At 41.9% G+C, this 144179-nt stretch overlaps 1 protein-coding gene across 2 annotated transcripts; it reads left to right on the plus strand.

Moving 5' to 3' along the window:
• Nucleotides 1-28686: 28686 nt before the first annotated feature.
• Nucleotides 28687-102563, plus strand: PPP1R3A (protein phosphatase 1 regulatory subunit 3A). Of its 2 annotated transcripts, XM_040343804.1 has the most exons (5): nt 28687-29552; nt 83658-83710; nt 83803-83921; nt 100023-100416; nt 100507-102563. In XM_040343804.1, the coding sequence occupies exons 1-5, from the start codon at nt 28714-28716 to the stop codon at nt 102177-102179; spliced, it is 3078 nt and encodes a 1025-aa protein (XP_040199738.1). In that variant the 5' UTR covers nt 28687-28713; the 3' UTR covers nt 102180-102563. The 2 variants fall into 2 exon arrangements, with proteins under 2 accessions (XP_040199738.1, XP_040199737.1); XM_040343803.1 differs by having other exon boundaries at nt 100023-102563.
• The last annotated feature ends 41616 nt before the right edge of the window (nt 102564-144179 follow it).

The raw sequence follows: 144179 nt of genomic DNA on the forward strand, positions 1-144179 counted from the left end.
GCAACCAGTTAAAGAAAACCTTTACTGAAAAGAATACAACAGGTTCCATTCCTGACCATCTTTTGAACAAACGTCTAAAAGATTTTCAAAGTTAAAATTGACTGAGTAAAAAAGAGCTTTGAAGTGCCCAATTTTTTTATCATCACCATGGATGCCTCCGGATTTTGCACTTACAATCTGTCAATGGCTTTGACAACTTTTTGGGTAGGGAAAAAGGGGGAAGCAAAAAAAAAGTTTATCTTGGTTTCATCAGACCACAGGACATGGTTCCAGTAATCCATGTTCTTAGTCTGCTTGTCTTCAGCAAACTGTTTGTGGGCTTTCTTGTGCATCATCTTTAGAAGAGGCTTCCTCCTGGGACGACAGCCATGCATACCAATTTGTGCCCCGGCCACCCACGATCCCTCCACAGAGAGCCAGAACAGGGATCTGTCAATGTAAACAAACAGATCCCTGTTCTTTAAGGGGAGTAGAGAGAGATTGTCTGTTCCTAGTGATCAGGAACAGCAATCTCTCTCCTCCTCCAGTCAGTACACTCCCCCCACAGTTAGCAACACTTCCCAGGGAACACATTTAACCCCTTGATCACCACTAGTGTAAACCCCTTCTTTGCCAGTATCATTTATACAGTAATCAGTGCATTTTTATATCACTCATCTTTGTTTAAATGTCACTGGTCCCAAAAAAGTCAAAGGTGTCCAATCTGTGCACCGCAATGTCGCAGTCCTACTAAAAATCGCTAATCACCGCCATTACTAATAAAAATAATAAAAATGCCATAAATCTATCCCCTATTTTGTAAACGCTATAACTTTTGCGCAAACCAATCAATATATGCTTATTGCCATTTTTACCAAAATATGTAAAATAGAGTAATAAACTGAGGAAGAAATTCATTTTTTTATATATTTTTGGGGGATATTTATTATAACAAGAAGTAAAAAATATAGCTTTTTTTGTGCAAGAACACTTTTCCCCCCATCGCACACTTCCATGCTTCTGTCGCTATGCATGCAAGTTTATGAATTTTCCATTAAAAGCAATTAGATTAAGTAGATTTTCTGTAAATAATATACATTACTTAAAGTTAAACTACATTAACACTACAAAGCATTGCATCAATGTCTTGACTACTGAGCCAATTTCCAATTTCCAATGTGTGAAACATTTTTTAACAGTGTAGAATAAGTAGCTAATTTGCTGCTCTGTTAGACAAGACAATATTGCTTTTCCCTGTCTTACAATAAGCAGCATGAACAATCAACAAATCACTTCATCATAAATAAACAAAGCAACCAACCCTTTTGCTATGGGTGTGTATGCTGTATAAATTATATTATCCCATCATATTCATTTGTAACCCCCTAATTTTTATGTAATATCACTGAATATAAATGGCACAATATGCATACACTAATGTGTTCAAGAACACCAATCGCACCACAAGTAAGTCTGTACACATCCTTGCTTCTACTCTAAAGATGAGCTTCAGGTCTAGGTCGAGGATGGGGTAGAAGTGAACCTAACCTGCTGGTAGTTTGCAGAAATAGCTAATTAACATGTTCGCTCACTGCCTTAGCAACCAGCTACCAATAATGCTACTTACTGGCCTTTGAACTTAGGTCAGGTGGTGTAGATTGGCCATTAATAGGAGCTTTGTTATGTGTAAGACCCTCACTATAAAAATACAGGGTTCCCAGCAGATGGGATAGGGAAAGGATTACTGCATAATGACACATTGGTGTAAAGTTTGTAGGCACTAGTGTTTTAAAGTATATGTAAACTCTTAAGCCCCGTACACACGATCGGACCTTTGTCCGACCAAATTCACATCGGAATTCCATCCGAGTAAAAGAGAACATGTTCTCTATCTAAACGCTGATGGCATTCATTGTAATTTCCGATGGAATTACTCTAATGGGGCATACACACGGTCGGAATTTCTGTCAGACTTTTTCCATCGGAAATTCTGATCGTGTGCACGGGGCTTTACCCGGGTTCTTTGAGTAGCAAAATGGTTTGTATTTTCGGGAATTTGGGAGGAGGGATGGAGGAAGCCTATTTAACCACTTCAGCCCCAGACCATTTTGCTGGTCAATGACCGGGCCACTTTTTGCGATTCGGCACTGTGTCGCTTTAACTGACAATTGCGATGTGGCTCCCAAACAAAATTGGCGCCCTTTTTTTCCCAGCTTTCTTTTGGTGGTATTTGATCACCTCTGCGGTTTTTATTTTTTGCGCTATAAACAAAAATCGAACGACAATTTTGAAAAAAAAAAATATTTTTTAATTTTTGCCGTAATAAATATCCTCCAAAAATATATAAAAAACGTTTTTTTTCCCTCCGTTTAGGCCAATACGTATTCTTCTACAAATATTTCCTAAAAAAAAAATCGCAATAAGCGTTTATTGATTGCACGGGGGTCTTTTACATCACACATTTCTATGGACTCCTTCATTTAATACGTTGGACTTTATCGTATATTGGCACTGTGTTATTGATCTCTATGAGATAATTTGATTCACAATCATTTGTTTTTTTCATTTATGTTCATTCGTATTGGGCATTCATGTTAAGCTGTATTATAGTTTTTTTTAAAAGTATTTATATACAGTATGTGCACATGATATACTCCCTTTGTGGTAGTATTTATATTTATTTAATTTTCCACAGGTGTGTTTAGATTCAGCGCGACTATTTATTTATTCTTTCCAATTTGTCTACTGTTAGTTCGCAGGTTAGTTGCTGCTTATCATAATAGCTTCAGGCAATCCTCATTTATTCAACCAGATTTACACATTTGTTTCCCACATTTTTCACGTTTATTGATTGGTTTGCACAACAATTATAGCGTCTACAAAATAGGGGATAGTTTTATGGCATTTTTATTAATATTTTTTTTTTACTAGTAATGGCGGCGATCAGCGATTTTTATCGTTACTGCAACCTTATGGCGGACACTTCGGACACTTTTGACACATTTTTAGGACTATTGGCATTTTTATAGCAATCAGTGCTATAAAAATACATTGATTGCTGTAAAAATGCCACTGGCAGGGAAGGGGTTAACTCTAGGGGGCGAGAAAGGGGTTAATTATGTTTCCTAGGTGTGTTCTAACTGAAGGTGGGGTGGGACTGACTAGGGGAAATGACAGATCGCTGTTCATACATTGTATGAACAGACGATCAGTCATTTCTCCCCCTGACAGGACCGGGAGCTGTGTGCTTGCACACACAGCTCCCGGTTCTCTCTCTGTAACGAGTGATCGCGGGGGCCCAGCAGTGATCGCGCCCTCTGGGCACATGTGTCGGCACCAGGGGCGAGCAGGGGGCGAGTGCGTGCCTCCGGCGGCGCTCACGTACCTCTAATAGCCGGATTACGAAATGACGTATAGCTACGTGATCTCGCGCAGCCGAGCCGACCTGCCGCCGTATAACTGCGGCGGCTGGTCGGCTAGTGGTTAACTGCTTCAATACTGGGCAATTTCACCCCTTCCTGCCCAGTCCAGCTTTCAGCGCTGTCACATTTTGAATGACAATTGCTCAATCATACAAAACTGTACCCAAATAAAAATAAAAAATCTTTCCACAAATAGAGTTTTCTTTAGGTGATTTTTAATCACCAATGGGGGATTTTTTCTAAAAAGAAAAAAAAAAAGACTGAAAATATTGAAAAATTAAATGTTTTCTTTGTTTCTATCAGCAAATTGTGTAAATAAGTAGTTTTTCTCCTTCACATGTGTGCTCATGAGACTGCACTGATAGGCACTGATGGGCCCTGATATGCTGCACTTAGGGGCACTGATGAGATGGCACTGAAGGACATTGATTAGGTGGCACTGATGAGGAGGCACTAATATGCTGCAATGATGGGCACTGATAGGTGGCACTGATATGCAGCACTGATGAGCACTGATAGGCAGCACTGATAGGTGACACTTATGGAAACTCATAGGCAGCACGGATAGGCAGCACTGATGGTTGACACTGATGAGTAGCACTGATGAGCAGGCACTGATGGGCACTAAAAGGCGCACTGATTGGCATCACTGATGGGCATTGATTGGTGTCACTGCTGGGCACTGATTGGTGGCACTGATGTGCACTGATTGGTGGCATTGACTGGCATCACTGATGGGGTTACATTGATAATCAGGGCACTGATGATCAGTGCCCTGATTACCTGTACACTCTCTGCTGCGAGGAGATGCCGCTGATCGGCTCTCCTCACCTCACACTGACAGAGTGTGAGGCGAGCCAAAAAATGGCACTTCCATTTAGGAAGACAGTGCGACCACCGTCATTTTACTATACGGCAGGTGGGAGGTAGTTCAAGTATCTCCACATGCACTGTCTACAGCCATATCAGGCTGTGTTTTTAAAAGGACATGGTTCATAATTGTTGCCGGCTGTAATTTTTTCAAGATTTTTTTGTAAAAGCAATGTAATGTTCCTGGGCATTGTGCATCAGCACAGAAGCTCTTTTTTTTTAAATTGGGAAGGCATGTGACAGGCAGGGCCAGATTAAGAACATCATGGGCCTGGTGCTGAGGATATTGGTGGGGCCTTTTAGGCTGCATTCACACCTCCGCGACAAGTAATGCCGCGTACGCGGCGTATTTTGCCGCGAATAGTGTAACTTTTTTTTTACAAATCCTTCCTATTGCTTTGTATGGCAGAACGCCAATGCCGCCTGAAAAAAAGGGTCCGGGACTTTTTTTCATGCCGCAGGTGTACGGCGTCTATGAGATGTGAACCATCTCATAGACAGCAATGGGAATTCTCCCCTCCAGCGGCACGAGCGGCCAGGGTCGGGCGTTTTGTCGCAGAGGTGTGAATGGGGTGTAATAAATAATAAATAAATGCGTGGGAATGACATGAACGCAGCCCAGCCAAGGCAAGTGACCAAAGGCACAGAACCCAGAAGGAAGACCGGGTGAAGATGGAAGTGTCCAGGCCCTGCCTGATTCATTGCAGCACTGGAGGGCTCAGTCTGAAAATGTAAGTGTACACTAATGTGCTAATATGCTGTGCATACTTGTACGTTGTGGCATAACCTACCCCAGGGCCTCTAAAAAGTAGTAATGTCAGGAAAGTTTACTACCGCTTTATTATCACAGGATCCCAGGAGCCTCTCATGGGGCCCCCTACTGACCCGGTGGACGGTGGCCCTTGGGCAGTGCCTAAGTGCACAGTTGCCAACATTTAAAAAATATTTTCAGGGCCACTTTTTTATATAAGTGCTATATTTAGAGTAGCTGAGATCCCCGATGTTCCTCTATACATCATAGTAGTAATCACAAAATTAAATGAGTACTAATAATGGGGCAGAACAAATATGAGAACTGATATTTCCTTTAGTTGAACTAACAAAAGTGTGTCTATTCTAGAGCTGGTAACATTGAGGATATTCAGTATAATTTTAAAGAACTGTTTTTGTGGGTAAGCGACATAGGGGAGGAGTATGGACGTTATATAAGTGGGAAGTATGTGCAGGTGAGGGAGAGGAATGTGGAGGGTCTAACAGTGGGCACTATGTACAGGAGAGGAGTACAAAGGGTACGGAAAAAAGCACTATGTACAGGAGAGGAGTGTGAAGGGTATGACAATGGGCAGTATGTACAGGAAGAGTGAGGGGGTATGACAGAGGGTAGTATGTACCAGAGAGAAGTGTGGAGGGTATGATGGGGCAGTATGTACAGGAGAGGAGTGTGGAGGGTATGACAGTGGGCAGTATGTACAGGAGAGGAATGTAGACGGTATGATAGTGGGCTCTATGTATAGGGGAGGAGTGTGGAGGGTATGACAGTGAACACTATGTATAGGAGAGGAGTGTGGAGGGTATGACAGTGGGCACTATGTATAGGAGAGGAGTGTGGAGGGTATGCCAGTGAGCAGTATGTACAGGAGAGGAGTGTGGAGGGTGCGACAGTGGGCACTAAGTACAGGAGAGAAGTGTATGACAGCAGGCACTTTGTACAGGAGAGGAGTGTGAAGGGTATGACAGTGGGCGCTATGTATAGGAGAGGAGTGTGGAGGGTATGACAGTGGGCACTATGTACAGGAGAGGAGTGTGTAGGGTATGACAGTGGGTACTATGTATAGGAGAGAAGTGTGGAGAGTATGACAGTGGGCACTTTGTACAGGAGAGGAGTGTGGAGAGTATGACAGTGAGCACTATGTACAGGAGTGGAAGGATATTTAGGGACTGAGTAGTGGTTAAGCGGGTCATACATGGATTGAAATTACGCCAATTATGCAGAGACCAGCCATAGTCAATCTATGTATGGGCTAGCTGGTTTTACACAAGTCAATCTATTAATCAACTTGAGTACAACCGGCCTGTTTTTTTTTTCTTAAAACAATCAGTGCTGCCAGCTAAAGTTAGCAACACTGATCATTGTACGCACTGGCAGAACACAATAACACTGCAGGAGTGATTCCCCCATCCACAGGTCAGCAGGTGAGAGGGTGTGTGGGGACAGGCTGGGGAGAGATGCTAGTCAGTGGCTGGGTAGGCACTGGTAGTATCAGAGCCAGATACACACAGGTTACATACGCCACGATCGTTAGAGCGAGAACAATAATTCTAGTACTAGACCTCCTCTGTAACTCTAAACATGTAACCTAAAAAAATGTAAAGCATCGCTTAGGATACCAAAAAAAATTGTGCTAACTTAACTAACTAACTGTTTTTTTTAATGAATGAAACATTTTTTTCCAAAAAAACATGTTTGAAAAATTGCTGCGCAAATACCGTGCTAGAGCTGCACAATTAATCGTTAAAAAAATCGTGATCTCGATTCAACCCCCCTGACGATCTTCAATGCAGAGTTTGCTGATTCTTTCATATAACAAGTGGAGAGACTTTCAGCTGTCAAAAAAAAATATCTGGGCAGTCTGCCAAGTTTTTAACAGGAAACATTGTAACTGACACTTCCTTCTTAGATCAAAGGGATACACTTCTGTGTGTAAAGAACAAATCTGGGCAGTCTGCGAAGTTTGTAAACAAAATGAAACATTGTAACTAACATTGTAACTAAATTTAACCACTTAAAGTCCAACACTTGTTTCTTAAGTTAGAAAGCAATATTATTTGCTAGAAAATTACTTGGAACCGCCAAACATTATATATATTTTAGCAGAGACTCTAGGGAATACAATGGCTATTGCTGCAATATGTTATGTCACACTGCATTTTCCCACTTCAATGAATAATAAAAACCATAAAAACAAAACAGTGAAGTTAGCCCATTTTTTTTTGTTTTTGTTTTAATGTGAAAGATGATGTTACGCCGCAACAATCGTGAGAGAATTGTGATCTATCTTCTAAGCAAAAAAATTGCAATTCTCGTGAAGCTCTGTACCCTGCAACATAAAAAGTGCAAAGACCACCATAGAGTAATTTTCTAGCAAAAAACAAATGATGATTTTTACATGTAGTAGAGAAGTGTCAGAATTGGCCTGGGTGGCAAGGGGTTAATTACCATGAGTAATATACAAATAATTATTATAAGCACTGTGATCCTATCAGTCTGCTGTAGTGTGTCAGCTTGTATTTATATTGGCCGCTCTGAATGTAGCTTCTGACAGGCTGTGCAAGCAGGCCCATATCTCCGGAACCATAAATGATAGCCGTCAACCTTTGAAGCGGTGTGGGAACCCTGGGCTAGACATTTAGGTTTACCTACGATATAAAGATGAGAGAGGGTGGAGTTCCGCCTGCTTGTTCTTGTCATTGGCTCTCTGCTCTGGTTGTGTCCAGGGATTGTGGCCCGGTCAGTGTAGTCCGTAGCTGGCAACCTCAACCTATACTCTTTCTTTCTTTTCCTTTCTAGGTCTCTTTGACCTTTTACCTTCTTTCTTTCTTCTTTCCTTCTTTCAGTTACATCTTCATATAGATTTGAAGATAATGTAGTCAGTTTAACTTTAATGATTACACTAGAGTATGTATAATCTTTTTTATTTTTATTTTTTATTTTTCCCTTCTTTGCCGTAAAGTACCACTGGAGATTACTGCCAATTTACTATATTTTCTTCTGGTCTCTCCAGCCCTCACTGAAAATGTGTTTGTGAGATAGGATATTCCATACTCTGGGATTTGCCCACGACTCCGGATACCTCAGTTATTCTGGGACTGGGGGTTTGTTTTCACTTTTAGTTAGCACAACCAATGAGTTTAACGTATTCACTGATTCTTAGGCACAGTGTGAACCCATTGAGGGTGCCGGGAATGCAGTCAGTATTAGGTGCTATTCTCCCTTTTCTGTTTTTTTCTCTTTTTAATATTAATTTATTTCCTTATTTATTTGTTTTTGCCCGTTTTTCCTTTCTCTTTCCCTTGAACATTGCAGGTTCGGGGGTGGGGAAAGGTGGGGGGGAAAAAGAAAGAAAATTATCTTGTTCTTCACATAGTTTTGTCTTTGCTATAAAATGATTTGAAGATTCTACCTCTGTACTGTATGTATATCATTCGGCCCCAGGCTGTTCTGGTGGCGCTTGCAATGTACTGTACTGCTTTTCAATAAATTTCTTTAAAATGAAAATAAAAAATAAAAAAAAATTAATGATAGCCGTCCCATATTTTAACCAGTTGTGGGGTAGCTCTTCCCATGCCTACCCCCAAATGTGGGGTTTCTGTGACCTCTGGTCATCGAGCTACAACCCCCCAAATTCGATCTTAGAAAAAAAATCTTAAAAAAAAAAAAAAAAAAAATTTTTTTTTTTTTTTTTGGCAAATGGGCCTATCTTGAGAAAGGGGCCTGGAGCTGCAGCTCCATCAGCCCCATTGTTAATCCGGCCCTGGTGACAGGTGACCCTATAACACAAAGTGCCTCAACAAGGACCTTTATTCCAGTACCACCAGTTATTTAAAGCATATATGACATTTTACTGGTTGAGTTTACCTCTACTTTCAGTCATCAATCATTGCTTACATTCTTTGAATTGCAGTGCTGGAGGACATCTTCATATGTGCCCTGTCGGTGTACACCCAAACTTCCTTTCAAGAACCAATATCTGCTGCAACAACCGATTGATATCTGACTCATCAACTGTAAACAATTAAGCAACATTTTTGCTATTAATTGCTTCCCGTTCGGCCATAGAACATAAACGGCTGGACGGGAGCAGCACCGCTGAGGGTGGACGTATCTGTACATCCTCCCACATTGCCCACTGGTGTGCACTCTCTAGAGCACACAGCAGTGGGATCTGTGAGCCGACGTGTCCACCGGACATGGCTGATCACCTTTTGTTTTAACAGGCCACTGTGAGAAACCCTGGTACCATGTGATCGCTAAGACCAATAACAACAAGCACATTAACAGTAGAAAAAAATACTGTCATTTTTCATTTTCCAAAAAATTGTGACAAGAAATTAGAACTTTAAAAATCTCACCATGCTTCTTACCAAATACGTTGGATTTTCTACTTTCCAAACAGGGGTCATTCGAGGGATATTTGTACTGTCCCGGCATTTTAGGGCCTCAAGAAATGATAAGCAGTGAATTCATCAGGAATAACGAATTTTAAATATATATACCATAGATTGTAAACTCTATAACGTTTACACAGACTAAATAATATATACTCATTTGGATTATTTTACCAAAGAAATGTAGAAGAACATGTCTTGGCCTAAATTTATAAAGATTATTTATTTGCTAAATTTATAACAGAAATTAACAACAAAAAAAACTTGTTTTTGTTCAAAGTTTTTCTGGATTTTTTTTGTTTCTATACAAAGGGAAAAAGAAGGGTTTTAAAAATACACCCTGCTAAGTATTGGACTTTAATAGCATGTTTATATAGCCAAAAATAAAACAAAAACCAGTGGTGATTAAATACCAATTAAAAAAATGCTCTGTCTGTCTCCAGTGGGTACAGTGTTGCATGCCTGAGTATTTGTCATTCAAAGCGTGATTGAAAATTGACCTGGACTGGAAGGGCGTCAAAGTGTCCAGACTTGAGGTGGTTAAATGGATGTCTTTTACCTTTAATTGTTTAAATTATAATTTTTAAGCTTGGGGTGATTAGAGCATAGCAGGCAGTTGTTGACAGTCCACCTAATTTTTTATATTTTTTGCATCGTTTGAAGAAAAAAAATGGTGCAAGAAATGTGTTAACCATTTCTCATAACTGTACATCACTCACATTTACTGCTCCCTCATCCCCATAAATAAAATAAAAGTTAAGCATATACCGGTTAGGCCATATGATCTTTGAATAAAACTGTCCTGCTATTGACAAATTTTATGCTACTGTATCCTTTGCAATATATATATATTTCTTGGAATTTACAAACTCTTTATGCCACTACTAATAGGTGAATGAAAAAGGTGCAGGAACTCAAGCCCTTTGGGTTGGGGATGGGGCTAGTAATATGGTATGCATCATAGAGTGTGTGTGGCCTAATTCCACAGTGGGAGTTAAAAGGGCATTGTTAAATCACTGATCTCTGTATGCTATGCTGTATGTATGCTTTGCTATCCCTCCCCACCAAGTAAAAATCTTCTTTAGTCAAAACTTTACAACCCCAAAAAAGCAACACCCATCACTCACTTTTACACCTCCTGTCCACCGCTCACTTCTCCAAAGCTCACTTCTGCACTCCACTATCCAAAGCTCACCTCTGTATCTTGCCGACAGCCCACCCCTGTGCCCCTGCCCACAGCTCACACCTGTGCCCCTGCCCACAGCTCACCCCTGTACTCCTTCCCACAGCTCGCCTCTTTACCCCTTCCTACAGCTCACCTCTGTACCCCTACCCACAGCTCACCCCTGTATCCCTGTTCACAGCCAATCTCTGTACCCCTGCTCACGGCTCACCTCTGTACCCTTGCTCACAGTTCAACTCTGTACCCTGCCCACAGCTCACCTCTGTTCTCTGCCCACAGCTCACCCCTGTACTTTGTCTACAGCTCACCCCTGTACCTTGTCCACTGCTCACCTCTGTACTCTGCCCACACCTCACCCTTGTACCTTGCCAAAAGCTTACCCCTGTACCCTGCCCACAGCTTACCTCTGTACCCTGTCCACCTCTGTACCTTGCCCACAGCTCACCCCTGTAATCTACCCGCAGCTTACCTATGTACCTTGCCTACAGCTCACGCCTGCACCCTGCCCACAAGTTGCCTCTGTACCCTGCCCACAGCTCACCCCTATATATTTCCCACAGTTCAACCCTGTACCTTGCCCACAGCTCACCTCTTTACCCTGCCCACAGCTCACTTCTGCACTTCAGTGCTAAAGTAAATACTAAAGTGCAATGTGCCCTGTACCTTTTTCACCAATGATTATTTCTGCACCCCCCTCCCCCACCCACCGATGCTTACCCTGGCACCTCCCTTGACCCCCCTCACCATTGCACCTCAGTTAAAGTGTTCACCTGTTGCGGCAAGCTTTAGAGCAGGTTATCAGTCTCTAACCTGCCTACAGAGCAAAATGATAGGGATCCATCAATACAACTGCTGGGTTTACTAGCCAATAAGCAGGAGGGCGAGGGAGTGTACCAGTTGATGAGTGGGAGGGAGGGCAGATAGTGCCAGTGCTTTGTGTGTGGACCCTGAACCCTCCCCCTTTAAAAGGCAGGTGCAGAGATAAGGAGACTAGATCTAGTAGGACTGAAGCCGCATGTGCTCTACATTTGAGCCGCTGCAGCATAAAGGATAACATCACTCAGCGTGAGTCGATGTGAGTAGTAGACGGACTCCAGCTTCTGGTCGCATCAAACATGGACAAAACACATTACCTATGGCTGCTCCAACAAGATGACTGCCAACACATATCCTGTTACTAATATAGCATTCACTATGACCAATCCAGTACCCTGATGAAGTCACATGACGTAATGCGTAGGATATCCTATACCAGAAGTGATGTGAACGATCGTTATTTGCTGACTATAGAGATCGTTTCAAATTCTGTTTTAACACTTACTAAATGTTATTGTAATGCTTAATTCTACACTATACGAGGCACTCTCTGCTTTATCCTAAGATGCTGATGAGTGGAAATATTGGTGCCATAAAATGACCAGCACTCCAATTCTGAACACATGTACTAAGGTTGATAAAGAGAACATCTGTGTGTTAAGGATAACCATGACATCTACCAGTTTTACTATTAGGCCTTGTACTCACGAGCAGACATGTCCGATGAAACCGGTCCGCGGACCGTTTTCATCCGACATGTCTGCCCGGGGACTTCTGTTCGATGGCTGTACACACCATCGAACAGAAGTCCACGCGTAAACAATACGCGGGGCGTGTCCGCGGTGTCGCCGCGCCGATGACGCGGTGTCGCCGCGACAATGACGCGGTGACGTGGGCGGGCCTGCCTTTTAAATGCTTCCACGCATGCGTCGAAGTCATTCGACGCATGCGAGGGATGGCGGGCGGCTGGACATGTACGGTAGGTCTGTACAGATGACCGTACATGTCCGGGCGGACAGGTTTCCAGCGGACTGTTTTAAAGCAAGTCCAGGAAACAGTTGTCCGCTGGAAACCTGTCCGATCCACCCGAAAATGGTCCGCTCGGGCCTACACACGGCCAAACATGTCTGCTAAAACTGGTCCGCGGACCAGTTTCAGCAGACATGTTTGGTCGTGAGTACGGGGCCTAAGGCTTATTTGATCATGTACTAAGGTGAGAGTTCTGTGAGCACTGAGGTGTCGCACGGAGGTGGAAGCATATTATAAGGTTCTGCACTCATGCATGAGGATTTATTTACATCTCAAGGAAGCGGATTATGATATAAATCACGAATGGAGATTTTGATTGGCACTTACTTCATATTGTTTGTAGTGGACTATATCACTTTGCTTATCCAGCATAGTTGTGTTTGGGTTGTGGACTTTATTACTTTATGAGTATTTTGTGCAACGTATCTGTATGTTGTATTGTTTTATAGAGGCAATTTTAATAATTACATTTTGAGGCTGCGCAACTCCATTCACACTACGCCTGTAGCCTTGAGGAGCTTGAGAACTCAATTCACACTATACCTGTAGCCTTGAGGAGCTTGAGAACTCCATTCACATTACGCCTGTAGACTTGAGGTGCTTGAGATCCTTAGCCAAGCATGTTAGAAAATCAAATCAGTCTATTATTGCTGAAAGGTAAAACAAACAGCTTGCTTGCATCACAAAATAAACAAAACAGTCCACTCTACTGGTACAAATCAAACATCTTGGCTCACCACCCAAAATAACTTGCACCTCCTCACCTGCCTTAGGGGCCCCAAATGCCAAGTCACCAGCAGCTTAGCCATGTCTCAGTTACAAGCAGTCTATCTCTCTTGCCACTAAGTGTGTTCTGCATCACATCCCATTTCACAGGCACCTGCTAGCTGTTTCCATGCTGCTTCTTAAGACACTCTTGCTGGTGGTTTAACCCTTTCTGGACCAGAACTCCTGGTAATCAGGATTTAGGGCCCCCCCCCAAAAGGGTCTCTGATTCACAATACTGTGCTGTGACCCAAACGAGGATTAACCAATCCTGAGAGAACTGAAAATCAGTCCTCTTCTCTCCAACTGGACTATCCCAGAACATTTCACCCTGCATGGGTGAAAATTGCTGACTGTGCAGAGTGCCACGGCAAGTAAGCTGGATAAAAGACCTTTTGCTTGGCATCCACATTAATCCTATTTAGAGCTAAAGTTTTATTTGGCTTTTGTGATAGCCATAGAAAGGTTAATTCAGGAGATGTGATCATGTGTAAGCATTTTAGTTAAAAAGTAATGGCAGGTAGGACAATGAGTGGGTCTGGGGAGGTAAAAAATGTTTGTGCTTATCATCTATATCTTATATTGGCACCACATCTCCTTTAGTAAACATTTGTAGAAAGATAGGGGTTTGGGGATTTTTAAGGTGCTGAATTACAACAACATTATGCTAAAAATATATATTTATTTATAAAAGTTAAAAAAAGACATAATTAGAATATAGAAAATATCCAATTATACAATACAGTTGAAAAAAGTGCAGGCTGAATATGTCCCCACATGTTTCGCCACAAATAGTAGCTTCCTCAGGAGAATTTGTTTATCAGGCACTGTATACTAGAATAGAAATACATTTCTTTAGAACAATACATACAATTCAAACGAACAAAACAAAAATACACAAGTTATAAACATCTACAAATTTAATATTTATCCCGAATTGGCTAAGATCATAATGACAAACTGAAAATGAGCCATGATTTGCATGTAATAATGAACTGGTCAGGATATTAATTGTCATTAAGGCTGCAAGGTCAAAGGGATACAGCAAGAGTGGATCATCTGGTGTAACCGTAGAGGGTGGTATGAATGAATACACACTGAACCTGGTTGGTGGTCTGCCTAGGCTCTGGAGATAGAGATGGGAACAATTCTGTATCAAACCAATTGACCCAGATATATCTCCAATTTATGGAACATAAATAGAATGAAAGTCTACCTGTAATCCGACACACTGGATTTAAGGAGTTGTTTTGGGATTCTTCTTTTGTTTCAATTCCAAGGTATATAGATACCCACATGAACAAATTAAATTACTGATGTCTCACACTCCAAAAAGTCAGCCAAAGACCCTAGAGACCTAAGAGATAATTACTAAATCAATTATCATTTTAGGAAAATGCTGAGATGCCCCAGTCTCAGTATTTTCCCTTTGACCTTGCGGCCATATCCATGCTGTATCCCTTTAACCTCGCTGCCTTCATGACAATTCATATCCTGACCAGATCATTATTACATGCAGGTAATCGCGGCTCATGTTCAGTTTGTCATTATGATTTCAGCCAGTTTGGAATAAATATTACATTTGTAGATGTTTATAACTTGTGTATTTTTGTTTTGTTCTTTTGATTTGTATGTATTGTTCTAAAGAAATGTATTTATATTCTAGTATACAGGGTCTGGAGAGGTGTTTGACTCTCAGAACTATCAAAGCTCTGGTTTCTGTCCTTGACATCTTCTTTAAAAGGCCTCTCACTCCTTTCAATAATAAATATTACATTAGGTTAATTTCCTAGCTCCAGCCTACAGTCCATATTATTTCCTGCATTCTTGGTTCTCCATTTACTGAGTTGAGCTTGTATCAGACTATGCTTTTTTGCTACTCACCTTAACCTTTTGCCTGTCCTTGTTTCTGATATTTCCTGTTCAATGTGTATCATGCACTGGTCTTACTCCTGGTCAACTACTATCTGCATCTGAGAGGTGCAAACTCCTGATCCTATCAAAAAAGTCCATTATTCCTTGCGATGTGTACTGGTGAAGATCTAGTGTGTGGTCTTAGACACCCACTCCAACATGTAGCCACTTCACTGCCATTTGCGACATTCACCACTGGCAGGGTGAAACTGCTCCCCCGAGCCTCTCCACACTGCCTCTTTAATATGCGTAACAAAATAAAACAATTTGGGGAAGCACAGGCAACCTATTGGCCAAAATATCCCCCCCTCTATTTGCTGCTGTCCGCCTTTCCTCCTGGGTTGTGAAAGGATGGGCAGCCTTTTTTTCGCATAGTGACAAGCTGGTGTTCAGGCCTAGGACTAGGAGACAACAAATATACAAAAAAAATTATAAATATTAAAAATGCAAATATGTGCATACTATTGTGAACTAAAAGAAAATAATATATTGTGTGCAGAACCCATGGCTCTGACTTTGGTGGTGGTTTGTTGAACTTTTATCTTTTGCTCCAGCAGCAGCACTGCATAGGTCTATATACTGACCATGGGGATAGCAGCAAAAAATCCAGCCAGTTTTTTGAGCTTTGGCAGGTGATGATAAGGAAAATAGTGCCTAGGCAGCACTACAAAGGCAAGTGACTGCTTTGTGCCCTTGATGAGGAGGAGGAGAAAAACGTCTCATTAGTAGGCCCAAAGAATGGCTGCTGTGCTCATTTAGGGCTCTTTCACACGGAGCGGACCGTTTCTGGGTCCGCTCCGTGTGTCCGCCAAAGCTCAGCGGGGATCCCCGCTGAGCTGTCGGCGGATAGGGCGGTCCCCGCACACAGTGCAGGGACCGCCCTGTCTCTGCTCCGCTGTCCCCTATGGGGGACCGGATGCAGACGGTCCGTCTGTCCGTCTGCATCCGGTCCGTTCCGCCGAACGGAAGAAAAATAGGGTTTCTTCCGTTCGGAAAAGCGGAACCCGAATGACGCGGACGCTAGCGGATGCTCCATCCGCTAACGGACGCGTTCCCATAGGGATTCATTACAAGTCCATTAACGGACTTGTAATGAACGGACAGATGGAGCGGACATGTGAAAGGGGCCTTAGGGAGAAAAAAGGCACAATAGTAGGCCCAAAAAATTTCCCTAAGGGAGGTGGACCCAGAGAAAATAGACCAGGAACTTTCTCTTAGATTACATAAGTGGTTTCAATGAAAAGAACTTGCCCAAATAAAAACATAGCTGCTATGTGCCCTTGGGTAGGGAGGGTAGGAAGTAAAGGATACATCTGCAAGCCCAGCAAAAATGCACTCTTGAGGAAAAAAAAGAACATTGGTGGTTTAGCAGCACTCTTGAGGAAAATGGCTGCTATGTGTCTCTGAGAAGGAAAAGTGTGTGTCTTTTTGCTGCTAACGTGTTTCATTGAGGTGTTGCCTTTGAAGTCACATTAATATATTGAACCTATCATTGTACAGGTTTTTTTTTTTTTTTGCATTGGTACATGTTTACCATGGTAGTGGTCAGCCCTCCATTATGTTTATCATACAATCCCTTACATAATAGATTGAAAAAGTGGAGCTGATTTTCAAGATCTGGACCCTATAAACTTCAGTAGAGTTTGAATTTACTCTATGGCCTATGGTTTGATAAAGGGGCCGTCCTATTTGCCCTGAAACATGTATCCACATCCCTTCCACTTCTTGTCTTCACCCAGCCAAGATAGGTGCTGTTTAGGAGCCGCAGCCATCTTGCCACTTATGGAAGCTGCTAATGCTTATGTTTCAGCCTGAAGCCTGACAGCTGCACTTCCTTCAAGAACTCTGCTTCGGCCATGTGCCTGATGAGCTTTGCAGCCTCACTGTGATCCTATGAAGGTCTATATGGGTCTATGACAAGCCTTGATCTACTTTTATCTAGTGAGTGCATTTTAATTGTTTTTTATGCCTTTTTAATTAAATCGCTATACCTAGATGGAGGCGTCCTCTTGTGTTTGTTTTTTTTTTTGTTTTGAATTTACTGGACTTTATTATGGCATAAATGCATGTCCTGTGAACCAAACACAGACACATTTACTGATTCTTATATGTTTACATTAGTATGCATGTCTGCATGAATACCTATAGTTTATGAATTTTCCATTAAACTTGATTAGATAGGGCCTTTGGTTCATGTTCCTTCAACCGCAGTGCTTCAACTAATACCTTTTAACAAAATCTGATGTGCATCGCTCTCTCAATCCATTCAAGAAATTTTGTAGCTCTTCTTTGCCCCCAACCCACACCATTTTTAGGATATTTACAGTATCTCACAAAAGTGAGTAAACCCCTCACATTTTTGTAAATATTTTATTATATCTTTTCATGTGACAACACTAAAGAAATAACACTTTGCTACAATGTAAAGTAGTAAGTGTACAGCTTGTATAACAGTGTAAATTTCCCTACAAAATTTAAAAGTACTACAGCGCTACTAAAATAAATACAAAACGGAAAAAAACAACAAAAATAACCAATTGATATAGCTGCATACATATAGGTGTACTAAAACCAATAAAAAAGTGAATAAAAAGTAATAATGCGCTAAATATCAACCCTTGCTGCTATACAGTGACCAACTTGTGAAAAGATGCAACGGTACCAAATATCACACAAGTATCAAAGAGGTACCAAAAAATTATTAAGGCAGTGCAAACTAAAGGTGAACAGTACCAGAAACACAATAAATAGCAGGAAAAAAAAAATTCACAGTTTGTGCTTTTGAGACTGGATCAATGGTGGGGAATCCTATGACACGCTGGGTCCTTCCCAGCACTTCCTATCACAGTCTGGAGCTTATACTTGATGTTTCAGAGAGGCACAGCTCATGAGGGAAAAAAGAAGAAAGAGAAGAATCTCACGGTACAGTATTGTAACAAAGAAAGGGCGAACAAGGACTACACAATGTGTTTGCACTCACGAATCCCTGGACAGAATAGACATAAAACAGCCTCTGATGCCGCTCAGTGCAACAAACTCCTCATACAGATCCGATACAGGATTCGACTCCATCGAACACGTCACTCAGGCTCCTCCCCCACGCATTACGTCACTCTTCACGTGACTTAGTCATGTGTAAATTTTCCGTCCCCTCAAAATAACTCAACACACAGCCATTAATGTCTAAACCGCTGGCAACAAAAGTAAGTACACCCCTAAGTGAAAATTACCCAATTGGGTCCATTTAGACATTTACCCTCCCCGGTGTCATGTGACTTGTTCGTGGAACAAGGTCTCAGGTGTGATTGGGGAGCAGGTGTGTTAAATGTGGTGTTATCGCTCTTACTTTCTCATACTGGTCACTGGAAGTTCAACATGGCACCTCATGGCAAAGAGGATCTCAAAAAAAGAACTGTTGCTCTACATAAAGATGGCCTAGATCATTGCCAAAACCCTGAAACTGAGCTGCAGCACGGTGGCCAAGACTATACAGCGGTTTAACAGGACAGTTTCCACTCAGAACAGGCCCTGCCAAAGAAGTTGAGTGCACGTGCTCAGCGTCGTATTCAGAGATTGTCTAAAGAATATAGATGTATGAGTGCTTCCAGCACACTGCACACTGCCTCAAATTGGTCTGCATGTCTGTCATCCCAGAAGGAAGCCTCTTCTAAAGATGATGCACTATAAAGCCCATAAACAGTTTGCTGAAGACAAGAAGACTAAGCACATGGATTACTGGAAACCAAAATAAACGTATTTGGTTGAGATAGTGTCAAGCGTGTGTGGTGGAAACCAGTTGAGGAATACAAAGAAAAGTGTGTTTTGCCTACAGTCAAGCATGCTGGTGGGAGTGTCATGGTCTGGGGCTGCATAAGTGCTTCTGGCACTGGGGAGCTACAGTTCATTGAGGGAACCATGAATGCCAACATGTACTGTGACATACTGAAACAGAGCTTCACTACTTTACATTGTAGCAAAGTGTAATTATTTCAGTGTTGTCACATGAAAAGAGATAATAAAATATTTTCAAAAATGTGAGGAGTGTGCTCACTTTTGTGAGATACTATGCCTTTTTATCTAGCAATGTATCCTCTGGTCTCCCTAGCCATGTATCTAAATCAACCCTAGAGCTTGGGGGGCTCCATTTCTGAAGAAGAGTGGGGATGAATTTTTGTTACTACCCATAAACATGGCCTGTGCCACTAGGGAACACAATTACAGGTTACTCTTCAGATGGTATATTTCCCCATCAAAGGTTCCCTGTATTTTTCCATCCCATTCCAATTCTTTCTGGAACTCCTATTACCCCAATTGTTGCCTTGTGCCAAACAAACTCTCTTCTCTGTTTCTTCGAATTTGCGGTTACACAATTAATACCAGACACTGGAAAGCTTCTTTTTGCCATTTTGCTGTGGTCCATCACAGCCATTGATTTAGCTCTGGATGTTATAAAGGCTTTGGTCTTCAGTATCATGGCGGCGGTGCCATTTTGCTGTGGATCATCATAGCTAATGATCTAGCTCTAGATGTTATAAAAGCTTCGGTGTCTTGGCGGCGGCGCCATTTTTCTGATGACGCGAGGATCGCGAAATGCATAGAAAATTGACACAGCATGTCTGACACTTGAGCTGCATGTTTTCCAGTTGAAACAGCTGAGACGCATGCTGTGGATTGTATCGCTCTCAGTGACAAGCCCGACCGCTGCCTCCCCTCAAGCTGCGTGTATACCTGCCTGTTTACACCAAGTTTTTACCCTGTAAGTAATCTTAATAAAAAGACGGTATCACACTATTTCTGTTTTTGTGGCTCATTGTGGTGGAGCCTTTTGAACTTTCCAGATTGGAATATACAGACATTAATGGAGAGCAGTTTCTGTTGAATTATACTGGGGATTGATCCTGTTCAGAGATAGGCCGCAAGAGAGAGGATCCTGTTAAAGAACCCTTTACATGCCTGATGGTCATTTATGGCCGTATACATTCGGTGAGCGCATTTGATTGTCACATCGGGTAAAGCAATTTATGTATGCACGTTGCACTTTTGAAAGCACGGTGGTTGGAGAACATAGATTTGGATTACAGCACTTTATACTGCGAATCCCATATCTGCATTCATTTGAACTTTTTTAATTTAATAATAATGCTTAATTATGGACATTAATTTCACACTTGTTGCGCCCTTTTTAATTGCTTTCACTGGAAAGCTTCTATTTAGCCCTTTTTCCCTGAATGGCTTGGGACTCTCAATGACATTATGCACATGCAGGAATTGGTAGCTAAAAACTTGATAATTATGAGAAATTCAGAGGAATCAGATTTCCATGGACAATATTTAAAAACTATCCCCATTTACAGGCCTTCCTGGTTAACCTTAGCCAATGTCCAATACTATAGTCACTTTCTCCTTTGTTCATATTATCCCTAATGCTTTTCATCTCTTGGGGATTTCCTTCTGCCACACCTCACACTGTGCAAGACTCACTACCATTCTGGTTATCCTATCTATTACCCCCCCCCCCCTATCCTTGCTCCTCTTTTTCTCTCCCTTTATTCCCTTTCCTTTTGTGTAGTCATGTTTCAAAGCCTCATCACCCCGAATGGAAGTTATTTGTGTAACCAAAGAGACTTGGTACATCCATGTCCATTCCATCTCCTGGATTATTGGATAATATCCACCTATACATATTGTACCTTTCTTTTTCTAATACGTTTTTGTTTCTCTGTACTGAAAAACTCTGTACATAATCTGTAATTTGATTATCCTCCTATGGTGATATGGTGTAACATTTTAGTTGATCTTTCATTATCTATTGATAATCATTCAACAAATATATATTTGTCTAAACGTGGTTAGATAGACCTATAGATCTATTTTCATGTAAAAAATGGTATACATTGACTTCACATATGCATGCAATTTATTTTATATCTTTTAACATTTAACACAGTGTGAGGAATTCTACTAGAATGGCATGATTCTCTTTGTAACCCTGCTAGCAGATCTGCCCTTTTGCACACTATTTATAACCTACCACTCCTTATGCAAGGTGATGTTGACCAATGTGTCAAATATAACAAGGAGTTGAAGTACAGACACAGCAAGATCAGATGACAAATCTGTTAAACCTAGCTCTTGTAATGTAGGTTGTTTTGTATGACATTTTAGAAACACTGAAAGAAGAAATCAAACATTACTATTATTGAGCTTTCCTACACACGACAGGCTGATTCATTTAATGAAAGGTAAATATAAGATAATAATAACTCAATAGCTCAATTTACCACAACTGCCTGGGTTCCTGGACACACCCAAGGAGTATAAATGTATCATCTTCTCTCCCTTGGCAGCACAGAGAAGCCACATCTGAGGGGGCAGAAATAGCTAGACAAATGATCAGCAGCCAGATAAGAGGCCCTCCACTGTCAAAACCAGTGTGTGGGCAGCCAGATCAGAGTGTAAAAGCATGTAAAAAAAAAAAAAAAATTCCCAGCTCACTTACCAGCCAGTCTGCAACAAGCTGAATTGACCCTGTCTAACAGTTCACGCAAAAAAACAAGGGGTTTGTGGCAAGTGAAAGCATTCAGACTCTCCAGAAGACCCCGCTACTGTGGAATGCAGCTCCTTAATTGATATAAGGTCATCAATCCAATTCCAGTGGGGTTGGCTCTTTGTCCTTGGGCTTTGGATCCCTCAATCTGATTGGATGTCTTATCAAAGCTACCCTGCACTTCACTGTGAGACCCACTGTTTATGAGGATAATCACAAGTAGCTGATTTTTGAACTGTGGTAAACTCTCTGCTGATTCTTTATTAAGACTATTCTGTGCAACCACACATTACCCTGATTGAGTCAAAGAGAAATTACTGTGTTCATGTTTGTGCAGCTTGTATATGTTTATGCAGCATTTGCTATTCTGCAGTGTATGCATTCTTTCCTGGACCTGTTTTGCTTAAACAGGTCCAGTTAGAGTTACTCTCTGTCTGATTATTTGGCCAATAACTATTTTGGTAAAGCTATAAAACAAAAAACTACTCTTGGCCTAAACTTGTAGTGTATAGATTAAAACAGCACTCAATTTCCAAATGCAAAACCTAAATCCTTCCACAAAAGCTTTATTCTATTAATGTAATGATTGGTATTTTAATGAATGTATTGATTGAACTGTGCAAGCCTTTGCCTCTATAGTATGGAGAAGTTTTTGGAAGCCTTCTCTGAATTCAGTATTTTCCCACTGAGACATTTTAATAGTGCATACAGGTAAATACTGTACAATAAAATACTTCCTGTCCCATTATAATAGTACAGCCATTAACTCCATCATCCAAGAGTATGTGTATACCTTTTCTAAATGAACAAGTGATTTTCACTGATGAAGTCCTTTGTGATTTATACTAGGTTAGGCTACTATTTATAGTACTAACAAGCCTGTGCATACCTCTCGTAGACCTGGTAGGCAGTCAGTGGCTAACTTTTTAGCGGGATTAGGGTGTGGCTGCTTCACAGAGGAAATCCCACTTACTGATCTTATAAACAAGGTAACGTTTATTCCTAGAGAGACGGTAGTAGGAAGAATATTTACAACATCAAGGAAAGTAGTTTCACCCCAAGCATGGAGGCACAGATAAACAGCACAGTCACTTCTGATGTAAGCGGTAGTTGTATTTGTTAGCACTATAGGCACTCCCCACTGACTGGCACAGTATAAACCCAAGCACACAATGCGTATCTGTAGAGGCTGAGATTCACAACACTTTACATGGTAACAGCGGTATTCCTTAGCGGAGGGATATAGGCTTCTGATGCACTTTTTCTGCCCTCACAGTGAGATTGCCGGTTTGACTAACCGCAACGGGGAGTCTTTCATCTGACCAGGATTGCCAATACCGGACTCTGTAGGAACACTGAGCTATCCCTCACAGGGTGGAACACTCTACCTACCTTCTCCTAACTCTCCCTCACAAGCGGGGTATCTGTCACTGTCTATATACACACACGTCTCTCCTCACACGAAGCTGGACTTCCCTATATAAGATACCCACTCCAAAATGGCCGACCAAATCTCCCGAGATTTCCTGTCCTATCAGGACACCAGGCTTCTCCAAAATTATGCTGGAGACAATTATAGAGGCCAAATAGCTCTGAACATATATATACATAAACATATCGGCTGAAAAGTGAGTATATACACTTGCTAACCCACTTCCTATTGCAGCCAGCTAGGTTTCCCTGCACTACATCTGCCTACAAACTGAAGAGGTGCACAGGGCAGGTTGATCATGCTGCTGGCTTACCGTTGTGAGCCTGTAAAAAGTACTGTTACTGGCAGGATCTTCAGGTAGGACACTTTGCAACAGATTCATATGAACCCAAATATACTAAAGAATAGATTTGAGGTTTACATACACTTTAACCACTTCCATATAGGGCATTTTCACCCCCTTCCTGCCCAGACCAATTTTTAGTTTTCAGCGCTGTCGCATTTTTGAATGACAATTGCACAGTTGTGTGACGTGGCTCCCAAACAAAATTGTCACCCTTTTTTTCCCACAAATAGAGCTTTCTTTTGGTGGTATTTGATGACCTCTACGGTTTTTATTTTTGCGCTATAAACAAAAGAAGAGCGACAATTTTGAAAAAAAAACACAATATTTTTTACTTTTTGATTTAATAAATATCATATTTAAAAAAAAAAAATAAAAATTTCCTCAGTTTAGACCGATACTTTAGACCGCGCGCCCCCTAGTGGCCGGAAAAGACAGGACGTCATATGACGTCCAGTCTGAAGGACGAGAGGTCCCCGCCGACGTCATTTTACAATGGCTCGGTGGGGAAGTGGTTAAACAAATTTACTTTCACCTATCCATATAATTGGTGTCCATACTATTATGTTTTTGCATGTAAAAGGCAAATTCTGTCTCGGCTTAAAATCAAATAATATAACATGTATAATTGCTGTATGAACCTATCTGTATTTTAATAATCTTACTAAAATTACTATTCCATGTCAGTCTCTAGCTAGTTCTAATTTTCAAAACTTGATAAGTATTAAAATGTACGTCCATGTAACCATGATAACTATGGTGTATGTTTCTACAATGTTTGCATAGAGAACAGCTCTGAAAAGGTTGCTTCCTGTTCATATTATAGACTTGCTGGTTTTCCCAGTAATTTTTTTTTAGTACAGCATTGGAAATTATCAGTTAAAACAAGCAGACCTTTTATCTTTGCACTGCCTCTTTATTTCATTTTGAGGAAGGTATTGGGATGGCCTTTCTATTTCTAAAAAGCAGAGGCAGTTATAAATCTACAATAAAATGTACTAATAATCTTTATAGTTAATATATGAAACACGTAATCTATCTATTCATCTATCTATCGATCTACAGTATATATATACACATACACATTCACCGGCACTTTATTACCGTATTTATCGGCGTATACCGCGCACTTTTTTGCCCTGAAAATCAGGGCAAAATCGTGGGTGCGCGGTATACGCCGATACCCGCGCCAAGTTTGAATACTGCGCTGACATATACCCAGCGCGGTGCACTCGTGTATTGTTGGGCAGTCTCGGCTCCTCTCGCGCTGACGTCCTGGACGTACAGGACGTCAGCGCGAGAGTAGCCGAGCCTGCCCGACAATACACGAGTGTACTGCACTCTGTATATGTCGGCGCAGTATTCAAACTCGGCGTGGGAAATGAGCGCGGAGGACGCGAGGACGCCGTAGAAGGACGCCGGACCCGACGAAGAGGACACCTGAAGCCGCAGACGGACGCCGGACCCGACGAGGCCGCCGATGGACGCTGCGCAAGACACCAAAACTGTAAGTACAAAAAACTTTTTTCCACAGGAATTCGGGGCAACTTTAGGGGTGGGCGCTATACGCGGGAGCGCGCTATACCCCAATAAATACTGTAGGTACACCTTGCTAGTACCGGGTTGGGGCCACTTTTGCCTTCAAAACTGCCTTAGTTCTTTGTGGCATAGATTCACCAAGGTGTTGGAAACATTCCTCAGAGATTTTGGTCCATATTGACATGATAGGTGCTCTGTTGGATTGAGATCTGGTAACTCTGGAGACCATTGGAGTACAGTGAACTCATTGTCATTGTCTCAGTGTCATTGTCATGTTCTAGAGACCAACTTAAAGCGGGAGTTCACCCATTTATTTATTTTTAGACCTTTTCCCCTTAGATTCCTGCTCGTTTTGTCTAGGGGAATCGGCTAGTTGTTTTAAAATATGATCCGTACTTACCCGTTTTCGAGATGCATCTTCTCCGTCGCTTCCGGGTATGGGTCTTCGGGAGCGGGCGTTCCTTCTTGATTGACAGTCTTCCGAGAGGCTTCCGACGGTCGCATCCATCGCGTCACTAGTAGCCGAAAGAAGCCGAACGTCGGTGCGACTCTATACTGTGCCTGCGCACCGACGTTCGGCTTCTTTCGGAAAATCGTGACGCGATAGGTGCGACCGTCGGAAGCCTCTCGGAAGACTGTCAATCAAAATAGGAACGCCCAGTCCCGCAGCCCATACCCGGAAGCGACGGAGAGGATGCATCTCGTAAACCGTAAGTACTGCTCATATTTTAAAACAACTAGCCGATTCCCCTAGACAAAACGAGCATTCATCTAAGGGGAAAATGTGTTCTCTATGGGTGAACCTCCGCTTTAAGATGATTTGAGCTTTGGGATATGGTGCATTATCCTGCTGGAAGTAGCTATCAGAAGATGAGTACACTGTAGTCATAAAAGGATGGACATGGTCAGCAACAATACTCAGGTAGGCCATGGAATATAAACAATGCTCAATTGGTACTAAGGGACCCAAAGTGCGTAATGAAAATATCCCCCCACACCATTACACCACCAGCCTGAACAGTTGATACAAGGCAGGATGTATTTATGCTTTCATGTTGTTTACGCCAAATTCTGACCCTACTATCTGAATGTCGCAGCTGAAATGGAGACTTATCAGACCAGCAACATTTTCCAATCTTCTATTGTCCAATTTTAATAAAACTGGGAAAATTGTAGCCCCAGTTTCCTATTTTTAGCTGCCTTTCTATCATCCCGAACCAGTCTGCCAATTTTCCTCTGACCTCTGACATCAACAAAGCATTTTCATCCACACAACTACCGCTCACTGGATGTTTTCTATTTTTTGGACCATTCTCTGTAAACCCCAGAGATGGTTGTGCATAAAAAATGGCAGTAGATCAGCAGTTCTTGAAATACTCAGACCAGCACGTCTGGTACCAACAACCATGCCACGTTCAAAGTCGCTTAAATCTCCTTTATACCCCATTCCTATGCTCAGTTTGAACTTTATCAAGTCATCTTCACCATGTCTAGATGCCTAAATGCATTGCGTGGCTTCCATGTGATTGGCTGATTAACAATTTGTGTTACTAAGCAATTAAACAGGTGTACCTAATAAAGTGGCCTCAATTCCATCTCCTCATCCCACTGGTTCTTCTCTTCAGCAGGAAAGAGATGCTTGTAAATTATTTTTCCATAATAAACTTCAGGAGAATTCAGGAAGGCAAGAAAAGTGATATTTCCAGGGAAAGCTGCACAGTTGGGGTTACAGATCAGTGTTATGTGAAGGGGCACTGCTAAGCTATGAATGAGATTTTCACAGATACAGTGAGCTTCTGAGCCAGGAACATTGTGGTGCTGATAAGCAAAAATAGTCGGCACAATTAAGGCTGTTTACTGCAAACTGAATGATAGTAAATAGGGTGAACCAGTGTTCACTTTGAATACCTATCAAGAATAATCAAGAAAAGAATAAAAGTAAAGTAGATTTTGGATGATTGAAATAAGCACAGATCCATCATATTTATGTAATTTATTCAATCAATCCCAATGTTTGTGTGTGTTTTCTTTTACAAACAAACACAGTTTTTTAGATTTTTCCTTTGTACTAGTTTGCTAAATACATAGGGCCAGATTCTCGTCCAGCGGCATAATTTTGTGCGGGCGTAACGTATCCGCTTTACATTACGCCTCCGCAACTTAGACGGGCAAGTGCTGTATTCTCAAAGCACTTGCTCCGTAAGTTGCGGCAGCGTAGCGTAAATCGGCCGGCGTAAGCCCGCCTAATTCAAATTTGGATCAGGGGGGCGTGTTTTATGTAAATCTACTGTGACCCGACGTGATTGACGTTTTTCCCGAACGGCGCATGCGCCGTCCGTGGAATTTCCCATTGTGCATTGCTCCAAAGTACGCCGCACGGAGGTCATTGGTTTTCGACGTGAACGTAAATGACGTCCATCCCCATTCACGGACGACTTACGCAAACGACGTAACTTTTTCAAATTTCGACGCGGGAACGACGGCCATACTTAACATTGGTACGCTGCACTTATGCCTCATACAGCAGGGGCAACTATACGCCGGGAAAAGCCTAATGTAAACGTCGTAACTTTACTGCGTCGGTCGGGCGTACGTTCGTGAATTCGCGTATCTAGCTGATTTACATATTTTGACGCGTAAATCAGCTTACACGCCCCTAGCGGCCAGCGGAAAAATGCAGTTACGATCCGACGGCGTAAGAGACTTACGCCTGTCGGATCTAATGGATATCTATGCGTAACTGATTCTAAGAATCAGGCGCATAGATACGACGGCTCGGATTAGGACTTACGACGGCGTACATGGCGCTGCGCCGTCGTAAGTCCTTTCAGAATCTGGCCCTTACTGTATGTAAAGTGCTGCGTAAATTGTCGACACTTTACAAGTACCTGTAATAAATAGATAAAAATACATAAAAATATTATTATTATTATTATTATTATTATTATTATTAAAGAAATATCTTTAAAGAGAAAGTATGTAAAATTAATAAAGCATTCCATAGAAAAAAAAAAAAAAATATATATATATATATATATATATATATATATATATATTAATAAATGTGTAATGTAAGTAGCTATTTAGCAGTACATTTTGTTTTGGCCTTGCAGCAGGAAAAAAGCTCATTTGCAATTTGACTCTGCTTTTATTGTCATTAACATAACCCTAGACACACACATACACATTTTTAATTATTTGCCTAGGAAAAAGTAAGTTAAATGCCATATATGCAAATATGCATGAACTAGTTCTGCAAGCAAACTATATCAATGTAAATAATATAATATATATATATATATATATATATATATATATATATATATATATATATATATATATATATATATATATATATATATAAAAATCATAATGTAGTTTATCTCTTTAATAAATAGATTTATCAATGAAAATAGTTAAATAGGTAAATATCTGTGCCTCCTATCAATTAATATATAATTAAAAATAAATACACAAAATGTATAACTGTATTTCTCTTGCTGAAAAAAAGGCTAAAAAGGAACTGTTATAAAACAAGTTCATTAAAAAATGCTTTGATTTTTAATCATGTAACACTTAGGGTATCAGAATTAAAACCTTTTGGAAGGCCAAAATAGTTTACAAGCCACCACGCGTATTAATAGGCCTGACTCCTCTTTGCAATGTCATGTGTAATGTTAATCCTCATACTAAGTCACAGAGTCTCAAATGTCAACTGTCACAAGCTGTTCTGCTCTTCTACTGAACACATCTAAGAGCAAGATGGAGAGTTTTGAAGAAAATAATGGAGATAAGCATAAACTATTGGAATTACCAGGTACAACTGATTTGTGCACAGAGGAAGATGACGTGAAAGCTACAATTAAGCCTCGCTTATCCCCACTTCCCAGAAGACGGGCATCATCTGTATCTTCAGACGATGGAGACCTGGAACCACCACCTACAGTTGCAAGAAAGGTGTCTTTTGCAGATGCATTTGGCTTTGATTTAGTGTCTGTCAAAGAGTTTGATACATGGGATGTACCAATTGTATCACCAACGTTTGAAATAGAAAACATCAAAGTTGAGGAATTTTATTTAACTTCAAGCTTCATATTACCTCCAATTGGTGGCCTAATGGAAAGACTGAATACAAAAAAAGTGACACTAGAATCTGTGGATTTTATACCAAACACATCAGCTATGAAGGGAATTATTAGAGTGCTAAATGTGTCTTATGAGAAACAGGTCTATGTAAGAATGTCTCTTGATGACTGGCACAGCTTTTATGACCTTCTAGCAGAATATATTCCTGATTCTTCTAATGGGAGGACTGATCAGTTTGGTTTCACCATTTCATTAGTGAGCCCCTATCAAAAAAATGGCGCACGGGTGGAGTTCTGTATATGCTACGAAACTTCAGTTGGTACATTTTGGGATAACAATGATGGATGTAATTATGTGCTAACATGCCATAAAAAGTGTGTGGAAGAGCTTGTGGAAGTTGTTAAACCTTCAGAGGATGTAACAGACAAGAATAAGAAAAGCTGTCTTAAATCAGCAGTAAGGTAAGTGGGTTATGTGTAATACAAAATATGTAGCTGGCATTATTGTGAACACATTCCTTTAACTTCCCAGACCACATAGAATTATATAGTTGTGCTCCTGTTATGTACAATGTAGCATCTTCACATTCATATATTTTGGAATGAGCATTTCTTTATAAACACAAGTTTGCTAGATCATGTATACTGTACTTCTGTGACCAGTGTGTCTGCTATAGCTGTGGTCACCTTGAAGTGTCTGGGGTCAGATAACGCTGTGTTCCAGCTTTTGATCAGTGACAGTGGATTAAATGACTAAGCAATGTTTACTAAACATCCAATCACTGCAATGTAAAAAAAAAAAAATTAAAAGATATATAAAATAATAGGTATACCGGACTTTCTTTTGACCATTTAAGCTTCGATCAATACATATAAGTTTAACATTAAATATAACTATCTCAATCTTGTACAAATAAGTTTTGGTATACTGTGTAAGGGCTCATGCAGACAGGACTTTTTTACAGCTGCTTTTAAGGGTGTCTGATGTTTTTTTTTTTTTTTTTTTATTGCCTCCGAACTCTCCTCCATGCACACATAAACGTTCAGAGGAGTTTTGAGGCATATGGGGCATATTCAGAAAGATCGGTGTAATTTTCGGCGGGCGTAGCGCATCTCATATGTGCTACGCCGCCGTAACTTAGAGCGGCGAGTACCGTATTCAGAAAGAACTTGCGGCGTAGCGTAAATGGGCCTGCGTAAGCCCGCCTAATTCAAATTATCAAGGCAGTGGGCGTGTTGTATTACAATGAGCCGTGACCCCATGTAAATGAGGGCCCGAACGAACAGGGAATGCGTGCGCATGCTCAGAATCGCGTCGCAAATACTCCCTAAGATACGTCGGCTCAATGCTTTGTCGACGTGAACGTAACCTACGCCCATCCCCATTCACGTACGACTTACGCAAACGACGTAAAACGCGACGCTGTTCCGACGTTTCCGACGTCCATACCTCAACATGACTTACCCCTGATTTATGCGGGGTAAACTTACGCCGGACATACGCCTTACGTAAATGGCATAGCTAAATCCGACGGGCGCAATACGTTTCTGAATCAGCCTATCTTGCTCATTTGCATATTAGACGCGTAAAACAACGCAAGCGCCCCTAGCGGCCAGCGTAAATATGCACCCAAGATACGATGGCATAAGAGACTTACGTCAGTCGTATCTTGGACAAATTCTGGCGTATCTGATTCTTTTAAACAGGTGCCGAGATACGGCGCCTCACATTCGGACTTACGGCGGCGTCTCTGGAGATACGCCGTCGTAAATCCTTTGTGAATCCGGGCCATAAGTGTTTAGGGGCAGTAAAAAATAAAATTAAAACTATTGCCAGTGTGTTCATACTCTCAAAAATACAGCAGGGACTAAAGCCCCATACACACTATTAGATTTTCTGCAGATTTTTGTCTTCAGATTTACCAAAACCATATAATATGAGATCAAACCTTATGAGTTTCAATTCGTATGCAATCAGGCAGGCCCTTGCACTACCTGGTTTTGGTAAATCTGAAGGCAATAATCTGCAGTCTTAAAGAGGAAGTAAACCCTAATAAGTTTTTCTTCCTTTCTTCTCTGCAAAGTAAAGGCATAATGTGCTAGTATCCATGACATACTAGCACATTATGTGACACTTACCTGCAAAAATAGCCTGTGCCGTCCCTGCTGCAGGCCAAATCCATCTTTGCCGGTCTTCCTTCCGGGGCTGTGGACAACGGCTGTGTGACTGGCTGGAGCCGCATTACGTTACTCCCGCCCATGCACGCAGGAGGTGACGGTCATGGCACATACTCCTGAAGGAACGGACCGGTAAACAGTGAATATATCCTAAACAGCGCACGTTCAGGAGATATTTACAGTACCTATAGGTAAGCCTTATTCTAGGCTTACCTATAGGTACAAATGTTACAGGGAGGTTTACAACCTCTTTAAATAGCAATGCTAGTAAATAATTCTAATAAAATAGGCCATTGTCATTATAGTAGTTATATAGTAGAGAATGTTTTTATTTAAAAGTAGTGGGATAATGCAGAAAAGGAATTAGCTATCATCACATTCTGAAACAAATGCACCTGGGACGGAGCATTGTATTGTTATTTGCAAGCATATGTGTGTGTCACTCTATCTCTTTTGTATGCTATTTTCCTGAGTGGTATCACGGTATGACTGATGATTCACTAATTATTGAACTGTAAACATTACAATTAAACTTTCCAATCATTTTGTTATACTAAGTGCTAGGTGTACAGAATAAAGGAACCCTGAATGTAAACCTTTAGTATAGAAAAATATGGGGGCTCCCACAATGATCTATCTTAAAAATGTTAGTTAACGTGCTGTTAGGCTGACCTTCGGACATAAGTTTGTCACAGACCTAGAACACATGTGCCTATTTGGAAAGTCAGAGTAAGGTCAGAGGTCCTTATCTGTCTGCATTAGTGACTGAACACTTTTAGGCTAAGAAGGTGAGCAGAAAAGCCAGGCTTCTTTTTCAGAACTTTTTATTTGTTCAGATAACTGTACTTTTAAATCTTTAGCTTTTTCCGAGATATTGCCGTTGGATCTGTTGGTATATTCACTGCCTTTTCTCCTAAAGCCTTCCAGCTGAGCTTTTTCATTTCTGTGCATGTGCACCACAATTCTCCATTCATTCCTCTGGAAAGCTTATTTTTATTTTTGTTATTTAGAGGATTGCAGCAGATAAGAAGAAAAATATTGACTCCATACATGAGTCTAAGGCCCCGTACACACGACCGAGGAACTCGACGTGCCAAACACATCGAGTTCCTCGTCGAGTTCAGTGTGACTTTTCCCATTGACTAATGAGAAAATAGAGAACATGTTCTCTTTTCGGCCAGACGAGTTCCTCGTCGGCTTCCTCGCTGAAAAGTGTACACACGACCGAGTTTCTCGCCAGAATCCAGCTCCGACCGAGTTTCTGTCTGAATTCTGCCGAGAAACTCGGTCGTGTGTACGGTGCCTAACATATATTTCAGTTCACTGCAAAAGTACATTTATAAAAGTATACAAATATCCACACAGTACAGTATGACATATAAAATCCACATTGAACAACCATAATCCGTATGTGGAGATGTCAAAAAGTCCAACTAAATTAAGAGAAAGGTCTTGGTATAATGGGTATAGAAAGACCCTTTGATTCCGAGAGTGGTTGCAGGAAAGGAACCTATGCCCAAAGAACCTCAGAGCATAGTAAGCACGAGTGTACAAAAGTCAAACATACCCAAGCCTGCCTGGATCCCTGCACATCCAACAAATTATTCAATATATTATAGAAAGAGGTTAATACAGAAAAGACATAAAGCAAAAAAAAGGGGGAGAAAAAAAACAGTGGAAATTTTTTTAATGTCGGGACACAATATAGATAGCTTTTCATAGGAATAATTTGCATGCATGCCGGGGTGCCGGGGGGGGGGGGGGAAGCAGAATCCAGTCAGGAGACATTTGGACAATAGGTTGGGTGGAGTGGAGTCCAGTGGGCCTCACAAGAAAAGTCTCAGAAGAGCATGGTATGTATTTGGGAGATTTGTTGGGGGTTGGGGAAGCTGTCCCTATAAAGAATAACTGTACTACAAGTACAATTGTCACCTTGCCAATTTAGGACAAAGCAGCAGTGTCTTCGCAAAGTGGTCACCCAACCCACTGACACCGTACCAGAGTTGCCCTGCTGCTCCTTCCTCTGGTGCTTCCAGCTATGGGTGAGCATGTGACATTCTCCCATGTGGTATTGATCAGGCATAGCAGCCAATTGCTAGGCCCAAGGCCTGTCACTCGGCAAAGGCAGTGACTTCATCACTCCCCTATTGTGTTTAACACCAGTTGACACTAGCAATTTTAGTACTGCCTGCGACAAAAGCAGGGGTTGTGAGGGAGTGCTGGCTAGGTGAGTAACAGTGGTTCAGAGAGTCTTCTTAACCACTTAAGGACCACCTAACGCCGATATATGTCATGGCTGGGCACAAACACGTACCTGTACGTCCTCTTAAGTGCCCAGCCGTGGGTTGCGCACGCCCACGACCCGGTCCGAAGCTCCATGACCGCGGCCTCGGGCCCCTGCGAACCTGATCGCCGCTGGAGTCCCGCGATCGGTCACAGGAGCTGAAGAACGGGGAAAGGCGTGTGTAAACACACCTTTGCCGTTCTTCACAGTGGCACTGTCATTGATCGTCTGTTCCCTGATATAATGTCAGACGTCCAGCCCCGCCCCCATACAGTTAGAAACACATATGAGGTCACACTTAACCCCTTCAGTGCCCCTTAGTGGTTAACTCCCAAACTGCAATTGTCATTTTCACAAAAAACGATGCATTTGGTTTAAAAAATGTGTCAAAATTGTCCGATGTCTCCACCATAATGTCGCAGTCATGAAAAAAATCGCTGATCGCCGCCATTAGTAGTAAAAAAAAAATTATTAATAAAAATGCAATAAAACTATCCCCTATTTTGTAAACGCTATACATTTTGCGCAAACCAATTCATAAACGCTTATTGCGATTTTTTTTTTTTTTTTACCAAAAATAGGTAGAAGACTACGTTTCGGCCTAAACTGAGGGGAAAAAACGTTTTTTTATATATTTTTGGGGGATATTTATTATAGCAAAAAGCTTCAAAACCACAAATCTACTTTCCCTGAACCCTCTTGCATCCCTGTATCCCCAATTATCCCACAAACATTCTAAATATAAATGTCAAGTATTCTTAAATCCCTTTCTTGTAATCCCAAAGATTCAGATTCCTGATGTGCTTAGGGTGCGCAACCCAACCTGAAGTTCAAGGAAGTGATGAACAGAATGACACAGAAACAGAAAAATAGAAAATAAAAGCAAAATGAGAGAATTTGGGACGCAAGAAAAGATAATTACATTATATAAGTGGATTTTAATTTAAAGGAGTTGTAAAGGCAAAAGGTTTTTTATCCAAATGCATTCTATGCATTAAGATAAAAAACCTTCTGTGTGTAGCAGCCTCCCCAGCTACCCGTAATACTTAGCTGAGCCCCATCTCTGTCCAGCCCAGTCCACGAGTCCCTTGGCTAGGGACTCTCCCTCCTGATTGGCTGAGACACAGCAGCGACCCTATTGGTTCCATCGGCGGTCAATTAAAGTCAGTTAGCCAATCAGAAGAGAGAGTGGGTGGTCTGAATGGCAGCTAGGAGCAGGGAAGAGGGACCCAAAAAGAGGAGGATCCAAGCTGCCCGTCAACTGTTACCATCCAAAAGGGTGTCCAAAATGTGTCACATTTTGTGATGGTGGCATGATCCCCCCCCCACCCACTGGAAACACATTTCTTCAATGGAAAACCTGTGGCCATAGGCTGCCCACAACAGAGGGGGAAAGGCAGGCAGCAGCAAATAGAGGAGAGAAATTGTGCTGCAAGGTTAGTGGGAATGAGTTTTGGGTTCGGACCAAAGTAGAATTCTGTGTGAACTTTGCAAGTTCAGTTTATGGGCAAACTAAATCGGCTGTGTGCCCGCTGAGCTAAATCAGCAGCAGCATCACTGCGACTGTTAAATGTGACAGCTTCCCACTCAGGACACCCTTTTAAACACATGCTTGCAGCCTTTTTTGACTGTAGGAAGTGCATGTTGAGAGGCTGCAGTCTTAATCCCCTAAACACACTGCATTTTATTCCCCAAAGGACATAACAATCTGGATTGATTAATTCAACATGAGTCTAGGTTGTACAGATCAGTTCTACACAAATAAAATAAATAAAAATGTTTGTTTGACAATGACATGCTATATAAAATATAACATGGCATTGATAACATCTCTACTTCCTTGCAGAGTATCAATACAATTAATAGATTGATTAATTCATGTTACCTTGGACATCCTTTCAATGCAATAGGAAGCACTTCCTATGGATGCAAATTATTAATTTGGCACCACATGTGCTGCCTAAAATTTGCAATGCTCCGATTAGTCAGTATAGGGAACATTTCGATTTTGGTTCAGGAGAATCTTTGATTTCTATTGTGCATGAGTTCACAGGTTAGGCTTTAGTAGTGTGGTTTTCCATACACAACCCACTACTTAGAAGATCAGGATGGATGAAAGTTATTGCTTATACTTATAAATATATTTCAGCACTAAAAGGCTAAAATGATAAATTCAGTCCTATGGTTTGTATTTTTATGTCAGCAGGCCGCCATTTCTACTGATCAGAGAAATGCTAAAGCTGGTGTGTCGATAGAATCTATAGATACTTTTATGGTAACAATCCAGTGTAGTAACACAGTACTACATGGTATTGCCTAAATTGTAACCAGTAACATTTTTGTGGATCATATATAGACTCTAGCTTTGGTGTTTCTCTGAAATAGATATGGAAGGCTGACAGGGCGGGACTTATGTATGCGTTCGCTTCTGCGTGCGAGTTAATTGAATTTTTTTTCTTATTTATTTTACTTGATTTTATTTATTTTTATACAGTTAAAAAAAACAAATTTGGATTACTTTTATTCCTATTACAAGGAATGTAAACATCTCTTATAATAGGAGAAAGCATGACAGGTCCTCTTAAATATGATATCTGGGGTCAAAAATACCCCGGATCTCATATTTGGGCTAAAATGCAATAATAAAAAAAAATTGTCATTTGAAAAAATTGTCTCTTTAAGACGTATGGGTGGAAGTGACATTTTGACGCCACTTCCATTGTGTTATGTTATGGAGACAGGTGGGGGCCATCTTGCCCTCACTCGTATCCATGACAAGCCACGTACAGGACCCGATCGCCTCCGCCGCTGCCGACGGCTCCGGTAAGTGGCGGAGGGCGCTGGAGAGCGGCGGGAGAGGCCCCCCCTCCCACCACTCTCCAGCGCCCTCCGCCGCTTACCGATAACGGTGATCTCACTGCGAATCCGCCGCGGAGACCACCATTATCGTTTAAAGGACCGACGCCTGAAGAGATGGCTATCTCGGTTGTGGCAGCAGCTGCTACCGTTACCGAGATAACCCTCTTCAAAAAGAGGATGTATATAGTCGTGCGCAGGTCCTTAAGTGGTTAAAGAGTGAAGGATAGAGTCAGATGATGATCGTAGTATTTGAGAAGCAACAGGGTCCAGGGGGCAGGAGGTTAGGTGGGCGTTAAAAAAAAGTTTAGTGATTTTGGACAGCCGCAAGATTTTGGACAGCCGCAGGAAACAGGATAAAAACACTACAAGCCACAGCAAAATAGGATAACCCTAACGCGTTTCACACTAATATTTAGCGCTTGTTTTACCAATAAAAGGCAACATAGAGTTTTTTTTCAGAGTCCAAGATTTTCTTTATTTTTTTGCTACACGCATTGCCAGCACCCGTGGTTTCTGAGAGGAGGCTAATCACTAAGCAGACCCACCTGGAGCAGTAACTCCCCTTCCCTAGAAATCTAATGACTGTTAAACAATATCCATTAGCAATATATATTTGACAAGCTATTTACAATTAAAAAAAAAATGTCAGTTTAGATACACTTCAATTTTAAAAACAAATCTCTTATACTGTAGTAAACATTCATAAGAGAGGACACTACTTATATCAGATCCATAATGTTTACTAAAATTAATTATAATAGCAATATTTAAAAAAATGCTATTTTAGAGCATAAAAGTCTGTGTTGCCATTATTAAAAACTAGCTGTATTCTATGCACTTCATATACTGAGGCTTCCAGTTCTCATGGCTTGTGGTATATGTCAGCTGTTCCAAGATTAGTGCAGATGGATTTAAAAGTAGCCTTGCAGTGCTTGGAACTGAATTAAAACAATGTCTAAAGAAATCACAGGGAAAAAAATCCAAAGCACCAGTTTAAATTTAAATTCTATTTTTGCATGGGGCCCCTTTGTGTAAAGTTCCACACCCCTTACAAATTCAACTAAATATGATGGTTTGCCATTGAATTTTTATACAGTATCAGCACCTTAATACTTTATGCCAGAAAATATCTCTACAGGTGAAATGTATACGTGGCAATAAAGCCTGACAAATACTTGGAGCTAGAAAGGGCAATTTCCCAGAGTTACTATAAAATGGTCACAAGCAAATATTGATTTCAATTTAACTTGAAATGCCCTTTAAACAAATCCCTATCCAACACAAGTATACATTTATGTGCAGCTTCTTATGGTGTTCTTCTAAGATTTTTTTCTTTTTTTTATTTACTCAAGAAGCAAACTGTTTTATGTATTCCTTTTTTTTTTATCTGCCCTCGCCATTGGGGGGTTTACATATGTCAGAGCGAGTAGTTATCATAAAGAAATAATTACACAGAAGATTAAAAATCCCCTTTTCTGGTGGAGTTTAATCATAATGGCCCAGATTCAGCATAGCTTGCGCTATATTTGCGGGGGAGCAGGGCAACGATTTTGCCCTGCGCCCCCGCAAATATTTTGCGCTGCCCTTGATTCACGGAGCAGTAGCTCCGTGAACTGCGAGGGCGCGCCGGCAAATTTGCCCGGCGTAAGCGCGCGCAAGTTAAATGATCCCGCCGGGGGCGGGAATCATTTAAATTAGGTGCGCTCCCGCGCCGAGCGTACAGCGCATGCTCCGTCGGGAAACTTTCCCGACGTGCATTGCGGCAAATGACGTTGCAAGGATGTCATTTGCTTCAAAGTGAACGTGAATGGTGTCCAGCGCCATTCACGAAGCACTTACGCAAACGCCGTGAAATTCAAATTTCACGGTGCGGGAAGGCCGGCTATATTTTAGCATTGGCTGCCCCTGCTATTAGAAAGGGCAGCCTTGCGCTAAAGTTGCCGTACGGAAACTCTGTACCTGGCCTGCACGGGGCCCGCGCAAGCTTGTGAATCAGTGGTATGTCCAGGTGTGAAAGGGGCCTAAAGAAAAAAAGTAATTTAAAACTACTCGCGGCTGTAATAATTTGTCGGGTCTCAGCAATACAGATAAAGCTCATTAAAAAAAACGGCATGGTTCCCCCCCCAGTCCATTACCAGGCCCTTTGGGTCTGGTATGAATATTAAGAACCAAAATTTCAAAAAAATTGCCTGGGGGTCCCCCCAAATTCCATACCAGGCCCTCCAGGTCTGGTATGGATATTAAAGGGAACCCTGCTCCATTTTTTTTAAATGGCGTAGGGGTCCACCTCAAAATCCATACCAGACCCTTCAGGTCTGGTATTGAATTTAAGGGGAAACCCAGCTCCAAAATAAAAACAAAAGTGTAGGGGTCCCCCCAAAAAATCCATACCAGACCCTTTTCCGAGCACAGGAGCGCAGGAAAGAAGGGGAGGATGAGAGAGTGGCCCCCTCCTGAACTGTACCAGGCCACATGCCTCAACATGGGAGGATGCTTTGGGGTCTGATCCCCAAAGCACCTTGTCCCCATGTTAATGGGGACAAGGGCCTCATCCCCACAACCCTTACCATGTTGTTGTGGGGGTCTGCGGGCAGGGGGCTTATCAGAATCTGGAAGCCCCCTTTAACAAGGGGACCCCCAGATCCCGCCCCCCATGGGAAATGGTAACGGGTACATTATACCCCTACCATTTCACCCAAAAAAGTGTCAAAATTATAAAAAAAGACAAGCGACAGCTTGGGACCCTGCCCCCCTCTGACGCCATGGGGAACCGCCTGTGGCATCAGAGGGGGGCGGGGGTCACCCATTTACGTTAACTGGGTGGCCCTGCCTTCAGTTATATAACAGTTGTCACTTGTCACGGCGGGAGAAGCGTCACTCGGTGGCCACCCCCCATGGAGGTGGAACTGTTGCGGTTTTTGTTTTTGGTGCACATTTTTATTTTTTTTAATAAAGGACCTGTCCCAAGCTGTCTCTTGTCTTTTTTACAATTTTTTACACTTTTTTGTGAAATTGTAGGGGTACAATATACCTGTTACCAATTCACATAAGGGGGGCCGGGATCTGGGGGTCCCCTTTGTTGAAGGGGGGTTCCAGATTCCAATAAGCCTCCCCCCGCCCCAGACCCCCACAACCATCAGGCAAGGGTTGTGGGGATAAGGCACTTGTCCCCATCAACATAGGGACAATGTGCTTTGGAGGTCAGACCCCAAAGCATCCTCCCCATGTTGAGAGCATATGGCCTGGTACGGTTCAGGAGGGGGGCGCTCTCTGGTTCATTTTTTTCAATGAGTTTTATCTGTATTGCTGAGACCTGACACTTCATTACAGCCAAAGTAGTTTTAAATGGCTTTTTTTCCTTCAGAAATGTAATTTTGCTGCGGGACTGTTCTAAACACAGAAAAAATGTGCCACTTTACAGGGATACTATAGACACCCCCAAGGCACAAGATTTAAAGCAATATTTCACTTTTATTGATTCACTTTAAGCATTATTAAAATCACTGCTCCCGAAAAAACTGTAGTTTTAAAAAAAAAAAATTGCATTGATATATTTCCCCTGGGGCAGGACCCAGGTCCCCTAAAACACTTTTTATGACAATACCATGCATATAAGCCTTTAAAATGAGCACTTTTTCATGTTCGTGTCTCTTAGACAAGGTGTTCGCATGTTCGAACAAATTTTTTGCCTGTTCAAGTTTTGGTGCGGACCGAACTGAGGGGTGTTTGGCTCATCCTTACTGATAGGTAAGAAACATTGAAGAATAGCGCTGAACCATAGGGTTATCTTGTAGGTTGTCTTATTGATTATATTAAAATAAAAGTCAGTGGGGGGAGGGGCAATCCAAAAAGTGTTTTGGGGATCCAGATGAAGTCCCTTCATCAGGGCATGATAGAAACAATGTGAATGGTCTAGAAATGAACAGACCTTTAATGGTATTTCTTTCAGTGTGATTATAAGCATGGATCTTTACAGCAGCTGGTTTGGTTACTTTATGGGTTGTCCATTTGACTTTTAGTGGAATAAAGTCATATATGGACCTTTTTGCAGTGGTTTAGTGCTTCAATTTATGTTTTTGTTTCATCCCTTACTGAGCTAGAGGTCACCAATCAGTGGGGAATATAAGCTTTACTGATTGCAGAGGCATAGATCTTACTTAGCAGGGGCATGTTGTACCTCTTTATCCTTTATTGCAGCATGTTGGCAGGGAACAGATTTTTCTACACCAGCTGTGGCTATTTTCTAAGAAAACAAAATGTACAACTTTGCACTTAAAGTTCAACTGGGCTTTAAATAATGTTACTAGTTAGCTGACAACATGTTGTCCACTGACAATATACTCTAGTTGGGGTATGGTGCAATGGTTTGGTATTTTGTAGTATTTTTAAACACTATGTTATTTATTGCCAAAAAATATATATAATAATAATGTTCTGAAATAAAAAAAATAACACATGTACTTGACTAGGAAGGATCAAGAAGGATATCTAAAAATACAACTGCTCATTGAAACCATCATACAGAACATGATCTAAAAAAAATACCATCTTAGGCCTCTTTCACACGGGGCGGATCAGTGATGATCTGCGCCGTGAACCTCCGCTTGCTCAGCGGGGATTGCTCCGCTGATCCACGCTGAGCCGGCGGATGACAGGGCGGTCCCCGCACACTGTGTAGGGACCGCCCTGTCTTTTTTCCGCTTTCCTCTATGGGGGGATCGGATGAACATGGACTGTATGTCCGTGTTCACCCGATCCAATCCGCAGACGAATGGAAAAATAGGGTTTTCCTCCGTCTGCAGAATCGGAGGATTGCGGAACCGGGTGAGATCGGGTGTCAGCGGATATTCATCCGCTGACACCCGCAATCTCATAGGGATCAATGCATGTCCCTTTTTCATCCATACATGGATGGATGAAAAATCGGACATACGATCCGCCCGTGTGAAAGAGCCCTTAGGAACATTCATGTGTTAAAAGAACACTTAGCTCTTCTGCACCCATGATTTCCCCAGAAAAAGTGATGACAGATATGTTCGGCATGACATCAGATACCTAAATGTAGGTTTTTCAATGCCTACAATATATTTTTGATAGAGCTGGTGAAATTGTACATGCAAACTTTGAGGTGCAATATTCCTCTTGTCTTGAACAATGTACCTTTCCTCAGAGTATTGCAGTTGTTAAAGGTTCCTATTTAACAGTACTGTTGGTATGCCAACTATTCCAGATCCTCTGTGTTGTTTTAGCTTTATAATTGTCCCCTGACATAGGAGGATCTGTGAAACATCATATTTATTGGGGGTTAATTTACTAAAAGCAAATAGTTTTTCCAGAGCTTAGTAAAGTAGGTGAAACTTTACTTTACAAAGAATATCTAATCATATGCATGGAAAAAAAAAGTTTTTTTTTTGCTTGTACGTGGTTGGATGATGGAAGTCTGCAGAGCTTTCTCTCATTTAGTACGCTTTGGAGCAACTGCAAGTGAAACGTACACAGTCTATTTGCGTTTATTAAATCAACCCAATTGTTTTTTATCTATCTAGCACATTTTTATTTTATGCTAAAATTTCTCCATCTTTGCCTTTCACAACATGGCATATTGTGTAGGTTGAATCACTTTTTGAAGACACTGATGTTCTTGTAATCTTCCCAGGGATGTTTTCCATAAATGCCCAACTCCAAGCAAAACTAGTTTTTGTGTGTGAAATGCACTGTCAGGTTTATTTCTATCTCCTGTCTGGAACGACATCTCCTTATCCTTGTCTGTTTAACGTGTGTCAGACAGAACGGAAACTCACCATAAATCTCCCCAACAGCACACAGACTTTAAAAATAACCTCCCAGGCTTTCTATCCCTGAGATCCATGCACTGCTGATCCAGACCTTTTAGTGACTTGTGCCCTATTGTCTCTCTTCTGAGCATTCTGCAATTCTTCATCCATGTTTTTGTCACTTACTATTATGACATGCAGAGCCACCTAAAGCGGTGCAATATTATGCAAGCATGTTGCATAATATTGCACAATGGTGGGACGCAGAGAAACACTGCATTCTAGTGTGAACATCACACACACAAAACTATTCTTTTCTGTATGTCATTGGAATTACCTACTTTTATCTAAGAGAAAAACATTGGTAGCTGCCCCTTAGGGATCTCATGTTGTTACATTATAGCTATTAGCCAAACACCTGTCAGGTATTTTTTGCTGTGTGTGCCCCTGTAAGGCCCCATACACACGATAGAATCCATCCGCAGATAAATCCCAGCAAATGGGTTTCTGCGGATAGATCCTATGGTGTGTACACGCCAGCGGATCTGTTTCCGCGGAGAAATCTCCTCTGGGATGGATTCCAGCAGATCGGATATTTGCTGACATGCACAACAAATCCATCTGCTGGAATCCATTCCAACGGATGGATCCGCTCGTCTGTACAGACTCACCGGATCCATCCGTCCAAAGGGATTCCCCGCACGCGTCGTAATGATTTGACGCATGCGTGGAATTCCTTATATGACAGCGTCGCGCCCGTCGCCGCGTCATAATCGCGGCGATGGCGCGACACGTCATCGCCAGAGGATTTCCGCGCGGATTTCAATGCGATGGTGTGTACACTCCATCGCATAGAAATCTGCGGAAATCTTTGAGAGGATTTATCCGTGGAAACGGTCCGCTGGACCGTATCCGCGGATAAATTCTCTCGTGTGTATGGGGCCTTAAAGAGATTTGCCTTCTTTATTTGTCCGATTTACCATTATCATAGAGAGTGAAATAAAAAAAAAATCACCAGAACAGGAATATGCCCCGTACACACGATCAGAATTTTTCCATCAGATTTTCCGATCGTGTGTAGCCCCATTGGAGTTTTTTTCATCGGAAAATCCAATTAATTCCATCGGAATTTAGATGTAGAACATGTATTATATTTTTCAGATGGAATTGCGTCGGAATTCTGATGTGATTTGGCTGGGGAAAAGGCAGATTGTGTGTACGCGGCATTAGAGGGGAAATACTCCAATGGGGACACTAGATCTGGCGATAACCAGGAATTCCCTCACTTTGGGACAGAAAGGGAAATGAAATCTCTCCAATAGGACACAGGTGGCAAAAAAAAACTGACAGGGATTATAACCCCCCCTTACCCTATCCAAAATGGAAAAAATATTTGCTTTTAGTTCTACTCTAAGTTATTTATGTATATTTAAATGTTTTACTTATGAGACCTAACCTTCATGTTTTGCAAATATGATAGATAGATACACATCACTAGCTTCCAACATTAATAACTATGGATATTCTTATTTTATTATTTAAGATGTGGTTTACTTGGTTGTGTCATCTGAACATTTTCCCATAGAACAGTGTAGGCAATATAGCCATATTTTGAGTCTATCCATTACATGTTAGTCATTATCGGTGTTCCCATTGTGTTTGTGCGCTTATCCCATGTCTGCATGAACCTTCATAATAGAAATGTTAACCACTTGTCGACCAGCCGCTGTCATTATACTGCGGCAGGTCGACAAGATCCCTTGAACCATCGTAGCTGTACGGGGGTGCCGATGCTCGTGACCGGCAGTCGCGATGACTGCTGGCCGTGAGCGATTGCAGGCATGAGAGGCAGAACAGGGACGTGTGTGTGTAAACACACAAATAACACATAGAATGCATTAAGATAAAAAAAAAAAAAAAACATTCTGCCTTTAGAACCACTTTAAGTTGTAATATGGCGTGTATAGTAATTGTATATGTTATTTATTTATTTTTAAATGAAAAGTGGAGTCACCCTTTGAATCTGAAGCTACCTGTCCAACTTGTTTTCTGATGCCTCATACACACGACCGAGAATCTCGTCTTAAAAGAAACGTCGTTTTCCTCGACGAAGTTCTTGTCAAGCTTGATGAGGTTCTTGTCAAGCTTTCCTTGCATACACACTGTCGAGATAAAATCTTGTTGTTCTCAAACGCGGTGATGTACAACACGTACGATGGCACTATAAAGGGGAAGTTTGATTCCACTGACGCCACCCTTGGGGCTGCTTTTGCTAATCTCATGTTACCGTGTGTTAAGTAAAAGTTTGGTGAGAAACGATTTGCGCTTTTCAGTCTGTTACAGCGTGACGAATGTGCTATCTCCATTATGAACGCTACTTTTACCGAAGGTGCGCTCCCGTCTCATACTTTATTCTGAGCATGAGCGGGTTTCTAAGCATACACACAAATGTGTTTCTCGTCGTAAACCAGCCCGACGAGAACCACAGCCAGAAAATTGAGACTCCTGACAAGAAAAAATAGAGCATGTTCTAATTTTTTCTGGTCGAGATCCACAACAGTTTTCTCGACGAAAAACATACACACATGTCAGCAGGTTTATTGATGTTTTTTGCAGAGGAAAACAGTTGTGTGTAAGAGGCTTGATACTAAATTAACTTAATTTAATGCTTCTGTGACTGTTCCAACCATGCAAAACTATTGTGTTCCATAAATCTAAAATTAAATAATTAGTTTCAGGTGTTTTTTAGGGTAGATCCATTTAAGTGCTGTTTGAGGTTTGTATAATCTCTTTCTTTGAAGTGGAGTTGTAGGTCTTACACCTAGCCCTAAACTGCAAAGATAGAGATAATCTGTCTTCTTCTGGCTCCTCTCTGTGACCTTTCCTGCAGGGGTGTCTCTAACAGCAGCCATGTCACCTCTGGAAAAGGTCTTAATATGTGAATTGAAATTAGGCTAGTTCAGAATGGACTGGCCAAATTTTGATCCATGTATGGGCACTTTGGGTATATGTTGCTGCCAGATTTACCTAGTTTACCAACTGCTTAGTGTCTGACAACCCTCTCTTTCAATCCCTCAGTGTGAAGCCCTCTTAAAGTCCTTTTAGGTTTGCAAACTGATGAGTTTAGTCACATTTTATGCTAAGAAAAAAATTATACATACGGATTTGCACATCCATCTTCAGTTTAGTTCAGTTCAGTTTACGTCAGTTTACATTTCAGTTCTGTTCTCTTCACTTGGATTTGCACAGAAACACATTTACTGTACCTTTGTAAATGTTACAGGCTTGAAAATATTTTAAGCCTAAATTTAAACCAATAAGTAAAAAATCAGCACAAGAGCCATTACATTAACTGCTTGCCGACCAGCCGCCGCAGTTATACGGCGGCAGGTCGGCTCCCCTGCACGAGAGCCCATAGCTATAGGTCAGCTCTCGCGCAGGCCACTAGGGGCCCACGATTCCCGTGCGAGTGCCCGGCGGGCGCGATCGCCGCTGGGCACACCAAATCACTCGTTACAGAGCAAGGACCGGGAGCTGTGTGTGTAAACACACAGCTCCCGGTCCTGTCAGGGAGAGAAATGCTGATCTTCTGTTCATACAATGTATGAACAGAAGATCAGTCATTTCCCCATGTGAGTCCACCCCCCCTACAGTTAGAACACACCCAGGGAACATACTTTACCCCTTCCCCGCCCCCCTAGTGTTAACCCCTTCACTGCCAGTGGCATTTTTGTAGTAGTCCAATGTATTTTTATAGCATTGGACTAAAAAGCATTGGATATAAAAATGCCAATGGTCCCAAAAATGTGTCAAAAGTGTCCGAAGTGTCCGCCATAATGTCGTAGTACCGAAAAAAAATCGCTGATCACCGCCATTACTAGTAAAAAAAAAATATTCATAAAAATGCCATAAAAATACCCCCTATTTAGTAAACGCTATAACTTTTGCGCAAACCAATTAATAAACGCTTATTGCGATTTTTTTTTTTTTTTACGAAAAATATTTAGAAGAATATGTATCGGCCTAAAATGGGGGGAAGAAAAAAGTTTTTTTGATATATTTTTGGGGGATATTTATTATAGCAAAAAGTAAAAAATATTTATTTTTTTCAAAATTGTCGCTCTATTTTTGTTTATAGCGCAAAAACTAAAAACCGCAGAGGTGATCAAATATCACCAAAAGAAAGCTGGGGGAAAAAAAGGACACCAATTTTGTTTGGGAGCCACGTTGCACGACCGCGCAATTGTCAGTTAAAGCGACGCAGTCCCGAATCGCAAAAAGTGCTCTGGTCTTTGACCAGCAATATGGTCCGGGGGTTAAGTGGTTAAAGGAGAAGTGTTCCTTGTGCTGCTAACTAAGGTTATAGTTATAATCCAAAGTAATATGGTCCTCTCTACCCCTGCAGCAGTAATCTTCTGGTGCCAGGAGTTGGGTAAATGGAGCCAAGGAACCCATCATATGCACTTATCAAGAGCACTTTTCATCCTCTCTTCCATTCACAGAAACTGTACTATAGCTTCCATGAATAAAGCACAATCTATGAATGGAGGATGGATGGATGAATGAAAGATCTTCCTCCTCCATTCATAGATCGCATTTCAATAATGAAAGCTATAGTACATTTTGTATGAATGGAGGACAGGGGCAGAAAGTGCAGGCATAGTTGGTACTCTTAACCACTTAAGACCCGGACCTTTAGGCAGCTAAAGGACCCGGCCAGTTTTTGCGATTCGGGCACTGCGTTGCTTTAACTGACAATGCGACGTGGCTCCCAAACAAAATTGGCTTCCTTTTTTCCCCACAAATAGAGCTTTCTTTTGGTGGTATTTGTTCACCTCCTGCGGTTTTTATCTTTTGCACTATAAACAAAAATAGAGCGACAATTTTGAAAAAAGTTTAGGCCGATACGTATTCTTCGAAAAAGAAAAAGTGCAGCGCTGAATATTAAGTGAAATGAATCAAAAAATACGGTAAGTAATCCAATTCTGTGAAAAATCAATAAAATTGAAAAAAAGAGGAAATACACCACCAAGTGGTATGGCAAGTGAAAAACACAAAAGTGATGATAATGCAGTAACCTGGAGAACCACTAGAAGGTGGAATCTCTCTAAGCTAGTATATAACTAATTGGCACTGTGATAAGTGATGTAACATATATGTGTAGACAAAAAACAAATAATAAATTGAACCCCAAATGAAGTCCATGTAACAATGCGTGGTAATCCAAAATATATATGTGACAGTCCAATGTCAGACTGGCATGTGCGGTCCGTTAAGGTGAAGTTGGTCAAGAGATCTTATGGAGAAAAACCAAACAACACAAGGGTGGAAGATGGTGGTAATCTTCTCAGGTGTGGAAATTGAGTGATCTTGGTAGATAGTGGGAACCTCGTCAGCAATCCACAATGGTATCCAGATAAATAAATATATAAAAAGATGGGTACTCTTACCAGAATACGTGGACATACACGTCAGCGACGGTATGTCAAATAAGCATGCACGAACTCCTAGGCAGCGGTGATGTCAGTAGAAAGCCTTTTGATGTGCCGACCGTTGATCCACCAGAGCTGGTTTAATCCAATGACAGGAGACAAATCGTGCAGGGGAGATTCTCGGATGCAAGTGTATGATGTACAGGCCAATCGTGGAACCATGTAAGGGAAAACGTAACTCATATAGTGCAGTTAATCCCAAAACAAGCCTTTATTAGGCATAAGAAACAAGAGCCAAATAAACAGAAAAATGGATAAAAAATATATATAAATAAAATGAATAAAAAAAGTACAATCCCGATGAAAGACGAGTACAAGTGATCACATGTATAAAAATGGCGTAAAGAGCAAGTAGCGTATGAGCTATGTACCCGACATGTTTCGAGCGGCAGAGCTCTTCAACTGGGGCATGTACGTATTCTTCTACTTTTGGTAAAAAAAAAAATTGCAATAATCGCAATAAGCGTTTATCGGTTGGTTTGCGCAAAATTTATAGCATTTACAAAATATGGGATAGTTTTATTGCATTTTTATAAAAAACATTTTTTTACTACTAATGGCAGCGATCAGCAATTTTTTTCGTGACTGCGACATTATGGCGGACACTTCGGACAATTTTGACACATTTTTGGCACCATTGTCATTTTGACAGCAAAAAATGCATTAAAAATGCATTGTTTACTGTGAAAATGACAATTGCAGTTTGGGAGTTAACCACAAGGGGGCGCTGAAGGGGTTATGTGTGACCTCATGTCTGTTTCTAACTGGAGAGGGGTGTGGCTGTAGGTGTGACATCATCGATTGTGTTTCCCTATAAAAGGGAACACACGATCGATCACGGGGCCACAGTGAAGAACAGGGAAGCTGTGTTTACACACAGCTCTCCCCGTTCTTCAGCTTCGGGGACCGATTGCGGGACTCCAGCGGCGATCGTGTCCGCGGGTCCCGCGGTCACGGAGCTTCGGACCCACGGCTGGGCACTTAAAAAGGACGTACCTGTACGTGCTTGTGCCCAGCCGTGCCATTCTGCCGACATAAATGTGCAGGAGGCGGTCCTTAAGTGGTTAATAAGTGCATTTGACATAATCATAGGTCAAACTGACCCCCATGGCACCTGAAGATTGTGGTTGCAAGAGTATGGGGGATCAGAGTACTGAAGATTTCAACTATAACGTGCAAGTCCTGGGCCTGTTGGTAGCCTCTTTCGAGGGAAATACTGTCTGAGTGGTACAAATCTCTTCAGATTCGTCAGAGTCTCTCTGAATTGGTGGCTGAGATCCCTGACTCTTCGGTCCGGGAACTCGTTTCTTCCCTTTCATTGGATGGTGATTACGATGGACTCCAGCCTCACGGCTTAAGGGGGCGCCTGGGGGGTTCAGTCGGCCCAGAATCGCTAGACTTTAGTGGGCCTATGGCCACACCACCATGAATGCGCCCGCTCTCGTCTGATCTTAGTAGCTAACCAGAGTCGGGCCTGGTTAGTACTTGGATGGAGACCGCCTGGGAATACCAGGTGCTGTAAATCCTGTCTACCGATCATTGTCCTAGTACTTTGGGCGATCAGGCTATGCCTCTCCTCGTGGTCGAGGAGGTTGCAAGGTCGTTCGATCTGGATTCAGCCGGACAACGCCACGGCCGTGGCTTCGGTCTACCATCAGGTATACAGGCCGGCAGACTACTGGAGTCACCAAATGCTGGACCAGGGCTTTGTACTTTGAGGTGTTTCAGCTCCCTTGCAGGTGGTGAGTCTCACAGGGCTCATCTCAACCGCAAAGGTGTCGAAGTTTGTGGCCAGGTCTAGTGATCCTGTACAGACACGTCAGTCGCGTTGGTGGCTCTGTGTGGTCTGTATCGGCTACTTTATGCCTTTCCTTCATTGTAGTTGCTTCCTCAGCTGCTCCACAGAGTGGCGCGTGAGGGGATCCCCGATGATTCTAATCGCTCTAGATTGGCCTTGGTGTCCTTGGTACAACGATCTCGGGCGCCTGGTGGCGGAGGTACCCTGGCGGTTTGGAAACATCAGAGAGATTCTTCTCTTGACACTATCTCAGAAGGTGGCCTTTTTAGTGGCCATTACTTCTGTCAGAAGGGTTTCTGAGTTGGCGGTCATGTCTTGCAATTCGCCATGCTTGATCCTCAATAAGGCTTAGGTGGTGGTGCGCCCGCGACCTTCCCTTCTTCCGAAGGTGGTTTCGGCCTTTCACCGGAATGAGGACTTTGTTCTTCCATCCTTATGTCCTCGGCCGGCACACCCTGCGGAGGTTGCGCTTCATACTTTAGGCGTGGTACGCGCTTTCCGGGTGTACCTGCCTGCTACGGCTCTGTTTCAGAGATCTGATGGTCTTTTTGTGTAGGTGTCTGGTCCGCAAAAAGGGGCCTGGCCGTCTTGTCAATAACCATTTCTCGGTGGATCAGGCAGACCGTCATACAGGCCGATGCTCTTAGGGGCGGGCGCCCCCTTTTCCGGTCACAGCACTTTTCGACCAGGGCAATTGGTGCTTCCTGGGTTTTCTGACATCAAGCATGTGTCTCACAGGTATGCAAGGTGGCGACTTGGTCGTGCGTTCACACTTTTTCCAAATTATTACATGGTTGCTGTGAGTTCATCTTCTGATCGGCCGCTAGGTTTTGCAGGCGGCTGTTTAAAGTTGCACATCCTCAGTTGAGGAGCTCTGCTTGTTTTTGGGTGAAGTTAAATTGGTTTTACTGATTCTGTTCCCACCCGTTTTTTGACACTGCTTGGGGATGTCCCACTTGTCAAGATTTAAGGAACTGTGTCCGTCCATGGACGATAAGAGAAAATAGGATTTTTTGTACTCACCATAAAATTATTTTCTCTGACGTCCCACCACTCCTTTTCAGGTTTGTACTGCTTGTTACGAACTGAGGCGGCATACTGCAGGGGGAGGGTAATGTCTGGAGGGACCGCCCCCTGGGCGGGGCTGTTCAACTCTGTTAAAGTAACATGTATTTGATTATCTAACATGTTTCTGCCTAGTCCTTTCCTTTCCTTCCTTTTACGATGAGTACAAAAAATCCTATTTTTGCTGCACAAACTTAGAACATCGAGCAAAATTACGTAACTGTTTGTAAACTACACCCTGGCAGATTATATATATAAAACCACACACACGTACAGTATATAAAGTATTTCACAAAAGTGAGTTCACCCCTCACATTTTTGTAAATATTTTATTATATCTGTTTATTTGACAACACTGAAGAAATTACACTTTGCTACAATGTAAAGTAGTGAGCGTGCAGCTTGTATTACAGTGTAAATTTGCTGTCCCCTCAAAATAACTCAACACACAGCCATTAATGTCTAAACTGCTGGCAACAAAAGTAAGTACACCAGAGCTTCACAGGTTGCCAGTGGAGTCCTCTTCCACTCCTCCATGACGATATCACAGAGCTGGTGGATGTTAGAGACCTTGTGCTCCTCCACCTTCCATTTGAGGATGCCCCACAGATGCTCAATAAGGTTTAGGTCTGGAGACATGCTTGGCCAGTCCATCACCTTTACCCTCAGCTTCTTTAGCAAGGCAGTGGTTGTTTTGGATGTGTGTTTGAGGTTGTTATCATGTTGGAATAATGCCCTGCGGTCCAGTCTCTAAAGGGAGGGGATCATGCTCTGCTTCAGTATGTCACAGTACGTGTTGGCATTCATGGCTCCCTCAATGAATTGTAGCCCCCCAGTGCCGGTAACACTCATGCAGCCACAGACTATGACACTCCTACTAACATGCTTGACTGTAGGCAAGACACACTTGTCTTTGTACTCCTCACCTGGTTGCCGCCACACATGCTTGACACCATCTGAACCAAATAATTTTATCTTGGTCTCATCATACCACAGGACATGGTTCCAGTAATCCATGTCCTTAGTCTGTTTGACAGCCATGTAGACCAATTTCATGCAGTGTGCGGCATATGGTCTGAGCACTGACAGGCTGACTCCCACCCCTTCAACCTTTTCAGCAATGCTGGTAGCACTCATATGTCTATTTGCCAAAGACAACCTCTGGATATGATGCTGAGCAAGTGCACTCAACTTCTTTGGTCGACCATGGCCAGGCCTGTTCTGAGTGGTTCTGAGTGGAACTTGTCCAGTTAAACTGCTGGGTGGTCTTGGCTACCATGCTGCAGCTCAGGTTCAGGGTCTTGGCAATCTTCTTATAGTCTAGGCCTTTTTTTTAGATCTTCAGAGAGTTCTTTGCCATGAGGTGCCATATTGAGCTTCCAGTGACCAGTATGAGAGAGTGAGAGTAATAACATTTTAACACACCTGCTCCCCATTTACACCTGAGACCCTGTAACACTAATATGTTACATGACACTAGGGAGGGAAAATGGCTAATTGGACCATAAAGGGATGTACTCACTTTTGTTGCTGGTGGTTTAGACATTGTTGGCTGTGTGTTGAATTCTTTTTAGGGGACAGCAAATTTTCACTGCTATACTACTACTTTACATTGTAGCAAAGTGCAATTTCTTCAGTGTTGTCACATGAAAAGATATAGTAAAATATTTAAAAAAATGTGAGGGGTGTACTCACTTTTGTGAGATACTGTATGTGTGTATGTATGTATATATATCTATATATATATATATATATATATATATATATATATCTATATATATAAAACTCAATGGCCCAGATTCAAGAAGCTATTGCGCCCGCGCAACCATAGGTTGCGCGGCGCAATAGCTGTTTTGCTCCCGCGTAGCGAATGCCCCTGATTCAGGAACATCGCTACGCGGACTGCAGCCTAGGATATGACAGACATAAGCCTCCTTATGCCTTCATATCTCAGGCTGCATTCTTGCGTTGGCCGCTAGGGGGCGCGGCCATTGTGATCGGCGTATAGTATGCAAATTGCATACTACCACCGATTCACAAAAGTTGCGCGGGCCCTGCGCACGCAAGGTACGGAGTTTCCGTACGGCGACTTTAGCGCAAGGTTGCTCCTGCTAATAGCAGGGGCAGCCAATGCTAAAGTATAGCCGCCCTTCCCGCTCGTGAAATTTAAATTTCACGTTGTTTACGTAAGTGATTCGTGAATGGCGCTGGACGCCATTCATGTTCACTTAGAAGCAAATGACGTCCTTGCGACGTCATTTGCCGCAATGCACGTCGGGAAAGTTTCCAGACGGAGCATGCGCTGTTCGCTCGGCGCGGGAGCGCGCCTAATTTAAATGATTCCCGCCCCCGGCGGGATCATTTACATTAGGCGCCCTTACGCCGGGCTAATTAGCATAGCACCCGCGCAATTTACGGAGCTACTGCTCCGTGAATCGCGGGCAAATCGAAATATTTGCGTGGGCGCAGAGCAAAAATCGTTGCCCTTTGCCCACGCAAATATTGCGCGGATCTACCTGAATCTGGGCCAGTGTGTGTATGTATGTTCCAGCATCACGTCCAAACGGCTAAAGATATTAACATGAAACTTGGCACACATGTTACTTATATGTCAGCAACAAACATAGGATAGGTGGTTTAACCCTTACCCACCCCCATTTGCCATGGTCGGGGTTTTCCCATAGAGTCCCATTCAACTCTATGGGAAATACATGTTACTTCATAACTTCCAAACGGCTGTAGATATTTCGATAACACTTGGTCACATGTTACTTATATGTCCACTTAAACTATAGGATAGTTAATTTATCCCTTAACTACCCCCATTTGAGAGGGTCAGGCTTTTTGTTTAAAGTCCCATGCAAATCAATGGGAAATGTATGTTCCCACATAACTTCTGTACGCCTGGAGATATTTCAATAATACCTGGTACACATATTACTTATATGCCGAATAAAAATATATGTCAGTTAAATTAACCCTTACCTACACCCTTATATAAAAGATGGGTATATTTATATTACTATGATTTTCCTCCCCAAAAGGTTAAGATAGGAAGACCGGGCAACGCCGGGTATTCAGCTAGTATATATATATATATATATATATAGTGCCTTGCGAAAGTATTCGGCCCCCTTTTGCCACATTTGCGACCTTTTGCCACATTTCAGGCTTTAAACTTAAAGATATAAAACTGTAATTTTTTTAGAAGAATCAACAACATGTGGGACACAATCATGAAGTGGAACGAAATTTATTGGATATTTCAAACTTTTTTAACAAATAAAAAACTGAAAAATTGGGCTTGCAAAATTATTCAGCCCCCTTAAGTTAATACTTTGTAGCGCCACCTTTTGCTGCGATTACAGCTGTGAGTCGCTTGGGGTATGTCTCTATCAGTTTTGCACATCGAGAGACTGAAATTTTTGCCCATTCCTTCTTGCAAAACAGTTCGAGCTCAGTGAGGTTGGATGGAGAGCGATTGTGAACAGCAGTTTTCAGTTCTTTCCACAGATTCTCGATTGGATTCAGGTCTGGACTTTGACTTGGCCATTCTAACACCTGGATATGTTTATTTGTGAACCATTCCATTGTAGATTTTGCTTTATGTTTTGGATCATTGTCTTGTTGGAAGACAAATCTCCGTCCTAGTCTCAGGTCTTTTGCAGACTCCATCAGGTTTTCTTCCAGAATGGTCCTGTATTTGGCTCCATCCATCTTCCCATCAATTTTAACCATCTTCCCTGTCCCTGCTGAAGAAAAACAGGCCCAAACCATGATGCTGCCATCACCATGTTTGACAGTGGGGATGGTGTGTTCAGGGTAATGAGCTGTGTTGCTTTTACGCCAAACATAACGTTTTGCATTGTTGCCAAAAAGTTTGATTTTTGTTTCATCTGACCAGAGCACCTTCTTCCACATGTTTGGTGTGTCTCCCAGGTGGCTTGTGGCAAACTTTAAATGACACTTTTTATGGATATCTTTAAGAAATGGCTTTCTTCTTGCCACTCTTCCTTAAAGGCCAGATTTGTGCAGTATACAACTGATTGTTGTCCTATGGACAGAGTCTCCCACCTCAGCTGTAGATCTCTGCAGTTCATCCAGAGTGATCATGGGCCTCTTGGCTGCATCTCTGATCAGTCTTCACCTTGTATGAGCTGAAAGTTTAGAGGGACGGCCAGGTCTTCGTAGATTTGCAGTGGTCTGATAATTTCAATATTATCGCTTGCACAGTGCTCCTTGGGATGTTTAAAGCTTGGGAAATCTTTTTGTATCCAAATCCAGCTTTAAACTTCTCCACAACAGTATCTCGGACCTGCCTGGTGTGTTCCTTGTTCTTCATGATGCTCTCTGCGCTTTAAACGGACCTCTGAGACTATCACAGTGCAGGTGCATTTATACGGAGACTTGATTACACACAGGTGGATTCTATTTATCATCATTAGTCATTTAGGTCAACATTGGATCATTCAGAGATCCTCACTGAACTTCTGGAGAGAGTTTGCTGCACTGAAAGTAAAGGGGCTAAATAATTTTGCACGCCCAATTTTTCAGTTTTTTATTTGTTAAAAAAGTTTGAAATATCCAATAAATTTCGTTCCACTTCATGATTGTGTCCCACTTGTTGATTCTTCAAAAAAAAAACAGTTTTATATCTTTATGTTTGAAGCCTGAAATGTGGCAAAAGGTCGCAAAGTTCAAGGGGCCGAATACTTTCGCAAGGCACTGTATATAATGCATTTAGGTTACATGGGTGGAAAACAGCGAAAAAAAACCTCAAATTGTGAGCTAGTATGTAATTAGCAGGGGCGGACTGGGCCAGGGGACAATGATGCGTTTTCCCCCTGGGCTGCTCTGATATGCTCTGCAAAGGCTGCCTTGTCGCCAGCTCAGGACCGCACATGCGCAGTATTTGAGCTGGCCGAGTGCGGCAGCTATATCCAGCACTGTGAGCAGCGATGTCTTCTGTCTCACAGCCGATAGTCTGTGTTACAGAGCCCAGCCCCTCCCACCCTCCTCCACACAATTGGCTGGCAGAGGCTGCTCTCTCTTTCCCCGCCCACACTATGGCCAGCCTGTGTGCTGACTGGGAAGAAGATGTGTGGGCGGGAAGTTCAATCTGAGCAGTCGGCTCGAATGCAGTGAGTCACCTGGGACCATACAAGTAAAGTAAGTGAGCTTCTTCACCCTCCCCCTCTCTGCAGCTAAAACGTTTTTTTTTTTTTTTTTTTCTAGCAGCCTGTGACAGACACTACCCAGGTGTTATGATGTGGGCTCACACTGGTATCCTGCAGTTTGTCTTCCTGCATGTTTCCCCTATTCCCATAGAGGTTGCACATTTTTACTGCATGTTCTGAAAGTGCACAAAATGTCCTGAATGCTGCATCTTTGGTGCAATTCCAGAAAATGCAGCAAAAATGTGCAACCTGGGGGACTATGACTGTGGAAAACTGGCAGTACACCAGTGTGATCCCAAAGACTTGTATTCACTTGCAGCAGGAACTGCCATTCCACTGAAAAGGTGATATCACATTTCCTCCCTGCCTGTTTTAACCCCCTAAATGCCAATTCCTCCAGGTAATGGCACGGTTCACTTTTGAACTCCACCTTGTTTCCATTACTCTCAGTAGGTATTAGATGTGTTCTCACCTTATTGTTTGCACATCTAGGGCCTGATTCCCAAAAGAGATACGCAGGCGGAACTGCTGTTCAGCCTGCTTATCTCTGTGCCTAACTTTGGAAACGATCCTCAAAAGGCTTTTTCCAAAATTAGGCAGAAAATCTGACATGTGTAAGACACTTACACGGTCAGATCTTAGGATGCAGTACCGCATCCGCCGCTGGGGGCATTTCTCATTGAAATGCCGCTTTGAGTATGCAAATGAGGACTTGAGCAGATCCACAACGCTTTTCAGCACTGTGATTTCTGTGTAAGTTCCGATTTTGCCTGCGCAAAACTAGGGCTGGTTTTACAATGTGGAAAGTTAGTCACACCTTGTAAAGGCCCATTCAAGAGACGGCATTTGGTATGCATTCCAGAGGGAGAACTCCACGGCAATTTTTAAATTCAAAACCGGCATGGGTTCCCCCCCCAGGAGCATACCAGGCCCTTAGGTCTGGTATGGGTTGTAAGGAGACCCCCCCTACGCCAAAAAATCAACGTAGGGGGTCCCCCTACAATCCATACCAGACCCGTATCCAAAGCACGCTACCCGGCCGGTCAGGAATGGGAGTGGGGACGAGCGAGCGCCCCCCCCCTCCTGAGCCGTGCCAGGCCGCATGCCCTCAACATGGGGGGGTTGGGTGCTCTGGGGCAGGGGGGCGCACTGCGGGCCCCCCCACCCCAGAGCACCCTGTCCCCATGTTGATGAGGACAGGACCTCTTCCCGACAACCCTTGCCGTTGGTTGTCGGGGTCTGCGGGCGGGGGCTTATCGGAATCTGGGAGTCCCCTCAAATAAGGGGGCCCCCAGATACCGGCCCCCCACCCTAAGTGAATGGATATGGGGTACATCGTACCCCTACCCATTCACCTGGAGGCAAAAAGTAAAAGTTATTAAACACACAACACAAGGGTTTTTAAAATAATTTATTATTCTGCTCCGGAGGCCCCCCTGTCTTCTTTATTAGCTCTAATACCAGGGGGGCTTCTTCTTCCGCTCTCCGGGGGTCTTCTTCCACTCTCCGGGGGGGTTTCTTCTTCCGCTCTCCGGGGGGGTCTTCTCCGCTCTCCGGGGGTCTTCTTCTATCTTCGCCGCTCTCCGCTGTTGACTCGGCGAACCCCGGTTCTTCTGCAGCTGTCCGGTGCCTTCTTCTTCAGCGCTGGCTGCCTGCTATCTTCGTGTGTTAGCTCAATTACTAGCAGGCAGCCATCGCGGTCTTCTGTGACGTCAGGTTCTTCTCTTCTGTTCTTCTCCCCTCTTCCGATGTTGACTCGTCGCCTCTTGTCACTGCAATGATGGAAGCGCGCCTTGCATCCCATTTATATAGGCATCACCGTCCCATCATGCTCCGGCAGGTACCCACGTGGTGGGTGCCTACCCACGTGCACCCACCACGTGGGTACCTACCGGAGCATGATGGGACGGTGATGCCTATATAAATGGGATGCAAGGCGCGCTTCCATCATTGCAGTGTCAAGAGGCGACGAGTCAACATCGGAAGAGGGGAGAAGAAGAACCTGACGTCACAGAAGACCGCGCTTGCTGCCTGTTAGTAATTGAGCTAACACACAAAGATAGCAGGCAGCCAGCGCTGAAGAAGAAGGCACCGGACAGCTGCAGAAGAACCGGGGTTCGCCGAGTCAACAGCGGAGAGCGGCGAAGATAGAAGAAGACCCCCGGAGAGCGGAGAAGACCCCCCCCCCGGAGAGCGGAAGAAGAAACCCCCCCCGGAGAGCGGAGAAGACCCCCGGAGAGTGGAAGAAGAAGCCCCCCCTGGTATTAGAGCTAATAAAGAAGACAGGGGGGGCCTCCGGAGCAGACTAATAAATTATTTTAAAAACCCTTGTGTTGTGTGTTTAATAACTTTTACTTTTTGCCTCCAGGTGAATGGGTAGGGGTACGATGTACCCCATATCCATTCACTTAGGGTGGGGGGCCGGTATCTGGGGGCCCCCTTATTTGAGGGGACTCCCAGATTCCGATAAGCCCCCGCCCGCAGACCCCGACAACCAACGGCAAGGGTTGTCGGGAAGAGGTCCTGTCCTCATCAACATGGGGACAGGGTGCTCTGGGGTGGGGGGGCCCGCAGTGCGCCCCCCTGCCCCAGAGCACCCAACCCCCCCATGTTGAGGGCATGCGGCCTGGCACGGCTCAGGAGGGGGGGGGCGCTCGCTCGTCCCCACTCCCTTCCTGACCGGCCGGGTAGCGTGCTTTGGATACGGGTCTGGTATGGATTGTAGGGAGACCCCCTACATCGATTTTTCGGCGTAGGGGGGGTCTCCTTACAACCCATACCAGACCTAAGGGCCTGGTATGCTCCTGGGGGGGGAACCCATGCCGGTTTTTTCTTTGAAAATTGGCATGGAGTTCTCCCTCTCAGGAATGCATGCTGAGCGACGCTGTCATTTTTTTTTATAATTATTTGTTTTCCCGGCGCGTATATTTTTTTTCACCCGTCGCAACTTTAGTGTCCCGTCGCAATCCACAAAGCCGCCCGGCGTCAATTACGTTCGCGCGCTGCACGTCGGGAAAATTACGTCACACGCATGCACAGTACGGCCGGCGCGGGAGCGCGCCTCATTTAAATTTTAAACGCCCCCCGGAGAGGAGGACCGCCTTGCGACGGCGGCACTTAAGTTACACGGCCTGAAATTTCTAGGTAAGTGCTTTGTGGATCAGGCACTTAGGTAGAAATTTTAAGTCAGTGTAACTTAACTGCTGAAAGTTAAATTAGGCAGCTTTTTTGGGAATCAGGCCCCTAATACCTAAAGGGCCAAATTCTCAAAAGAGATACGCAGACTTAACTCCATTTTTCTAAATTTACACGGCGCGTATTTTTGCGCACGATCGTCAAAACGACTTAAGCAAAGATTTCCGTATTTTCAGCCGTACTTAAATTAGTTACACCTGCGCATTCCCGGGCGCAAATTACGCTAGGCTCGCCGCTGTTTTTGATAGGCAAAGATGCAAATGAGGGAGTTAGGGCGATTCTCAGAATTAAGTGTGTGTGCCGTATTTTCCGCCCTGTGCGCACCTGTTAGTTTTTCTGACTAAATTTCCACATTATAAAACCAGCCCTAATTTTACACATGCTGTGGAAGGGTTTGCTGAAGGTAGTGACTAGAGGTTAGAGCTCTAGTTGTGAAGGTTTTTGTTTAAAAATGCCAGGACCAGCGATGATTTTGACGGCACTTGCTGCCTTACAGGCACAAAGGAGGAGGAGGAGGGCACAGAGGAGGAGGATGAGGGCACAGGCGCGTGTTTATCGGCCACGGCGTGATATTTGGCAAATGCCAGCTTATGAGGTGATTGGCAACTACCGATTTGATAGGGAGGCCATCCTGGAGATCACCCAACTCCTTCATGAGGATCTAATCGCCCCAACCCTACGTTCCCATGCCCTGACACCTCTTGAAAAAGTGATGGCAACCCTCCATTTTTTATCGAGTGGCTCATTCCAGCGAGCATCTGGAGGTGTGGCTGGGATGGTGCAGTCAACCATGAGCAAATGTCTACATCAGGTGGTCCCTGCCATACTGCGGCGCATGAGCAACCAGTTTGTCATGCCCACCCAGGAGGACCAGCGTGTGCAAGCAATGACAGACTTTTACAATATTGCTGGCTTTCCTAAGACCATCGGGGCGATTGACTGCACCCATGTGGCACTCCAGCCCCCCCATGATACTGAACACCTGTTCAGAAACAGGAAAGGCTGGCATTCGATCAATGTCCAGGTGATCGTAGATGCACATGGCCTCATCTGGCACGTTTGTGCCAAGTTTCCCGGCTCGTGCCATGATAGTTTCATCCTAAGGCAGACCAAGATCTACAGAGACTTTGAGATGAACGTGTATGGAGACAGCTGGCTGATTGGTGAGTGACATTGGTGTCAGGTATGCCCCCCCCATGATGCAGACATCACAAGGGGCACATGCATGACTCATATCCTCCTGTCTTTTCCCTTACAGGTGACTCAGGATATGCCTTGGGACCCCACCTGATGACCCCCTTTAGGAACCCCCAAACACCCGGAGAACGAAAATTCAATGAGGTGCACATCCAGACCCGGGCTATAGTAGAGCGGACTTTTGGCATGCTAAAGTCAAGATTCAGATGCCTTGACAAGACTGGGGGTACACTATTGTATTCCCCAGACTTTGTATGCCAAATTATTGGGGCATGTTGCATACTGCACAATTTTGCTTTAAGAAGGGGCATGCATGTGGAGATATGTCCTGACCTAACCCCCCACCCAGGCAATCCCCCCCCCAAACCCCTCTACCCGGTCTGCTGAGGGCCAGGCAATCAGGAGACAACTGTCTGAAGGCATCTTTGCCCAGTAAATGGATCCTAATTATATTTTTGTTTTTGCTTTGCCCAGAACAAATCACAGAGATTATGTGACCTTTAAATCTTTACTTTGCAAAATAAATGCACATTACTTATATGCCAATGAGAATGTTTATTTTTATTTACAAAACGCACATTAATTATCTCACAATGAGAATGCATGAATGCACGTCACTGTGGTCCCTAGCACAGACACATCACATGCACATCGAATTGGATTAGATCCAAGTACCCCCCCCCCCTTTGGTACTTGGGAGCAGTAACGCCCCGCCACGGCTCCAATTATGTCACTGTGCATTCATACACCATTCAGGAACCTAGGATGACTTCTCCCTGGTCCTGGGGATCCCTACTCCACCAAAACTGAGGGTGACACCCTTATGTTTTCAGGAATGCCACCCCCCCACATTCACACATCATTCACACACATAAACCAAATCATAAGTACAGTGTAAAAAAAAAAAAAAAAAAGTACCCCTGCAAATTAGGGATGTTGCCGAGTGCTCCTTCTGGGCTTGGCCCATCATTATTTCCTGCCCAATCAGAATATTGTCATCTTCCTCCCCCTCATCCTCCTCCCACTCAACATCCAAATTAGGGGAGTTGTGGGCACTCCCCTCCCATGGCGAATCCTGCCCTTCTTGGGACTCTGCATGAGCCTGTCTTGGGGGTGGTGCAGCAGCCTGCCCTGATGGGCCTGCAACCTCCTGACCTGATGGGCCAGCCACCTCCTGGGCTGATGGGGCTGCCACCTCCTGGGCTGATGGGGCTGCCACCTCCTGGGCTGATGGGGCTGCCACCTCCTGGGCTGATGGGGCTGCCACCTCCTGGGCTGATGGGGCTGCCACCTCCTGGGCTGATGGGGCTGCAACCTCCTGGCCATCTGGGGAGGACACAAAACAATCACAGGTTGTTGGATCCATACACTTGGCACATCTTCCCTTCCCCCACCCACACATGCTAATCACCAGATAGAAATTCCAAAAAATTACCTGTCCTCATAAGAGGATCATTGTCAAAGCCAGGCAGGCCCACCACCTGCTGTGGGTGGAAACACTGGGCCACTGCCCATTCCTCCTCACTCATCCTGACTGGGCAGGGTCCCCCTCCTCCAGTGCCCCTGGTATGGGCATGCAGCGTTGCCAGCTTGTTCCGGGACACGCTCCTCAAGTCATTTATTTTTTTTTGAACTCCAGCGATGGTCCTGGTCTCCCCCCCCCCCCCCCCCGCCGCATTGATCCGATCGGTGATCTTTTGAAGGATCTCCTTCCTCCTGGCCGGGGTGGTGGTGTGGCTCTCAGGGCCATGGAGAAATCGCCCAAATTTAATGACGCCCTGAGCAAGTATATGCTTCTCTGCCAGGGTAAAATTAAGCTTCCTGCGCTTGGGAGCCATGACAGACAACACCCAGCAACAGGGAACTCACCCAAAAAACAAACAACAATACACACACACAACAAAGAAAATACAAACAAGCCAAAATAAAAAATATACAGACAGCTACTATTAATTCGAAAACAAACAGGCAAAAAAGGAAAACAAAAAATATAAACAAAACCAAAAAAAAAAAAATTATCAAAAACAAACAGGCAAACAATCAAAACAAAGAACAAATTATCAAAAACAAACACCAACTATACCCTCCAACTCCACAAACACTTTTCTCACAAACCAATCTTACCAACAAACACTGACAAACGTTCAAAGCAGAAGCAACTTGCTTTAGGAAGGGAACACAGGGAAATACTTTTGCAATTGAAGTCTGTTTGACTGGGGCTATTTAGACACAGGGCGATCTTCAAACTAAGTACGCTTGGCCTTTTACCTATCTCACTGATTGCGCTGACCAAAGTTCTGCACATGCGCAGTGAGGTCCAGATTCGTGCGCGCATGCGCAGTACGGCCGGCACTTCATTTGCATGGGGTCACGGCTCATTACAATGAAGCACGCCCACTTCATTCCCACTTGCCATAACCACGCCTTACGCATTGAAACTTAAATTAAGGATGGCGCAGTTTTGTGCGCAAATGCACTGAGAATACGGTACTTACGACACCAACTTAGGGCGCCGTAACTTAAATGACATAAGTTAGATAATCCTAAATTTACACATGTTTTTGAGAATTTGGCCCAAAGAGTTCTGGAAATAAGGTGGAGTAAAAAATTAATTTCTACGCCCAAGTGGAGCATTTCTTTCTCAAGATTTGAGGGTATTATTAAACCCAAAGGCTGGTTGACCTATGCCACCATAGACAGATTGAAATTCTGCTGGTTCAGCAGAAAGTTCAATCTATCTATGTGCAGAATGTGGTTGTACAGAATTCAATCTATCAATTGACTTCAGTACAACCAGCGTGTCTTTTTTTTTTTTTTTTTGGCAATCACTGCTGGCTGCTATAGCTGCCAGCAGTGATCACTGTATTCTGATGACTGGAAAACTTTCAACCCCACAGAGAGTGACCCCTTTGCACTGCCCCCACAGAGAGTGACCCCTTTGCACTGCCCCCACAGAGTGACCCCTTTGCACTGCCCCCACAGAGTGACCCCTTTGCACTGCCCCCACAGAGAGTGACCCCTTTGCACTGCCCCCACAGAGAGTGACCCCTTTGCACTGCTCCCACTGAGAGTGACCGCTTCACACTGCCCCCACAGAGAGTGACCGCTTCGCACTGCCCCCACAGAGAGTGACCGCTTCGCACTGCGGGCAATGTGGAGCAGTCTCATTCTCTGTTCAGGCAGTGTCAAGCGGTCTCTCTCTCTGTGCAGGAAGTGTCAAGCGGTCTCTCTCTCTCTCTCTTTGTGCAGGAAGTGTCAAGCGGTCTCTCTCTCTCTCTCTCTGTGCGGGAAGTGTCAAGCGGTCTCTCTCTCTGTGCAGGCAGTGTCAAGCGGTCTCTCTCTCTCTCTCTCTCTCTCTGAGCAGGAAGTGTCAAGCAGTCTCTCTCTCTCTGGGCAAGCAGTGTCAAATGGTCTCTCTCTTTCGGGGACAATATGGAGCAGTCTCTCTCTCTCTCTCTCTCTCTCGGGAATGTGGTGTAGATGGATGGTGAGCCAATTCGGTGGTTCAATGGGCCACGTGACTGGACTTGCCCCCCAGGCCTAAGGCTGCCAGCCCTCCCCTGGTAATTAGCAACATATTAGATGAGATTTTTTATTTTGTATTTCTAGATACCTGCATTCTTACCTTTCGAAAGCTAGCACATTCCATTGTAATTGACTTTAACAATTTATTGTCACACTGATATAAACGCATTATGTTTTTAAGCATCTGCTTTTTTATCATTACTTTTAAATGAAGGCTAAGAGATGTCCCTACTTCATCTTAAGCATAATTAGATTTTCATGACATAGGAAATACAATTGCTGACACTGCAATAATATAGGAAGCAAAAAATATATTTCACACCCTTTATGCAGCGAAACCCATCACAAGTTTCTTTGTCACTAAAAACTGATTCCTCTAAGATGAAAAGGATTACAGATATACTGATAATTCTGCCTCAATAACTTCCTTTTTGATGAATACAACAATCTAATTTGTTCTGTATAGACACAAATGTGTCACGGGCTCCTTTATTTAAAAATCACTATTTCTTTGTTGTTAAAATGCTTTTGTTTTTCATTTTAACAGTTGTAGTTCTAACCTTATAATGCCCTTGTTTGTGCCATTTCTAGGGAACAAATGAAACAGTTGAACATAATGTAGTAATTCATTTATGTTTTGTTTCTACAAAACATCTTGATAATAAAATTAGTCATCAACTCTGTAGTTAGAAAATCATGCATATACAAGTCATTAAAATCAAGCCTAATACAATAATGATACAATTTTTTTTATTTTTTTTAGGCAATGTTCATACAGGCGTAGAACCTTCATTATACAAGTGTTTCTTGCAAAAAAATGATATTGCAGAAAGTATGCTTGTATCCATTTTATTTATATTTGGATTATTTAACTGCTTTCTGCACCGACGGACAGGAAACCTATTGTTCTAGGAGGACACAAGTACACATTTATTTTTAATTTTTTGCACAAAGTTGTCACTAAATTATATATTGCTCAGATATGCCATAGGCATATGTGAAATTACACCCCAAAATATATTTTGCTGCTTCTCCTGAGTACGGAGATACCACATGTGTGAGACTTTTTGGGAGCCTAGCCGTGTACAGGACACCAAAAACCAATCACCGCCTTCAGGTTTTCTAAGGGTGTAAAATGGTGATTTCACTTCCTCAATACCTATCACAGTTTCGGAGGCCATGAAATGTCAAGATAGCACAACACCCCCCCCCCCCAAATGACCCCATTTTAAGTTTATATTCTAGGAACAGAGGGGTTTCTCCACATCACCAGTCACCATAGGAATTTGGACCATCATGTCTGCGTGAAGGGGGACAGAATGAAAACATTCTTATTATCCCTCCACTTCACAGCGAGCAAATTATTACACTTTAAGCAGGCTCTCTCCCCCAGTCTAATCTACAAGTTGTTGGGATGAGCCCCAGCGGTTAGATCGCACAGTGCCACATGTGCCAATTCCATGATCAAACAAGTGACTAAAAAGTGGCATGCTCGTGTGATAATTGTCCACGTACAAGTGGTACCCCTTTCCGAATAAGGGTGACACCAAGTCCCACACAATCTTACAAGCGCTCCCTATGTAGTCTGGGCAGTTCTCTGGCTCTACATAACTATCTCTTCCCTTGTAAACCATAAAACTATATGTATAGCCTGTTTCCCTGTCACAGAGCTTATACACCTTGACCCCATATCTGGCACACTTGCTGGAAGGACGTTGTTTGAAAGACAAGCGGCCAAAAAATGTAATCAGGGACTCATCAATGCAGGCAACTTGATCGAGAGTAAACAAGGCTGCAAACAGTTGGTTGAAGTGGTTTATGAGGGACCAAATTTTGTAGAGTCGATCGTATCCAGGGTCACCCCGAGGATGACAGAGTTCACTATCATTGAAGTGCATGAACCGCAAGATCCTCTCATATTGTGCCCTGGCCATGGAGGCAGAGAACACAGGCATATGATCAATTGGGTCAGTGGACCAATATGAACGCAACTCACTCTTTTTAGTTATGCCCATGAGGAGGGATAGTCTCAGAAAATTCTTAAATTCGGAAACCGTAATAGGTTTCCATTCTCTGGCAAGGGAGGAAAACTGGGGATTAGCGGCGATGAATTGACCAGCATACAAATTGCTTTGGTCCACAATAGATCTATAGAGATCTTCTGCGAAATAAAAATCAAGTGATGCAAAATCAACTGTTTCCACCTGAATTCTGGGTTGGCCAGTGAATGGGGGAAGTTCGGGCGCTGCAGAAGTGGTGGGCTCCCAATTTGGATTGGAAAACACAGTAGGAAGGGCACTATGGGCTCAAAGGGCCTGTCTTTGTCTTCTTGGTGGCTGCGGGACACTAGTTGTGCTAAACACCTCACCAGCTGGAACTGCACTTATGGGACTCGCCATGTCACCACGTGATTCTGCAGTGCTGGTTTGACTACGACCAGGGTGTACTAGCAGGCCGCTGGTGCTTGCCAGTTCACCAGAAGCATGAGCGGCGCTAGTACTGGCTCTCTGCTACATACGAGAGACCTGTGGTTCTTGCACCTCAACAACAACAGAAGAACCGGTCGGGTACGCCTGACCTTGGCAGGGACCACTACTTCATCATCAGAGCTAGCTGTCAGCGTGCCGTTGCTGTCTACCGGATCATATTCTGAGCCTAAATCTGACAGACGGGTGACATCCTCTTCACTATCTGTCATTCTCAGAAACGTGTAGGCCTCTTCACTAGTGTACATTTGATTGGACATTTTGGCCTCTAAATTTACTGGTTCACTAGTGAGACTCACAGGAAATAGAGAACCTGACTGTCTGCGACTGATTTAAACGCTACCAAAAAACTGTTATCATTCGCAGAGATCAAGCCCACTCTGCGAACGCTGCAGTTATGTGTGTTGTGTTTTGTAAGGAACAGTGATCAATTGATACTGAACTTAGGTGGGCTGGGCGCAGGGGCTAAACGCAGGTGCTAGCAGGTATCTGGGCTGATCCCACTAACGCTGCATTTTTGGGAACCCTAAACTACTGGGGATGCTAGTATAGATCTGATCAGATCAGATATTGATCAGTTCAGACACTATACTTCTAAGGGAGGTGAATGGTGTGTGCATGGGAGTTAGCACTACTAGCACTTATATGATGCTGCCTGGGGTCACACAGACCCCGACTGATGCTGAAACCTATTTGATATAACCCGCTGGGCAAACAGGGGGTTAAACCTTTATTGGGTAATATACTGCGGGTGCCCTGATGCCATAGATAAAAAAACTAACCAGCATCACCCGAAACACTAATACGGTGATCACTGGTGACAGGGGGTGAAAGGGTTAACTAGGGAGCCATCAGGGGGTTAAAACCTTCATTAGGTCACCCGTGACACAAATATGGCGATCAGAAAAAAGCTCTATTAGTGACACTGGTGACGGGGTGAAAGGGTTAACTGGGGGGGGTGATTGGTGGGTGATTGGGGGGTCAAATGTGTGCTTATGTGTACTGGTGTTAGTGTAGTGTTGTGCAACTCACGTTTAGATGTCCTCTCTACTCTCACTGGAATCAAAAAGACTCCACGAGGAGAGATGACATCACTTCCCCTGTCTGTGTTTACACTTACACAGGCAGGGGAAGGATTTCATTTGTCAGGACTGATCAGCAGGTCCAGGCCATAAATCATTTGCCTTGACCTGAGGACTGATCGTTTCTCTAACGAATCCGACCGCCGCAGGCACAGGGGGGCACCCACAGGGGGAGGGACATACAGGTACGCCCATTTGCCCACCCCTGCCATTCTTCTGACGTATATCGGCGTGCGGTTGTCGGCAAGTGGATAAGCAAGAAATTCAGTAATCTGTGTGGGATCTCAATCTATTTAATCTACTTGGATCATCTCTAGTGGTGCCTAATATAAGCAGTCTGCAGCTGTGGCAGCCATTCTCTTTCTTTTTGGACCGTGTCCAAGTTTAAAGGAAACCTTTACCAAGGGTAAAAAGGGATCACATTTTTTAACGCATTTTTAAAAGTCTAGTTGTTTAGCCATCTCTGTCCCCAATCATTTCTAAACCAATGCCTTGGAACAAGTTGGCAGATAGTAAAGAGGTTTTAACTTTTGTCTGTGTACATGTTCAGCATCAGAGTTAAAATCAAGTAAAATAAATGCCAAAACAACAAACGTAAAAAAGAAAATGTCCCTTGCTAACAAGGACAAAAGGAGAGGGTAACTCTTCCCAGCAGCACTCAGACTGCAGTAAATCCTAAGATAGGTTCTAATTTCTACTTTATCCAAAATTAAAAGAAACATTTGAGATTTAGAGCTTTTGGATCAACATAACATCACATATAAAGTATTATCAAAAGGAGAAATCAGCAACATTACATACTCCCTTGCTCCATTGAAATATTTACCTATCAACTGATATGTCTCTTTGCCTACCTTTCTAAACTAGCTGCAGATGCTCATGTATTACCAGCTCCTTTCACTTAGAAATCCCTTATAACCATCGTCAGGTGGTTGTAAGTTAGCATTAAGAACCAAGCATTTCTGAAGGTATCCTGATATTGTTTTATCTAATTCCATGCCATAGGCATGTGCAGGTAGTGTGCAAGATGTGCCTGGGAACACCCTATTCACTCTGTGCAGTGACGATTCCCCCTACTGCCCGGGCTTCCCCCGTCTTGCGGCCCCACACTGCAGTGCTGCTGGCTTCCCTCCTCTCCCCCTGCTGCTGCAGGGGATGTTTCACCAGCCCCTTTCTTTTCTAAATGAACACAGTGAACACACTCACTCACAGGACAGTATATAAACTATACGTTATTGCACAAAAAAAAAAAAACATTCCACTTTAGGTATAAATTGCTTTTTTTTTTAAATGTGTTAACTGAAAATATACTCTAACTCATCACTCACCTCTTTTATTATTTCACTTATTCTGCTCTGTATTTTTCTCCTCCTTCTCACATCACTGCATGAATTGGGAGGGCTAATGTGAGTTTGTACCGGTTGTGCACTATAAAGTGAGGTGATGGGCAGTGCGGATGACAGGTCTCTCCCATACCGGCCAGCCAACCCCAGTGACACCAGACCCTGGAGGTGTAAATTTTACACGCGAGGAAGGGGAGATCAGCGAGCGTACATTTGCTGTTCTCCCTTCCGTGCAATCTCGGTCCCAGGTCCACTAATCGGTGTGCAAAGTGATCAAGCAGCTGCAAAGCCACCAGGTTGTTTTAATCTGACAGTCAACTTGCCAGATTTATGACACACTCATTCAGATGCTTCCTTAGAGGTCTTGTTAATACTTGTGTTTGGTGGGCACTAAACATGTGCATTTTTATCACCATAGTACATTTTATGGCAGTAATGGTGTTGGGGGGTTTTACATACACTCCTGGTGGCTGCAGCTGGGGAGAATGTGGGTAAAATCCCCCCGACACCGTCACCACCATAATATGTACTATGATGGCAGTGCCAAAACCTTTGCAGCATAAGGGGATTTTTTAGGGGGTGATAAAAATGCACCTAAAAGGAAGCATCGCACTGTGCTTTGATCATCTTCATCATGTTGATGATCACAGAAAAAGCAGGTGCTGTTTGATAGTCTGTCACATGGAAAAACTACTTGCACTGACTTCCCACTGCAGTATTAGCAGTCTGTTCTGTATGTCTGTCTACACCTTTAATGAAGTGGAAGCGGAATACATACATTGTGCCGCCTGCCTGTGGACTGCAACCACTGTACTGCGCCATCCTCCACCTCTCTGCACTGTCACCTCCCACCACCCAGCTACAAGTTCACACTCCTCCCTCCTCAGCACAGTAAAAAATCACTCAGCCGGCACAAAGGCTGTTGGCCAAGACATTATCTGCCTGGGCACCGAAAATAAAAAAAATAGTCTTCTGAAACCAGCACACTGAGCCATCAGCCCAACGGGAAACTCCCAGTAGTCCCAATGGCCAGTACATGCCTGCTCACTCATCGTGCTCAATTATAACTGAATCATAGTGCTTTCCATTCATTCACAGTCCTGAGTAGCTGAGGGTGCAGAGAAAGATATGTGTGTTTCAGTTTTGAGGCACACACCGTAGTGCTATGTTTCATGCCAGAGTGTCCTCATATTTGGAAGAAAGCATAAAGCACAAACGAGGAGATTTTATACTGGCTGAAACCTAGAGTATAACTTTCAGATGAGAGAAAATAAAAATGTAAAGGTTGTATGTGCAATCCTCCTAATTTTGCTATCTAAAGATGAACTTCAGGAATTATATTTTTTGCATACCCATACTGGGTCGGCTAAGCTTGATATACGTATGCATATCTGGGGGCTGCTGGGGGTGCTTTAAATAAGAGCCATGATATTTTGGGTTCTGTGCAAGCGACTCCTCCCACTGTACTCTGATCACAAGGGGTCACTTGATCGATACTTCCCCCATTAAAAAAATGTCTTGTATTTTTTTTTTCACGAAATACAAGGGGTCGGATTCAGAAAGAGATATGACGGCGTATCTCCTGATACGCCGTCGTATCTCTGAGTTCGGCCGTTCGTATCTATGCGACTGATTCAGAGAATCAGTTACGCATAGATATCCCTAAGATCCGACAGGTGTAAGTGACTTACACCGTCGGATCTTAGGCTGCAATTTCAGGCTGGCCGCTAGGTGCATTAGCACCCCTCTTGGTCAAAGCGATAATAGGCGCGGCAGTGGAAGAGTAATCCCTATGAACTGCCTATAATAGTTTGTGAAGCCAAGAAAGCGCTGTGTGGCCTTGAGGCTAGCAGGAAGAGGCCAGTTGGTAATGGCTAAGACCTTTTCAGGATCCATACGAAGCCCCAAACTTGAGACAACGCATCCCAAAAATAGGACCTCAGAACATTCAAAGGAACATTTCTCCAGCTTGGCATAGAGATTAATCTTTCTAAGGCGCTGAGTACAGTGCGGACATGGTTTCTGTGGACACTCAGATTTTCCGAAAAGAAAAGAATGTCATCCAGATAGATGACAACAAACTGGTACAGCAGGTCCCTGAAGATTTTATTAACAACGTTTTGAAATACGGCTGGGGCATTACATAACCCAAAAGGCATGACCAGGTACTCGTAATGCTCATTTGAGTGTTACACGCAGTCTTCCATTTATCACCTTCTCGTATTCGAATGAGGTTATATGCCCCTCTGAGATCCAACTTGGTGAAAATGGAGGCTCTCTTCAACCTATCGAATAGCTCAGATATTAACAGTAAGGGGTATTGATTTTTAATAGTAACAGCGTTTAAGCCTCAAAAATCAATGCAGGGTCTCAAGGTACCATCCTTCTTGGCAACAAAAAAGAACCCTGCTCCTTCAGGCGATGAGGATTTCCAGATGAAACCTCTCTCAAGATTCTCTGTGACATACTCAGATATGGCCTGGGTCTCTGGGATGGACAAAGGGTAGGTACGACCACTGGGCAGAGTTGCTCTGGGAACAAGGTCAATGGCACAGTCAAAAGACCTGTGCCAGACTAACCCCCATATATATATATATATATATATATATATATATATATATATATTGTAGTAGTGTGGTACCCCAGGGGTGTGGTGACCCAGGGTTCTCAACTGGACGGGTTGAGGGGCTCCAGGGAGTTTACAGTTTACAGAGGAAACTGGCATTTCAGTTCCCTCATTTAATAAAATCCACTTTGGGACCTGGAGCCCGGGGATTTCGTAGAGATCCGGGTGGGATGAAATCCCCAGTCCTGAGTTCGGGCTTTGAAGCTGATCAGCACACTGATTGTCAGGTGTGTGTGGGCCTGATTGGAGACTCAGGACCAGCATTCTGGGCTCCACCCTTCCTAGGAGTCTAGGCTTGGAAGGGAGAACCCAGAGAGTGCAGGTGTGCACTGCAGTAGCTAGAGAAGCTGGAGAGTGCAGGTGTGCACTTTGAAACCCAGAGACCTAAATCTGAGGTTGCTGACAGGCGTCAGGAGGGCTTCATGCGGGAGCCTGAGCAGTGGTGCTACTGCTGAAGAGAGCCAGGTGGCTTGGCATTTCCTTTTGAATGTGTGAGCCAGGAGGCTGAAGTCATTATTTTGTTTGGACTTTTATTTTTGCCTTTTTTAATAAAAATGGGCTACCAGGCCTTTAAACATAGTTCCTGGCTGGCGTGAATCACTTAAAACTGCATATCCCACTTGAGCTAACAACCCCCAACTTTACAATATATAACATTTTGGTAATTACTATTGTTTAGAAGGTGACTACTGACCACAGAAACAACATTTATTACGTCGCTTTAACACCTGTCATTCCTGTCATAGCCAAGGATGCAACTATTCCAGCACAATCTGTGCAGGAATATTGCATTGGAGGGCCGAGGAGATGTCCCTATAAAAAGGAACTGTCACCTGCCTATACTGTCACATAAAATCGTAAAAAGTGTAAAAAAATTTTTTTTTTTATAAAATATATAAAAATTATTTAACATTCAAAGGGCCCCCATCACCCCTGTACACACCCCATATAAAAAGCGCAGCACGTGTATGTCAACATTAATCGTGCCATATGTGTAAGGAATCATCTTGAACATCAGAGAAACAATTATAGGGCCACATGGTTAACTCTAAACTGCTGACCAGTAAAGGTGTTTAAAGCACTGCCCATGGAGAATTTTGGGTGCCATAGTTTTTTTGCAACTTGACTTGTTTGGTATCTATTTACTTGATAAAACCCCATCTTTTATATTTTATCACAAATACATTTTAGTGTATCTTTCCCTTAAGTATGTTTTTCAATAAACAATTCATGCAACAATTTTTTTTTTAACTACCTTTTTAAGGGGGTTACTGTATTTTTCTAGCAAAATTGCTGATTTTAACTTATGAGCAAATGATTAAAAAACTGCCCCAAATACAAGTGGTTAAAGAAAACCTAAAGTTAAAAATTGTATTTAGATCTACTGGTTTTCTAAAGAGTGCCATTGAAAAAAAGGTCTCTAACCCAGCAAATACTCATCTCTCTTTTAGAGCAAAATATCTCAAGGTCCCAGCACAATGTGTTGTTACCACTGTTAGTCATAGTACAGGGCTGGATTAATGTGACATTCTCTCTGTTAACACACAGGTAGCTGATCAGAACCTTCAAGTCACATATAACTTGTGCTTTGCCACATTTAGTAGAGGTAACAGGAAAAGAACACACTGTAGATGTTTAATTGTAAAATACATTGCATAAATAATTAAACATGTAAAAAAATAAATAATCTAAACTGTAAAATAAAATTCCAACATATCATATTGTTTCTCCGTACCTGATTGTTTCTGTTACCTGAAAATACTCATGCCGCGTAGACACGATCAGTCCCTCCGATGATAACGGACCGATGGACTGTTTTCATCGTTAACCAATGAAGCTGACTGATGGTCCGTCGCGCCTACACACCATCGGTTAAAAAACGATCGTGTCAGAATGCGGTTACGTAAAACACACGACGTGCTGAAAAAAACGAAGTTCAATGCTTCCAAGCATGCGTCGACTTGATTCGGAGCATGCGTGGATTCTACTAACGATCGGTTTTGTTCTATCGGTTAGGAATCCATCGGTTAAATTTAAAACGAGTTGGCTTTTTTTTTTTAACCGATGGTTAAATAACCGATGTCGCCCACACACGATCGTTTTTGACCAATGAAAACGGTCCATCAGACCATTCTCATCGGTTTAACCGATCGTGTGTACGCGGCATTAGTTAAGAGCGTTTGCTGATCACTCATAGACATTGGGGGTTATTTTCTAAAACTTGAGAGTACAAAATCTGGTGCAACTGTGCACAGAAACCAATCAGCTTGCAGGTTTTATTGCCAAAGCCTAATTGAACAAGATGGAGTTAGAAGCTGATTAGCTACCATGCACAGCTGCACTAGATTCTGTTTGCACCAGTTTTAGTAAATCAGCTGCACTGTATGGTCTCTCAGTCTGGCCAAAAGGTCATCAAAGTTTTATTTTTTTGAACTAGACAGACTTACTTAGGTGTAAAGCCTATGGATACAATAATTCAGGTAATCATTTGATTATCATTTTAAAAATATGTACTTCAAATAAAAATTTTAAGAACCGTTGGTAATTCACATTTATGTCCACTAGAGGGACTGAGGGACTTAATAAAGCAACTTTCAGATGATCAATAGTATCAGATGCTACCATGACATGGCTGAAATGTTCACGTTGAGTTAGACAACTACAATCTGATACTCCAGTAAGATCTTATCTTTCAGATAGAAATAGAAATTTAGGCTAGAAAGATGGACTTTAGGCGGCACACAGGTATTGAATTATAAAAATCTATAGATATTTATTGTAGAAATGTATATACATTTTCATAAATCATAATATAATATTCATTAGCATATGGGCCCAAACAAGTACTACAGTAGCACTTCAAAGAGTTATAACAATGCAAGTACACTTGCAAAATACATAACGCTGAACAGTAGAAGTGTGTATGAAGTATATGGCTTTGAGCAATATGCAAGATTTTAGTTCTTGTTCTGCTCGACATGTTTCACGTGAAAACGCTTCCTCAGGAGCATGTTGGTATGTAGGTCGTAGTAAATAATGAACACGAGCCTGGACACCAACAGTCTGGCTGTATATTTAAATCAGATAGCCAGCTGGATTTAAAGTATCATCGTAAGACAGCAGGGAAAAAATACAATAGAACCAAACTTACCAGCAGACTGTGTTCGGTTCTATTGTATTTTTTTCCTGCTGTCTTACGATGATACTTTAAATCCAGCTGGCTATCTGATTTATATATACAGCCAGACTGTTGGTGTCCAGGCTTATGTTCATTATTTGCTACGACCTACATACCAACATGCTCCTGAGGAAGCGTTTTCACGCAAAATATGTCGAGCAGAACAAGAACTAAAATCTTGCATATTGGACTCATGCTCAAGGCCATACACTTCATACACACTTCTACTGTTCAGCGTTAGGTATTTTCTCATTTATTGAGTGTACTTGCATTGTTATAACTCTTTGAAGTGCTACTGTAGTACTTGTTGGGCCCATATGCTAATGGATATTATATTATGATATATTTAAATTTTTTTCACAAAATAATTTTTTTAGAATACATTTCACCATGCAAATACACACAAACATATATGTATATTTAGCATAACAGATCATAACACATCATCCGCTAATGCAATCATCACAAAGGAACTTACATAGGTAACGTGCATTGTTCAGACATTAGTAAACATGGGTATTAGAACAGTGCAGTGCAGTGCTGTACGTATCACCAGACACAATTCAATATGCCTAAAGACACCCTATGGATAAGGGTGAGGTAATGGGTGGTTAAGGTAAAGAGCCTAAATAATCTTGGCCAGTTATACCGCTATAGGGGTAAGGGACAGGAGGAGGGGGGATAAAGGGTAGAGAGTAGGAAGATAAAAAAAAGGGGAGAAGGAGGGTGGGGTCCAGTTCGTGAGGTTCTGTTTTCTAGCGGAAAAATTGCTATCAAGGAAATAAGGACTTGTAGTAGTCCGAAGTCTTGAAATGCGTCCAGCATGCCCAGGTCGTTGTGAATTTCTGTATACGGTCTTGAGAGATATGGATTAATTCCTCCATCTCCTCTATTTTGGACACTCTGTTCAGCCACTCTCTAATGGTTGGGATATCTGTTGATCGCCAGTGCGTGGGAATACAAAGTCTGGCCACATTGACCATATGCATGGCCAAAGATTTCTGGTATGATTGTTTGGGCAGGGTCGTGTGATGTATCAGGTATTGGGCCGGGTTGTAATCCAGGGTATCTGTGGTGACTCGGGATTAGAGTTGAGCGAACCCGAACTGTAAAGTTCGGGTTCGGTACGGACTTTGGGTTTTTCCCGAACCCGGACCCGAACCCGAATAATTGGAAAAAGTTCGGGTCCGGGTTCGGAGTTCGGGAAAAAAAATGCGTGGAGGTCCCCGCAAATTCAATAACCAGACCCTTTGGGTCTGGTATGGATATTAAGGGGAACCCCGCCGTCAATTTAAAAAAATAATGACGTGCGTTTCCCCCTAAATATCCATAACCAGACCCTTCAGGTCTGGTATGAATATTAAGGGGAACCCCGCCGTCAATTAAAAAAAAAATGACGTGCGGTTCCCCCTAAATATCCATAACCAGACCCGTTATCCGAGCACGTTGACCTGGCCGGCCGCAGAAAAGAGGGGGGGACATAGTGCTGCCCCCCCCTCTCCTGAACCGCACCAGGCCACATGCCCTCAACATTGGGAGGGTGCTTTGGGGTGCCCCCCAAAGCACCTTGTCCCCATGTTGATGGGGACAAGGGTCTCATCCCCACAACCCTTGCCCGGTGGTTGTGTGGGTATGCGGGCGGGAGGCTTATCAGAATCTGGAAGACCCCTTTAACAAAGGGGACCCCCAGATCCTGACCCCCCCATGTGAAATGGTAATGGGGTACACTGTACCCCTACCATTTCACGAAGGAAGTGTAAATTCTTGTAAAAAAAAAACACACACACCGTAGAATAAAGTCCTTTATTAATAAAAAAATAAATAAAAAAACTCCAGCGGTGATAATCCACTAATTCCCTGCTTCCTGCTCCAACGTTGTCCTGATCCAGCGACAGGTGCGGATGATCTCCAGCGATGAGAAGATCCATCCATCCAGAGCGCAGCATCGCCGACCTCCTCTCACCGCTGGACATAGCCCAGCGAATGACGCGCTGAAGCTGTGACATTACTTATATAGGGGAGGCAGGGCCACCCGTCACGTGACCCTGCACCCTCTGACGTACCCTTTGCTACGTCACTGGGGAAGCCCAGTAAGAGGGGAGCCCCCTGCTAAAAACAAATAGGAATGCTGTAGATGATAAAACTAATATGTGGAACAAGGTGTGTGATGGGTAACAGTAAATGCTAGTAGTCCCCTGCGAGATCGTTGATTACCCGGAACTGGAAGTCCTCCACAGTCCCAAATCTCTCAGATGTCATCACCTTCACTCGTAACAACTATATATACGAATCTCAAATTGCCTCTAGAATGGGCCAGAGGAGAAGCTTTGACAAAAAATGGCAGATCTGGAGAGAAGTGTTTGGTGAGTGAACTTACCTCTGGTACACGGCCTTCTTGATGATAATGTAAAGCGAGCGGTGGCTCTTGTCACGTCCTGTTACGACTACTTTTCCTTATCGTAATCAGACCTTGTGATCCATCTCACCCCTGATCTTGTCCTCCCCCCATTTCATTTCGTCTCAGTTCATTTTATTTTATTTTATTTATTTTATTTTATGCTTATGTTTACTATTGATATAATTATACTCACCTTTCTCGACTACATTCCATTCCGGTACTTGGTCCTTCCTCTCCCCCCCCCACGGGTGGTCTTCTGACATTGGTCCCTTTCCTGACCTCTCGGGGAGGGAGTATGCAGGGCTGACTGCTGTGAGGGGTTGCACTTTCCCGATATGTATAATATGTCTCTCAGATGTAACAGTTCCTGCCTGTACTGTAGTGGAAATGTGCTCCTATGACTGTGATATTTGCCTTTATTGCGTCCCTGTTCTCACTGTAGTCCGGTGTCTCATGTCTTCTTGACGCATTTGTTTATATCAGGGATCTTCAAACTACGGCCCTCCAGCTGTGGTGGAACTACACTTCCCATGAGGCATTGTAAAAATATGACATTCACAGACATGACTAGGCATGATGGGAATTGTAGTTCCTGAACAACTGGAGGGCCATAGTTTGAAGACCCATGGTTTATATGTTTGTAAACTAAAAATTTTCCAATAAAAACTTAATTGAAAAAAAAAAATGCTAGTAGTCCCAAAGTGCAAACACAAGTAAACAAAAAATAAATGAAAAATTAAAATGAATAATAATCATTAATGACAAAAAAATTATGTGATAACAGTCCTTGTGTGATCCAAGTGTTCTTCTTGCTTATTTCTTCTAAGTGCTGTGCTCACAGAGCGCTTACCTTCAGGCAGGTGTATGCAGACCTGTATGGGTATGGTTAGGTCCAGAGATGGTGCTTCCACTTTAGTTCCCAGTAGATGTCTATCTCCACGGGTGTTGGTGGCCTTGCTGGATCTCTCCTCAATGTGAGCCCCAGTGGAAATCAAAAAAGACACTCCATCGTGAAGTATGTCAAGGAATTGTAATCCAAAAAATGTAGAAACTTACATAGATAAAACAAAACAAACAGCAATGACGTTTTATCTATGTAAGTTTCTACATTTTTTGGATTACAATTCCTTGACATACTTCACGATGGAGTGTCTTTTTTTATTTCCACTGGGGCTCACATTGAGGAGAGATCCAGCAAGGCCACCTCCACCTGTGGAGATAGACATCTAAAGTGGAAGCACCATCTCTGGACCTAACCATACCCATACAGATCTGCATATACCTGCCTGAATGTAAGCGCTCTGTGAGCATAGCACTTAGAAGAAATAAGCAAGAAGATTGTGAAATATTCTAACACTTGGATCACACAAGAACTGTTATCACATAATTTTTTTGTCATTAATGATTATTATTCATTTTCATTTTTCATTTATTTTTTGTTTACTTGTGTTTGCACTTTGGGATTACTAGCATTTACTGCATTCATTGTTACCCATCACACACCTTGTTACACATATTAGTTTTATCATCTTCAGCATTCCTATTTGTTTTTAGTGTCTATGCGCGGCGGGGAAAACAGCTATTCAAACGAAAGCTGTCTGTAATGTTCCCCGCGCCGCGGTGATTAACGTGGCAGCGGCGGCGTTGGTGGCGGCGGCGACGTTGGTGGCGGCGGGGGGGAAGTATTCTATTTTAGTATCGGCGGTATTAGCGGGAGTACGAGTACTCACGCTAATACTCGGTATCGGTCCCGATACCGACACTGGTATCGGTATCGGGACAACCCTAGTGGGAACTCAGGATTCCCCCTAACGGGGGTCAGTGGTCCTGGTTGCAAGGAAAGCTTGAAGAGAGATACCTCTTTCCCAAAGGCCAGTAGAGAGGGGAGGATGAGTGGGTGCTCCCTAATGGATTGGGGCCAGTGTCAAGGTGCTAACCAAGGGAGCGCATGCGTCCCGGTTCTAGTGCAATAGTTTTCTAGCGTCACCCACATTTTCCCCCGTTTTGTGAACTTTCCAGTCCACTACCCTGGTCAAATGGCAGGCTAGATAATACTTATATAGGTCAGGTAAGCAAATTCCACCTGAGGCTTTGGTACATGTCAAGCGTGAGTATTTAATATGTGGGGCTGTATTTTTCCAAATGAAGGCCGCTCAGGCCCTCTTGTATGTCGCAAAAAAGGAGGGGGGCAAATGGATTGGAATTGTCTGCATTATGTATAAGAGGCGGGGGAGGATAACCATCTTAATGAGCGCCGATCGGCCGAACCATGAGATGTTTAAATTGGCCCAGTCCTTCAGGTCAGTTTGGATTTTCGAGAGGGAGGTCAGGAAGTTTTGGTTATACTGGTCTGCTAATTTTTTGGTAATTTGAATACCCAGGTATGTAATGGCCTCAGACTTCCGATGGAAAGGGAAACTGTCCTGACAATGAGAGACATATTGTGAGGTCAATGTTATGTTCAGAGCATGAGACTTAGAGTAGTTAATTTTAAGGTTAGACAGCTCACCAAAATTATTTATATCTTTCAGAAGGTTAGGTAGGGATAATCGTGGTGCTTGTAGGGATAACAGAATATCGTCCGCGAACGCGGCCACCTTAAAATCCCTATGAGCAAAAGGAATTCCTTTGATATCTGAGTTTCTGTGTAATCTATTTAACAGAGGCTCTAGTGTCAAAACAAAGATCACAGGGGGGCAGCGGGCATCCCTGACGTGTACCATTGCTGATAGAGAAGGCGCTTGTCAGAAGACCATTGATGTGCGCGAACATGCGTGGGAGGAGACCAATGCCTTTTAACACCTCCCGCATGTAGTCCCATGCCACCCTATCAAACGCCTTCTCAGCGTCAAGGGAGAGGAGAAATCCCCTAGAGCCTGACGAAGTAAGCAAATGGTGCAGCATCAAGGTGCGGATAGTATTATCCCTGGCTTCTCTACCCGGAAAAAATCCCACTTGATCTGGTGAAATGAGGCCAGGAATTAGGGGGAGCAACCTATTAGCCAGAATCTTTGCATACAGTTTGATATCGACATTGAGCAAAGATATTGGCCTGTAATTTGCCACTTGTGAGATGTCCTTACCTTCTTTTGGGATAACAGTAATATGGGCTTCTAACATTCTGCCTATGGAAGCATGGGGACTAGAAAAGGAGTTAAATGTTTGCAGCATCTTGGGTGCAAGATCATCCAGGAAGCACTTGTAATACACTAAAGGGAGACTGTCGGGACCCGGGCTTTTGCCCACTTTCATTTGTTTTATTGCTGGATTAAGTTCCTCCATGGAGAGAGGATTCTCCATGGCTTCCACCTGATTTGAAGTAATGGGCTTAGGGCAATATTGCGCTAGGAAGTCTTTTATCTGAGAGGAGCGGTTGGGAGAATCGGTTAACTGCCCTTCTCCCTGTTTTAAAGTTATAAAGCTCTGTGTAGAATTTCTCAAATTTTTTGGCTATCTCCTCGTTTTTAGAGAACATATTACCTTGGCTATCCTGGATGTGGTGCACCACAGATGAAGTCTTAGCTGCCTGTATTGTGCGCACCAACAGTCTCCCGCTTTTGTTTCCATGCTCGTAGAAGACTTTCTGCTTGAGAACATATCGCCTTCTAGCGCGTTTCCCCAACTCGTCCAACAAAGAGGAGCGCGCCCGCAGCAGATCCTGCAATGTGGATTTCAGAGCCAATCGTTTGTGGCAGCCTCTAACTGGTTAATGGTTTCAATAAGTGATTTGATCCGCTCCTGATGTCTTTTTTTAGCTATTGTCGCCAACGAAATAAATTTTCCCCTTAAAACACATTTGTGTGCTTCCCAAAGCGTAGTAGGTGATACGTCAGGGGTAGAGTTTTCTTCGAAGTATAATTGAATTCGGTCACTTATCTGTCTAAGGTTTTCGGGGTCTTTTTAGCAAGGAAGGGTTTAGTCTCCATTTCAGCAAGGAAGGGTTTAGTCTCCATGATTTATGATTTTTTAATATAAATTTCTACAATAAATATCTATAGATTTTAGAATTCAATACCTGTGTGCCGCCTAAAGTCCATCTTTCTAGCCTAAATTTATATTTCCAAACATATTGGGACGTTGGCACACACACACACTGGTGCATCCACAGTGTCACCCTGTGAGATGCACACTTAAGCAATTCCCTTGAAAACCTATATTTCAGATGCTCAATAATATGATGGTATCTCATGTTCCTAATTGCTGGTATTACAAGAATTTATAGCTTCATTGTCTTTTTTTTGTAGTACTCTAAGCAGACTCACAATTTTTGGAACATTTATTTCAGTTTTGTGAGGATAATAAAGACTTTGGATACAACATTGGCTATACTGAATATTAAATATGAATACTAGACAAATAATGGAAAAACTGAAATCATTGGGGTTATTCTGCTAAAGGAGTAGAGAATGTTCACTTTGCAAAGCGAATGTTCAATCAACCTAATGAGGTAATGCTATGTTAGCTTTGGATATCCAATCATATTTATTGATATGACCATTTAAATATTGAACTTATATGATTAAGTAAACTGAAATCAGATTGATTAGTTTGGACTAGTAGTAGCTATGAATTATTGCACTATAACACCTCCTGTTAACATTACCTTTTTGCAAACACAGCTTTATCTTATTCACTTAGCTAAGCAAAAATTCACTTTGCTGAAGTGAACAGTCTTTACTCCTTTAATAAATCAACCCTATTGATGTTAATGGCCATTAAAGGGTGACTATATTTTCATATTTTTATTTATCTAAAAGTGAGTTCAACAACATTTATGGATTTATATTTAAAGGTCACAACAGTTTATCAGGTTAGAAGCTACCTAAAGCCGGGCTGGCATAGGGGAAAGATTTCTATCACACAGCTATTTTTCTACCCCATAATCCCAAAAGGAATAATGATTGCCTGCATGGTCTACTATAATTTTATTGCCTCCTGGAGTTATTTTAATTATTGGTGCAACCAATATGTGTGTGTCCTTTAAAACAGTGGTTCTCAACCCTCTCCTCAAGTACCCTCAACAGGCCGTGTTTTGGGAATTTCTCTTAGATAAAATAGCTGTCCAAAATACCAAGCCATTGACTCTGCTTTAAAGCACCTGTGCAAGATAAAGGAATACCTGCAAACATGGCCTATTGGGGGTACTTGAGGACAGGGTTGAGAACCACTGCATTAAACCCACTAGGCCATATTTGTTACATTGTTTGAAGGAATACTTGTTACTGTAAGCCTTATGTGCATAACTAGCTACGGACCATTTATTGTTTCATTTAGTTTAACAATAAGTTCCATTCTTTCATGTTTTGCCACATACATAAAAAAAAAATGCTCCTTCAACTTGAGCAATCATTTTTTAAGAGTTAGGAGGGTATGGATTACATGGCATCTGAAAACATTTTTGTAGCATGACTGACTGGTCTTCAAGGTGCTAATCTTATCCAAAATAAGAATTCATGTTGAAAAATGTGCAAAATAATACAACTAATTCACAGATAAAATGGACTAACTATAGCTGCATACATAAACCCTAGTATTGTAACAGGATTACCTTATATGCGATATTCAAATGCATTTTGTAGAGTTTTAAAATTTGTATTGTCATTACATAGCGTTCTTGTTGGTAAATTAGGTATAAAGTGGCCCAAGCAGACTAATAACATCTGGTACACAGAAAGGAAAGTTATTGCACTGTAGATGAAATTTGCAATGCGCAATGCAGATACAGATTAATACTTGTAGAAGCCTAGGCCTTCCATACCCAAGATACAGTTTTAAAGCTTGTGCGAGTTTAGCGCTAATATGCTGGTAACCAGGTTGTGTGTGTGAGAGAGAGAGAGAGCACAAATTAATCAACTGACCTATAAGTGTGTGTTTTAATATAGAACAGTGGTTCTCAACCTTTTAGTGCCGTGACCCCTTGATAAAATTTCCCAAGTTGTGGGGACCCCTAACAGTAAAAAAAAAAAATCGTAGTGTGTGTTGTCAGCACCCAAGGCAAGTAATTTGCGCCCCAACCGACAGAAATTTAGCGCTCCCTGAGTCCCCTTCGCTCGTACAGTATTAAAACCTCATATGGTACATTTTAGGATGTACTATTCTTTCTCTTTGTTCTCCTTTCTTTCCCTTTTATCTCTTGTTATCCTAATTTATTGTTTTTTCCCCCACCCCTCTCTCTAGCAGTCTTTCTTGTTTTTTCTCTTATTCTTTCTCTCCTTTTTTCTTTTATCCTCCTCCTCTTTTTCTCTCCCTTCCATGTATTCTCTATTTTTATTCCTTATTTTACTCCTTGGTGGGATGAGTTGCAGTGCTGGCGAGGAGTTGGGATGAGTGGCAATGATGGGGGGGGGGAGTTCTGATCAGCCAACTTAGGTGTTTTTAAACAAGGTCATCTGCTGATCTGAGAACTGTAGTGGGGACTTTTAATGGCAACTCTAATCACAGGTAGTGTTACTCACTGTGTCTCCGACTTTGTGGTGTCTCGTAGCAGTGACATATATGCTGAAATCAGGAGATAGGGTCTCCTCCAGCCCCTCCCACCTCACAATCCTCACCAGTCAGCTGACATCTAGTCTCTGTCCCCCAACCATGCCGTGAACTAAATAGGCGACTGCGAAGAGGCTGAGTGGGCAGCTGTGGGCTCCAAAACAGCCCAGCTGGGCAGCCACTGGCTCCAGAGACAGCCCTGCTGGGCAGCCACAAGAAGGCTGGGAGAATGGTGCAGGCTTCAGGAACAGCCCAGGATTTGGTGACCCCTGGCAAATCATCATTCGACCCCCGAGGGTGTGCCGGCCACCAGGTTGAGAACCACTGATATAGAACATAATGGATGGAAATTTTACCATAGTGTTGCCAACATAGTTCATAAGTCAAAGGCACTTTACTTATGAGGTTTTAATTATTTTTATTTTAGTAAAGAAGATGAGGATATGGATGAATTTGCAGAAGAACAGACTGTGTTAACAGGTATAGTATATATCATTCTGAGCTTCCATGATTTGTTCACAGTTGTGTATTTTCTAACTTTAAACACTTACTAATGTGCATATTTTTTTCAGAACAACATATCCCCAGAATAATTTGTTCTCATGATGAATTTACTGAAGGCAACCATGATGAGGAAAAGGAAGATAAAAGAGAAGAAAAGAACGAGGAAGATAGTGATCCAGAAGTGTTTGTAAGTCTTTTTTTTAGAGGGTAATATTGGACATTTAAATGTTAAAGTTTTAATTGCAACAAATTAGAGTGATTAACTTTTCTTTCATATACACATGATTTTAAAATGGTAAAAATACTGTGTTTTTTATTTCATTCCATTCTTCTTTAGAAAGATATTCAATTGTTATTTCATTTTGTACACTTGGGTTCTTTTTTTATCTTCACAAAGCATTGGTTTTGTTGTGTGGGCTACAATATGCAATTTTAAATATATTCTTGCTATTTATCCTGCCTAATAGGAAATTACTCTATTGTTCGCTTTATATTTTTATTCACATTGGGAATAATTGTGGGTTTTTATTTTTTTTTGGTTCAGTTCAAATTTTTGTTCATCTCTCTAAATTACCATTTATGTTCACTCTATTTTGCTATGTTTCTGTATCTCTGCAAATGTTAAAGGGAAACTAACATGTAATAAAATTTGCCTATTCTGATAGCTGAAAGAAGCACACTAGAAAGAGCTTTTATCACAGGTTTAAATAACAGAGCATATACAAGGTGATTATAGTTCAGGTTATGTCCTCCCACTCTCACAGTCATGCAGCAAAGAGTAACCAGCACAATGTAATCATGGCTTAAATTGCTTCTCTCTGCAAGGTTCATAGAAAATTGATCCAGGAGCCCCTGTATTTGCAGCCAGAAAGGGGCTACAGTAATGGTATCCCAACACTGAATCATACATCCACTTAGTTCAAGTTTTTATCTGAGACAATACTGTGTGTACTGTAAATCTAAGACAATATCTTTTGTGCATAACAAAACGTGCGTCTACGAAGAGGTAACAGGGATAGAAGGTCACAAGGCAGAAATTTGGGGCTGAAAGGAAGTATCAACTAGGAGCAGAATTTAAAGGACAATCATAACAAGGCTTACAAAACAAGAGAAAGCTATCAATATTAAAAATGTCTTTAAAAAGTACCTAAGAAATATGGAGGAATAATAAAGAAGATACAACAAATGAAAAGAATATGTCACCTAAAATGTTGAGGTGGGATCCTTACCGAACAATGCCTTCTTCTTTCTTCCATCCCTGCTCTTTCCTTCTTCCATCCTTGCCCTTACACCCATGTACCACTGTAAACTGGTATTGGATTTACTACATACTGTAATGTGAAGATACATATTTAAATAATACATATTTTTTATCACCTTACATTGTCTGGAATTATTAGGTAAAGTAATATCTCTAGGTTTTAAAGCTTAAAGATATTTCCTTTTCAATAAACTCGTAAACTCTATTCGTAAAGGCAAAGGCATCTGAGATGCATTTAGGCATGAGAGAACAAGAGTTACCCTTCTAATATAGTTTTTTTCAAGACAAAATAACAGCACAGAAGAAATACAGTGTCTGTGCAGCAATAAAACAATAAAAGGCAGAACAATAACACAACTATTATCTCGCCTTTTATCATTTAAATGCTGAAGTGTCTTGCAAATATGTGAAGTTAAGACTGGGTTTCTACAGAAGTCCAACACCTTTTTAAATATATCTTGACAATTTCTGGTAATATATATTTTTTTTCTTAAGGACGTATTCGGTTAACCAAGTTTATCTATTGCTGTAAAGTAGAGGGGTCGATTACATCTATCTTAAAGTGATTGTCTAGCATGTCATTAATAGGCTCCTTCCAAAATAACCATGTATAGTGGATTACAAATTCCTCATCTAAATGCCAAACAGATTTGTAAGGTATGGGCAAGGAAATCAGAGCTGATAATATGGTTGTCATCTGAGGCCAAAAGTTACAAGGTAGAGGGCAAGGCCATACCAAGTGCACAAAGTCTGCATCAGGTAGATGACATTGCAGACATTTTTTTATAGGATAACTGATCTATTAGGGGCAGATGGATCAGGATTACATATGTTTGGTGAAAGATGTACCATTGAATGGGTTTATTATTATCTGCCAGAGATACTGAAAAGTTGGACCAAAATATCCTTTCTTTAATATAAAATGAACTGGCTTAATTAAGTGGGGCAGATTTACTTGCAGTGCTCTTCAGTCTAAAAAATAAAGTCAGTGGTACCCCATAAAAGAGGAAATGTAACCCTTACCATTCCAGTGGGTGGTGTGCTAAATGTTACTTTTATATAAAGCTATGGCTGTCCCTGCTATCTGAAACTTCTGAGCCAGGACTCTACATTACTGATTTTCAGTGCAGTGACAATGCAGCCATGGGAGAAAATACAGTACTTAGCAAGGGATGCACTATCCAGAACACACACACGTGATAAAAGAGAGCAAATGTTCAACACACTGTCCACCCTTTGCCATGGAAATGTAAACCTCTTATTTTACACTGTGCCACTTACCCAATTGTTTTTAGACTGCAGATATTGTCATATAAAGCACAGTACAATCTGTAATGAATCAATGTCCAAATCAAACATTCAGTCATGCAAAGGAGAAGCTTTATTTCCAAATTTCCATAGGACATTGGATATTAAGATATTTTATTTTCAGTTTTGTAAGCTATAATGAACAGTTAATCATTGGAAAGGTCTGTATTGAGAAAACAGGTGACTGTTTTAAATGTATGTTATATCGGGCAGTGGCATCTGAAGAACAAATAAAATCAATATAAACATTTAAAATATGTGCGAAAAGGGTGACTTACAGAGAACTGGGCAGTACTTGAGATGGGGAACAAGGGAGAAGATTTTCATTGTAGCAGATGCCACTTGCTTACTATACATAATGCCATGTGTTGCATAATTTTGAGATGAAACTTTTCACATAGTATCCCTTTGAGTACCGTAACTTCCATACAGAACAAACTGCAGAAATAGTACAGAGAATTGGAGCTTGTCCAGTATAGGCCCACGCTATGCCTTGATTCTGTGTAAGTTATCTGACTGGTTTGAGCTTGAGTAAATAGGGGTGTGTTTTCTGGAGTTTTGTGATGGGAAGTTGAAGAAAAAGAGTGTTGAGTTACAAAAAGCCCCACAAAATTAATCATGTTAAAGTTTTCGAGTTAGCAAGAAAAATTGTAACGTTTTAAGCTTAAGTAAAAAATATAAGCATTAATTATATGCCAAAGGGTTTTGGCCCTTGTTTTAATGCATATCGAGCGACTTATAACATGAAATTTAGATTTAAAAATAGACACAAATAATTACTTTTTTTAATCATACAGTATCTTGTTTCAAATCAAACAACAAAGTACATGTTTTTGTTTAGTCCAAAGTTTGTCTTGCTTGCTTGCTATTGTAATGTGTAGATTGTACCCCTTTACGAATACTGACTGTTAACTGTACTACATACACAATATCTGGTGGTTATTTTGGGACAGTAAAAATGTGAAATGTAACATTGTCATAAAATTACACTAAAATACTTATAGAATGCAAGAATTACAGTTAATATGAATGGCAATCACATCTATCAGATCACTATGAAAGTTATCAGTACCTAACAGAACATAGTAAATGGCTCAGATAAAATAATAAAATACAATTTGACCATCTTGGTTGATTTTCCAAAGGTAGATTCTTTAGATATTTGTAACTTAGATTTGTATTTCCAACACTTTAATGACTTAAACAATGGAGCGGTATAAGACCTTGAAATACAGCCATCCGGCATGGTTGAAACCCACAGGCATTAGCTCACAAGACAGCTGAGCAGTTGACAAGTAGCATGAACCTTATGTTAGAAAAAGAAGAAATTGTAAGATTTGCATATAATTACTGAGATCATGCAAATGTCAGTTATGAATATAAAAAAACACAGGCATTTCACTGTTAAATCCTGACAGTTGGCATCCCTGAAAAGCTCAATGCATTTGAGTACTAGTTGGCAGAAGGTCATTAAAACAGAATTTGCAGATACATTAACACTCTCACTTTTCTTTGAGTGATAGTTTGCTATTTATAGTTCGCTGAGAGTTCCAGAAAACACGCTAGCTGGATAAGTTGTAGTGGGCTTCCACATAAAAATTGCATACTGAAGTATGGGGACATTGTGCCTTTTTTAATTGATTTGATAGAAGCTATCAATATACACTACATATGCATAAAGTTGAGATAGAAATGATGGTTCTGTCTGACATATGAGGAAAAGACAGAAATGACTGTAGAATTTCCATTGGAATGACAAAATGAACTACTTCCATACCGAAAATTAACATTAACTGGGAAAATAACAATTTCCATTGCTCCATAAACTCATAAAATAAAACAGTCAACATATATTGAGAAGTCTAAAGCTGAAATTCCTACATATGCATAAAGTTGAGATAGAAAATGATGGTTCTGACATATGAGGAAAAGACAAAAATGACTGTAGAATTTCCACTGGAATGTCAAAATGAGCTACTTCCATACAGAAAATTAAAATGAACTGGATGACAGAATATATTTCTAAACAGCATTATTTTAAGCTTTAGAGAACAACAGTATAAATAGTAAATATACAGTACGCATAAGGGGACAAAGTTTCAATATATTGTATAATGTGTAATCACACTCACAACATAACCCAAATTATGTGGACAAGTTTTTAGTGTTGGCTATTTAAAACATATGATTAGTGTAAATATAAAAATATTCTACACACATACATTGAGAGCCGGTTCACACCGCCTGATGAGTCGCTTCCCATTCTATGCAATAGAACCGTTCTAATAGGAGCGACGCAAGAAAAAAGGTTCTTGTACGACTTCCGGGGCGGCTCGGGGCGATTTCCATTGACTTCTATACAGAAGTAATTTTGCTAATCGCCTCTGAAGTCGGCTTCAGGACGACTTGCAGAGTCGCCCCCAAAGTCGTGCCGCCGCAGTGTAAACCAGCTCTTACTTTAGCAGTTTAAAACAAATTCCAACATAGATTGCTGTAGAGAACAATTTGAAAATATTTAAAATTAGAGTTTCTAAACATCTCCAAACTTACAATAGTTAAAAATAGCCATACGTATTTTATTTGTGAGAAAATACTTTCCATTATCCAGTATGTTTCCACTTGAAACAACACAGACAACAATATCTGCCCTTACATTATATGTACTTACATTTAATGATGCTCTTACATGTGCCTGTCTAGAGAAATCATATATTTGAAATTCCTAAGGGGTAGGGTCAGGCGTATACACTTTTAAATGATATATTAGGAATGAAACACCAGTATGTTGTATCTTATTGTTCAGCAGACTTTTCATTTTCTGCATGCTGTGTTGGCATATATATTTTTTTCAAACTCCAGCTAATATCAAAAAGGGCCTTCTTCCAGCATTATGTTGAATATGTAATGTTGTGTTTCAAGCTCTTAAAGGAAATAAAGAACAAAAAAGAAAATTAAGCATTTCTTTTAATTCTACCCTAGAATACAGGAGCTGTCAAGTAATAGCACAGTCACTGGGTTAGAAGGGTCTCAAGGCCATGACATGTGTTCTATCATAATCTATGTTTAAAAACAGCATGTGGGAAAATAGGCATATTTCACAACACATTCTACAAAAGCAGGCAACAGCTGGGGGAATGAAGACCTAAACACAGAGGAAGTGGCAAGGATCTGAACAAGAATCCTGCTTGTCAAATTATGGATATTTTAAATGCTGCATGAAAGCCAATGTTTTGCGGGATCATTTCTGAACACATGACATAATTCTGAGCTTTCACTAACAATTTCACATACTGAAGGATGATACCATTATATTGCATGCTATTGAGCATTTGCTGGGAATGTGAAATCTATGTAATATTGGCATTATTATAAATACTAGTAAACCACTTTATATAATACTGTTTTGCAATGTGGTTAAATTTAAATGTGTATTTACATATTCTTGCATAGTTAATTTGGGATATTCCAAATAGCAAACTTAAGAACACACTCTACTGCTAATCACAAGCTTACAAAGGCTGGAAATAATTTGGTCAGCATTTTATTTTGGAATGGTACTTGTTAGTTACTAATATGTTAAGGCTCTCAGGAGAAATCTAAACCTAAATAGCTATCAATGCACTAGAACTGTGAATTTTCACACATTATGACCTATATTGGTGAAGGCAGTAAATTCATGATGTACAGTATGTGTTTGGAAAATATATAATGGAGGTACTCCCATATATGTCAAATAACCCAAGCTACAATCACTGGCACAGGAAAACAGATTTATTTAGATAATGAAAGAGCAGAAAGAAGAATTTTGGTCCTAACTAAATACATTCACAGAAATGTCATAAATGAGCATAACATCTACTAGGGGCTAGGGATACAAGGGGATATAATCCCCTATATCAAACATGACACATATCTAGATCTTAAAATCCTGTATAAAGATATAAAGATGGCTCCCATTTCTATGTAAGAAGTACAGTGTATAAATCGTCTCACTATGTACTAGATCATAAATTAAAATCTTTGTTTAAAAATCTGTCCACATATGACTTTAATAAAGTGAACCTAAATTCAAAACTGTATTTTTGGTCCCCTGGTCACATTTACTGTGACCACATTAAAAGTAACAATTTTATCCTTCAAGAAGAGACATTGAATCGTTGGCCAGTCAGATCCAGAGGGACCCCATTCTGAAAAAGTATTTGTGTTTATGTCCACTTTAACAGAAAGTCACTTTTTTAAAAAATTACATGTATACCCCACTTTTAAGTACACAATGGGGTTTATTTACTATCACTGGAAAGTGCAAAATCAGGTTCACTTCTGCATAGAAACCAATGAGCTTCCAGGTTTTATTACCAGGCTTAATTGAACAAGCTGGGGTTAGAAGCTCATTGGTTTCTATGCAGAAGTGAGCCAGATTTTGCACTGTCCAGCGATAGTAAATAGACCCCATTGTGTACTGAAAAGTGGTGTATGCCTGTAAACAACAATTATGTTAGAAGAGTTGAGTTTTAAAAAAATCAGCAGTCAGTAATGACTCTGCAAGTCATTACTTAAAATCATTATCTTTATTGAAATGTAAAGTAAAAATGCAATAAATATACCGTATATACTCGAGTATAAGCCGACCCGAATATAAGCCGTGGCACCTAATTTTACCACAAAAAAATTGGGAAAAAATTGACTCGAGTATAAGTCTAGGGTGTCCATCTGCATCTGCATGCCTCACTGTGCCTCACTTTGCCTCACTGTGTCCATGTGCATGCTTCACTGTGCCCATGCCTCACTGTGCCCATGCCTCACTGTGCCCATGCCTCACTGTGTCCATGACTAGACTGACATTTAACATAGGAGTCTATGGAAGGGGTGCCAGGTTTTGAAATATCTGTGCTCCCCAGCCACAGGTCATCCCAGACAATAAACTTTGCACACTTATAGAGGAGAAATGGGGCTATATGTGTGCCAAGTTCCGGGTCCAGGGGACCTACAAACTTCCGGTAACGGGTCCCCAAATTCACTGGAGAAATTACTGTTTAACATTGGAGTCTATGTAAGGGGTACCCGGCTTTGAAAAATCGGTGCTCCCCGGCCATAGGTCACCCAGACAATAAACTTTGCACACTTGTAGAGGAAGAGTATATGTGTGCCAAGTTTGGTACCGGGTCCCCAAAGTCCAGATCAGGCGCAAAAAGATGACTCGAGTATAAGCCGAGGGGGGCATTTTCAGCACAAAGGAATGTGCTGAACAACTAAGTAAAATAACTTTATATAGCATTAGTATAATATATATATGTATATATTTATATATATATACTGCTCCAAAAAATTAAAGGAACCCTCTTTATCAGAGTATAGCATCGAGTTAATTAAACTCCTGGGATATTGATCTAGTCAGTTAAGTAGCAGAGGGGGTTGTTAATCAGTTTCAGCTGCTTTGGTGCAAATGAATTTAACAACATGTGCACTAGATCGGCAACAATGAGACAACCTCCAAAACAGGAATGTTTTTCCAGGTGGAGGCCACTGACCTTTTTTTCCTACTCATGTTTTCCGACTGTTTTTCACTAGTTTTGAATTTGGCTATGGTCAGTGTAACAACTGGTAGCATGAGGTGATACCTGGGCCATATATAGTTTCCACAGGCAACTCTTCAATGATGGCACATCAATACGTGTCATTGTCAGAAGGTTTGCTGTGTCTCCCAGCACACTCTCAAGAGCATGGAGGAGATTCCAGGAGACAGGCAGTTACTCTAGAAGAGCTGGACAGGGCTGTAAAATGTCCTTAACCCATCAGCAGGACCGGTATCTGCTCTTTTGTGCAAGGAGGAACAGGATGAGCACCTACAGAGCCCTCCAAAATGACCTCCAGCAGGCCACTGGTGTGAATGTCTCTGACTTCTGAAACAAAATGTACGAGGGTGGCCTGAGGGCCCGACATCCTCTAGTGGGCCCTGTGCTCACTGCCCGTCACCATGGAGCTTGATTGTCAGTTGCCACTAAACACCAGAATTGGCAGGTCCGCCACTGACGCCCTGTGCTTTTCACAGATGAGAGCAGGTTTACCCTGAGCACATGTGACAGATGTGAAAGGGTCTGGAGAAGTGTGGAGAACATTATGCTGCCTGTAACATAATTCAGCATGACCAGTTTGATGGTGGGTCAGTGATGGTCTAGGAGGTATATTCTATGGTCAGTGCATGAAGGGATGCACTGACCTCTACAGGCTAGACAATGACACCCTGCCTGCCATTACGTATCAGAATGAAATCCTTGGAACCATTGTCAGACCTTACGCTGGTGCAGTGGGTCCTGGGTTCCTCCTGGTGCATGACAATGGCCGGCCTTATGTGGCGAGAGCATGCAGCCAGTTCCTGGAGGATGAAGGAATTGATACCATTGAATGGCCCAAAGCTCGCCTGACCTAAATACAATAGAACATCACCAGGTTGCATCTCAGTCTGTCAGGAGCTCAGTGATGCCCTGGTCCAGATATGGAAAGAAATACCCTAGGACACCATCCGTCCTCTCATTAGGAGCATGCCCAGACATTCCATACAAGCATGTGGGGGCCATAGTACCATTTTGATTTGCTGCAATGAAATTTCAGCAGAATTTCAGCAAAATGGACTAGCCTGCTAGATCATTTTTTTTACTTTTTTTAGTGGGATGTCAGCCCTCTGTAGGTTGATAATTTTCATTTCCATCAAACCACGTGGCATCTTTTCATTCCTAACACATTATCCAGTCCATATCAGTATATATATCCAGCATGATATTTTTTCCCATTGAGATCTGATGTGTTTTCAAAGTGTTCCTTTATTTATTTTTTCAACAGTGCACATTATATATATATATATATATATATATATATATATATATATATATATATATATATATATATATATATATATATATATATATATATATATATATATATATATATATATATATATATATATATATATATATATATATATTGCCATTTTAACAGGTTTATGAGTACAGTGATATTGAAGTAGTTACTAGTAAGTTTTTTTATTATCTATGTTTTTTTACATTGATAAAGAAAAGCAAATTTATTAAATGTTCTCTGTTGCCAGCTTGCCAAATCAACACTTTAATCTGTTTGAGTTAACAAAAAATATTGCTGTAATTCACACATTGACCCTGATTTACTAATAGAGTTGAGAATCTTTGCAGTAAACTGACTGTAGATCCACATAAATTATCAAATTGTGTAAAAAGATAATTAATTTTTATTTATTTAATATGCAAATAATTTGATATTGTGTAGGTGTATTGTGTAGGTCAGCACATATGCAAATTTATAGAGTGAAGATTCTCAACTCCCTTACTAAATTCAGCTTACCACCCTATGCTAGATAGACTGTTCACAAAATTGAAATAAGAGGAAGCTATGTTCATGCCAGTTACCTAATTATGTACTTAATTTTACCCCCCTACATTCTATAGATATTCACAGTGAGCACAAATGTACCTTATTTACTACCATACACTATGCAAATTTAACTGACTCCACTCCTTTAATAAATTAACTCTACTAAGTTCTTACATATTCCAACCTATTGGATCTAGAACACATCCAGATGAGAATACGTATTTTCTGGAGTTAAAAGGCATTTGTGATACGTTTTAGATGTGTGTTTTATGTTTTTACTATGTATTTTTCATGCATTAACTATGCATGCACACATACTTTTTACTAAATCCTCTGCCAGATCATGAACACTAAATTATTTAAATATTTTGAACAAGCAGTAAAAACATTTTAAAGCAAGCCATGCCCATTTCTGTATATATAAGCATAAGCAAAGTGGAGAAAATACATTTTCACAATTCACAACACATGTAGTAAAAATGTAGCCAACCAGACATGGACAAATCGAGAGTAGTTTAACATTTATGCCACTTTCAGATTATTTTATTTACAAAATTAATGACTTAAAATAATCTGTTTATCTATTCAATTCCCTTTCTAGATTAGTAGACATCCACAACCTTCTTTTCAAGGTCCTTAGAGAGCTCTTTTGGTCTGGGCATGACAACACATGTCAACAGCAAACACCAGACCCTAGATATCTGAGGTTTAAATAAAAAAGTTCCACCTACATATTCCCTGAAGATGTTCTAATTCTTGATAACTGTGGAACACGTGATTATCATTATCATTTAAAGTGATACAGGCATACCCCGCTTTAAGTACACTCACTTTACATACACTCGCGAGTAAGGACATACCTGCGAGTGTATGTAAAGTGCCTTACAAGTACTTTACAGACATTTTGCAGCTACAGTAGAAGGAGCTGAAGCTCCGAGAGCATACCCCGCCCTGTTCCAGTGTGCCCCTGACACCCCCACTACAGCTCCTGACACCCCCACTACAGCTCCTGACCCCCCCCCCACTACACCCTAGAAGTGAAAAAGGGTATTGTTTCACTTTAAGTACATTTTCGTTTTACATACATGCTCTGGTCCCATTGTGTACTTAAAAGTGGGGTATGTCTGTATTGGGGTTTACTTACTTCTTCACATGACTATATATATTTTTTCCCAACAATTTTATCAGAAGGTATAACGCAACTGGGGCAAAGGAGAGGTTTTTTTATGGGAAAGAAAAGGGATTGTTTTTTTTTTCATGGGATAGATAAAGTGCTTTATTAAGGATAGGTTTGCACCTGTGCAGGTGGTGCCGCTGCGGGACCCTCACAAATTGCCACAGCTGCAACCACCCGCACAGTGAAATGCTGGACCCCCAGACGGGGTGCCATTAATCCTATTGGCATGCCGCCCACACTGGAAATCATACCTACACAGGGAACTGTGCTATACTCTTGTGTAGGGACTTATTTCCTGCGTGTTACAGGGAATAAAGAGATCAAATCAGTGACAACAAGTATTGTAAATCAGTAAGTGTCTATCAATGCTTAACTAAAGCTGCTGTAGGGATATACTGCCATACACTACTGATGTATTGAAGATAATAATGAATAAAAATGAGAAGTAGTGTGGCTTTGGTGAAGGCATAGATCAGCACAACATTACTGAGAGGTGTACTCAAATACTGGTTGGCAAGTGTTCCTGTACTGCTTTAGTGGAGGCTGTGTGATAATAACATCAACAATGCATGATTCCTGCACCCTTATATCATTTAAAAAAAAAAGATGTCTTGGAATCCAGGAATCCTGTTTAATTTAATTTTTATTTATACAATGCTTTGACCATTTGTTGTTAATTATGTTTTCCCCATGTACAATAAACATCAAGGCTTATTTAATGGTTAAATCTTGATGTGGCCTTATCAATGTGGAAAATAATGCTTATGCTGTTTCTAAAATATGTTACCATATGCTAATTTTACCAATTCTTTATACACACAGTTTTAAGTGCATCTATAGTGTTTACATATAAACATTTCATACTTCCCATTTTCAGACTACAGATGAAACTAAAGCAAGTTTAGATTTTAGGCAAGTTCCAAGGCAATAGCTGTCATGCTAAACAGAGATCTGAAAGAGTCAGGAGAGTCACAGGTAGGACACACACATTTCCTCCTCTGTTAACAAAGAGGACAACATCTTGAGCATTGCTTAACATGATATGTCAAAAAGCATAGGTAAGGTAGTGCTGGGTTTTCTTATAAGAAAGCCAAGCATGCTTTTCAAACAAAGTGTCATGTATACACCTTGTAATAAATGTTTAACTGTAAACATATCTTCTAGATTTCTTACAGCACCATATTATTTCTTACATTTAAAACTAAAGAAGCAACTTTGAATTGCTTGCACTCATAAATCTTCAAACAAGCTACGGTATTGATAGAAATTAGTTTTATATATCTTGCAGCAAGTCTGCTTACTTAAACCTAAACATAGTCAAAAACAGTATTTGGACATGTGCACTGTGAAACAAAATTAGCTGTAATGAGGTGTGTGCCATACATGGAGATTGCAGTGTTCTGAAAAACTTTTACTTTCGTTCACCTATTAGAGTATAGTAAGTGTCAAATATCTTGTGCTGAAACTCACAGTTCCAGATGGAATACTGTACATTGATCATAGCATAGAAGTTTGCTCACTTGGTTCCTCATCTATTGAGAAAAAGTATTTGATTATTTTCACAGAATGCAAGGTGTTCTGTAATTGGAGGGGGGAGATTGATATGTTATTTCACACCTCCTCCATTCACAGGATAAAGTCCTGAGCATGTGACCCAATATAATTACATAACCCTGTGTTTCTCACACATGCCACACAATTCATTAGTGTTGCCTGAATTTTGGCTTTAATTAAAGAGATTTGTTGCAAGATATATATATATATATATATATATATATATATATATATATATATATATATATAAATTATATCTATATTGTAACCCCATTTGGAGACTTATACAGTATGTGCATAGCAATACTGTATATTGCTTTTGGCCTGGAATTCACCTTAACAAACTAGTATGGAAAAGTTCTGTAACATTATTGCCCCATACACTCGATCGGAAATTCCAATGGAAAAAGTCCGATGGACTTTTTCCATCGGATTTCCCGATCGTGTGTAGCCCCATCTAAATTTTTTCATTGGAAATTCTGATGAATTCCATCAGAGTTTAGATATAGAACATGTTCTATGTTTTCCAATGGAATTCCGTCGGAATTCCAATCTGATTTGGCCGGGCAAAATCCCGATCGTGTGTACGTGGCATTAGACTACTTTCACATTGAGGCGTCGGTAGTAAAGCGCTGCTATTTTTAGAGGGGCTTTACCGTAGTTTTTGCAGCGCTATTCGGCTGCTAGTGGGCTGCTTTTAACCCCTGCTAGGGGCCGAAAAAGGGATAAAACCGCCCGCTGCAGCGGCGCTTTGCCGGCGGTTCGGCAAAGCCTATTGTGCCTACTGGAGGGACAGAATAAAAGATCACCAATTTTAATTATGATTTTGGTTACATTTTCCAACATTACTAACACTTCTGCTTGACTGGATTGATTATATTCATATCTAGGATATTTGCATTATCTTTGACATATCAGTGATTGGCTTACACCAATAACCATGTTTTTCATTTTCTCAGAATTATAATGAAAGTCACACTTACACAAATGGACAGTTGTTAGCATGAGGTAAATCTTCATGGGTTCAGCATTTTCACTCCTGGTGCCTGATGCCCTTTATTTGTATGTAATGTACTGATACTAACTAATACTGGATAAAAAGATGCAAATATAGTCAATCGCTGTCATTTTAATTATTCATAATAGTGGACCCAAATCACAATGTGTTTGTTCAAGTGATTGGGTCTAATTGGGTTGATTTACAAATTCTTTATCAAACTAAGCTAAGCATAACGTGGAAAATCTACCCAACATAGTTAGCTTTATTTAATAAATGCAACAAAAATTCTAGTTGCTATAAAAAAAACTGCTCCACCTATTTGTTTTTTAACACATCCCAAGTGTCCAATGTCTACAAATGAAAATGCAGCTAGTAAAGTCAAAGTGAAATGAGTACTTACATACTTGTTCTCGGTCAGTGACCATAAAGTATTGAAGACTTCTAGAATAGCATTTTCAGAAGGAGAGCAGGACTACTTTCACTATAGGTATCCTTTAATTATAGTGGGATTCTTGTCCTTATATCATTATATTTATTTTATAACAAGTACTTATATAGTGCCGTCAATTAACGCAGCAGTTTACACAAACCTTGTACATCCACATCAGTCCCTGCACTTAACCTCCCTGGCGGTATGATTCTTTCTGAAAAAACATGCTGAAAGCGGTACAATTATTTGCAAGAAAATTTGGTGTTTTATACTGTAGGCCTGTAATTTTTAGGAATAACTCACTTAAATCTGACCAAACAAGAATCTAATAGGCATCCCAGGTATGACATTTTTTTAAAAACAAAATTTTAAATTATAATATAATAAATAATTATAAATAATTATAGCAAGTAATAATATAATAAAAATAAAAATTATTCAATAATGTAATCAACTCAAAATCACTGAAATTTGCTCAGTTGCAGAATTGTTGCTGTCATTATTTTTTTTTTTTATGACGAATTTCCCCGCAAATCGCTATCGCACAATTCTGCAAGTGATTATAATTTATTATCGCTGTTTTCTAGCTGATCTAAAACCATTTTTGACATAAAAAGACACTTTTGGTTGCTATGGACAATCTACAGTTTTCAGGCAGAAAGAAAGGTTTTTATTATATAAAATGACATGTAGGACACTGGGCAGACCACTAGGGACAAGGGGGGTGTGTTTTTTTTACATACAGTACTGTAATCTATAAGATTACAGTATACTGTATGTAAAGTGTTTGTTTACTTTTTTGAATTTGGCGCCGATCTCCGCTCCCGTGCGTCGTAACGTCGCAGGGAGCGGAGATCGGTGGCACAGGAGGACGCTGTGTGAATCGAGCGAGGTCCCGCTCGCTCACACAGCGTGGTGACATCGCTGGATCCAGGAGAAGGTAAGCCAGCGCACGCTGCAGGCTCTGCATATCTACCCCGAGCGTGACTCGGGGTTACCGATTTTGGTAGAAAAAATCAACCCCGAGTCACGCTCGGGGATACCGCCAGGAGGGTTAAGGAGCTTACAATCTAAGGTCCCTGACTCACATTCATACATACTCATACTAGGGTCAATTTAGACAGGAGCCAACTAATCTACCAGCATGTCTTTGGATTGTGGGAGGAAACCCTCATAGGCACAGGGAGAACATGCAAATTCCAGGCAGGTGGTGCTCTGGTTGGGTAGTGCTGCAGGGAAAGTGCTAACCACTTAGCCACTGTGCTGCCTGTTGCAAAGGTAAAATCTGAAATCATAGGGGTTGTTTTACTAATACTGGAGAGTGCAAAATCTGGTGCAGCTGTGCATGGTAGCCAATCAGCGTCTAACTTCAGCTTGTTCAATTAAGATTTGACAAAAAAAAAAAACTGGAAGCTGATTGGTTTCTATGCAGAGCTGTACCAGATTTTGTATTCTCCAGTTATAGTAAATTAACCCCATAGTTCCAGTTCCAGAGAATGAACGCATGTGCATTAAGAGAAATGTGAATCTCCCTATGTTTTTACCAGTACAGTTTTTAAAAAGGGTCCACTTCTGACTTAAACTGTGAAATGGTATAACATGTCATTAATCATAAAAGCATTTGAAGGAATTTGTGTCATTTTCATGCATGTGTAACATACTTCATACTTTTTCTTACTCACAAACATAGCATTAGATATATACTCATTTGCAATAGTGCTATAATCTTAGTAATAAGCAAGGTGCATTCAATTTCCTCAGTTATTAAGTTCATGAAATTGGCACAACCCTCTGCAGCTACACTCCTCTTATTTGTTCCAAGGGCAATAATCAAAGTGCCTGGTATGTATTGAAATGTTTGATTGTAGGGTTGTTAATAAGTATGATGAAGGGTGACACAAATTAACATGCTTGTTATGCATAGGTAACTGAATACTTGCATATGCAAAAAGATATGCGTTGAGAAGAAATAATCATTGCATTTCTAGTCTGAAACGATGTCCTCTAACTGCTTGAAAATATAGAAACAACATTGCATCTATCTATTGGAAATGCAGTTTTTGAATGCACAACACACATTTAACTTTGTATCTCCTTAATTGCTACAATCTAAAAAAAATGGCATAGTTTTAAAATATTTTACTGTTTTTATTCCAGTTAAGTCAACGTCTCATGAAAGCCAGAATCACGTCTTCTGAAGAACAGCAAAGCATTGAGAATTTTGACAGGCTTAATTTACAAACAGAGAAGGAAAACAATGATGAAATGAAATATTATACCAGTGATGATTCTGACGCACAAGACTGTTATTCTCAGGAATCCCAATCATATGATAACAAAGAGGAACATCCCCCAGTGTCTGAGCCCACCCCTTCATTGGAAGTTGAGGATTTTCCCACCACACCAAACACCAGCCACCATTCTGCAGAGGCATTATCACAAGAATATCCATACAAAATAGAAGAAACTGCATTTCATCAAGCTGAATCAATAAAGGAAACCACAAGGGACATTTGCCTAGAATCATCAGCAGCTCCAACTTTTTTACAAGGTGAGAATGTGGAAGTAACAGAGATTTTAGATCATAATGCAAATCCAAGTTATAGTGAAAATCCAGTTCACATGACATATCTTTCAACAGATAATACTGAAGAAATGCAGTATGAACATAGTGAAAACATAAAAACTGAAACGGAAAACAGACAAGAAGATAATGATGTCCTCTCTGAAGGTTTTGGAAGACAATATCCAATAACTTTTTCACATTTGGATGACTATCAGGATTTGTCATGTCAATATGAACCTTCCAGCAGTGTTGACCTTGAAACAGGACATGTAGAGTCAAACCAGTCAGCTTTAAGTCTTACTTCTCCTGCTGATACTTACTCCTTTAGAGAACACAAGGTGGGGAACATAGGTGAACAAACAAGTCAAAGCAAAAATGTCATTACTGGCTTTCACAAAGATTTGAAAACCACAGATGACATGAGTGAACTATTAGATGAAAAGAAGCATGTTACCCCTGAAGACACAGATCTTTTTGGCTTTCAAAGTGTGCCTTTAAAGATATCCAAAGAATACTATGTTACAACACAGAATCCTGATTCTAGCCATGCTGATCAGGAAACTGATAAAAAAAGTGTCATGTATAATAGAAACGTGGTTTTATCAGATAATGATGAATCGTATGATATTGCATATCCCTCATATGAAGATAAAGGAATAGTTACAGATCAAAAAGACAGAACAATTTCTGATGGTACAGAAACAAAATCAGAATCACTGCCTCCTACTATAGCATGCAGTACAGCTGAAAATGTGACCCTTGGCACATTACATGCCTGGAATGAAAGTCTGGGAACATTTCCAAGTGAAGTGACACCGGGAAACAAGGTCATCATTGCAAAGATTACAGAAGAAAAAGGTCAAAGTGAAACATGTTCTCAAGGTAGAGATGACAGAAAAAGGTCATATATAGATCTGTGTGACAGTGGTGGTATAGTACAGCTAACAGACATTAGTGCAAAGTCTAAAGTAAAAAGAGAAGATGTAGATCATACCAGTAAACCAATGCCTGTACCTTGTGACAGAGAAGGGATTGATGATATTGAAGGTGAAAGAGTAGATACAAGTAATCTGAGAACATTTTCTGAAGAAGGTTTAGTTCATGAAAGCACAGAATATATCCCGAAAGAACTAGGTAAATATGATTTTGAGAATAAGTTAAATGATGCACTTGATGAAAGTGATATACATCATGCAGATCAAAATCCTGTTACTCAGCCAAACAAGAGCTTTACAGAACTGAGGGAGGAAAAAGACTTACGATTGTGGGAAGACTTCACTAAGGAAACTAATGGTAAGAAGGCTGTAGAATATGTAGACCTACAGTTGAAAGTAATTACTGAAGAAGAAGAGGAAGAAGAAGAAGATCTGAATGATGAGCAAGATAGTCCAGAGCAGAGCTTTATGGGGCCATCTATTCTTATTAGTGAGCCTGATGATGAAGGGGAAAGTCAGTGCACAGATACAGAAGAACAAGAGAAACCAGAGGACACCCATCAGTATTATTATCATCCTTTTACTGCTGATGAAATGCATGCTGACCAAGAAATTACAACAGATACAGAGACCACAGAGCACCTGAATATTAGCCATGCAAGTTCCAAGGTCTTGTGTTTTATAATGTTTGTGGTTTTTGCTGGTCTAATGTATCATTATGATTTCTTGGTATGTTTTGCCCTCTATCTTTTTTCACTGTACTGGTTGTACTGGGAAGGAGACAGAGGAAAAACTATTGTAAGAAAGGAGTAACAGTAGCTGCTGTAAATGCTAACATTAACAACAGGCATGTATTGCTAAGGAATGAGTTGGCCTTGGCAGAGGTTCCTAAGAGATTTTCAACTTTTAGATAAGAACCAGTATTTGAGAAAGGACCATAATGAAAAGGTATTTTAGGAGTTGCAGAGTGTTTGAACACATCAGTCAAATTCTGATACAAATGTTTCAAAAGTATTTTAATGTTTTCAAGGAGATCTTTGTTTAGTACATTGAGTCTCGTTCCTGTCTTAAATGTAAACCAACTGTAATTCTGAATTTCCTCTCCAGAGCACAAGAATTTGAATTAAAGTGTTACTAAACCCTGCATTCACCATGTCTGGTCTCCCACAGTACACAGAACCTGGAAATGCAATCGTTTTAGTAAATATAAACAGCTAAATACCTTTCTCATCAGCAGTTATAGCAGTCTTGTGATGTCTATCAGTGTCTGGTTAAAGCTGGTTGGAAGAGTTTTCATTGTGCTATGACTATCCTTTAAGGCTGCAGGACCCCTGACCCTCTGTCTGGACAGTGCTAATTGGCCCTGTGCTGATCACATGCACTCTCCCAAGAAAAAAAAATCTCTAGCAATACACACTAAACTGAGCATGTGCAGCTTGCCCCCTAGCCTCTGTTCTGTTGGGAGATGGTTTGGTGATTGTAGAATAAGTGAGGGGGGGGGGAGAAAAGACAGGATAAAATAGCTTTTTTACACAATGCAGAGGATTAACCCATTAGGTTCCACAGTAAGTATAACAAGCATTCTTTACATCATATACAGACTGATTTTACTGCTGTGGGTTTAGTAACACTTTAATATTATCTGTATAGTCTAAAACAGTTTATTATACACATCTTAAGAAGCCTATGTACTGTAATTGTTACCTTTACATTTGGGTTACTTTAAGGCAGGAATGAGAACCATAGTTCATAAATAAATAATTTGTTTTGTAATGAATGTTTCAGTACAAAGTTGGCATTATTTGTATTTCAAGTGTTTTGTGACATTGTGAAAAGTAATCAGCTTTCTGTCTTTCCCGCCTAACAGTGTATAATATCAAGGTAATGTATAGTCTTCTAGATTTATACAACATTGTATGCATAACAAGTAATCGTCTAATTCAGAATAGCATTGCTAATTACTTAAAATGTCAATATTATGAGTCAGTGGTGCATCTACAGGCATTACTGTGACAGTAGCTAACTGCTCCCAGATCCCAAAAATCAAGGGACCCGATCTGTGATCCTCTTTTGCTACACTTACCTTATTTACTTTCGGTGCTTTCTGTGAGTCAGGCTTCTGTTCTATCAATGTCTCTGTCCATAGAGACTATAACTAGTTGAAGACTACTATTGCACTACAGAAGATGAGATAAATCAAACTTAACAGACAAGATAATTCACTAACGGTGGTAGTATTAAAGGTCAGAGGGCACACCCGGAATCTTAAACCAAGGGTCCAGGGGAGTGACATTTTTTAAATTAAGTCACATTTCTAAGCTAACAGTTTTTGTTTTTTATTACATTGCACCGACATGATATTCTAGTTTTACATTTTAGACATTTGCATTACTATGTTGCTAAATGGAAAAAGAACCAGGTTGAATTTGAAGGATTTTACTAATCTGTAAGATGTTCAAAGTCTCTGTGATTTTCAAATGTTTTATCACTCGTTACTTATTTGTTCAGGAGGTTTGTGTAAAACAATATTGTAATGTGTGTCATAATAAAAATATTAACTAATCAGAATCAGTTTGTTACTCAAAATATATATCAGAAGACGTATGATGCAAGGTATGTTTGAAGTTATTGACAATTTTTGTTGTCATTTGGCTTACTTTCTGGTATTTTATGACATACAAAATGGTAAATGATATTGCAGCAAAGACTAACATGCATTGCTGTATTTTTTTTGGAAAATAAAATTTGCCTGGAATTCTTGTGACAGAACTTTCATTCATTTTACATTCATATAAAAACATGATCGCATGATCATTTGATTACCCCAACATATTTATTTTACTTTTGGATAGAGTGTGGAAATTGTAATTACTGTATGTGTCCCTGCTGGGGAAATTCCCTCTCTACTTGTCCTGGTGTCCATTTTATCTTTGACAGGAAGGAATGAGAACTCTAAAATAGTACAGTTGCCACTGACCAGAATTAGGAATGAGGTTAAGGTTTACTGCTTCCATGGGTTCACTACAGCGGTAAAAGGCTGCATGTGTTTTTTCATAGGGCATATTCCCTAATTCTTGCTGGCTATGTCACATGGTGATTTACATGCAGGAGATTCTGGGAGACAAAGGCAGAGCATTGTCACCACATACACAAAGTGCCCAAATAAGGAACTTTATATCATATCACCAGCTGTTATTTTATGAAAGCTGGTGATTTAAAAAAAAAGAATTTATGAATGATATTATCATGTCAAAGTTTATATGAGATTTTAATGACTGTAATTATGTTTACTTTAATAACCTATGCATGAGTTCTTTGACTTACAATGCCGGAGTACATTCTCGTGTGTGCCCTACCTATATTCATCTACTGTACACCCAAAAATTCATCTACTGTACACCCAAAAATTATTTTAAGGGCCAATTATCTGCCTGTAACAACTATGACATAATTGTGGATAAATATAAATGAAAAGGTATGGTGCTATCTCTTCATCTTTCAAAATTTGTGCCAAATTCGAAAACAACAAACAAGAAATAACAAACAATAAATTATTATATAAAAATAATCAGTTTAAAAACAAACGGGTTAGGAACCAGTAAATACGGATTTGGTCATATGCATATTTGCTAGTTCCTAACCCGTTTGTTATGAAACGCATGCCGTGGCTGATAGAACAGTATACACATCTATCTCAAGCTGTATATGTCAGGGCTAACTTATAGCATAACCTAATGTAAGTTCACATTGCTTCATATGTCTGCTTGTTTTTATTGGTACTAAACTTATTTGAGCTATGATTTTCTTATGCTTTCCCTGAGCTACATTGCTTGATTCTCATTATAGTTATAAGGATTACTTCCATCCACACTACCGACTGAGAGAAATCCAATCTATTGATCAGACTTTTTTATTCAAGGTACTGGGGAGCTTGCATTGTTTATGCACAAATTGTGGTGGAGCACCTTTTGAAGGTTTTTACTTTTTTTGCTGAGACTGGACTTTTTTCCTTTTTGTGAAAAAAAAATTAATGAATTTCAATAGTTTTTTTAATATATATATATATATATATATATATATATATATATATATATAATTATTTACTTGTTTGTTATTTCTTGTTTGTTGTTTATGAATTTACCACAGATTTTTAAAGATGAACGTTTAATATGAGATAGAGCCATACCTTTTCATTTATACTTATCCGCGGTTTTGGACTGGTCTATCCACTTTTAAGGGGGGAGGCTTCACTAATTTTTTATAATTTTCTCCCAATTCTCTGGCGCCATTACTTATCACTTTATTTACACTTCATTCGTTTTTTACATTTTACTATGACATAATTGATAGTGAGATCTTCAATTGTCAACACTTTAGCTATATTCTTTAATTAATTGTGGACTTTTAAAAAAAATTGGGATATTATGTTTTTATTATGTTTTTATGTTTTTCGCAGAACCTTATTGTATCCTTTGAAAAAAAAAAACACTTCAAACCCTCATCCCAGGTACACTGCGACCCTCTGCTGTATCTCCATATATGCAGTTTTTTAAACAAGTTATATCCTGGCATGGTTTGGTAAAAGAAAAATGTCCAGCAGTAGGACAATACATACATGAATAAATAGAATATGCTAAAATGTAGTAACACCGTTTTTGCTACACTAGAAATTCAAGTGTATAATCTCAGGGACACTTCAAGTGTATCATCTCAGGGGAAAAGTGACCATCGGCAGGGCAGTTTTGTGAGCATATTTAGGGAAGAGAGCTTAGACAGAACTTAGACACTTAGGTAGCTCCTTTGTTATGCTTAAAATAAAAGTGCAATGTTCTAGAAATACCTCTGAAAAAGTTGACCAGCAGTGGTAGGTTAACCACCGCAAGACCTACACTTTCCCCCCCTTCCAGCCCAGGCCACTTTTCAGTTTTAAGCACTTCACATTGTTTTTCACACTTTGAACAACAATTACTCAGGCATGCAGCACTGTACCCAAGTAACATTTTTATCATTTTTTGAGAGCTTTCTTTCGGTGGAATTTAATCTCCACTGTTTTTTTTTTTTTTTTTTTGCTATATAAATTAAAAATACGGAAAGGTTTGGAAAAAAAAATGTTTTTTCCTAGTTTCTGTTATAAAATTTTGCAAATAAATAATCATTCTTCATAAATTTAGTCCATAATGTATTCTGTTACATTTCTTGGATAATTTGGTAACCCAATTTAATGTATATTATTTAGTCTGTGTGAAAGTTACACAGTCTACAAACTATGGTATTCACACACACACACACACATATATATATATATATATATATATATATATATATATATATATATATATATATATATATATATAGTTGCAATAAAAAGTATGTGAACCCTTTTGGAATGATATGGATTTCAGCACAATTGGTCATTAAATGTGATCTGATCTTCATCTAAGGCCTCGTACACACGACCGTTTTCCTCGACAGAATCCATCAAGAAACTTGGTGGCAGAGCTTTTTTGCCGAGGAAAACGGTCGTGTGTATGTTTTTCATCGAGGAAACTGTCAAGTTCTCTTTTTCCTCGATGATAGTATCAATTTCCTCATCGTATTCCTCGTCGGGCTGGTTTTCGACGAGAAACACGTTTGTGTGTATGCTAAGAAACCTGCGCATGCTCAGAATAAAGTATGAGACTGGAGCGCACCTTCGGTAAAAGTAGCGTTTGTAATGGAGATAGCACATTTTTCACGCTGTAACAGTCTGAAAAGTGCAAATTGTCTCTTACCAAACTTTTACTTAACACGCAGTAACATGAGATTATCAAAAGCAGCCCCAAGGGTTGTGCCAGTGGAATCGAACTTCCCCTGCCGTTGTTTGTGTTGTACGTCACTGCGTTTGAGAACGAGGAGATTTGGTCTTGACAGTGTGTACGCAAAGAAAGCTTGTCAAGTTTCTCCACAAGCCTGACAAGGAACTCGTCGAGGAAAACTATGTTTCAATTACGACAAGTTCCTCGGTCGTGTGTACGAGGCCCCAGTCACAACAATAGACAATCACAGTCTGCTTAAACTAGTAACACACAAAGAATTAAATGTTACCATGTTTTTATTGAACACACTATGTAAACATTCACAGTGCAGGTGGAAAAAGTATGTAAACCCTTGGATTTAATAACTGGTTGAACCTCCTTTGGCAGCGATAACTTCAACCAAATGTTTCCTGTAGTTGCACAACAGTCAGGAGTAATTCTTGACCATTCCTCTTTACAGAACTGTTTCAGTTCAGCAATATTATTGGGATGTCTGGTGTGAATCGCTTTCTTGAGGTCATGTCACAGCATCTCAATCGGGTTGAGGTCAGGACTCTGACTGGGCCACTCTAGAAGGCATATTTTCTTCTGTTTAAGCCATTCTGTTGTTTATTTACTTCTATGATTTGGGTCGTTGTCCTGTTGCAACATCCATCTTCTGTTGAGCTTCAGCTGGTGGACCGATGGCCTTAAGTTCTCCTGCAAAATGTCTTGATAAACTTGGGAATTCATTTTTCCTTCGATGATAGCAATCCGTCTAGGCCCTGACGCAGCAAAGCAGCCCCAAACCATGATCCCCCTCTCCACACATAGTGTTGTGTGTTTCTTCCAAACAACTCAACTTTGGTTTCATCTGTCAACAGAATATTTTGTACTGCTGTGGAAGATCCAGGTGCTTTTGTGCAAACTGTAAATGTGCAGCAATGTTTTTTTTGGACAGCAGTGGCTTCCTCTGTGGTATCCTCCCATGAAATACATTCTCGTTTAGTGTTTTACATATCGTAGATTCGCTAACAGGGATGTTAGCATATGCCAGAGACTTTTGTAAGTCTTTAACTGACACTCTAGGATTCTTCTTCACCTCATTGAGCAGTCTGTGTTGTGCTCTTGCAGTCATCTTTACAGGAAGGACACTCCTAGGGAGAGTAGCAGCAGTGCTGAACTTTCTCCATTTATAAAAAATTTGTCTTACCGTGGACTGATGAACTGCAAGGCTTTTGGAGATACTTTTATAACCCTTTCCAGCTTTATGCAAGTGAACAATTCTTAATCGTAGGTCTTCTGAGAGCTCTTTTGTGCGGGGCATCATTCACATCAGGCAATGCTTCTTGTGAAAAGCAAACCCAGAACTGGTGTGTGTTTTTTATAGGGCAGGGCAGCTGTAACCAACACCTCCAATCTCATCTCATTGATTGGACTCCAGTTGGCTGACACCTCACTCCAATTAGCTCTTGGAGATATCATTAGTCTATGGGTTCACATACTTTTCCCACCTGCACTGTGAATGTTTACATGGTGTGTTCAATAAAAACATGGTAACATTTAATTTTTTGTGTGTTATTAGTTTAAGCAGACTGTGATTGTGTATTGTTGTGACTTAGATGAAGATCAGACCACATTTTATGACCAATTTGTGCAGAAATCCATATCATTCCAAAATGATGTGTGTGTGTGTGTGTGTGTGTGTATACCATAGTTTGTAGACTGTGTAACTTTCACACAGACTAAATAATATACATTAAATTGATTAATTCTGATGTACTAACTGCCTAATAACTCATATAATCGGTCTACTCTGGAAAGTAGACAATCCAATTTATTTAGTAAGAGGCATGGTGAGTTTTTTGAAGTTGTAATTTTTTAATCACATTTTATGGAAAATTAATAAATAAATAAAATGTGTTTATTTTTTTCACAAAGTTGTCATTTTAACAAGTTATTACTTTAACGTTATTACTATCAAGTTATTACTATCACACAGCATAGGTATATTTATAATACCACCCCAAAACGCATTATGCTAAACCTCCTGAGTTTAGGGATACCAAATGTGTGAGACAGCCTAGATGCATAGAGGGGCCCCAAATCCAAGGAACACCTTTGGGCTTTCAAAGGGCATAACATACACATAAATTACACATCTAATTTCCTGTCTACCTATTACATTTTTGGAAGCCCTGCAGCACCAAGACAGTGGAAACAACCACAAAATGCCCCTATTTTGGAAAGCAAACACACCTTAGTATTTCCGAAAGACATAGTGAGTCTTTTAAAAATGTCATTTTTTTACCACAAGTTTTTGGAAAATGCAGAAAAAAAATTATAACGTATTTTTTTACACAAAAAATTAAATGAATATGATTTTCTAACACAAATCATAGGCATACATAACATTTTGTGTATTTGTGAAGTGTATTGCGCTAACTTATATAAACATTTTACCACAACTGATCCTGTGAACTTTTTACTCAAAAAACAAAAAGCATGTACATGTGTCTATGATTATTAGTTAATGTGCAAACAATCAACACATAATGTGCAATGAATACCAGTACAGTGCCAAACTATAACATATGAATTCCTCAATCCATCAAAAAAATGTGAAATAAATCCAAAAAGATCCACAGCTTGAATGTGCCCCAGGATAGCAAGAAAAATAAAAAAATAAAAAAATATATGTATATGTGCTAAGAAAGTCCTTAATAGATGATTTCTTGCAGTGATGCCCAGCTATGTTTCCACCTTCACCGCAAATAGTGCCTACACCGTCACCGGATAAAATGCCCACTCACCTGATGGACCCAGAAGTCTGCCTTTGGTTCATATGGATAACCACTCCCTCTCTCAGGTTTATCAGCCATCACTCCCAATGCTTTGGCTGTAGTCTTGTTCTATATCTACTCATGTAACATAAAAGACTATCATGGTGTAGTATATCAAAGAATTTATTATGATTAAAACATATAGTTATTCCACTCTAATGTAAAAGTGCCTGAGAGCCGGCACTGAGCTAATCCAGCCGTAAATAGGAGTATTAGGTGTACGAGTGTGTCCTGGTCCGCACGTGTGATGCCTCACTTTGTCGCCTGCGTTCCCAGCCTCGTTATATTTAGACTGGACATGACGAACTGGCAATGGTCCCGCAGCCTTTATGCATTTCTCAACTTAATGCGTCGTCAGGAAGCTTCCTGATGACGCATTAAGTTGCCAGTTCGTCATGTCCAGTCTGAGTATAATGAGGCTGGGAACGCAGGCGACAAAGTGAGGCATCACACGTGCGGACCAGGACACACTCGTACACCTAATACTCCTATTTACGGCTGGATTAGCTCAGTGCCGGCTCTCAGGCACTTTTACATGTGAGTGGAATAACTATATGTTTTAATCATAATAAATTCTTTGATATACTACACCATGATAGTCTTTTATGTTACATGAGTGGATATAGAACAAGACTACAGCCAAAGCATTGGGAGTGATTGCTGATAAACCTGAGAGAGGGAGTGGTTATCCATATGAACCAAAGGCAGACTTCTGGGTCCATCTGGTGAGTGGGCATTTTATCCGGTGACGGTGTAGGCACTATTTGCGGTGAAGGTGGAAACATAGCTGGGCATCACTGCAAGAAATCATCTATTAAGGACTTTCTTAGCACATATACATATATTTTTTTATTTTTCTTGCTATCCTGGGGCACATTCAAGCTGTGGATCTTTTTGGATTCATTTCACATGTTTTTGATGGATTGAGGAATTCATATGTTATAGTTTGGCACAGGGCACTGTACTGGTATTCATTGCACATTATTTGTTGATTGTTTGCACATTAACTAATAATCATAGACACATGTACATGCTTTTTGTTTTTTGAGTAACAAGTTCACAGGATCAGTTGTGGTAAAATGTTTATATAAGTTAGCGCAATACACTTCACAAATACACAAATCTAAATCCAACCTTTTTAGGTTGCACTTTTTATTGCAGCAAGACTTAATTATAATATTGATATTATCTTGGCGCCGGTAACACGCAATTTTTACCCCAAAACATATTCTGCTACTCCTCCTAAGTATGGTGATACCACATGCATGAGACTTTTTCACAGCCTAGCTACATAGAGGGGCCCAAAATCTAAGGCTCTCACCCTGCATGCCTGGACCTAAGTCAAGTGATCCTGAGCCAAAGTGGAAAGTGAGATGAATGAAAACTGTGTGCACATCAAGCATCCAGTCATGTGCAAGGGAATAAAATAAAAAAAAAGGTTCTTCACCCTTTGAAGGTTTAAAAATGTCTACAAAATTTCATCTCCAATTGATTTCAATGCATTTCTCCAAAACTTCACCTAAAGAGAAATTGCAATTTAGCGCTTCCCACCAGATATGAGAAATTTCACTTTGGAATTTTTTTGGTGGAATGCTTTCAAGTAAAACATTTTATCAAAGGCTAAATCAACAGCTCACTTTCCTTTGAGCTCACGTCAGTTTAGTAAACTTTGCCCATGATCACACTTCACCTCACTGTACTGTATGTAACACTAACCTAAATTAAACCCAACAGCTCATTAGAAAGTAAAACCAAAATCAAGATGACAGCTTTAAAGCCTGCACCTTTAAAATAAGTCAGCAATGGCAGCTCCTGTATATCTGTCCCAGAAGTTCACTTTAAATGTATTCAGTTGAATAATTTTTTATAACTTTTCTTTTACAAAGCAATTTTCTTCTTGGTATTCACATATCACGTATATAATTTTAAAGGGAATATTGCATAAAGCAAAGTACCTGTGTCAGGAGCTTCTGATGGAATATGACATTCTCCAACTAATGGATTGACATTTTCAATGTGATTGTATTGCCCAAAAAATACTCTGCTTTCAATTTTTCACATAGGAAAGATTATAAAAAAGAAGATTTACCTGGAGCAAATTAAGGGCCATTTTTATAACCAAGTCAATTTATTTTCACCATGGTGGTTGAATCAGTCGCTGTTATTTAAACACATGTACCAGAAAGATTCACCTGCAGTGAATGTTTATTGAATGTCAAATTCACTGCTTTAAATTTTCTAGACAATGTGTGAAAATAGTTGTGTGAATGCAGCTTTACAAACATATATTTAATTATGTCAGTGACAAAGTGTACTTATAGACGCAGTTGCCTCACACCCATCTACAGAAATACAATCTTTCATTTCAAAGTGAAAACAAATCTCTGCAAATTTATTTATATTAAGTAGAATACAAACATGAAATTACGTGACTGCATTAAAGTGAAACTAAACAGAGATGTGTTAATTGCCATAACTCATTCACATAAATCATATAGATCATGCCGCTGGATTTCATTTTTATTTTTTTAATTCTCTGCAGTGCTGTTGTGTGGTCACATGATCTTACCCAGTTCTTTGGTATCTACAGGGAAAGATCCTTGGGAGGAGCTTCTATTAGTCTGCTAATGTATGCTCTGTACAGTGTGAGTCTGTATCTTCACAGCCCTGATCGGTGCTGTGCCAGTCACAAGACTAAAAAGCTTCAGAAGAGCAATTCAAATTAGATTATAATTATTAAATAACTGTTTTTCAGCTCCCAATAAATATTTATTGAAAATCAGATGTATATTTGTTTGTGCATTATTATGGTATAGGTAGAGTCAAAGGTGACTGACATTAGCTTTCATTTGTTCAGACATCATCTGCATCCAAGGTTTTTTTTTTTACTTTACAGGTACCATATATAAGCCAAGTTTTTCAGCCCTTTTTTTAGGGCTGAAAATACCCCCCTCGGCTTATACCCCTGTCAGTGTACCTGAATTCTTGACAGGAGTCCATTTTATTAAAATTTGCAGCTTCCTCCTGGCGTTCCGCCTATCATGGAGGTCCTCTCGTCCTCAGACAGTTTTCCAGCAGACACTGTGTTCAGTGTTCTGCCAATCACGGACGTCCTCTTGTCTGAGGATGGAAGAATGTCCGTGATTGGCAGAACACTTAACAAAGTATCTGTTGGGAGACTGAGTCCGAGGATGAGAGGACCTCCGTGATAGGCGGAACACAGTGTCAAATGCCTATTGCGGAACGGAACGCCAGTAGAAAGCCGCGACTTAAAAAAATGGATGCCTGTCAAGAATTCAGGTACTCGGGCACAGTGAGACTGGCACAGTGAGACTGCATAGAAAGCATTAAAGTGAAAAAACACAAACCTTTAGAACCCCTTTAAGGACAGGTGAGAACAGAGGTTTTTTAGAACAGGGCCAAATCAGTAAATTATAATGTGAAGTATGGTAGGCACATAGCATAACAGGACACACAGCTCTACCTGCAGTTTATGAGGAGTGTACAATCCAAGAATGTTTCAATATTCTGTACAACCACTAATGGGTATCTATCAGCACCTCTGAGCAATGTAATACAATCTATCTTTATTAAATCTTCATATGAACATTTCACACCCATACAAATGCATTGGCTTGGATATGATAAGGGGTTCTGAACAATTAAATCAAAGTAATCTTCAGGTTGTAATAAATAATCCAAATAATGTACAGCAAATCAGTTCCCATACTGTATGTACAAAATTCAGACATAATGATGAATGTATCAGCTCTAAATGGATGCCTGTCAAGAATTCAGGTACCAGGGCACAGTGAGACTGCAATGGGCACAGTGAGGTATGACACAGTGAGGTATGGCACAGTGAGACTGCAATGGGCACAGTGAGGTATGGCACAGTGAGACTGCAATGGGCACAGTGAGGTATGGCACAGTGAGACTGCATAGGATGCATTAAGGTGAAAAAACACAAACCTTTATAACCCCTTTAAGGACAGGTGAGCACAGAGGTTTGAGCCCATAAATAAGGTGAGTCTACTGTGACAATCTCATGACTGAAAAAGGTATACCTTCATCTGATTAACTGTAAGTCCTATTTCATTGCTTTAGGTTATGCTACAACACTGGCTCACTAGATGTTGAAGTTTCCATATATAGGTGAATTTATGCTACAATAGCTTGGAACCTTTTAACCATGCACAGCTGATCTCCCATTAACTTGGGAGAAAAAATTATTTGCACCACCTACTTTTTATACTGTAAGTCATTTTTTTACTTTACAGATATCTGTTTTATTTTTATTTTTTTACAGGAAAAATTAGCTAGTCAAAGGAAGGGTATGCACAGTTATTTTCACACCACTAGTGAATACACAATTAATACCCTTTGCAAGAAGGGATAGCCTTCTACCTGCAGTTTATGAGGAGTGTACAATCCAAGAATGTTTCAATATTCTGTACAACCACTAACGGGTATCTATCAGCACCTCTGAGCAATGTAATAAAATCTATCTTTATTAAATCTTCATATGAACATTTCACACCCATACAAATGCATACAAATGCATTGGCTTGGATATGATAGGGGGTTCTGAACAATTAAATCAAAGTAATCTTCAGGTTGTAATAAATAGTCCAAATAATGTACAGCAAATCAGTTCTGTCGTTTCTGGGGTGCTGATCACACCCCAGGTCGGCAGGTGGCAGCAGTGGAGTTAAGGATTAGGTGCTCTTACCCAGCAGCCTATCAGGAGGAGTTTGCCTCGCTGTGCATGCTGGGGGAGGGTATGTATGAGGCAGACGCCATTTCCTGGGTCTTCTCCTCATGTGGCACCCACCTTTAGGGGAGTCACTTCACGCCCCCCCCCCCCCCCCCGGCAAATGGCCTTCTGGGCCAGGGTGCGCGTGCAACGCAGAGATCCTGGCTTGGGGACCACGTTGGCCCGGGGCAATTGATCTGCCGCTTAGGGACTCAGTAATCGACTGGGTGCCACCTAAGGAGGTCCTGGGCTGTCCGTCCTATTGGAGGAAGCTGTACGGTGGAGAGTCTGCCTGAGGAGTACCAAGAGAGGCTGGTGTTCCAACAGGGGCCTGACCATCCATCGGGGACCAGGGGAAGCGGACACTGAGAGGCTGGATGTTGGTCAACTGTCAGTCGGTAACCTAATTTAAAACTACCTGAAGGAGATCCAGGTGCCAAGTCTGCTAAGGAGATTTATCTCCGCTGTTTCAACCATAGGGAGGGTCTGTGGCAGAGACTTCTTTTCCCTAAGTTCCGAGTGACATTCTGGCTGCCAGGTTTGTGAGAGAGGCCTGTCCAGGTGCACTACACCCACTTAGGCTGGAGTGGTGAAAAAGAAAGTATTGTTTGAAGCAGGACTGTTTCCCTATTGCTCACACCTGAATATGCCATCTCCACTTTCGCTAAACCTCTATTCTTCACCAAGTTATATTATTTTTACCTGGCTGGGGTAGTAAAGAGCACAGAAAAAGACATGGACATTCCGTTACTGCAACTTTCATCAAATACCCCTAGACGGTGGAGGAACACGAGGTAACATACCACCCGAAACAAACCAGCAGCTCCTTCGGGGGTAGTGCTACACATGTTTTTTGCTTTTAATTTATATAGTATGTGTAACATCCTTTTCTGCATTACTCATATTGATATCCAGCACATCTAGCGTTAATTGCGTGTCCTGCAGTCTCTGCACTTCCTCTTGTGACATATCAAAGGCCAGCTATGTCAAAACATAGTGCTGTTTGGTTAGGTAATTACACATTATGGATTGCTGTTTCCAGCAAAAAAATTACTCTGAGATACCTATTGCATTATATTCGGATAAGTACATGAATGCCTTTGTTTTGAAGAAGTGGTGTCCATTTTGTTTGCTGAATCCTTCATACATAGCAAATCATTTGCTATGCTTTGTGCACAGTTTATGCATGGCTGATCATTTGTTCTTGGAATTAAAACAGAGACTTTAATTCCTGGATACCTATAGCATGTTATCAAGCTCAACACAGTTATGGGGATTCATATAGGGTGTTGTAGTCACCCTTTAGATTTGCACTGGGGCATGGCGCTGAAAGTTTTGGTGCTTGTGCCCCATTCATGTACCTGTCACAGACAGGTATATATACAGTATATATCTGTCCATGTCTGCATTAAGGACGAAGTGTCCAAACTGATCACTGCTTCATCAATGTTCTCCATCCCCAGCCACTCACTCTGACAGGCACACGTCTAAGGAGTTTATCACTGGGGTGTGCAGAGATTGAAGGGGAACTGAAAGATGTGTTGCTCATCAGGTCTGCTTCACGTGTGAATGACAGCGCATGTGAGTGGGCAGATGCATAGCCTCTGTTTAGCCCACTGACATGCACTGTTTACATTTCAGCCAGGGAACCTCCCTGCTGGTGGCGGAATGGGGCCTGGGATACAGCACTGTATGGGAAGCTGTCACATACATGACAGTTTCTCAGCCAAGGCACTGCCAACTCTGTACACTAGTTCAGAGTTCGACATAATTACTGTCAGTTTCCTGCCAAAGCAACAGCTAGTGTGATCACCTTGGCCAGCACTGCACACAGCCTTGTGGATGCTGCACACAAAGAACGGTCCTGTCCTGAGGCTCAGGTGAGCAAGAGAAAAGCAGGGCAAGGGGGGAATCAGAGGAGGGATTGGGATGCAGAGTTTAGCACAGAGTGGGGTACAAAAGTGAGCCAAGAGGGGATTTGGGGTGTGGAGGTAAGCTGAGAGGGTGGTTTGAGGTATAGAGATGAGTAGAGTAAGAGGGGTGGAAAGGTGAGCAGGGGGGTGGGGGTTGAAAAGGTGAGAAGGGGGTTAATGGCGCAATGTTGAGCAGGTTGGGATTAAAGTCTAGAGTTTAGCAGAGACCGTGGGGTGCAGCAGTGAGCAGAGAGGGAAAAAGGGGTTAGAAAAAGAAGAGGAGCTATGGAGCAGAGGTTAGCATGGGGGGAGTTGGGGTGCAGTGGTTAGAAGAGAGGGGAGTTGGGATGTACAGGTCAGCAAGGGGCGGTTGGGGTGAAAAAGGTGAGTAGAGAGGGGGTATAATGCAGACATGAGCAGAAAGGAGGGTTGTGGTACATAGGTGAGTGTAGAGGTAAACAGAGTAGAGTTACAGAAATGATCCGAGAGGGAGGTTTGGGGAACAGAAGTAAGCATAGGGCTAGGGGTTTGGGGTGCAGAGTTTAGCAGTAAAGCGGATTTTGGGTGTAAAAGCAAGCAGATGGAGGTGTTTGGGGAACAGAAGTTAGCAGAGAGGGAGGGGTTGTGGTGCATAGGTTAGTGGAAGGAGGGGTTGTGGGAGAAATCATATCCCCAAAGGGAGTACAGGCAGGAGGGAGTGTGTACAGGGAGGGGTTGTAGTGTAAAAAGGCAATTATTAAGCCATGGCCAATATTTTGCATAATTTACCAAACCCACTTTTGCTATGCGTACACCATGGGTTGCAGTCTCCCCAATGTGTCCCACATTCTCCAATCCAAAAGCATAGCTCCCAACTGTCCCTGATTTCGGGGGACTGTCCCTGATTTCGAGCAATGTTACTCTTCATTTGTCCCTCAATGCATTTGTTATCTTTTAAGAAGTGTCTCCCAGTGCTAAACCTTTCATCATATTTCTAAATTGCTGCATTTGTAAATGTCAAACGCAGATACAAAGAAATAGTAGTGGTAAGAAAAAAAAAAGTCCTTGTGGATTTAATTAACCTTTTTTTTGTTACTTTTTTTGTTACTTCTCCTTTAAGGGGGTGTGGCAGGGGGAGTGTCCTATGCCTACATACATTTGCTGGTAGGTGTCCCTCATTCCCATCTCAAAATGTTGGGAAGTATGCATTAGGGCTGTTTTGAATTCCGCTGGAATATATATAAGCTAGTTTATGGAGCAGTGAAATTCATCATGCTGGCTAAAGTGTATACATATGGAAACTGATTTGCTGTGCCTCATGTGGATTATTTATTACAATCTTTTGAAGATTATTTTGATCTGATCATTCAATAACCCCTTTCATTCAAAGATGATGTGTATTTGTATAGCAGTGAAATTTTCTCTTGAAGATTTTCTACTAAAGATGGATTTTATTAATATATTACAGAGGTGGTGATTTTTGTGTATGGTAGGCACATGCCTACCGGCACCGGTGTTTAACCACTTCAATACTGGACACTTTCACCCACTTCCTGCCCAAGCCAGTTTTAATTTTTTTACTGCTGTTATGCTTTGACTGACAATTACTATATTTATTATAATTTTTATTTAGACAGATAGAGCTTTCTTTTGGTTGTATTTAATTACCATGTTTATATTTATATATATATATATATATATATATATATATATATATATATACCAAAATGATTAATCTTTCTTCATACATTTAGGCCAAAATGTATTCTGCTACATTTCTTTGGTAAAAAATAACTCAAATCAGTGTATATTATTTTCTCTGTGTGAAAGTTATAGAGTCTACAAACTATTGTATATAGTTGAAAATGTATCAATTCTGATGTACTGACTGTCTTTCTCATTTCTTGAGGCCCCTAAAATGCCAGGACACCCCCAAAGTAATCCCTCTTTGGAAAGTAGATACCTCAAGGTATATCGTAAGAAGCAGTTGATATTCAGCATCTCAGCTATGTGAGCAGTTAGATCAGGGCTCAAGTCCTGCGGGAACGCGTGGGAACGGAGTTCCTGCACTTTTTTCACAGCAGGAACGCAGTTCCCTTTGCAGGACTAGAGAAGCCGAGAACAGCCGAGCCGCCCGAGACGATCCTTCACTAAGCGGCGATGCCCAGCTCGAGTTACTGTCAGGGGCAGGCGAACCTTAGTAATCCTTTATGTTACTGGCCGCTTCCTGTATATGGATTCATCGGGTAGTGTGCGGGTATTCCGTCACTTCCTTGATGCCGCAATGTCTCCTGGGAACAATGACAAAAGCTCCCAGGAGACATTGCGGCATCGAGGAAGTGACGGAATACCCGCACACTACCCGATGAATCCATATACAGGAAGCGGCCAGTAACATAAAGGATTACTAAGGTACAGTGGATCAAAAAAATAAAATAAAACGTGCGGTTTAGTAATTATGCATATGAGCGTATAATTTTTTTTTTTTGGTGGGGGAGTGGATCTTGGGTGGGAGTTCCCACACTTTTTTCCCCAGGACTTGACCCCTGAGTTAGATGCAGTTGAGGTATGTGTGTTTAAATAGTTCAACAGTGCTAAAAATGTCACTAAAGAGAACCTATCATAAAGTTAAACACCCCTTAATGATATTTACTGCTTACTCATTTTAAAGAAGAATTTTGAAAATGCAAAGAAAGTGTTTCATAGTCTATATGTAGCATGTGACTATCTTAACTGCTTGCCGTTTTACGGCGGCAGGTCGGCTCTGCTGGGCGAGAGCACGTAGATCTACGTCATCTCTCCCAGCAGCCAATAGGGGCCCGCCACCGGAGGGGCGCGTGCCCCCGCTCGCTCCTGACTCCCGCCCGCGCGTGCCCGGCAGTCGCGATCACCGCCGGGCACCCGCGATCGCTCGTTACAGAGCGAGAACCAGGAGCTGTGTGTGTAAACACACAGCTCCCGGTCCTGTCAGGGGGAGAAATTACGGATCGTCTGTTCATACAATGTATGAACAGCGATCTGTCATTTCCCCTAGTCAGTCCCACCCCCCCTTCAGTTAGAACACACACAGGGAACATAATTAACCCCTTCCTCGCCCCCTAGTGTTAACCCCTTCCCTGCCAGTGGCATTTTTACAGTAATGTGTCAAAAGTGTCCGAAGGTCGCAGTACTGAAAAAAATCGCTGATCGCCGCCATTACTAGTAAAAAAAAATATTAATAAAAATGCCATAAAAATATCCCCTATTTTGTAGACGCTATAACTTTTGCGCAAACCAATCAATAAACGCTTATTGCGATTTTTTTATGAAAAATATGTAGAAGAATACGTATCGGCCTAAACTGAGGAACATTTTTTTTTTATTTATATATTTTTGGGGATATTTATTACAGCGAAAAGTAAAAAATATATATTTTTTTCAAAATTTTCGCTGTATTTTTGTTTATAGCGCAAAAAATAAAAACTGCAGAGGTGATCAAATACCACCAAAAGAAAGCTCTATTTGTGGGAAAAAAAGGATGCCAATTTTGTTTGGGAGCCACGCGCAATTGTCAGTTAAAGCGACGCAGTGCCGAATCGCAAAAAGGGGCCCGGTCATTGACCAGCAATATGGTCCGGGGCTGAAGTGGTTAAAACAACATTTAAACAAATGAATTGAAGAGAAAACAGAAGGGATTTAAACTATGCAAATAGAATTGCAAGAACACATTACCCCGGTGGCAGAAGTTCACTCATCTTTAGCTAGCTGACTTGCCTGTCATTTTGCATTATTATATATAAACCAGCCTTTAGGAAGCAATCAATTCTAAGAAAAAAATTAAATAAAATCAGAATAAGAAAACATTATTTGTCCTGCCAGTATTGCTAACTGGAAGCATGAGATCAGCAGCATATCACTCCAAAACAATCAGACATCACATGGCAGAGACTGTCAGGAATCTGATACTAGCAACTGTTGCCATGACCTTTCATTTGGATGAGGCAGACATTTGTACACCTGGAACTGCTCATCAACATTTGGCTTCTTGTTCCACACAAGAGGCAAGCTATTTATAAGAATACACGTAGACCCTGATTATCAACAGAGCACTAGTGCCGCATCATTTTCAGCCTGTTCTTTTATAATGAGCAAAATCAGCACGCTCAGTGTTATTATTGTAACCCATTTCACTTTCGCTACTCTACATCTGACTTTTGCTAGTTTATCTTTTACATATCAAATTATAAATAGAATCTTATCAAATATATTCACCTCAGGTAAGTTTTTTGTTAAAACTAATCATTCATCAAATTTTTTGCTTGCACAAACAGGCTGCTGAAGGCTTTCTCGTAGTCGCAGCCCCTGCTTTTACCAACCATTGTAAGTGATTACTACTGAATGAAAAATGCAATTCGATTACTTAGTTAGAAACCTTACACAATCTGCTTTATGTACAGAGCTTAGCACAAATAAACACTATGGGCCAGATTCCTGTAGTTCGGCATAATTTTGTGCGGGCGTAACGTATCCTATTTACGTTACACCTCCGCAACTTAGACGGGCAAGTGCTGTATTCTCAAAGAACTTCCCCCGTAAGTTGCGGCGGCGTAGCGTAAATAGGCCGGCGTAAGCCCGCCTAATTCTAATTTGGAAAAGGGGGGCGTGTTTTATGTAAATAACTTGTGACCCGACGTGATTGGCACCGTCCGTGGAATATCCCAGTGTGCATTGCTCCATAGTACGCCGCAAGGACATATTGGTTTCGACGTGAACGTAAATGACGTCCAGCCCCATTCATGGACGACTTACGCAAACAACGTAAAATATTCAAAATTCGACGCAGGAACGACATCCATACTTAACATTGGTACACCGCATGTACGCCACCATATAGCAGGGGTAACTTTACGCCGGGAAAAGTCTAACGTAAACGGCGTATCTGTACTGCGTCGGCCTGGCGTACGTTTCCTGAATTTGCGTATCTAGCTGATTTACATATTTATAGGCGTAAATCAGCGTACACGCCCCTAGCGGCCAGCGTAAATATGCAGTTAAGATCCGACGGCGTAAGAGACTTATGCTGGTCGGATCTAATAGAAATCTATGCATAACTGTGAACTATGAATCAGGCGCATAGATATGACGGATTAGACTCAGAGATACACCGTCGTATCTCCTTTGTGAATCTGGGCCTATAGCTAGGAGAGAAAGAAGAGCTTGCTACATATACTACAAAGAAACTTGTGACTCCTCTTGAGATATTCCCCTTACATTATAGCTTTCATTCCCATAAGTGCCTCGATCTTTGCTGAAGCAAAAAGACACACATGTACTATCTCTCTTTTGCCGTGTACACACGGTCGGAATTTCCGATGAAAAAAGTCAGACGTAATTTTTTTATCGGATATTCCGACCATGTGTGTGCGCCCCCCATCTGACTTTTTCCGTCGGAAATTCCGACGAACTTAGAAAAGTACATGGAAAAACGATGGAAAAAAATTCTATCGGAAATTCTGTTTGTCTGTATGGAATTCCAACGGAGAAAAAAAACACGTATGCTCAGAAACAATTTGAAGCATGCTCGGAAGCATTGAACTTAATTTTTCTAGGCTAGTCGTAGTGTTGTACGTCACCACGTTTTTGACAGTCGGAATTTGGTGTGTCTGTGTGTATGCAAGACAGCTTGAGCGGAATTCCGTCGAAAAAACGATTTTCGGATCATTAGTACGGTGCTTTCAACAGCTGATTCTGATTTTTCATCTTTCTTATTGTGTTTTTCTGCTTCGTTGTAACATCCTTAGTGAGCTCCCAAACCTCTCCTTTTCTACATTACTTCTGTTTGTTTGGAATGAGCAGCGCAGGTTAATGGTCATGTTGTTAGCTGATCATGTGCACTGCTTTATGCACCCTACAGATCCCATAGTTCCTAGTCCAACATACAGTGAGTCAATAGAGAATAAATGTAGCCACCCTCTAACAGGACCACAGCAACACACAAAAAAAAATGAATTTGAAGATTTGAAGGAGGCTGAGAGCAATAGAAGGTACTTTTTTGAGTTAGGAATACATACTCGAATAGAGATTTTTTTGGGATGGGATGGGGTAGGATGGGATGGGGTGGGGTGGGATGGGGTAAAATGGGATGGGGTGGGGTAGGATGTGATGGGGTGGGATGTGGTGGGGTAGGATGGGATGGGATAGGGTAGGGTGGGATGGGGTAGGATGGGATGGGGTGGGGTGGTATGAGGTGGGATAGGGTAGGATGGGATGGGGTGGGATGGGGTAGGATTGTATGGATTGGGATGGGATGGGGTGGAATGGAATAGGATGGGATGGAGTGGGATGAGATGGGGTGGGGTAGGATGGGATGGGTGGAATGTGATGGGGTAGGATGTGATGGGGTAGGATGGGGTGAGATGGGATGGGATGGGGTAGGATGGGGTGGAATGGGATGAGCTGGGATGGGGTAGGATGGGGTGGGATGGGATAGGATGAGATGGGGTGGGATGGGTGGGATGGGGTAGGATGGGATGGGTGGGATGGGGTAGGATGAGATGAGATGGGGTGGGATGGGATGGGGTAGGATGGGGTAGGATGGGATGGGGTAGGAAGAGATGGGGTGGGATGGAGTAGGATGGAATAGGATGGGGTGGGATGAGCCAGTACGACTGTACGATGTCACCTGTTCTAATCCTGCGCCCCTCACCCGCTACACCGTTGTCTTCACTCTGCAGGAACTCATCCTCTGACAGTCACATTGCATGGAGATGGAAAGGAAACGGCAGAGAGAGGTCGTGAGAGCAGGGAGGTGACAGGGGCAGGTTCTGCAACGGCTGGTATAAACACTCTCCCAGAAGCCTGCATAGAGGTAGCCACCATCTGGTCTGAAAGTGTCCGGGTTTCGAGCGTGGTGAAAACCAGACACATGATTCAAAAACTGGACTGTCCGGGTGAATACCGTACAGGTGGCAACCAGGGCCGGACTGGGAGTAAAAACCAGCCCTGGAAAACATTTCATACCAGCCCCATAGCATTATTATACCAGCCCAACATCATAACGTCATAATTTTTTTGTTCATAAAAGAGAAAACCATACATTTTAAAGAAACATTTAAAGAGCGTATTATATAAACATAAGACAGATATGAAAGCACACAGGGCTAGGGAGATTATATATATATATATATATATATATATATATATATATATATATATATATATATATATATATATATAATGTTACACAGTTGAACCTCAGATTACGAGAATAATCCGTTCCAGGAGAACGCTCGTAATCCAAAGTGCTCACATATCAAAGTGAGTTTCCCCATTGAAGTTAATGGAAACAAAAATAATTTGTTCCGCATTGACTTCAATTGCATGCAATACCGCATGTGGCCATATGTGGGGGGCACCGGAGAGCATCGGAGACACTCGGAAATGTCACTTGCCACTTGTCACCAGATTCAGCATGTCACTTGCCATCCGTCCCCTGCCACCAGATTTAGTGTGTCACTTGCCACCCATCCCGTCACCAGATTCTGCGTGTCATTTGTCACTTGGACTGGGCGACAGCAGAGGACTGGGTTACAGAGGTCTGGGTGGTGACAGAGGCTGGGTGGTGACAGAGGCTGGGTGGTGACAGAGGCTGGGTGACAGAGGCTGGGTGGTGACAAAGGCTGGGTGACAGAGGCTGGGTGGTGACAGAGGCTGGGTGATGACAGAGGCTGGGTGACAGAGGCTGACAGAGGCTGGGTGGTGACAGAGGCTGGGTGGTGACAGAGGCTGGGTGGTGACAGAGGCTGGGCGGTGACAGAGGCTGGGCGGTGACAGAGGCTGGGCGGTTACAGAGGCTGGGCGGTGACAGAGGCTGGGTGACAGAGGCTGGGTGGTGACAGAGGCTGGGTGGTGACAGAGGCTGGGTGGTGACAGAGGCTGGGTGGTGACAGAGGCTGGGCGGTGACAGAGGCTGGGCGGTGACAGAGGCTGGGTGGTGACAGAGGCTGGGTGGTGACAGAGGCTGGGCGGTGACAGAGGCTGGGTGGTGACAGAGGCTGGGCGGTGACAGAGGCTGGGTGGTGACAGAGGCTGGGTGGTGACAGAGGCTGGGTGGTGACAGAGGCTGGGCGGTGACAGAGGCTGGGCGGTGACAGAGGCTGGGCGACAGAGGCTGGGTGACAGAGGCTTAGCGGTGACAGAGGCTGGGCGACAGAGGCTGGGTGGTGACAGAGGCTGGGTGGTGACAGAGGCTGGGTGGTGACAGAGGCTGGGCGGTGACAGAGGCTGGGTGACAGAGGCTGGGTGGTGACAGAGGCTGGGCGGTGACAGAGGCTGGGTGACAGAGGCTGGGTGGTGACAGAGGCTGGGTGGTGACAGAGGCTGGGCGGTGACAGAGGCTGGGTGACAGAGGCTGGGTGGTGACAGAGGCTGGGCGGTGACAGAGGCTGGGCGGTGACAGAGGCTGGGCGACAGAGGCTGGGTGGTGACAGAGGCTGGGTGACAGAGGCTGGGTGGTGACAGAGGCTGGGTGGTGACAGAGGCTGGGTGGTGACAGAGGCTGGGCGGTGACAGAGGCTTAGCGGTGACAGAGGCTGGGCGACAGAGGCTGGGTGACAGAGGCTGGGCGACAGAGGCTGGGCGACAGAGGCTGGGTGGTGACAGAGGCTGGGTGGTGACAGAGGCTGGGTGGTGACAGAGGCTGGGTGGTGACAGAGGCTGGGCGGTGACAGAGGCTGGGTGACAGAGGCTGGGTGGTGACAGAGGCTGGGTGGTGACAGAGGCTGGGCGGTGACAGAGGCTTAGCGGTGACAGAGGCTGGGCGACAGAGGCTGGGTGACAGAGGCTTAGCGGTGACAGAGGCTGGGCGACAGAGGCTGGGTGGTGACAGAGGCTGGGTGGTGACAGAGGCTGGGTGGTGACAGAGGCTGGGCGGTGACAGAGGCTGGGTGACAGAGGCTGGGTGGTGACAGAGGCTGGGCGGTGACAGAGGCTGGGTGACAGAGGCTGGGCGGTGACAGAGGCTGGGCGGTGACAGAGGCTGGGTGACAGAGGCTGGGTGGTGACAGAGGCTGGGTGGTGACAGAGGCTGGGCGGTGACAGAGGCTGGGTGACAGAGGCTGGGCGGTGACAGAGGCTGGGTGACAGAGGCTGGGTGGTGACAGAGGCTGGGTGGTGACAGAGGCTGGGCGGTGACAGAGGCTGGGTGACAGAGGCTGGGTGGTGACAGAGGCTGGGTGGTGACAGAGGCTGGCGGTGACAGAGGCTTAGCGGTGACAGAGGCTGGGCGACAGAGGCTGGGTGACAGAGGCTTAGCGGTGACAGAGGCTGGGCGACAGAGGCTGGGTGGTGACAGAGGCTGGGTGGTGACAGAGGCTGGGTGGTGACAGAGGCTGGGTGGTGACAGAGGCTGGGCGGTGACAGAGGCTGGGCGACAGAGGCTGGGTGGTGACAGAGGCTGGGTGGTGACAGAGGCTGGGCGGTGACAGAGGCTGGGCGACAGAGGCTGGGCGGTGACAGAGGCTGGGTGGTGACAGAGGCTGGGTGGTGACAGAGGCTGGGCGGTGACAGAGGCTTAGCGGTGACAGAGGCTGGGCGACAGAGGCTGGGTGACAGAGGCTTAGCGGTGACAGAGGCTGGGCGACAGAGGCTGGGTGGTGACAGAGGCTGGGTGGTGACAGAGGCTGGGTGGTGACAGAGGCTGGGCGGTGACAGAGGCTGGGTGACAGAGGCTGGGTGGTGACAGAGGCTGGGTGGTGACAGAGGCTGGGTGGTGACAGAGGCTGGGTAGAGAGAGATTATACAGTCCAGATTACAATTTGCAGGGGCTGCAAAGGTGACAGAGAAAGGGGGGGGTGCACCATGCAACCCCCTCTCTCTGTCACCTTTGCAGCCCCTGCAAATTGTAATCTGGACTGTATAATCTCTCTCAACATTGCATGGACTCCCCCTCCCCCCTCTGCACCTACCTTTTCTGCCTTCTGCTCCAAGGGTGGCCGGCGCCGTACACTTCTCCTCTGCAGCTCTGCCTTCCCACGTGGAGAAACATAGTGGGCGGTGCTGGCGCCGCACGGGACGATGGGACGTTCGGTTCTCCTGCTCGGCTCCTCCCCTCCCTCAAACAGCATGATCGCTCGCAGACTAGTCCACACTTCACACAGCAGCGCGGGAAGTAAAGTGTCAGTGAAGCGGTGAGCATGGCGGCCGCAACCCGCCGGCGGCCGGCCCGCCGCTGCTTATAGACATAGACATCACGGTGGAGTGGCTAAGCAGCTAATCATATCGCACGCAGCCGCAGGGGTACAATTGTAAAGTGCGGCCGCGATGGCGGCCCAGAGCTGACCTGATAAATTTCACTGACAGCAGGCGGCCTACCGGGAATTTTCCCGGTATCCCGGTAGGCCAGTCCGGCCCTGGTGGCAACCCTGGTTATAATTACTTTCAGTACTCTCTTCTCTACAGCCATCCAATACATACATTCCCATAGCATTGCACAGGTCTCAAAAGTCTCTCAATGCAGAGAGGGGAGCTGTGTTTGGTGGGAAGGGAAACAACCCAGTCCAGGGAACATGTGCAGCTGTGGTTGTCAGTCACAGGCTGTGTGCTGGATCTCTCCTTCCCCTTAACTAATTATCTCTTGGAGTTCAGAAAAGATTTAGAAGTGATGCAGATAGGAGGAACTAGGCAGCAGAGAAACATCACACTCAGTGCTCTGAAAAGAGACAAGTACACACTATAGAAGAATGTGCTTTGATTGTATTTCATATCTGAGGTGTATAACCACTTTAAGTTCAAAGAAACAACAGTGATGTGCAGAAGACTATCTCTGAGAAATATGAATGAAAAATATGTTGAACCTGGAAGAAGATGGACTGCAGCAGGAAATGGCCACACTGGCCTACAAAGGACATGGGATCACTATGGGATCACTATGGGATCACTATAGGATCACTATGGGATCACTAAAACCAGATGACTGAAGAATGTAAAAACATGGCTTGATCTGACAAATTATGGATCTGTGGTCCCATTCTGGTACAGTATGTGTGTTTGTCAGTGCTTCAGCCTGCTGCTAGTATAACGATATGGGGAATGTTTTCCCCAATAAGCCCAATAATGCTAAGTTAAATTCACTGGAATACCACAGGGTACATGCCTGAGTAAGTACCGTATTTATCGGCATATAACACACACCCTAACTTTAACTACTTGCCGACCGCCCACCGTCGTTATACATCGTTATATGCTGCCACAACCGAGATATTCATCTCTTCAGTGGGCGGTCTGGTACAAGATAACGGCGGTCTCCGCGGCGGATTCGCCGCGAGATCGCCGTTATCCGTGGCGGGAGAGGGCCCCCCCCCCTCCCGCCGCGGGGGCGATCGGGACCGTTCGGCAGCTGAGCAGGGTTACGAGTGAAGGAAAAATCTCCTTCACCCGTCCCCATAGCTCTGCTGGGCGGAAGTGACGTCAAAACGTCAGTCCCGCCCAGCGTCTTAAAGAAACATTTTTTTTTTGTCATTTGAAAAAATTAAATTTTCCAATTTTTTTTTTTTTTTTTTTTTGCATTTAAGCCTAAATATGAGATGTGAGGTCTTTTTGACCCCAGATCTCATATTTAAGAGGACCTGTCATGCTTTTTTCTATTACAAGGGATGTTTACATTCCTTGTAATAGGAATAAAAGTGATATTTTTTTTATTTTTTTTTTATTTCAGTGTTAAAAATTGTAAAATAAATAAAAATAAATCCGAAAACCAAAAAAACTTTTTTTTAAGCGCCCCGTCCCGACGAGCTCGCGCGTAGAAGCGAACGTATACGCGAGTAGCGCCCGCATATGAAAATGGTGTTCAAACCACACAAGTGAGGTATCGCCGCGATCGTTAGAGCGAGAGCAATAATTTTAGCCTTAGGCCTACTGTAACTCAAAAAATGCAACCTGTAGAATTTTTTAAACGTCGCCTATCGAGATTTTTAAGGGTTTTTTTTTTAAAAAAGTTTGACGCCATGCCACGAGCGGGCGCAATTTTTAAGCGTGACATGTTGGGTATCATTTACTCGGCGTAACATTATCTTTCACAATATATAAAAAAATTGGGCCAAATTTATTGTTGTCTTATTTTTTAATTTAAAAAAGTGAATTTTTTCCAAAAAAAGTGCGCTTGTAAGACGGCTGCGCAAATACGGTGTGACAAAAAGTATTGCAATGACTGCCATTTTATTCTCTAGGGTGTTAGAAAAAAATATATATCATGTTTGGGGGTTTTAAGTAATTTTCTAGCAAAAAAAAATGTTTTAGTCTCGTAAACACCGAATCTGAAAAACAGGCCCGGGGCTTAAGTGGTTAGGAGGGAAGTTTCAGGGGAAAAAAAATCCACAGCCTCCTGCGTATAACACGCAGGCACAGTTTATCCTCTATTTTCAGGGTAAAAAAGTGAGTGTTAGGCCTCGTACACACGACCGAACATGTCCGCTGAAACTGGTCCGCGGACCAGTTTCCGCGGGCATGTCCGACCGTGTGTAGGGCTGAGCAGACATCTTTCCGGCCTAGCGGACAGGTTTCCAGCGGACAAAAGTTTCTTAGCATGCTAAGAAACTTGTCCGCTGGAAACATGTCCGTCGGACATGTCCGATGGTTAGTATGACTCATCGGACATGGTTATGACGTCTAACCAGCGGCCCGAAATCCCACGCATGCGTCGAATTGATTCGACGCATGTGTGGAAGCATTGCACTTCCACGTTTGAGAACATCGGTGTCTTCTACGTCACCGTGTTCTCTGTCCGCGGGGATTTTGGTCTGATGGTGTGTACACACATCAGACCAAAAGCTCCCAGCAGACATGTCCGATGAAAACGGTCCGTGGACCATTTTCATTGGAACATGTCTGCTCGTGTGTAAAAGGCCTTATACGCCAATAAATACAGTACTAGATATCTACTAAAATTATTATTGGCTATATATTGATTGAGGCTCATTTGTAAAAATGCAGGCAAAGAAAACGATGAATTGTGTTACCTGATTGGCTGATGTATACACAGCATACTGTTGCCTCTTTCCCAGTCACCAGTTTTTATAATCTGTGCTCAGTGTATGTAGTATTTTTCCAGTTTTTCTGGAATTTGACAAAGTATGTCAATTCAGCTTATCATTGAATATGAAAAACCTTTCCCAGTGCCATCGGACAGTCACAAAGACTTCTATGTAGTGATACCTTTTTCAAAAATTACATGCTTATTTTTAAGTGAACCCGTACTTTGCCTATATACTACCCCATCCCACAAAAACTCATCTTTCTTCATTCAGTTCACTCCTCTTTCTCTTATATGACATTGCTAGTGTTTGATATTTAACCCAGTACAGTCATATAGGGGCATGAAGTGTAACATGGAGCTCTGATAGGACTTCCTCTCTTCATTTCTGGTGGATGAACAAAGCAGCAAGGGACTGAGGAGCTCTTGCCCTTTCAAGCTTTGCCCTTCGTGGCTATAGCAGAGATTCACTGCAAAGCGAGACTTTGTTTGCTCATGCAGGGAAAAGCAACGGGTTCACTTTAATGGAAGCACCACCTGCAGCTAATACTTACCTTCTATTTGCGCCATTTGCAGCCTTCAAGCAAAGTGAAATACACGGTGTATCCAACCATAGAGAAACATGTGACTTACTCCCTCTCCTCACATGTGATAATGTTGGTGCTTGGCAATTGGTCGCTCAGGTAACCAACGTTGTCACATAAAGGCAGGAGGAGAGTCCTCAGCCCTGTGTAAGCTATAAACTGTAATTTGGAGCTTACACAGTGTTAATTTGTTCTGCTCTCAATGGCTGAACAGAGTGGTGGGAGAGCAAAGTAAAGGTAAGTATAAACATATGATCCGGCCACCATTAAAGTGAAGCCATTGCTTTGCCCTGCATGAATAAACCATAGGTTCAGTTTCAAAGTAAACCTGTTCCAGTTTAGGCTTCCGACCATTAAAAATGTTCCAGAAATGTTTTCTTGCATTTAGATGTTCATGCTTAAAAAATGGTTTAGTCACGTTTAGGCACTTTGGGCCAGATTCAGGTAGAAGTGCGGCGGCGTAACGTATCGTAGATACGTTACATCGCTGCAAGTTTTCATCGCAAGTGCCTGATTCACAAAGCACTTGCGATGAAAACTACGCCGGCGGCCTCCGGCGTAAGCCCACGTAATTTAAATGGGCGTGTGCCATTTAAATTGGGCGCGCTCCTGCGTCGGACCTACTGCGCATGCTCCTTTTCGTAACTCCCGCCGTGCTTTGCGCGAAGCGACGTCATTTTTTCGAACGGCGACGCGCGTAGCGTAATTCCGTATTCCCGGACGGCTTATGCAAACGACGTGAATTTTTAAATTTTGACGCGGGAACAACGGCCATACTTTATACAGCAAAAACGACGACTAACTTTGCGACGGGAAACTAGAATAGCGGCGACGTAGCGAACGCAAAAATCCGCCGTGGATCGCCGTAACTCCTAATTTGCATACCCGACGCTGGTTTACGACGCAAACTCCCCCCAGCGGCGGCCGCGGTACTGCATCCTAAGATCCGACAGTGTAAAACAATTACACCTGTCGGATCTTAGGGCTATCTATGCGTAACTGATTCTATGAATCAGTCGCATAGATACTCTGAGAGATACGACGGAGTATCTCCGCTGTGAATCTGGCCCTTTATGCCGCGTACACACGATCATTTTTCAGCATGAAAAAAAAAAATTGTTTTTCAGCACGTCCAAAAAACAAAGTTTTCCCAACTTCATCGTTAAAACAATGTTGCCCACACACCATCGTTTTTTAAAAATGATCTAGCAAAGCGCGGTGACGTACAACACGTACGACGGCACTATAAAGGGGAAGTTTTTTTCATGCTTAAAAATGATCGCGTGTACGCGTCATTAGTCATGTTTAGTGACATTTACATGTGCTTAGCTATGTTTAGGGTGTCTAATCAGATCCTAGATGCACAGAATTATATTTTCTCTACACATAGCTAAACTGACCATATCTAAAAGCAGGTAAATACACATTGTGAATTGCACCATTGGTAAATCTGAACATGCATTTTTTTATGCTTGGTAATGTCCTCTAAGGCCCCGTACACACCATAGAATCTATCCGCAGATAAATCCCATCGAATGGGTTTCAGCGGATAGATTCTATGGTGTGTACACTCCGGCAGATATTTATCCGCGGATATTTTCGAATTCCAGCAGATAAATATTTGTCGACATGCACAGAATATCTATCCGCTGGAATCGGATCCCACGGATGGATCCGCTGGTCTGTACAGACTCACCGAATCCATCCGTCCGAAGGGATCCCCCACATGCGTCGCAATGATTCAACGCATGTGTGGAATTCCTTATATGACAGCGTCGCGCACGTCGCCGCGTCATAATCGCGGCGACGGCGCGACACGTCATCGCCAGAGGATTTCGGCGCGGATTTCAATGCGATGGTGTGTACACACCATCGCATGAAAATCCGCCGAAATCCACGAGAGGATTTATCCGCGGAAACGGTCCGCTGGACCGTATTCGCAGATAAATTCTATCGTGTGTATGGGGCCTTAGAGAGTGGTCATCATACCTGTCCTAACTAACAGGCCAGGTTTTATGTATTCCCTTCAGGAGATGCACACTAGAATACTGCAATCACTGAGCAGCAAACTATATCACCTGTAATGTATTTCAGTTATCTTGCAAACCTGGCCTGTTAGTGGGCCCTGAGGACAGGGTTGATGACTACTGCTGTAAGATACTTATGTTACGCAAACCTGAAGTTTGGCAGAACTTATCAAGGATCTCCAGGTCTATGTCCATCTCTATGTCCATCAGTTCTGTTTTTCAGACCAGTGCCCCAAATCCGGAAATTATACTGGTATAGAATACTAGCCCAGTTTCTTGGGTTATGGACTGGTTCCACTTCCTCTTGCTTCTTCAGCCATACTATTTGCCATCAGTAGGATGTGGGGTAGGGAGTGCTCTGGCCAGTAGAGAGGCTTAGGAGGTGGAAAGGAGTGACATTTCTATATCAGATGACCTCTGGGTTCAAAGTATTGGAGACACTAAAATGGAAAATAGACCTCGGGCTGTATCTGGAAGTGCCTGCTATGTGTTGCCCGTGGCTAATTATAACTTTTTCTCCAATTTAGGATCATGTAAAATTAGCTTTGGTAAGTAATTAGGTTACAATTCCTACTTGCAATGTCAGCACAATCCCTGAAAAGTACCACTGGAGCCCCTTCAAATTCTCCACAAATACTCCATCTTTCAAGGTATACGAAGGGCTGGCATACCCTTCCCCACAACAGGGATCACTGCGTGTTTGACCTGACTCCTGGCCCATGCATTGTCACATAAGGCAGAGAAGTGTTCTAAACAGATCCAAATACCAACCTAAAAAGCAGGTATGGTGCTACTTTTCAATATGAGGCTCATGCCTTGAACACGATCGAAATTTTTCGATGGAAAAAGTCAGACTGACTTTTTCCATCGGATATTCCTATTGTGTGTAGCCCCATCAGAGTTTTTTTCATCAGAAATTCCGATGAATTCCATCAGAGTTTAGATATAGAACATTTTTCTCCGATGGAATTTCGTCAGAATTCAATGTGATTTGGCTGGGAAAAAGCCTGATCGTGTGTACACGGCATAAGATTGGTTGTAAACTGGTACAGTTTCCCTTGAAAGCAAATGAAGCAAGATTGTGGTGTTGTAGAGCAGACTGAAACAATAAAGAAATTGCTTTGCAATTTAAACACATGCTGCCATTGATGAGTAATCAACAATGGAAAATCAGGGGTTGTGGCACTTTATATTTAAATCTTCTACTGTATTACAGAAAGCTGCATTGAGCCAGGAGCTCTCGACACCGCTCTGTGACTGAACAATGCAAATAATTATTCAACATCCTTGCACCCGGAACAAATTTATTATTATATTGTAACATTAATCCTGGAGCTGACAGACTTGGTGGAAACACATTTCCTTGTCTAATTAGTGAACTGTTAAATGTGAAAGTTATCTTCCCTTTGTGACAGATTGCATTTATTTAACTTTTACAACATTGTAAGTATACATGTATACTGTAAATACTGTATGTACATTTGTATGTGTACTGAATGACCACTTTGTAAGGGCACTCATAGTATTGGTCAAAAACATATTTTTTTTGCTTTTAGAACAGTCTGAATAATTTGTGGCATTGATTCAGCAAGCTACTGGAAACATTCCCTAAAGCAAACCTGAGCTTTGTCCATGCAGGTAAGCACCAGGTTTACTATAAGCCCTTCCACTGCCTCCTGGTGGTCCCTTAACCACTTCAATACCGGGCACTTTCAACCCCTTCATGCCCAGACCATTTTTCAGCTTTCATCGCTGTCGCATTTTGAATGACAATTGCGCGATCATGCAACACTGTACCCATATTATTATTTTTTTTCTTCACACAAAGGTGGTATTTAATCAAAGAAAAAAGACTAAAGAAAATTAAAAAAAATTCAGTTTTTCTTTGTTTCTGTCAGTAAATTTTGTAAATAAGTATTTTTTTCTCCTGCACTAATGTGCGCTGATGAGGCTGCACTGATTGGTAATGACAGGCTACACTGATGGGCGCTGAAGAGGTGGCAATTATGGTCACTGATGAAGTGGCACTTATGGGCACTGATTAGGTGGCACTGATGAGGAGGCACTAATATGCCACACTGATGGGCACTGATAGATGGCACTGATATGTGGTACTGATATGTGGCACTAATGGGTGGCACTGGTGGGCACTGATAGGTGGCACTGATGCGCACTAATAGGTGGCACTGATGGACACTGATAGGCATCACTCATAAGGTGTCATGGATTGGTGGCACTGATGGGTGACACTGATGGGCACTAATGGGATTCGCTTATAGGCATTGATAGGCAGCACTGATGAGCAAGCACTGATGGGCACTGAAAGGCATCACTGACTGGTATCACTAATGGGCACTGATTGGTGTCACTGATTGGCACTGATTGGTGGTATTGATGGGCACTGGGGGGCTTTACTGTAATCAGGGCACTGATGATCAGTGCCCTGATTACCTGTCCGGGTGTCCCCTGTGAGGAAATGCCACTTATTGACTCTCCTCGCCACAAACTCTGTCCGTGTGAGGTGATGAGAGACGATTACCGGCACTTCATTTACATGTGGCCTGCTATGACTGGACACAGCCGATCACATGGTTAAAAGGCCACACCATTGGCTCTTTACAGAGATCGGGGTCACACTGTGTCCTAGGAACAGAGTGCCCATTCTGGGATAACGTCATGTGATGTCCACCCAGAACAAGAGCCACACCTCTCCTCCGTCATTTGACTGTGGGGTGGTGGCAAGTGGTTAAAGTGGTTGTAAACCTCAGACATGAAATATGAATAAAGCATATCCCTCTATAGTGTGTACTTGTCTGAATTAAAGTGTAATTTCAGTCTGCTGCTTTGTTCTTCTGCTTTCAGCATGAATCACTTCTGACAAGTTTTCTTGCTACCAGGAGAAAATGGTAAAAGGGGAGGGAGCTTCAACTGATCGACAGCCTCTGCTCTATTGCTTTGTGCTGTGTGAAGGGGTGTGTGTCCCTTCCCTCCAATCAACTCTCAAAGCTCTCCTCATTGAGCTCTGTGAAGTGTAAATTCAGTTCTCCCCCTTCTTTCTGACAGCCCTTACACGCTTTATTAAGTCTGAACTTTGAACAGATGTAGAGAAGAGAAAACTGCAGGTAAACAGGTACCACCTATGTAGGAGGATGTGTCACTTCACTGGGTATATGTAAGGGTTTACAACCTCTTTAAGTGGGCTTCAATGCCAAGATCTGTTATTGGCTCTAACAGTGGTCACATGATCTGTCTTGGTGGCTCTCAGTGAGCATAATGCAGTGAGCATAATCTCAGGCCGCTGTGGATGTGCAGTGGCTGGACCTTAAGGTTTTCCTTTGGCTGCATATATGCATTACAGCAGAGAGAAGGGGTAACAGTGGCGGCCCCCTAATCCATGCACCCAGTTCCTAATTTACATGCAGGGCACCGGATACATGGATTCCAATGTTTTTTTTTTTTTAAGCACGTGATTAATATTTGCTATTGTCTTCCTGATTCTCTTCTTCTGGACAATCAGGAAGGGGGTCCTGAGACCCGATTGGCTAGGAGTCTTTGGACTCCCAGCCATTCGGGTCTCAGGATCCACTTCCTGTTCGGCCAACAAGAGAAGCGAGGAGTAAGATCCTTGCCGCCTGCCTCCTAAGGTAAGGAGGCCTCTGATCGCTACTGTCCCGTCCGTCTCCTGCTGGGGGGGTGATCGCCGATATCCCATCCATCTTTCCTTCACTCACCTACAATAAGTCAGATCCCCTTCCACATCACATATAGCAGCTGTAAAATAAAAATAAAAATTAGTAAATATACATACCATTCCCTGTCTTCCGTACTGCAGGGGGTGACATCATGCTGCTTCCAGCGAGATCCCGTAGAATGCCAAGTACCCAAAATCTTGAAACAGACACTGTACTACTGTAAAATCGTGTTCTTGCAAGGTTTTCTATACTCAGAACTTCCCAGGATCTTGCCAGAGGGAGGACAATGTCACCTTTCTTTAAGTGCAGTAGGCAGGAGCCAGCGATAAGGCAAATATTTCAATGTTTTTTTTCCTACAGGTTTTATTTTTATTATTGTAAACGGCTCTTAGTGACAGGGAAGGCCATAATGCATTATGCAATTCTTGCATTATTACTGCAAAGGATCACTTTGATTAGACAGAAGCATGCACATTTTAAATGCAATGAAAGTCGTAACTGTGATGTGCAAAGTGGAATGACCCAGAGCAAACATGTCTAAGTTTTTACTGTAGACATGTCAATGAAAGGTTATTTCTGGTTGGTTGCTATGGATTGCTACACTTAGCACATGATCACTCTTGGCTTATTAAATGATCCTGTTTGGCTTCATCAAGATTAACTCAAGTTACTGGAAACAAACATAAGCAGACTAATATTATAAAAGGGTCAAATGGCAAACAACATATCATAGCAAGATGGAGCATTTCCAGTTCACAGATATTTGGGATGATTGCGAATTTGGTCCGCTGAAGGCAGCTGACAAGAAGCCAAGACATTAAGGAAACTAGCCAGAAGCACAGTTTAGTTATTGTACAATGCCTGTATAAAATGGGGAACAAATAATATTATGCTAGCATACTACCAATATCAGAGTGAGAAGAGACCAAATCAGAGCAGCAAACTGCTTAAAAAGATGTTATTAAAATAAAACTCATCAACCAATACTGGTAAGCAGACAATTAGATGTGTCAAACATATGTACACTCCCTGGTAATACTGACAGACTGCTAGAAAGATACAGGCTGATATCATAACTGCTAACAAACCTAAGAACATGTGATGCCAAAGCATGTACCCCCATGCCTAACACAGATCCAAGTATCACATTGGTGAGGTAAGTTTCTATACCCAAACCTCTGTGAAATAGTGCAAGGATTCTATTAGAGAGTATGAATAAGGTAATGCTTAATAAAGAGTGAGACAAACAAAACAAATAAACTTTAATACACCATTGAGAATCAATTTAACCAATTTTTAGTCTAAGTGACTTTGTCGTGAGAAAAGTATGGATGTTGACATTGCTGGCCATATTTTGTAAATTCTAGGTACCTGGCTGTGTATAACTTCAATACTTTGGAGCCACGACCCAGAGTAAGCATACATTATTAAAGGAGTTGTTAAGGTACAATTTTTTTTTCCTAAATCGCTTCCTTTACCTTAGTGCAGTCCTCCTTCACTTACCTCATCCTTCCATTTTGCTTTTAAATGTCCTTATTTCTTCTGAGAAATCCTCACTTCCTGTTCTTCTGTCTGTAACTCCACACAGTAATGGGAGGCTTTCTCCCTGGTGTGAAGTGTCGTGCTCGCCCCCTCCCTTGGACTACAGGAGAGTCAGGACGCCCACTAACACACAGCTCGTTTCTCTATCTGCAACGTAGAGAGCGTCCTGACTCTCTTGTAGTCCAAGGGATGGGGCGAGCATGACACTCCACACCAGGGAGAAAGCCTTGCATTACTGTGTGGAGTTACAGACAGAAAAACAGTAAGTGAGGATTTCTCAGAAGAAATAAGCACATTTCAAAGCAAAATCGAAGGATGAAGTAAGTGAAGAAGGACTGCACTAAGGTAAAGGAAGCTATTTAGGAAAAAAAATGTACCTTTACAACCCCTTTAAGGGTCAGAAAAGTGTCAGAATTCCTTATTTTTATAAGTGCTTCGGGCAGGCCTTGGCACTGATGACATCCCACACAGGAGACCCAATTGCAACTGGTTGAGTCAGCTTCTACACAATATTGCACTGGTGCAACTGTGCCAGGAAAAGTTACAAGCATGGGAATATTACTGAAAAACATGTTGCGCTATCAATATAAAGTGCATAAATTCATAACAATTATCAATTAAGTTAACATTCACAAATATCAAAAACTGTAAATAAGAATGTGTTAAAAAACATTCATAAATAATCCAGTAAAGCCCATAAAAGAAAAAGAAAAAAAGAAGTGCTCTTGTGCAAAAAGTAAAATTTATACTTGTGTATCAACAAAAATACATATTTTGGTGTGGATAGCAAAATCTTCTCACCCAAAAGTGCACTCCCAACTCTCAAGCAGCTTACCAGCTACTCCAACCCCAAGATGGGGGTCTGGCTGCACAGTAATGGGAGACTTTCTCCCTGGTGGTGGTCTGGCTGCACTTTATCCCAGTATACTCATGGATGGATATCAGGTGCCAAGATTGCAGGATGGGATACCATACAACCAGGATGTTCAACAGTGGGCTCAGCAAAAGGGAGAGACAAAGGAGGAACTTTTAATAAAGGTTAAAAAAAGAAGGCAGTAAAACACATATGAAACACATGCATATTTTGCTCCTCCTGACTAGTTTTATTCAAAAGAACATTATCAAGGTACAAATATTTTATTGCTGGATTCTAAATAAAAAAGTATTTTATGCTATTGCACGCTTCTTGATCTCCATGTGGCACGCTTGATGAGGGAATAAAGTAGTATGGAAAGTAAATGGCTATGAGAATGGGCACATTGTATAGAGACTCAGAGACCAGTGCATATAGAAAGCTATCCCTAGGAGATTGCAAAGCCTATTTTGACCCACTTTGTATTAAGGGGTCACAACTTCTGGTGAGTTCTCGTTGGTTTGGATGTTTCTTAAAGACACGGGCTGTGTGTAACATATTGGGAGAGAAGCAACTGAGGAGTGCTGAGTTTTGTGGAGCACTTAACACATATTTGACATTGATGGACTTGAGTTATGTGGATACATTTATAAGAAAATTGGAGCAATGGACACTATTTCATTTTGAAGTTTTTTTATGATAATTGGATATATACAGTATATAAGCATTTTCATGCTATTTATGAATTATTTGCACTGATATAAGTTCACTATAGATGTTTATACTGAATATATGTGATATAAAATTGTACTTGAGATCAACGTGTAAGGGTCAACACATTTTATGAATCTCCGGCTTCATCGGGACCTTCATTGGACCACGCAATCTCAAGTCCAATTTATGTAAACCAACATTGGTTGGCTATTACATGTACTTTTGGGCATTACAAGTTTCTAAATGATTTTTACTTCTACGTTTTCAAATATTGTAATAAAGTTGGACTTTTTACTTTACACTGGGCTAGATTCAGATAGGTTAGCGGATCCTTAGAAGTTTTTGAGGCAAGTGCTTTATTCAGAAAGCACTTGCCTCTAAAGTTGCGCCGGCGGATCGTAAATCCCCCGGGGGAATTCAAATTCCGCTGCTAGGGGGTGTGTAACATTTAAATCAGGCGCGTCCCCGCGCCGATCGAACTGCGCATGCGCCGCCGGCTAAATTTCCCAGCGTGCATTGCCCCAAATGACGTCGCTAGGACGTCATTGGTTTCGACGTGAATGTAAATTACGTCCATCCGTATTTGCGAACGACTTACGCAAACAACGTAAAAAATTCAAAATTCAACCCGGGAACGAGGCCCATACTTAACATAGGATACGCCGCATATAGCAGGGGTAACTATACGCCGGAAAAAGCCGAACGCAAACGTCGTAACAAAAATGCGCTGGGCGGTCGTTCGTTTCTGAATCGGCGGAACTCCTCATTTGCATAATCGTCGCGTACAAAAAACGAATCGCCACCTAGCGGCCGGCCTGGAATTGCAGCCTAAGATCCGACGGTGTAAGTCACTTTCACCTGTCGGATCTTAGGGAGATCTATGCGGAACCTGATTCTATGAATCAGGCGCATAGATACGACGGACGGAACTCAGAGATACGACGGCGTATCAGGAGATACGCCGTCGTATCTCTATCTGAATCCGGGCCATTATCTTTTGTGTGTGCTATACCATTGGAGGTATATTCAAAGTCCCATATAAAGTTTATTTTGCTCAAAGCTACAGAGATGGCTGCATTTCTACAATGTAGTTTAGCACCACCCATCATTGGTGGTTGTTGAGGGATGCACATGGAACCCCAGGCCAAGGACTCGAAAAGAGTAGGACGGAGAACAGTGCAGAGGATAGATCTGTATGGAGATGTTAGTGCCACCAAGAACAACAGCACTATTTCTTCTAACTCCAAGGGGGGCAGTAGTGGTTTGATGCAAGTCCAAGATGCAGTGCCAGATGCATGCCATTTTGGAGGATTAATAATGTACTGAAGAGAATAAAATATGAGTGAAGAAAACTGTTGGACTGTTTTATTGATAACTATGTTGCTTTTAAGCAGATGCACATTTCATCTTCCTTTGCCCATGTGTTTGTCTCAGAATAAGTGGAGAAATATTGTGAGTAAATCATTGAAAGTGAGATCTGGGGTTCCTTCCACAGGAGACTTAAAAGGAAGAAGAAGAAGGGGATTGGGACTTTAAATGAGGTAAAGGACAAAAGAGTCCCTACCTCCATCCCTGATTCTACGAGAAAACAAAGGGGGGCTTGTGGACTTTAGATGAAGCATGCAAAAAGGAGGCAGGATTGCACTCAGTGTCTGTAAAATTTAGCGCCAGCTGCCAAGGGGATGCACCACTCGGGTGCTGGCGCCTCCCCCGCAGTAGTCGCCTGCATGGCATTGGAGCTATATATATGTCCCAGTCAGACCTGGCTATTTCTCTAGCCGGTTCCTTCTGGGAGTTCTTGCACACCAGCTGGACTTTGTACTGCATTGTTTGATTTTTAGATATTCCGTTGGATGTTTTATTTTTATTTTTTTCATTCAAATTTAAGTTTATTTTCAATAAAAGTACATACATTTGTACTATAACAGCAGTATACGATTCAGTAATACACAGAAAATAATAAATCCAATGCATTGCTTTACATAGAAGATGGTCTTGTCATAGAAACTGACTATCATATACAGCCATATCATATGCTATCACCATACAGTGAGAGTATAACAGATTGTAATAGCTAAAAAGAAAAGCTAGGTATAACCAATAATTTATAATTAAATAAATAAAAGGATATTTCCATATACTATATAATTCCTTAGGCTTATTGTTGTCACACAATAAAAAACCCCATGTGTGTACTGGGTCTAATTTCATGGAACGAATAAAGGACAGGATTTCTGGATAACAATGACCTCTCTGACACCCCCACTGGGAACTGTCTGTGTCCAAGAGGTTAAGCAAACCTTTCAATCCCCCTTCCCTCCCTCCAATAATTATCACCAATACCCACCAGTATCTGTAAATATATATTTTCAAAACCCTTAACATACCTAACATCCCCAAAAATTTGGTGGAATCTTTTGATAACCTAAACATAGGCTAATACAAATGTTTATATATATCTTTTTTTTTTTTTTTTTTATAAACATAACACTCTGAGAATGAGAAATAACAAGGATGTTATCCTCGTGTAAAAAACAAAATTATCAAATCAAAGAACAATCAATGAAAAGAAGAGAAAAAGAGAAGAAAAAAAAATAAAAAAAAAGAAGATCAGGGGAAAGTAAAAAGAAAAAGAGATGGCAGCCTGCCTGCCAACGAACAACATCGTTCTAAGGATATAAATATCACCACAGCCTTTATGGGATAAAAGATATTCCCATAAATTTCATCCATGGTTCCCATATTTCATGGAAAAGAGTAGACATATCCAACATGGAACAGACCCTCTTTTCTTGTTCCATAATCCATGTAACCTTTTGTTTCATATACCGGATGGAGACAGTAGATTTTTTCCACGCAGCTGCAATTGTGATCCTGGCACCTGTCAGAATGTATAGGATGAGTTTTCTAGTAACCTTGGAGGTTTGGGGTAACATCCCGTGAAGTAAAGCGATAGTGGGGGATTGATGCAAATTACAGCCTGTGACACGTCTTATTATGTTGAACACCTTATTCCAGTATCCACGTATTTTGGGACATTCCCACCATATATGTACCATAGACCCCAATCCCTGACAACCTCTGAAGCAAAGGGGCGAAGTTGACGGATACATGGAAGCCAGTTTAACGGGAACTAAATACCACCTAGTATAAATTTTTACATTAGCCTCTACAAGGGATATATTCACATATCCTTTAATGGATCTAGTATAATTACTACACCAGTCAGATAAATCCCAGTTGTTATTAAGTTCCCTTTCCCAGGCCAGCATATGAGGTAATTTGGTGCAGTTATTAGCAAGCGATTGATATATGATTGAAATATTCCCCTTCCTGATCAAACCCTGATCACAATTACTTTCATAAGGTGTCAATAGTCCAGAGATCGAGCCACTATCCCATAGGCTTTGTGCATAGTCATGTAGTTGAGAAAATCTTAATTTTTCTGAGACAGGAAGACCTAGCTTGTCAATGAAGTGTTGTTCAGGAAGTGGACCCGAGCGCGAAAAAAAACGGCCTATACGATACAACCCTTTGTCATGCCACCATTTGAACGAATCTACTTCAATTTTAGAAACAAAGAGTGGGTCTAGAAAAACACTCGATAAAGGTCTGCCTTTAGAAATTAGAGAGGGATTATTTTTAAGTGAATCCCATAAAACAAAGGTTTGAGAAAGAGTCGGAGATAAAATAGAAGGCCTATTCTTGGTAGGACTCCACATTAACTCCTCTATCGTTAGATTCGGGGTTGCCTGCTCTTCTATATCTAACCAGTCAGGGCGTTCATGTTTAAGAAAAGTTTCCGATAACTGTGCCAATCTTGCTGATTGATAGTACCATAATAAGTTGGGTACCCCCAGACCCCCCTGTTCAGGCAAGTTATAGAGAGTGCGAGATGGAAGGCGTGGACCCTTATTGTTCCAAATAAACTTGATAATCTTTCCTTGAAAGGATTTTAGATGACTTTTAATTATCGGTATGGGTAATGATCTAAAAAGATACAAAAGCCTAGGGAGAAGAGTCATCTTAACCAAGTTAATTCTACCAATCCAACCTATATTCTGAGTCCCCCAATCTCTCAAATCTTTCTCAAGTTTTCTATACATAGGTGGATAATTGGCCAAATACAAGTTTTGGATGTTGGGGGTCAAATAGATACCTAGGTATTTGATATAAGAGGTGTCCCATTTGAATCCATAATTTTCCTTCAGTAGAGAAACCGTGGATTCAGAGAGAGAAACATTGAGGGCCCTAGACTTGGCCATATTCACAGTTAGACCTGAAACCATAGAAAATTTGTCTAAAAGAGAATATAATTCCGGTAGGGATGTATCTGGAGCGGTCAAAAACAGTAAAAGGTCATCTGCAAATAAGGCACATTTATGCTCCATTTTGGCACATCTAACTCCCCTGATGTTTGTCTTCTCACGAATAGCTATAGCCAAGGATTCCATAACTATTGCAAACACCAGGGGAGACAGAGGACAACCCTGCCTAGTACCCCTATGAATCTCAATAGGTTCCGAAAAAATACCCTGAAAGCGTATATTAGCTTTAGGATGAGAGTAAAGTGCAGATAAGACTCCAAGAAATTTCGTGCCAAACCCCCAACGTTTCATCACTTCTAACATGAATGGCCATGATACTGAGTCAAATGCTTTCTGTAGATCAATAGAAAGAAGCATTCCCCTTTGATTAGTATCACCAGTCCAACCCGAGTTCAAAATGGAGATCAGATCCACAGCCCTCCTAACCTGATCAGGACCTTGCCTTCCAGCGATGAAGCCTACTTGATCTTTACTAACATACTGGCCAATGAAAGAGGACATTCTATTGGCCATTACCTTAGTGAGTATCTTAAGATCGTTGTTAATGAGGGATATAGGTCTATAGTTTTCCACCAGGCTATGGTCTTTTTCTGGCTTTGGGATAACCGAAATATAAGCTAAATTAAGTTGCCTGTCTATGGGAACTCCACCGGTCATGTGGTTGAAAAATTTAACCATGTAAGGTGTCAAAATGCTCGAATATGTTTTATAATAAGCACTTGAAAACCCATCAGGGCCCGGGGCTTTATCTAATTTTAGGTTTTTAATTACTAACAATACTTCTTCAGCTGATATGGGAGAC

The sequence above is a fragment of the Rana temporaria genome, chromosome 3 (assembly GCF_905171775.1).
Source record: "Rana temporaria chromosome 3, aRanTem1.1, whole genome shotgun sequence".
Classification (NCBI taxonomy): domain Eukaryota; kingdom Metazoa; phylum Chordata; class Amphibia; order Anura; family Ranidae; genus Rana; species Rana temporaria.

Excerpts from the sequence above, each read along its gene's own strand:
- PPP1R3A (XM_040343803.1), top strand. The coding sequence starts at position 28,714 with ATGTCAACTGTCACAAGCTGTTCTGCTCTTCTACTGAACACATCTAAG. Across the intron at positions 29,553-83,657 it reads TGTCTTAAATCAGCAGTAAG|TAAAGAAGATGAGGATATGG; the intron begins GTAAGTGGGTTA and ends TTTTTATTTTAG. Across the intron at positions 83,711-83,802 it reads AGAACAGACTGTGTTAACAG|AACAACATATCCCCAGAATA; the intron begins GTATAGTATATA and ends TATTTTTTTCAG.